The sequence below is a fragment of the Chiloscyllium punctatum genome, chromosome 2 (assembly GCF_047496795.1).
Source record: "Chiloscyllium punctatum isolate Juve2018m chromosome 2, sChiPun1.3, whole genome shotgun sequence".
In the NCBI taxonomy this organism is placed as follows: Eukaryota; Metazoa; Chordata; class Chondrichthyes; order Orectolobiformes; family Hemiscylliidae; genus Chiloscyllium; species Chiloscyllium punctatum.
In genome coordinates this window covers 90,037,855-90,182,033 of record NC_092740.1, presented here as the reverse complement: position 1 = coordinate 90,182,033, position 144,179 = coordinate 90,037,855, and positions in this window count along the sequence as shown.

The following is a 144,179-nucleotide window of genomic DNA, read 5'->3' as shown; positions in this document are numbered from 1 at the left end:
GGCTCCACCTGGCAATCAGGCAGAGCTTGGTGCTGATGATGTCCATTGAGTGCTGTGTTCCTTGCCACCGCTTCTGACTCTCTAGATGCAAGTTAGTATAGTCTGGATGGCGGGTACCATATCATCCTGGCATGTCACATTCTGCACAATTGGAGCAGGCAATTAGATATTGTTCTAAATTATTGAATCCCTACAGTGTGGAAGCAGACCATTCGGCTCAACAAATCCACACCGACCCATTCCCCTACATTTACCCCTTCACCTAACACTACAGGCAATTTAGCATGGCCAATTCACCTAACCTACGCATTTTTGGACTGTGGGAGGAAACCGGAGCCCCCACCGGAGGAAACCCACACAGACGGGAAGAATGTGCAAACTCCACACAGACAGTTGCCTGAGGTGGGAATTGATCCCGGGTCTCTGGCGCTGTGAGGCAGCAGTGCTAACCACTGTGCCACCGTGCCATCCTTACATTCATCGGTACAGGAAAGTAAATTGTGAAGATGTTATAAGGAGGCTACAAGACATTATAGATAGCTTATGTGAGTGAACAAAGACCTGATAAATCAATTATAATATAGAAAAAAATGTAAAATTGTTCATTTTGGCAGGAGAAATAATAAAGAAACATATCTTGTTAATGGTGAGAGATTGAAGAACTCTAAGATGAAGAGGGATCTGGGTGACTGAGTGCATGGATGACAAAAGGCTGGTTGGTGAGCATAGCAAATAATTAGGAAAGTTAATGGAATATTATCACTTATTGTGAATAGAATTGATACAGAAGTACAAAGATTATGCTTCAGTTACACAGGATACTTGTGAGACTACATGTGGAGTACTGTACATATTCATCACTTTATTTAAGGAAAGACACAAGTGTGTTTAAAAAAAAATTCAGAGAAAGTTACAAGACTAATATCCAGAATGGGCAGATTGTCTTATGAAGGAAGTTAGTACAGGCTCTATTTGCTAGCATTTAGAAGAATACAAAGTATGCGCAACTTGATTGAGACATCCTGAGGGGCCTTGACAGTTTGAATGTGTAGAGAATGCTTCCTGTTATGGGAGGATCAAAAACCAGGGCTCACTGTTGAAAATTAAAGAGTCACCATTTAAAGCAGAGGTGAGGCAAAGTTTTTATTTTACAGTGGGTCATAAGTCTTTGGAAATTTGGAATAGGTGGTGGGAGCAGAGTCCTCAAATATTTTTAAAGCAGAGGTGGATAGATTTGTCTTAAGAAAGTTGTTGAAAGGCTATCAGGTAAATGAAAATGTGTTCTTGAGGTTACACTGAAATCAGCAATAAAGGGTTGAATGGTGTAATTCTGCAACTTGTTCATATTTTGATACATAGTACCATTTACTAGCCTGAGCAACCGATATCTTTGATGCCCATTGACCTTGTTTGCAAGTGCAGTTAGTTACATTGTTTGTTATGATGCTTTCCCATTTTAGCTTTAGCAGAAGACCTGGGTAAAATGTACTTTCCAAAGTTACAGCTGATAAGGAGGTGAACCCCGATATAAATTTACCCCAAAGTGTCTTTCCAGCTGTTAACAAAGCCACTGCTCCAGTTGAAGATTCTTTCCTTCACACACTAATTTTGTCTGTTTTCACTGTTATCTCTGGACATACTTCATAATGTCTTGATCACATGAGCAATGACATTTCTGTACACAGTACATTTATTAGAGATACAATTGCCTGACCAATCAACAACTGGCTCTCAAACGCATTCTAAAGATTTATCTTATTTGAAATTCAGAATCAATTGCCTCAAAGGAAATAAAATTTACTGTCTATTAAAGTTGGGGACAGAAAGGCACCTTCAGCAGACAGTGTGCTCAAGAAAATAAGGCTGTAATCATTTCCTTCAGTCAGCTGAAAAGGATTAAATCTTCAGCTTCCAGGTAATGTTCTGCTTGAGCCTTGGGGAAGAATAATTTATGATTAGGGACAAGGCTAGTCTAGCAAATGTGAACATTATGTCCATTACTTAAACACACTTCCTGGGTTGACTGCTAATGTACCCATGGGGCCCATACGGCAGCAGTAACAGATAGGAGCAATGAAATAGAAAGACAAGGACAAGAAGTATTAACATCCATGTTGCACAGCAATACATAGACCGATCACTGCTGAATTACTGCCTTTGGTAAACAGCACAGATAATTCATTTTAGTACAAGAATTTTCCTGATCCCTATGTATATTGAACAACTGAATCATCTGAACTTTAACTATCTATTGATCAAACAGTGATGATGTGAATAGTAATTCTTTGATACATGCTATTTGGTGATTCAAACGTTATTCATTATGTATGTTATATTAAACGCTCTACAACTTTTTGCAAGCAATTAGTTTAACCTTACAGTCAAATCACAGAATGTAGCAGTTTAATACTAAATGAAATTTAATTATTTGGCATTAGTATACTACTTAACAACTACTGTGCATTTTAATTAGAAGTACACAAAGTCAGTTAGTGTATCAGAAGACTTATACTGATGACTGTTTGCTGATATAGAAAATCAAAATGCAACAAGCCACAAGATACTATTCAGAGACAGTAAATAAATACCAAAGGTCATTTCCGATCTTAGAGGGTATGTCCTTGCCTTACTGCCAGAAAACATTCAGCAGACAATGAGAAGTTAACTGCGTCAGTTCATTGAAGCTTGCCGGCAATGCTTTGGTTCTTTGACCTGATGGAAATTGGACAGCCAAACAAAAGTATTTTCTGGCTTTGTTTCAACAAAGGTCAGCAGTACAGCATCCACAGCACGTGGTTTTCAGCAGGAGTGAAGAATACAATCTGTCAGTAACAAATATATGAGAATAAAGTGGGTTCCTAATGCTTGAGATATTGTAAAGGAACTGTTCCTTCCCTGCAACTAGAATCTTTGCAGCCACATCGGTGAGAGTTTTGGTGTCAATTTGGCTCAGTTGGTTGCACTCATTTCACAGAGTCAGGAATTAGTCAGTTCAAGCTTTATTTCAAGACTTCATCATACCATGTTTGTGTGTCATACTGAAGCTGCTACAGTACTACTGAAGTAGATCTGAATTATCACAGCTCAACCTTTAATTGAGATATTATCCTAATAGTGTATAATTTTATTCCCCTTATCTAAGGAGGGATAAATTTGCCACAGAGGGTGGGCAATGTAATTTGACCTGATTAATCGCATTAATGACAGAACTGTTTTATGAGGAGAGACTGAGGTAACTGGATCTGCACTTCCTAGACTCTCTGAAGCATCCAAAATTCTTACTACGTGTAACAAGATGGGTATGGTAGGATGTTTCACTTGGCAGGTGAGTTTAAAGAGACACAGTCTTGGTTTTAGGGGTAGGTCACTTAAGACAGAAATAAGAGGATGTTCTTCACTCAGCCAGTGGTGAATCTTTCAAAATCTTTACCCAGAGGACTGAAGGTATTCAATAATTGTTAATGTTTAAGGGAAAAATTAAAAGACTTCTGAAGATTAATGACATCAAGACATATGGTGACAGTGTTGGAAAGTGGCGTTGCTCAACTATGATCTAACTAAAGTAAGCCTAGTGAGGTGAATAGTCTATTTCCATTTCCAGGTTCCTAACTTCTTGTTCTTCTGGTTTAGGAGGTCAGCTTTGAAATTAGATTAGGAAATTCATCTGGTGTTTTATTCTATGCCTCTCCAACGATATCAAAACTCTTCAACTGACCATTCATCTCATTGCTGTTCCTGTATAATACAAACACATTGGAAGCAAAAGATTGTTGCAGTTCAAGAATTGAGTCAATCAATAGCTTAAATCTACAAATGGTGCTAGATCAGCTGACTGAATTTGAAGAATCTTTTTAAAATAGAAGTCATCATAACATCAGTATGAGAAACAGGCCTGAGTGAGGTTTTAATGAACTGCTGGTCACTGCAACCCCAGGCCACAGATAGTAAATTGCTGTCACTTTCGGTGTCTGAGATTTGGGATGCAGTGTGATGATCAGCATCAAATGGACACAATTAATGGAAATTTCCATTCTGAGTTGGGAATTGTGGCCACTTTGGGACTGGGATCTACTTTAGGTGAACTGACAGAGGAGCATAGGCTCTTGGAGGGAGTCAGCCCTTTGAGCCTGTCCCGCCATTCAATGAGACTGTGGTTGATTTGGTCGTTGCATCATTTCTAGTTTCTTGTCTGTAACATATAAACCTTGAGTCCCTCATATATCAAAACAGCTGTCTAAGGCAGGATTGAATAAATTTGAAGATGTTGCTTCCACTACCTTCTGGGAAAGTGAATTTCACAATCCAGGCAAGATTTGAGAGAAAATAAATTTGTTACCTTTGTCTTAAAAGGTCTTAAGATGCTTATTTTTAAACCTTTAAACCAGGTTTTGTGAAATTCTTCTAAAGCACATGGAAGTAACTTACTTAATCTCACAATTCCTCAATCTTTCATACTAAAAATCACCATAATGCAAAAAAAAACATTGTTCTGAAGCATGTGGGTCCACTACTTTTCATGATTTATACAAATTATTTGGATGTAAGCATAAGAGATAGAATTAGTAAGTTTGCAGATGACACCAAAATTAGAGATGCAGTGGACAGCAAAGAAGGTTACCTCAGATTACAACGGGATCTTGATTGGATGGGACAATGGGCCAAAGATGGCAGATGGAGATTGAATGCGAGGTGCTGCATTTTGGGAAAGCAAATCTTAACAGATATTTTACACTTAATGCTAAGGGCCTAGGAAGTGTTGCTGAACAAAGAGACCTAGGAGTGCAGGCTCATAGCTCCTTGAAAATGGAGTTGCAGGTAGATAGGATAATGAAGAAGGGATTGTATGCATTCCTTTATTTGTCAGAGTATTGAATACAGGAGTTGGGAGGTCATGTAGCGGCTGTATAGGACATTGGTTAGGCCATTGTTGAAATATTGCGTGCGATTCTGGTCTCCTTCCTATTGGAAAGATGTTGTGAAATATGCAAGGGTTCAGAAAAGATTTACAAGGATGTTGCCAGGGTTGGAGGATTTGAGCTATCAGAAGAGGCTGAATAGGCTGGGGCTGTTTTCCCTGGAGCATCAGAGGCTGAGGGGTGACCTTATATAGGTTTATAAAATCGTGAGGAGCATGGACAGGATAAATAGAAAAGTCTCTTCCCTGCGGTGGAGGAGTCCAGAACTAGAGGGCATAGGTTTATGGTGAGAGGAGAAAGATATAAAAGAGACCTAAGGGGCAACATTTTCATGCAGAGGGTGGTATGTGTATGGAATGAGCTGCCAGAGGAGGTGGTGGAGGCTAGTACTATTGCAACATTTAAGAGGCATTTGGATGGGTATATGAATATGAAGATTTTGGAGGGATATGAACTGGGTGCTGGCAGGTGGGACTAGATTGGATTGGGATATCTGGTTGGCATGGACAAGTTGGACCAAAGGGTCTGTTTCCATACTATACATGTCTATGACTCTATGGCTCTATGTAAAGTGAATTTCCATACAATAATGTCACCAGTCTGCTTTTATCATTCTTATGAAAAGGAAAACGATCTCACACTATCTGCTTTTGAAAAGATTGACCGGGTGTGCTTATCATACATATAAGCCAAATCTTCTTGTCTGGGTTGGAATCTTGATTTTCGACTCAGGTCAAACAAAATGTTATGTATTTTCCTACTTTCAATTTTTCAGAACCAGCTTCCAATATAGTATCCACAGAAATGCATGCAAAGGGCAGGGGAATGAGTCATCGTAGCATCCCTGCCCCCTTTTCATGGCACTAGCTACTGCATTATTGTAATTAAAGGCTATAGATACCAAAGTGTCTTTGGGAAACTTTAAAGCAAATGTAAGGCAAGTGAATAAAGGGGTAGGTTGACAGATGGATGAAGAGATGGAAGAGGTGATAGATAAAGTAGGTAGGCAGGTCTGGTCAGAGGGATAGGAGGGGTATTTTGGAAATATGATAATCAAGGTGGTAGCTTAGATCAGGTTCAAAGGGTGTGGTAGTAATAAGGTTGAGTTGTAGCAGTTGAGAGTGTGGTGCCTGAAAAGCACAGCAGGTCAGGCAGCATCTGAGGAGCAGGAGAATCGACATTTTGAGCATAAACCTCTCATCAGGAATAAGGCTTGTGGGATGGGGGCCACTGAGAGATAAATGGGAAGGTGGTGGGGGTGGGGGAAAGGTAGCTGAGAATGCAATAGGTAGATGAAGGTGGAGGAAGAAGGTGATAGGTCGGAGAGAACAGTGGACCAGATAGATGGGAAAGATGATGGACAGATCAAGAGGGTGTGCTGCGTTGGAGGCTTGGGACTGGGATAAGGTGGGGGAAGGGGAAATGAGGAAACTGGTGAAATCCATATTAGTCCCATGTGGTTGCAGGGTCCCAAGGCAGAAGATGAGGCGTTCTTCCTCCAGGCATCGGGTGGTTTGGTGATGTAGGAGGTCCAGGACCTGCATCTCCTTGGTTGAGTGGGAGGGGGAGTTAAAAGTGTTCAGCTATAGGGCGGTGGGGTTAGATGGTTGTCTAAAACAATCCATGAGTTGGTGGCCTGTCTACCCGACGTAGAGGAGATCACATCGAGTGCAATGGATGAAAGGCTTATGCCAGAAACATCGATTCTCCTGCTCCCTGGATGCTGCCTGACCTGCTGGGCTTTTCCAGCATCACACTCTCAGCTCTGATCTCCAGCATCTGCAGTCCCTACTTTCTCCTGAGTTGTAGGAGTGTCAGAGAATCTGGGAGAGAGTCAGGAGGTCCACAGAGGAGTCAGAGGGCCAAGAAGTGAGTCAGGGTTGAGGGTGGTAATGATTATATTGTTACCAAGGTGTTAGAAGTCTTTGAAATACTTTTAACTTTTCCTGGGTAACTGTCAAAGCAAGTGAGTTGAAACCCTTTGGAGTCTCCAATTCTAGCTCTGGTTTGGAGAATTTTGTGGATGCCAGGTAATTGTTCATTTGTAGTTCAGAATTCACAGACTTTTCCACATAGTCAGTACATTGGGATTTGCAACTAGTTCATTGTCTATTGTGTGGGGTACAATGAACTGGAGGCTGGAAGATCTGATCCCAAAGTATCTGAGGTTATGTATTCCATTCGCACTTCATTGGAGGTGGTTTAGTGAGTTGAATTAATTTATATTCCTTGACACTAGGCCATTTCACCTATCAGTCCAACATTTATATTTGATACATGTTTGTGTGTATGTACATATTTATACATTTTTGGAAAGGCATATGAATTGTTTGATTTAACTGTAGTTACAGTGTCAGGCTTGGTAAGAAACAAAAGTCCCTGGCAGATCAGTCAAAGTATGTCTTTTTTTTACTTAAGGGAGTTCCCAAAATGTGGTCTTCATGATATGAATGAAACATATGTGCTAAGCCCTGTGTGTCTTAAGTATTAACTCAAGTCAAAGCAATGATGCAAGTACAACTTAAAACTTGCAACCGTGAAGAGTTCTCATTCTCTCTCTCCAAGGATCTCAGTGAGTCTCTGTCTTAATTCCCCCCCTCCCAGGTCATCTCTTCTACCCTGAGGCTCTTCAGCCACAGCCTAAAGCAGAGTCACGACTGCAGCCACATCTCCTTCCTCAGTGCCTGCCTTCCCATCTATCTGCTTAACCCGCTTCTCCGACCTATTACCTTCTCTGCCCACCTTCATCTACCTATCGCATTCCCAGCTACCTTCCCCCCTGCTCCACCCCCCCCTCCCATTTATCTCTCAGCACCCCTGACCCACAAGCCTCATTCCTGATGAAGGGCTTATGCCTGAAACGTCGATTCTCCTGCTACTCGGATACTGCCTGATCTGTTGTGCTTTTCCAGCACTGCACTCTTGACTCTGTGTTGGGACCTGCATAATTCAAAAGGTTAATTTCAATTTCAGCAAACAGTCAGTATCCTGTTGGATATTACACTCACTCATAAGGGGAACTGATTATACATCCCATGCAGATCCATATAAAAGAGTCTTTTTGAGAAGCCATCTAATGTTTGTTTTTAGACCCTATGGGAATTGCCTTCATTTCTGTGCTAAAATCCCAGCAGTCCAGTGCTAAGAGATCAATTAAAATTTCAAAGGAACCTACCAACTGCCAGTAAGAAACTGGAGCAATTATTGGATAAGAATGGTTTGAAAGCAAATGAATTATGCATCATAGATCAATCACCTCACTGCTTTAAATTCCCCAGAACATGTCAGCTAAACATAATCCAGAAAATACTTCACTGTGTTGGTGAAAAGCTAGAGAGATGGTGTGTTGTTACATCGAAATAAGGACAGGTTACAACCATACTAAAATAACCAGGTTTAGGTTTCAGCAAGTTGACAGCATGAGGTGTAAAGAAGTCAAGGCAGCTCATCTGCAACATGTTTTTAAAAACAAAAATGTTTAAAAACTCAACCGCAGCAACCACCTGATTATTCATTCAGCAGTGACACTTTTCAAACCATCCTTATTGCCAGAACAACAAAGACCTTGTGGTAGAACATAATTTTATAACATCTTCATCTACTTAATGCAAGATATAAAACAAAGCCTTCATGTCTTAATTGTTCAGAAGATACATTGGTTTGAAATTCTAGCCCCAATTTGCAAACAAACCTGCAGATTGTTGTGCTATAGGCGAAGTTGCAAGCCATTTGTAATCTTGTGATATAAGACCTGCTACACATTTGCTTTGTCAGTCTTCAGAGAGTTAATCTGAGGTCATAGTCAGGCCAGTAGACTGACTGACCAACAATCATCAGACCGAGCCAGCCACATTTAAAAGGAGGATTCTACTAAGGAGTAGAATTGCTTTTCAGTTGTGCGCAGCAATATTGAAATTTCAGAATCATGGCTGGAAGGAGCAGTAGCAGCATGGGAAGCATTGATGCACTTAGTGCAAAATCCTGTTCCCAAACTTTGTGACTTTTGACTGCACAGCGACCCACAAGTGACAGGCCACATACAAGTGGTGACCAGTGGCATGCCACGAGGATCAGTGCTGGGTCCATTGCTTTTTGTCATTTATATAAATAATTTGGATGTGAAAGGCAATTCTAGTCTCCAGGACAGAATCCTCCTTTTAAATGTGGCTGGCTGGGTCTGATGATTGTTGGTCAATCAGCGTACTGGCCTGACTGTATAGTTGATAAGTTTGCAGATGACACCAAAATTGGAGGTATAGTGAATAGCGAAGAAGGTTACTTCAGAGTACCACAGGATCTTGATCAGATGAATCAATGGGCCAAGGAATGGCAGATGGAGTTTAATTTAGATAAATGCGAGGTCCGCATTTTGGAAAGACAAATCAAAACAGGACTAATACGCTTAATGGCAAGATTGTGGGGAGTGTTGCTGAACAAAGAGACCTTGGAATAGTTCATAGTTCCTTGAAAGTGAAGTCACAGGTAGATAGGATAGTGAAGAAGGCATTTGGAATACTTTCCTTTATTGGTCAGAGCATTGAGTATAAGTGTTGGGAGATCATGTTGTGGCTGTACAGGACATTAGTAGGGCCACTTTTGAAATATTGTGTGCACCTTCACTCTCCCTCCTATTGGAAGGATGTTGTGAAACATGAAAGGTTCTGAAAAGATTTATAAGGATGTTGCCAGGATTGGAGGGTTTGAGCTATAGGGAGAGGTTGAATAGGCTAGGGCTGTTTTCCCTGGAGCATTGGAGGCTGAGGGGTGACCCTCAGGTTTTTGAGATCATGAGGAACATGGATAGGGTAAATAGACAAAGTCTTTTCCCTGGAGTGGGGGATTCAGAACTAGACAGCTTGGGTTAGGATGAGAAGAGAAAGATGTAAAAGGGACCTAAGGGACAACGGTTTCACACAGAGGGTGGTGTGTGTATGTAGTGAGCTGCCAGATGAAGCGGTGGAGGCTGGTATAATTACAACATTTAAAAGGCATCTAGACGCGTATATGAATAGGAAGCATTTAGAGGGATTTGTGCCAAATGCTGGCAAATGGGACTAGATTAATTTAGGATATCTAGTCATCATGGACAAGTTGGACCGAAGGGTCTGTTTCCATGCTGTACATCCCTATGGCTCTACGATTCTATGGTACATGCAAATGCTTACTGGTGCAAGAAGCCATGCACTTCAATGTGCAGAGTGCAATGTCAGAATAATTAAATTTCACACTGACCCAGAATTCTGTCAGAGAAATTCTGAAAATTGTTTTTTTTCCAGAAGTCCATCACATGAAATTTCAATACCTTGTTCATTTCTAGCCGAAGGCAAGAGGCACAGAGTAGAGTCATAGAGTCATAGAGTCAGACAGCACAGAAACAGACCCTTTGGTCCAACTAGCCCAGGCTGACCATGTTCCCAAACTAAACTAGTCCCATCTAGCTGCATTTGGGCCAAATCCTTCGAAGCCTTTCCTATTCATGAATTTATCCAAATGTCTTTTAAACATTGTAACTTCACTTGCACACATCACTTTCTCTGGCAGTTCGTTCCACACATGAACCACTCCCTGCATAAAAAGATTGCCCTTCAAATCATTTTTGACACTTGCTGCTCTCACCTTAAAAATATCTCCCCTAGTTTTGAACTCCCCCACCCTAGGGAAAAGCCCCTTGCTATTCACTTTATCTATGCCCCTCATGATTTTATGGTTCACTTCTACCTGACAGCAAATCTAAAGTTGTCAGACTGACATTGAATGGGGTCTTAGATTCAATCAAACATTGCCACTTTCAAGTCGGGAGGAAAAGGATGTCAAGTGCCCCTTAAACATAATCAGTCATTACATTGGTTCAGCTTGGAAAGTTGAAAGAAACAGTTACAGATCAAATTCAGCAAGTTGCTATTTTGAAGTGCAAGTTTCGTCATGAATACTTTGATTACATCACTCTTTTAAAGATTGTTTATATTCCTTCCTTGCATTCCCGAGAATGATCCCAAGAATGAAAGGCTTAAAATATGAAGAATGTTTGAGGATTCTGGGTCTATACTTGATGGAGTTTACAAAGGTGAAGAGGCATCTAATTGAAACATAAAGAATACTGAATGGCCTGGACAGAGTAGATGTTGGGAAGATGTTTCCATTGGCAGGAGAGTCTAGGACCTGAGGGCACAGCCTTGGAATAAAGGGAAGACCCTTCAGAATGGAAATGAGGAGAAACTTCTTCAGCCAGAAACTGGTGAATCAATGGAATCCATTGCCACAGAAGCTGTGGAGGCCAGGTCATTGGGTATATTTAAGACTGAGAAAGATAGGTTCCTGAGTACCAAAGGGATCAGCGGTTACAGGAGAAAGCGGGAGAATGGGGTTGAGAAATTTATCAGCCACGGTTGAAAGGCACAGCAGACTTGAGGGGCTGAATAGCCCAATTTCTGCTCCTATGACTTATGGTCTTACATTTATTTTCAGTTCACTTGGTCTCCTACATTCAATGAAATTAAAAGGAGTCAAATTTGTATAACCTGAAATGCAATTGTGGCAAATTTGTCAGCTGTTGCCACCAGCAGAAAACAAAATCTAACAGAAGAATGTTCAGGAGAAAGAAGAAAGGATGTATGATTATGGAAGGGGATTCATTACTTAGGGGAACAAACAGACGATTCTGTGGTCATCAATGTGATTCCAGGATAGTATGTTGTCTCCATGGGACCAGGAACAAGAATGTCACAGATCAACTACAAGACATTTTTTGAGGGGAGAGTGAATAGCCAGATTCTTGAAATCAGAATTCAGGGAGAGTGAGCAAGCAGAATTTCAAGTATATTAATATCCAGATTACTCCCAGTGCCATGTGCAAGAGGGTACAGAAATAGGAGGAGAAGGCAGCTGAATGCATGACTGGAAAGGTGGTGTACAAGGGAGTACTTCAGATTTCTGATACATTGGGACTGGCTTTAGGGAACCTGGACAAGCCGGATGGGTTACAACTGAACAAAGCTGGGACTGAGCTCCATGTAAAGTGTTTTGCTGGTGTATTGGGAGGGTTTTAACCTTGACAGGGGCATGGGGACCAAGGAAGGATAATAGAGGGGAATATCAGGGCTTGCAAAATACTCAGCATTACAGCTAGCACTAACAGAAGGAATAGTAATTTAATGGGTGATGTCAGAGTATGGGATTTAGAAAGGAAAACCCAACATTTAAAAGACATAAGGATGGGTACATGAATAGGAAGGGTTTAGAGAGATATGGGCCAAATGGGACTAGATTAATTTAGGACATCTGATCGGCATGGATGAGTTGGGCCATAAGGTCTGTTTCTGTGCAGTACGTCTCTATTACTAAACAGAGTTAATGTGCAGGAATCCGCATTAGTTGGGAAATGGTATTAGGGAAATTGGAGCTGACATATCCCGAGGGCCCTATATCCTACATTAGGAAGTGGATCTATAAATATTGGATGCATTGATAATTATCTTTCAAGTTTCTATACACTCTGAAACAGTTCCTGTGGATTAGAGGATAGCTAATGTAATCCCGTTGTGACTAAAAAGAGGTGGAGAGAAAACAGGGACCAAAGCCTGACTTTGGTATTGGGAAAGTGGCAAATCCATTTTAGACGTTTTAAGAACAGAGCACTGGGAAAACAGTGACAGAGTTGGGCAGAGTCAGCATGGATTTATGAAAGTGAAATTGTGCTTGACAAATCTTTTGTTCTTTTTCAAGGGTGTGTTGATAAGGGAAAACTGGGGGATATAATTTATTTGGACTTTCATAAGCCATTTGATAAGAGAAGACCTTACAGAAGTTTATAAAATAATGAGAGATTTAGTTAAGCTTAATGGCAGTTATCTTTTCTCTAAGATAGGGGATTTCAAGACTGGGGGCAAATGTTTAAGGTGAGAGGTGAGAAATTTGAAAAAGACAAGTGGCAAATGTTTTTACACAGAGAGTGGTTCATGTGTGGAATGGATTTCTGAGGAAGTGGTGGATGTGGGCACAATCACAACATTTAAAAGGCATATGGACTGATTGGACCAAAGAGTCTGTTTCCATGCTGTCTGACTCTATGACTCAGTGATGGATTAGCACGTAAAGTTAAACTGCATTGAATTGTCTAGTACACTGTCATGAATAGAGAATTGGCTGGCAGACAGAAAACAAAACGTATGGAATAAACTGGTCATTTACTGAGTGGCAGCAACCAGTGGGGTACTGCAGGCATCAGTGCTCAGACACCAGCTATTCACAGGATATATAATTAATGATTTAGATGAGAAAATTATATGAAATATCTCTAAGTCTGCAAACACAAAGTTGGCTGGGAGGATGAACTGTAAGGAGAATGCTTTGGTATGATTTGGACAAGTTGAATGAGTGAACAAGTGCATGGCAGCTGAACTATAATGTGTAACTTTCATATTTAGCCACTTTTGATAGCAAAAACAGGAAGGTGGATTATGATCTGAATGATGGTAGATAAGGAAAGGGGAAAAGCATTAACACTTGGGTGTCCTTTTACACCAATCACTGGTGGTGAAGAAGACAAATGGTATGTTAGTCTTCATAGTGAGAAGATTCAATTGTACTGCAATTGTACAGGGCCTTAGTGAGATGACACCTGAAGCATTGTGTGCAGTTTTGGTTTCATTAGGATGTCCTGGCTACAGAAGGAGTAAAACAAAGGTTTACCAGCTTGATTGCTGAGATGGTAGGGCAGATGTATGAAGAAAGACATTGTCGGCTATGACTATGTTCACTGGCATTTAGAAGAATGAGACGTCATCTCAAAGAAACCAATAAAATTCTAAAGACTAGACAGTATAAATGCAAGAAGGATGTTGTCAATGACTGGAGATTCCAGATATAGAGATTACTGTCAAAGAGTATGGGTAAGCCATTTAGAACTGCTATGAAGTGAAAATCCTTCACCCAGAGAATGGTGAGCTTGTGGAATTCTCTGCCAGCAAACATAGTTGGGGACAAAACATTGTATATTTTCAAGAACAAGGTAGATATACAGGGGAACCTCGGTTATCCAAATACCAATTATCCGAAAAGACGTGTTTCCAACACTGACCGCGTCTTTTGTTTACAGTGATTAAAAAGGCACCGTCTCCAAACAACTGACCTCCTGCCCCCTCTCTCTTCCCATACTTCCCCTGGAGTTCAATAGAGGGGTGAACCCTAACCCCCCACTACCCAGGAATAATCTCTCCAACATTGTCCTGTGCAGGGTAAACCTGGAACCTGTCAAAAATTTGCCGTAAAATAGTTGTGTGTGTGGCTGTGTCTGTGCACTATTTGGAGACTTACCCTACAAAGGCAGCTGCAGCAGCAGCAGTTTTGTTGTTGGTGTGTAGTCCGGTTGCCCCAGAGAGAGGCCGGGGGTGGACGGGGAGGGGGATGGGGTGTGTGGCGGGGACTGTGTTGGGGGCAGGGGCTCACCTGCTTTGTGCTGAGGGGCGGGGGCGATGTTGGACCAGGTTGGGGGAAGGGGGTGGGATTGGACGGGGTTGGGGCAGGGGCTGGTGCTGGACGGGGATGGGGGTTGGGGCTGGGGGTGGGGTGGGGTGTTGCACGGAGCTGGGGTTGGGGGCGGAGGGGTGGTGTCGGACAGCGTCGGGGGCGGGGAGGGTGGTGTTGGAGGCGGGGTCTCAAGCACTATGTGCTGCTGCAGTCTCCTGAATGAGGAGCAGACTTTAAAAACTCCGAGCCTGAGAGAAAAGGCATTTAATCGATTTTCCGAATAATCGATTATCTGAACGAAAGAGTACCCGCCCATCTTGTTTGGATAATCAAGTTTCCACTGTAGTTGTTAGGGCTAAAGGAATCAAATGGTATGAGGAGAAAGCAGGAACAGCGAACTGAGATGGATGATCAGCCATGGTCATATTGAATAGTGGAGCAAGCTCAAAGGATCAATTAGCTTAGTCCTGTTTCTATTTTCAATATTTCTATGTTTCTATGTATGATCCTCAGAGAGAGAGAAAGAAATCTCCTCATCACGGTCCTAAAAGGATGATAACTAATTTTAAATCAGTGCCTCTTAGTTCTGGGCTGACCCAGAAGAGTAAACGTTCTTTCCACATTCACCTTGGCAAAACTATTCAGAATCTGAAACACTTCAATGACATCATCCTTCACTCTTCTAAAGTGCAAAGGAAAAAGCTCACCTTCATAATACAACACATTGAATTCGTGTATCTATTTGGTTAACCTCTCTGATTGGATTAATTATGTCCAAGAATTGTGTTCCTCAGCACAGGAGATCTTGAGTTATTATTATGTCGCAAAAGAGGAGCATGTGTACAGTATTTGTTCATGGTTAAAGAGATTTGAGGTAAGATGATGCACAGAACATTTATAACCAGAGTCACATACTATGATACAGTGAGGATATCATCAGCATGCCTCTTAAAGGCATACTGACATTCAGGTAATGAGACCTAACCATCTGGTATAATCCTAGACAAAACAAATAGTTTCAGAACAGACCTGGTACCTAATCCGGGTTAAAGTCACCCAAGAATGGTCAAATAAATTAGAATTATACTCAGTGAGTTCTTTGCTCATCCATTGAATAGACCATTAATGACTGGGTTCTAGGCCTGAGATCTCAGGGGGCATAGTGTCATAGAGTCATAGAGCACGGAAACAGACCCTTCGGTCCAACTCATCCATGCTGACCAGATGTCCCAACCCAATCTAGTCCCACCTGCCAGCAAATGGACCATATCCGTCTAAACCCTTCCTCTTCATATACCCACCCAGATGCCTTTTAAATGTTGCAATTGTACCAGCCTCCACTACTTCCTCTGGCAGCTCATTCCACACATGTCTGCGAGAAAAGATTGCCACTTAGGTTCCCTCTCACCCTAAACCTATGCCCTCTAGTTCTTGACTCCCCCATGCCAGGGAAAAGAGCTTGTCTAATTATTCTATCCATGTCCCTCATGATTTTATTAATGTCTATAATGTCATCCCTCAGCCTCTGGCGCTCCAGGGAAAACAGCCCCAGCCTACTCAACCTCCTCCTATAGCTCAAATCCTCCAACCGTGGCAACATTCTTGTAAATCTTTTCTAAACCTTTTCAAGTTTCACAACATCCTTTTCATAGGATGGACACCAGAATTGCATTCAATATTCCAAAAGTTGCCTAATCAATGTCCTCCCAACTCCTGCACTCAATACTCTAACCAATAAAGGAAAGCATGCCAAATGCCTTCTTCAATATCCTATCTACCTACAAGTCTACTTTTGAGGAACTATGAACCTGCACTCCAAGGTCTCTTTGTTTTGCAACACTCCCTAAAACCTTACCATTAAGTGTATAAGCCCTGCTAAGATTTGCTTTCCCAAAATGCAGCACCTTGCATTTATCTAAATTAAGCTCCATCTGCCACTTCTCAGCCCATTAGCCCATCTGATCAAGCACCTGTTAAACTCCGGGATAACCTTCTTAGCTGTCCACGACACCTCCAATTTTGGTGTCATCTGCAAACTTACTAACTATGTCTCTTAAGCTCACATCCAAATCATTTATATAAATGATGAAAAGTAGTGGACCCAGCACCGATTCTTGTGGCACTCCACTGGTTGCATGCCTCCAGTCTGAAAAACAACTCTCCACCACCACCCTACCTTTGAGCCAGTTCTGTATCCAAATGGCAAGTTCTCCCTGTATTCCATGAGATCTAACCTTGTTAACCAGTCTCCCATGGGGAACCTTGTCAAATGCCTTACTGAAGTTCATATAGATCACATTCTATCAATCTTCTTTGTTATTTCTTCAAAAAACTCAATCAAGTTTGTGTGACATGATTTCCCATGCACAAAGCCATGTTGACTATCCCTAGTCAGTCCTTGCCTTTCCAAATATATGTCCATCCTTTCCCTCAGGATTACCTCCACCAATCTGCCCACCACCGATGTCAGGCTCACTGGTCTATCGTTCCCTGGCTTGTCCTAACCAACTTTCTTAAACAGTGGCACTACATTAGACAACCTCCAGTTTTTTGGCATCTCACCTGTTTTGATGATACAAATATCTCAGCAAGAGGCTCTAGCTTCCCACAGAGTTCTACGGTACACCTGATCAGGTCCTGGGGATTTATCCACTTTTATGTGTTTCAAGAAATCCAGCACAATATCCTCTGTAATATGAACATTTTTCAAGATGTCACCATCTATTTCCTTGCATTCTATATCTTCCATGTCCATTTCCAAAGTAAACACTGATGCAGGAGAAAGTGAGGATTGCAGATGCTGGAGATCAGAGCTGAAAATGTGTTGCTGGAAAAGCGCAGCAGGTCAGGCAGCATCCAAGGAACAGGAGAATCGATGTTTTGGGCATAAGCCCTACTTCCTGAAGAAGGGCTGATGCCCGAAATGTCGATTCTCCTGTTCCTTGGATGCTGCCTGACCTGCTGCGCTTTTCCAGTAACACATTTTCAGCTAAATACTGATGCAACATACTTGTTTAGTGTCTTCCCCATCTCCTGCAACTCCACGCAAAGGCCACCTTGCTGATCTTTGAGAGGCCCTAATCTCTCCCTAGTTCCCCGTTTGTCCTTAACGTATTTGTAAAAACCCTTTGGATTCTCCTTAACCCTATTTGCCAAAGCTATCTCATGTCCTCTTTTTGCCCTCCTGATTTCCTTCTTAGGTATACTACTGCCTTTATACTCTTCTAAGGATTCACTTGATCTATCCTGTCTATATCCGACATATGCTTCCTTCTTTTTCTTAACCAAACCCTCAGTTTATTTAGTTATCCAGCATTCACTTTACTTATCAGCCTTCCCTTTCACCCTGACAGGAATATACTTTCTCTGGATTCTCATTATCTCATTTCTGAAGGCTTTCCATTTTCCAGCCGTCCCTTTACCTGCAAACATCTGCCCCCAATCACCTTTTGAAAATTCTTGCCGAATACATCAAACTTGGCTTTTCTCCAATTTAGAACTTCGACTTTTAGATCTGGTCTATCCTTTTCCATCACTATTTTAAATCTAATAGAATTATGGTTGCTGGCCCCAAGTGCTCCCCAACTAACACCTCAGTCACCTGCCCTGCCTTATTTCCCGAGAGTAGCTCAAGTTTTGCACCTTCTCTAGTAGGTACATCCACATACTGAATCAGAAAATTTTCTTGAACGTGCTTAACAAATTCCTCTCCTTCTAAACTCTGAATAGTATGGCAGTTTCAGTCCATGTTTGGAAATTTTAAATCCCCTAACATAACCACCCTATTAATCTTACAGATAACTGAAAATTCCTTACAAATTTGTTTCTCAAATTCCCTCTGACTATTAGGGGTTCTATAATACAATCCCAATTCCTTTCTTATTTCTCAGTTCCACCCAAATAACTTCCCTGGATGTATTTCTGGGAATATCCTCCCTCAGTAGGATAGTGTAATGTTATCCCTAATCAAAAATGCCACTTTCTTGCCTTCCTTTCTGTCCTTCCTGTAACATTTGTATCCTGGAACAATAAGCTGCCAGTCATGTCCATCCCTGACTCATGTTTCTGTAATTGTTATGATATCCCAGTCCCATGTTACTATCCATGCCCTGTTCCTTCATCTGCCTTCCCTGTTAGGCCCCTTGCATTGAAATAAATACAGTTTAATTTATCAGTCCTACCTTTTTCTCTGCTCCTCGTATGCTGCCTGAACTACTGTACTTTTCCAGCACCACTCTAATCTAGAATCTGGTTTCCAGCATCTGCAGTCCTTGTTTTTACCTACCTTTTTCTCTCCTTTGTCCCTGCCTGCCCTGACTGTTTGACTCTCTTCTGTTCTCAACTGTACCAGTCTCAGATTGAGCTCTTTCCTCACCATCTCCCTGGTCTCAATCCCCCACCTAAGTGGTTTATATCCACCCGAGCAGTTCTAGCAAATCTCCCTGCCAGTATATTAGTCCCCTTCCAACTCAGGTGCAATCTGTCCTTCTTGTACAGGTCACTTTTATCCCAGAAGAGATTCCAATGATCCAACAATGTGATCCTTCTCTCATACACCAGCTCCTCAGCCATGCATTCACCTGCTCTATCCTTATATTCCTGCCCTCACTAGGTCGTAGCATGGGGAGTAATCCAGATATTACTACTCTCGAGGACCTCCTTTTTAAATTCCTGCTTAATTCTCTATATTCTTCCTTCAGAATCTCATCCTTTTCCCTTCCTATATCATTGGTTCCAATGTATACAATGACTCATGCTGGTCCCTCTCCCCTTGAGAACATTTTGCACCCTTTCTGGGACATCCTGGATCCTGGCACCAGGGAGTCAACACACCATTCTGATTTTTTGCTGCTAGCCACAGAAATGTCTGTCTGTGCCTCAGACTAGACAGTCACCCAACACAATTGATCTCTTGGAACCCAACATACCCCTCATTGCATTAGAGCCAGTTCGATACCAGAAACTTGGCTGTTCGTGCTACATACCCCTGAGAATCCATCATCCCCTACATTTTTGAAAACAGCATACTTGATTGAAATGGGGAAAGCCACAGAAGATCCCTGCACTACCTGCCTACCTCTCTTACTTTTCCTACAGTTAACCCATCCATGTGATTATATCTGCAACTTTTCTCCTTTCCTATAACGGCCATCCAGCACATCCCCTTGCTCTTGTAAATTCCTCATTGCCTCTGTCACTCCAACCATTCCATTCAATCTGATAGGATTTGCAACCAATGGCGTTTATTGCAGATATAATCCTCAGTAACACGTAAACTCTCTCTAAACTCCCACATCTGACAAGAAGAGCATATCACTCTACTAAGGGCCATTTTTGCTTCTTCCAATCTGCAGACCCAGAAAATAGTCCTGCCTTATTCCTCTGCAAAACACTGCTTCAGGCTAACTCAATACTAATGGCTTATGTTGTTAATTATAGTCAAGAGACATATCTCAATAAAACACATAATCAAGAAAGAACCCACTCTATTTCCCAATGCAAACTTACAGAAAGGCCCCAAGGCCCACTTAAAACTATCTACTTATCTCTTCCTGTGCTGTGACCTCTCCCAAACAGGTTCCTGCAAGATCAGTTGTGACTTTCACTTTGTTTGTTAATTTTCCCAGATGCACTCCGATGTCCAGCGATACATGAATTCAAACAGCAAAGGCAGTAACTGCGCAGATTCACAGCTGTGTCAGTTAGCAGTGTGGGTTTCTCTCTCTCTCTCTCTCTCTTCTTCACTGACCTCACCATGTTCCAAAGGATGTAACAGCTTATAAAACAGTAATTGCTGCTCCTGGAATTCGAGGAAATCACCTCCAACAACTAAAATCTTTGAGGAGAAAGTGAGGACTGCAGATGCTGGAGATCAGAGCTGAAAATGTGTTGCTGGAAAAGCGCAGCAAGTCAGGCAGCATCCAAGGAACAGGAGAATCGAAGTTTCGGGCATAAGCCCTTCTTCAGGAATGAGGAAAGTGTGTCCAGTAGGCTAAGATAAAAGGTAGGGAGGAGCAACTTGGGGGAGGGGCGTTGGAAATGCGATAGGTGGAAGGAAGTCAAGGTGAGGGTGAAAGGCCGGAGTGGGGCGGGGGCGGAGAGGTCAAGAAGAAGATTGCAGGTTAGGAAGGCAGTGCTGAGTTTGAGGGATTTGACTGAGACAAGAAATGCAAACCTTGCTCCCACACCTCCCCCCTTACTTCCCTCCAAGGCCCCAAGGGATCCTTCCATATCCGCCACAAATTCACCTGCACCTCCACACACATCATCTATTGCATCCGCTGCACCCGATGTGGCCTCCTCTATATTGGGGAGACAGGCCGCCTACTTGCGGAATGTTTTAGAGAACACCTCTGGGACACCCGGACCAACCAACCCAACCACCCCGTGGCTCAACACTTTAACTCCCCCTCCCACTCCACCAAGGACATGCAGGTCCTTGGACTCCTCCATCGCCAGACCATGGCAACACGACGGTTGGAGGAAGAGCGCCTCATCTTCCGCTTAAGAGCCCTCCAACCACAAGGGATGAACTCAGATTTCTCCAGTTTCCTCATTTCCCCTCCCCCCACCTTGTCTCAGTCAAATCCCTCAAACTCAGCACCGCCTTCCTAACCTGCAATCTTCTTCCTGACCTCTCCGCCCCCACTCCACTCCGGCCTATCACCCTCACCTTGACGTCCTTCCACCTATCGCATTTCCAACGCCCCTCCCCCAAGTCCCTCCTCCCTTCCTTTTATCTTAGCCTGCTGGACACACTTTCCTCATTCCTGAAGAAGGGCTTCAGCCCGAAACGTCGATTCTCCTGTTCCTTGGATGCTGCCTGACCTGCTGCACTTTTCCAACAACACATTTTCAGCTCCAACACCTAAAATACCTCATAAAAGAAGCAGCCTGTCACAGCCAGAAATTTTTCCCGTCCTCCATCTTGGATGTGTTTCAATTGTCATAAAAGAGCAAAAAAGTACAGCTCTGAAACATGATCACTAAAGACAAGGTCCCAGCCTGTTCACTTGATTGCTTTGGTTTATTCAGTGCAGTTCACTTGATAGTATCATCTATCAGTCCAGTTGCACCTTAAGTAAATCAATTTTCAACAATTTTCCAGGACTGTAAGTAGTATTAGATGCTTTCTTGGCTATTTCTAATAATGTTTCCAATTCAAAGAAACTTGCAACCTGCCAAGGCCAAGACACAACATTATTCCCATAATTAATTCACTACACTCAAAATATTCATTTACATTTGGTCACACTTCGACAAAAAGAATTTATCCTTATATCCAGCTTTAAGGGGAACCCTTTCTCCTTATACTGTGCCCTCAAGTTCCATTTCCTCTTTAAGAGGAAATAACCTCTTAATAGCCACCTTTCAAATCCCCTCACAATCTTTCAATCAGACCACTTTTCATTCATCTGAACAAAATTTGCAATGGGTCTGAAGAAGACGATTTATGACAGTCCCATTACTCAGCCCTTCCCATATTGAAAGTTCAACAAGCAATTCTGGAATATAACATGTGAAAGGGTAAGGAGATATGATGGAAAAATGGATCTGGGTGCCTTTAAACATCTCTTTGCAAGCTGACCTTTTTTTCTGTAAAAGATGTGCAGTGGTTGGATGCAATTCAGGAAGAGGAAAGATAGAAGCGATGCTGTGAGATTGGTCAATCAACTATAGAGACAATGGATAAGAAAAAGGGAAACAAGAGGAAGGTGATCTCTTAGAGAAGAGATGCTGGAGGTCAATAACTTGACTGCAAGATCAAAATGTGGGTTTTAAAGCAGAGATTGATGATAACAGGGAGGGAGAACAGAACCAGCCACATAAACGGTATGGCCATAGCAGCAAGTCAGAAACCAAAAATTCCACTTGTCTAGATGGCCAAGAAGGTCAACACCGTTAGGTCAAAACAGTCCCCTTTATTGGCAGCTCTTCCAACACCTTCAACAGCTTTTCTTTTCATCACTGATGTACAATGATAGAAGTGTGCGCCAGATTCTGGATCTCTTGCAGCAATTTGCTTAAAGTCCTTTGACAGCACCTTCCAAACTCATGACTGTTACCAGCTAGAAAGACAAGGGTAGCACCTGGGAGTGCCGCCACCTACAAGTTCACACCTAAGCCCCAAAACATCCCAAACTTGGAATTTTATCAATACTTCTTCACATCACTGCTTCAAAATCCCAGAACTTGCTTCCTTTCAGCACTATGGGTTCACCTACAAACCCATGAATAAGATATTGCAAGAAAACAATCAGTTGCGAGTTACATTAGTAAGATAACACTATTACTGAGAATAAAAGGTGGATATAGGAGAATCTGCCTTATCCACACATACTAGATTGGGTGGAGCTTAATGCAGCCTCTTGCCTTAATGCTTTCAGAACTATTACCCCAAACAATAACCAATTGGGCAACAAATTCTGGCCTAGCCATAAGACTATAAGACCATACAAAATAGGAGCAGAATTAGGCCATTCGGCCCTCTAGCCTGTTCCCCCATTCTATCATGGCAGATGTGTTTCTCAACCCCATTCTCCTGATTTCTCCCCAAAATCCTTAATCCTCTTACCAGTTAAGAACTTCTCTATCTCTATCTTAAATGCACTCAATGACTTGGCCTCCACAGCTCTCTGTGGCAATGAACTCCACAGATTAACCACCTCTGGCTGAAGGAATTCCTCCTCATCTCAGTTCTAAAGGATCATTCCTTCACTCTGAGTTTGTGCCCTCTGGTCCTAGTCTATCCTATTATTGGAAACAACTTCTCCACATCCCCTCTAGCCCAGGCCTCTCAGTATTCTGTAAATTTCAATGAGATCCCCCCTTGTCCTTCTGAACTCCATTGAGTACAGTCTAAGAGTCCTTAACCACTCCCCATGTGACAAGCCTTCATCCCCGAGAGCATTTTTGCAAACCCTCTGGATCCCCTCCAATGCCAGCACATCCTTCCTGAGATAAGGGGCACCAAGCTGCTCACAACATTCCATCTTGTGAAAGAAAAACAGAAACTATATTGCAAGTATCTTCCATTGCAATTGGGAGTATGCAAGAGGTTTTGCTTCACCAAGTATTTAATTATGTTTCACTGTGAATTCTCGATGAGCAAATGAAATGTAGTACCATCTGATGTTTACAGTTTAATGTGTACGTCACAATCAACAACATTAGTCCAATATTACACACAACTCCTTTCATCTTCACAATAGCAACAGAAAATATTCCACATCAAAGACCCAGTACATTTCAAAGACTCACATGAAAGTGAATTATTTTGCTCAAAATGTCAGTTAATAGTATTATGAACCTATTAATCATTCCTTTTCTAAGTCTCTCTATAATGCAACTGCCAGAAGCCGTCATGCAACATACTGACCATTAAAGGACCAAACATTTAGATTTTACCCAGATACTTTAAAATAAACATAAATCTTTCTGCAAGTTTCAGCACGTTGCACTGTCACATTTTCAATATTTTAAAAAATAGAAAAAGTCCATTATCTAATTGTTGAGTTCTGTATAGGTGAGCCTTTATGTTGCTTGTCAGTTCATTTTAACTAGGAATGTATATTTATCTTTTCAAGTGAAGGAACAATGGGTGACCTCAGTAATTGTTCTGAAAGATTTGGACAGAAACATTCAGTTTCTTTCAGCCATTGTGATATGGAGTTTGCTTTTATAAAGTCTTAGAACAAGGAAAACATTCATTCTTTTGAATCATAGAATCATACAGCACAAAAGGGGCCCTTTGGCCCATTGAGTCTGTACTGCCAAGATGAAGGTGATACTGCTGTCTTTTCTGATTCTTGCAACCTACTATTGAGGTTTGGGAGGGCAAAAAGGAAGGAAGCCATGTTCTAACTGGTTCAATTAGCAACATAGGAACAGGAGTAGACTATTTAACCCAACAGGCCTGTTCTACCATTTATGGCTCTACCATAACCCTTCTTACATGGCTAATCAGAAATCTATCCATTTCGACTTCAAATATGATCAAAGTGTAAGTTTCCAAAGTCCTCGGGAGTAGAGAATTCTAAGATTCACAATCTCTTGAGTAAAATCATTACTCCTCAACTTGGTCCTAAGTGATGTCTTTAATTTATGCCCCCTGATATTGGACTTCAACACCAAGAGAAACATCTTATCTGAAACTATCCTGTCTAAAGCTTTAAGTATTTTATAGCTTTCAATGAATCACCTCATTCTTCAAAATTCCATAGAAAATGGATTGAGTTGACCCAATCTCTCTTCATAGGTCAGTCCCCAATCCTGAGAATAGGTCTGGTGAATGTTTGTTGCACTTCCTCAATGAAAATGTTATCTTTTCTGCGGTAAGGAGACTACAACTACACACAGTACTCCAGCTGTGGTCTAACCAAGCTCCTATATGATTGAAGCAAGACTTCACTACACCTTTACTCAAATTCTCTTGCAATAAAAACTAACATTCCATCAGCCTTCCAAATAGTTTGCTTCACCTGCATGTTAATTTTAAGTGATTCATTGACAAAGAAACATAGAACCGTTTTTACATCAGTACCTTCTAAATTCTTACCATTTAAGAAATACTGTGTACGTTTGTTTCTTTTATCAAATGATAATATCATACTTTTTCACATTAAATTCCATGTGCCATGTTCCTACTCACACACTAAGCCTGTCCAAATCCCACCAAAGTCATTTTACATCTTCTTCACAAAACACATTGCTACTTAGCCTTGTATCACCTGTAAATTTGATCTCCACATTCAAATCATAAATTGTGGAAATCTAATCCTTGCAGTAAATACCCTATTAGTCACAGTCTGCCAATGTGAGAATGAGCCATTCTCTTGTTTTCCGTCTGACAGCTAATCCTTAATCCATGAATAATTACTACCAATTCCACGTGCTTTAATGTGGTTAACAAATTTACTGTGGATGACCTTGTCAAAAGACTTCTGAAAATCCAAATATATTATAGACATGCACTCTCCTTTCTCCTTTTTGTGTGTACTATCCTCAAAAAACTATAACAAGTTCATCAAAATGGACTTTCCATTTGCAAATTCATGTTGACTGTGCCCAATCAGATTATTCTTATCTAAGAATTCACTAATCGCATCTCTTATACTAGTTTCTACCATTTTCTCTACTACTGATGTAAAGTCTAACAGGTCTGTAGTTCCTTGTTTTCCCTCTCACATTCTTTTTAAATAGCAAGGTGGCATTTAATTACTAGGAGAAAGTGAGGACTGCAGATGCTGGAGATCAGAGCTGAAAATGTGTTGCTGGAAAAGTGCAGCCCATTCCTGAAGAAGGGCTCATGCCTGAAATGTCGATTCTCCTGCTCCTTGGATGCTGCGTGACCTGCTGCGCTTTTCCAACAACACATTTTCGGCATTTAATTACTTCTAATATGCAGGGATCATGTCAGGATCTATAGAATTTTGGAAGATGCTCACCAACATATCAATAATTTCTCCTTCAACACGATAGAACTTGGGTATCAGGTCTGGGGGATTTATACATTTTCAGCCTACTAATTTCTCTAGTACAGCCTTCTTATTAATAAGCCACTTGGGAAATTCTTGTACCTTCACCAATAAAATTACAAATTAGACCAGCAGTGAAGTTAATAGCTAGGCCTGGGATATCTCCCACTCTGGAAGCAAGGAAATGATATGTTCTTGCAAATTGTGAATATATGTCTGTTGGGTCAATCAGGATGAAGATGCAAGGTAAGCAATCTTCTTGACATGTTTCAGACACCTTAGCAATTAGCAAATAGTTAGCTGACCAATTATCGGGCATTGCTGGAATCACTCAATTTTGTCAGATTAAGTTTCCTAGCCAGCTCTTGAACTGTTTTCTGCACATGTTTCAGATGAAGACAGTCAACAGCAAACTGGGAATATAAAACTAGGTTTGGCTTTGTCATCCTTATCTCAGAGACATTGAATTCATTGCAGTGTCCAGCTTCTGAGATAAGCAAACATATCACCAACAATATTCTTTCTCAAAACTAACTTAGATTTATATTAGAAACAGTGGTGATGAGGGGTTGGGGGGATTATGGTAAAGGGAGGAGTTGAGGGTTTGATACTGAGAGAGAAACCTGGAAATTAGTTCAATGCACATTTTAGCTTGACCAGTTATGATTTAACGTTGGGCCTGGTTTTATTGTGTAGCAGTGTGTATCATTTACAAGATGCACTACAAAACGTTACCAAGGCTCCTTCAACAGCACTTTCCTAATTCATAACCTTGATTACATTGAAGGTCAAGGGCAATAGGTGCATGGGAATTCCATCAGCCTCATTAGATGCCCCTCCAAGCAACTCACCATCTTGACTTGGAATTATATCATTCTTCCTTCACTGTTGCTGGATCAAAGTAACTCTCTTTAGAATAGGATTGTGAATATCTCTATGCTCCAAAGATATCAGTGGTTCAAGAAGGCAGTTCATCACCACCTTCTCCAGTGCAATTTAAGGAATTGGTAATAAATGTTGTCCTTGTCAGCAATCCCCTTAGTCCATAAATGATTGTTATTTTAAAATGAGTGCAATATTAACTGTGGCAGCGCATAGTGACATCAGGACATTAGATCCAGAAAAGAGGATGCAGATGTCTGCCATGAAAAATAAACCTCCTTTACACTGCTATTACAATAAATCAAGGAAACCCAACCCATTATTATGGGTATTATGACCTTAGTGTTTCTGAAATTCTGCTCTTTAATGTCAGCTGGAGGTCTCTCTATAGTAGACTGCTTTTGTTGATGTGACTGGTCAGTTTACTCCCTACCTGAGATCTAAATTAAGACATCCATGGTCCTACCCACCCTGATTTAAGTCAGTATGCCTCCAAAATGTAGAAATGTTAAAAGTACTGAGAATGAAGAAATTCCTACCAGCCAGTAAGGAACAGCTGTGTATACTGAGTATGTGTTGCACTATCTTTTAAACCAAGTTTGACTGATTCTCCTTATTTGCTGCTGTCTTCTTTCCTTTCTTTTTCTGTCAGCTTTCAGAATGCTCAGGAAACCAGTAGATGTGGCACTCAAGTTAAACCCATGTTCAAATACCACTCCAATTAATCCTTATGAACCATCCAACCCTCTTCAGAGAAAACAATCTAATCTACACATTAAGTACGGAAGTTGACGGATCGAAGTCCTCACATTTTTTTGTCCTTTTAAACACTCTCTTGCTTACATATCAAACTATATGCTCCTTGAGTCTAAAAGTTATGCCATTGTTTGTATTTCCATTCAGCTTAGAACATTCTGTTCTGGTTAAAACTGGTTAAGCAAACCCGCCAAACAGATTTGGTCTTTGGTCAGCCTGACCTGAGCTCATGTCAGTCAGCCTGCTGGACCGGTCCACATCACAGGTGTAAAGCTTTTTGTTTGAAGTCAGGATTACAATTTTCTTTTATCAAGCCAATTTATCGTTTACAGCAATACTCTGGTCCAAACCCATTTTAAATAGGAATGGGGCCAGCTCCAACCTGCATTGACTGGCTAGCACTCTTTTGTGGTACAAAGAACAATGAGTAATGTTTCCAAAAACCTTCTAAGTTGGGAAATGCGATGATTAAAATTTTGCAGCTTTCTGAATCCAGGAATTTCTGATGACAATGACCTCTCTTGTAGCTCTGCAGGAGGAATACCCCAGAAGTATGTTTGTTTCCTTGCATTACAAGCTGAGGAAATATTTGATTACTCAGGGAAAAGTGGCATTAGTATTCCTAAATCTTGCTTTCTTATTTGGCTATGACAACAAGTGTGTCATTGTGTAAACGATGCATTAAAATACCCAAGAGTATGAAATGCTGCACACTGTTGAGAGAATCTATGGAAAAGGTGGACGTTTCCTAAAGAAAACCTGAGGCATTTTAATTCCTTTAATAAAAGTAACCAAAAAAGCATTGCATTTGGTTCTTCTTGCTAATTGATTTTTTTAGATGGTTGAAAAACATTGGTGATTAGAATATTTGCTGGAGAGATGAGTAGACACCAGAGTTAACAAAATACATCAATTAATTCCAGATGATGACATTTTGGAATGCCGTATATAAGAAATTTGAGACATAAAAAGTAGCAAATGTAGCATGCTTGGAAGAAAAATTATAACTTTGGACTGATAGTTCATAAAACTCTCCACCGTTGACCACTTCTCATGTTATTTCTATGTCTGGTTGAAGGACTCCTCTTACAAGTGGTTTTGAAATTTTAAACATTCCAATCTAAAACATGGTACCTTGTAATCAGAATATGTAAGTGCTGCATGCAAACAGTTTTTTTTTAAGTATGCTTTTATGTAAAGTTAAATTTCCTTACAGATATTAACATAAACGAATAAACATTACATTTAGTTCTTCTTGCTAATTGTTTTTTTAGATAATTAAAATACACTGGTGATTGGACTATTTGCTGTGAGAGAGGGAGGATCAGACAGAGGGGGAGAGGGAGGCAGTACATGTTACAACTCAGGGCTCTTTGCTTGCTTTCTTAGCACTCATGGACATTAGTGCTCAAAGCCCCCCTATCTTGCTTTACTTTCTGCACAGATAGAAAGCCAGGCAGCTCATCATGCTTGTCTCAACTGAACCGTCAATAGGCTGGACATGTTGCTGTATGGCGTTGTTCTATGTCAATGTCATACCTAAGTTATATGGTAGCAACTTACACAGCAAATACACTGTGTATGCTTTAACCAAATGGGTCATGTCTGAAAGTATAAGGGGAGTAATATTTAATCCCAGTCAGTTAGAGCCTGGCCTCTATTCGGTCAAGATAGTTGGTGAGGTGACCTGAGTAATTACGAGATGTAGAGGGCAGGGAAGTAATAGGATGGAGTATGTGAGAGCCTTTTAGGGAAGACACTGCATGCAAGAAAAAGAGTGGAAGATATGAGCCTTGGTGGAGGATGAGTTCACTCGTGAAGTTAAAGTGAGTGTGAAATAGAAAACAGAAAATGGCAGCCCTAAGCTTTGAAAAACACAGAAGGTCATCAATATCTTGCTGCATTGCTGCACATTCCTCTGGATTGGGAGCACTGCACTGACATAGATGGTTACTTCAGACCAGGTTTCCAGCATTTGGAATAATTTGAGGCTGGTGTTTAAGTATGACATCCACTGTTAGAATGTTCGAATGTCCATTTTTTTACCTCCACTGAGCATTTGATTGCATGATAGTGGTGCCCTGGAGGCTGCTTGCATCAATATGGAAATGAACAGCAGAGAATTGTGTGAGAAAAGTTTCTGGGACTCATGGAGGGAAAGCCGAAATTGGAACTTAGTCAAAATATGGGAAAATTCAGGCCTATGATCCAATGTGACGCATGGAATAGGTGACGGAATCATGCTCTCTACCATGTGTATAATCACTGCTGGACCACAGCAGAAGTCTGTGACTGTTCTTCTGGAAAGGTGTCTAGCATTATAAAAACATAAATGTAGCTCCTCTTGTCCCTTATTGTCTGCATCCATCTCAGCCACTGGCACTGCCAATCTCTGAATGCAGGATGGTCTTCAGCACCAGGAATTAATACTGCTCCCCTTTATACTTTCAAATGGTACCCATTTGGTTGAAGCACATACAGTGTAAACTGCTGCCACATGCCTTAGGTGTGATATACCATGATGCCATAAATCAACATAGTTAAAAATCACACAATACCAGGTTATAGTCCAACAGGTTTAATTGGAAGCACTAGCTTTTGGAGCGCTGCTCCTTCATCAGGTGATTGTGGAGGACACCATTGTAAGGCACAGAATTTATAGCAAAAATTTACAGTGTGATGGAACTGAAATTATGAAATTTTTAACTTTGTACACCCCAGTCCAACACTGGCATCTCCAAATCATAAACCAACATGGACTGGTGGGTAAACCCACTTTGTGGCCTTTAACTGACTGAACATTTGGAATTCATAATGAGCTTGGCTGAAGCACACTGTGGAGGATTGGGAAAAATGTTCAGTTCCCAGCCCCTTTTTTAAAATTAAGTACCTTTTTTAAAACATCTCTTGAATTTATTGATTTTCACTTCACTAGAAGCTAGCTGAATTCGTAAATAGGGAAAGGAATGGAAGGATATGTGGATTGGGTAAGAGGAGGTAAATAAAATGAGATAAGGCTTACATGAAGCATAAATACCACTTTGGACTTGTGCCCAATCTCCCGCTTATGTACATTAATTCCATTCCACAAACTTTCTGAATGGAAAAAAAGACAATTTGTCTGAGGGGTCCATTTACATTGTGGTTTAGGTAGGAGTTTTATTTCTTACAGAATTTTTGAGGCTAGTTGATTAATGCAATTGAAATACCCATTTTGGCAAACAGTAAATCTGAATTTCAATCCTTTATTTTCTGTGTTTTCCAACTTATTTTCAAAGATTCTCATTAATGTTATGTCCAATGGGTAGGATCAATAGATCTGGATTGGAATTAGATTGACCTGAATCCATTATTAAAATACTCATGTCCAGTTCTGAATGTTGATGCAATTACATTTTTAATTCATATATACAAATCCTTTAGAGTCATTGAGTCTTAGCGATCTACAGCATGGAAACAGACTCTTCAGTCCAACTCATCCATGCTGACCAGATATCCCAACCTAATCTAGTCCCACCCGCCCATATCCCTCCAAACTCTTCCTATTCATATTCCCATCTAGATGCCTTCTAAATGTTGTGATTATACCAGCCTCCTCCACTTCCTCTGGCAGCCCATTCCACACACGCACCACCCTCTGTGTGAAGAAGTTGCCTGTAGGTTTCTTTTATATCTTTCCCCTCTCACCCTAAACCTATGCCCTCTGGTTCTGGACTCGCCCACCCTCGGGAAAATAACTTGTCTATATATCCTATCCATGCCCCTCATGATTTTATAAACCTATATAAGGTCACTCCTCAGCCTCTGATGCTCCAGGGAAAACAGTCCCAGCCTATTCAACCTCTCCCTATAGCTCAAATCCTCCAAACTTGGCAACATCCTTGTAAATCTTTTCAAGCTATCTTAATATTGTCTGTCAATCGCCTGCTAGTAAGTCCTAAATGGCAAAATAGAAATGTTAATAATTCTCTTATACACTCTCAGAATCTGTGACTGATCCCAGTGGCATCTGTTGTGTTTCTTGTGCGAAAGGTCACAAATCCCAGCTGTCCTGGTTTCTCAGTTTGATGAAAGTCACAAGGCCTGACTTTGCAAAGGATTCGTCAAAGGTTTTGGAGAAATAAGTCTAAATATAACTAAAATCTACTTTCTACCCCACAGGATCCTATGAGAAAGATTGAAAATCCCATGATATTTTGATTATTTAAAATAATATCATTGAAATGTGAGTTTTAATATTGTTTGCAATTCTGTATTTACTTGTTATGTGTAAATCATCCAATAGGTTCTTAGTGGCTTTTATTTTGTGTTATCTGTCGCCTTGTTCACTTTAATCAGTTTTTAAGACTGCACATATTAAGAAATATAATTTTGATAAATAGCTGTGAAACATTGCTTGAAAATGTTTCACATTTTTGCTTAACAAATTAATTCCACATCCTCTTTCCCAACACAGACAAGCAGGGATTCTGATTGACAGACTGCTTTGAGTAGCACACAATCATTCAGTTTGAGAAAAGCTATTCAAATAAACTAGGTTATCAAGCTGCTTTCACACTGTGATGGGTAATGTGAACCATAGCTGGAGCCAAGTAGCTATTAGCTTTGTCTCCAGTGCAAACTATGCAGCCCTTTTTAAAGCTCATCAAATTTATTGTTTCACTCTGAAGTATTTTCCTATGGGTGGCCCATCCTTTCACTACACTAAAGCTGGGAATTGGAGTGATGCCTGAATGCTATGCACAATTGGTCATTCACAATGTCAATCACAGAATTCCCCTTAGGGTTTGTTCTGCTCAAAAAGAAGAGAACAGGTGTCATTGGGCCACTGGTGTAAGCCGATTGAATGGCTTTGATTGAAAACTGAGCATGACATTGGCTCAACTCATTGTTTTTGAGGCCAGTTTGGACTAATTCAGCAAAATTTCTCAGAATTAGAGAAAATTTCAGTCACAGCCAAAAATTGATTCCAAGTAATTCCAGCTTATTCACATCCAATGTTTCTTGTAAGGTACTGATATATTCCAAATTCTGAGTCTGTGTATAAATGGCTTGTTGTCTTTGCAATTTGAAATGATAAATAATGTCTTAAAGTTCACTCTGAAGTGAAGATGGAGTGGCATTTTGCATCCACATGGGACCTCACCAAAGCTGCCACTATAATATCAAGCCCTTGTAAGACGGCTTCATTTAGGATGCCTGATTATTTAAAAAAAAAGAGATAGAAGCCAAGGTTAAAGAATGGCTTTCTTCAAGGGAAAGGGAACATAGTGGTGCTGGATTTTTTTTATTGAAAACATCCAACCTCTCCCTTCAAATGGTCATGTGCCAAAGTGTTTTTTAATTCAAAACATTATGTGCTTCTTAGCTGTCCAGTTTATGATCCTCAAATCTGCTGTTTTATGGATCAATACACCAAGAATATATAGGAAGTAAATCCCTCTCCCAGATCCCATTATCGTAGGGGACATCTTGGCCCATGTGCTCAAAGATCTATGGTGTTAGAAGTACCCTGTCCAATCATGTGAAGATATATATGACTCTGAGCATGCATTATCATCAAATCAAGGGACAGCTAATGACAATGACATTCAGGGTGTGCACTGGAAGGGATGTCAATTTTTTTAGGTCTGTTGCTCCAGTACAATTATAGCATAATTTTTATGAATGATTATGTGAACTTGTAAGGAACTAATTACATTTGAAAGTGTTTTTACCACCTTTGCCAGTAGTTGACTTGATAAAGTTGCACTGCAATAAGCCTTGAAAATCAAATGACTTACATCTGTTACATAGTTAAAATAAATGGGAAATCATTAAAAGCAATACTATTGTTTATAGTGATGATATATTAAAGATAGGAAAAATAAACAGAAGCATAGAAATGGGAGCAGGAAAAGGCCACTTGGCCCTTTGAGCTTGTTCCATCATTCAATGGAACATCCAATTCAATACCCTGTTCTCACTTTCACCCTCTATCTTTCGAGCTATTTTGTCCTAAGAATTATAGGCAACTCCTTCTCGAAAATATTTAATACATTGGCCTCAAATGCCTTCAATGGCAGAGAATACTACAGGCTCACTCTACTCGGGGTGAAGAAATTTCTCCTCAAACAGCTCAGGTTTCTGTTATCCCGAATTTTAAGCTGTTTGAATGTGTGTGCATGTGTTGCAACCATCAGCATCAGATGTTTAAGTTCACACATTATTAAGATATCAATCTGGAATTGAATCCCAGTAAAACTGACTCCTTTAGTAGAGAAGAAAATTGGCAAATAAAACATGTCTACATAGTTTCCACCCTGCTGCGATTGTCTTTTACTGCTTAATTTACAATCTTGCCTGCCATGTTTTTCTTGGCAAATTTTGGCTCAGTAAAACTAGCCAAATGCAAGAAAACATATGGGGAATGCTGTAGAGAAATCACTATCATACTAATGGACTTTTGAACTGCTCTCTCATTAGAGAGATAACTAGTGGTGATTTAAGTTGAGGGTCACCATGCACCAGGTGAGGGGAGAGGTTGAAAAGGAGAGTCCTTCATGGTAACCTGGTATGGGAATTGAACCCACACTGTTGGCATCAATCTACATCAGAAAGCAGTCATTCAGTCAACTAAACTAAACGTAAACAATGATGAGCTAAAAATCATGTCATGCCACTTGAGTAGTTAGACAGATCTAGAAGGGAACAGGAAGTCCTGTTGTAAGTATGCCTTCAATAGGGCATTTTACCCAATGTGGCAATGCTAATGTATTCTCCTGCAGCAGAAGAAACTGAACATAGGTATTGTGGCTTGAAGAATCCAGCAGACATTTATCATAAACAACTATGATGTCTGGGCAAATATTAATCTAATAGCCTACAACATATACGTATTGTGCTTCAAGCCATCTGAAGCAAGATAAAGGGTGGGGGTCTTCATCCACTCAGATCACATGCTATGAGGTAGGAGCAGAAGTAGGTCATTCAATCATTGAGTCTATGATGTAGTGATGTCATAATGAGCATGTCCCTTAAAGGTGTACTGACATACCCACCATGAGACATACCAAAATAAACCCAACCCAGACGTGAAATTCCAATGTATGTACATGTTTACCTGTAAATAAAGACTTTTTGCACAAAGTATCACTGACTCAAACAGAATTCTTAATGTAGACTAAACAGCCTCAAAGACATGACTATATAACAAAACAAGTACCTGCTTTTACTATCCCATTTCCACAGTGATATTTTGCATAGTTTACTGAAGTGACCTCTATTGTGTGATAATGGTTTTAGCCTGAGACAAGTAATTATAAATAACCTTCACCTATCAATTTGTTTTTCTTCAAGTTATTCTGAAAAATAAGTGGGGCCATTAGAACACAGACTGGTGCTAATGTACTTTAAATTGTTTTTGAAGAAAATAATCAAAATCATATAATTAGATTAAATGCCTCCAGGCAATATTTCAGTCTTTGTTATTCCCCATAAGATTTAGAATTAGTGTAATACATCATTATGTATATTAAATATTCACTTTTTGCTTCCTGTTTACTTCATCTATTCTATGAATCATTGAGCATTTCTTGAAATGACTTATGCTCCTCTATCATGTACAATGTAATTCTGAGAATGTTTCTAACAAAAGAAAATTAAGAGCATGTAAGCTCTGTGCTCCACTTTAATACATCAGAACCATATTTGTATGAGTCACTTTTAATGGATAAGTGCAATGTAAAACTTCAGGTAAAAGCAGACCGAGGTCTCTTATTGGCAGCTTGTGTTTAAACAGCTCTTATAGTTCCATTTATGCTGTTTGAGGCTGCCTGCTTTGTTAAATTATGAAGAAGATGTAGTGTTGCACCCCCACACATGCAGCAATCACTCTCAGTGATGACATTTCCTCACAACACTTGAATATGAACAGCTGTCACTTCTTATCTCCGCACAACCATTTTTCCTCAAGACTACCTCTCATGAAGTTGACTGAGATATTCCGTTATGATGCATTTTCATTAGCTGCTTAGTGCAGTTTCTTTGGTGCTGGAGATGGTTTTCCAAACAGTAGCAGAGTTTGAATCCTAGAAAGGTTACAGCTGGTTCAAAGATACCTTAAGTGCAATTAGCCAAATACAAATATTTTTATATTCTTATCCACAAAATTGGTTGGAACACTGTGGACCATTCAAACACATTATTGTTTAGCAGAAACACAAGCATTTCTTTTCACAACAATCTCCATTTGTAATGGAATCAATACTGATGTTGGTGCTGACATTCAGTTAAAGGGGCTTCACCATTCCAGTGGAAAGAGTGTGACAAAAATAACTATACTATCAGTTTACGTTGTTATGAGTAGCAATAACACTGTTGGACATGCCAGTGACTGAAGGCGATATTTGCTCTAATATACTGCGCAGTATTAATTTTGAAGATTTCAAAGGGATTCTGACACTATTGAAAGTGTTTCTTAACAGCTTATTTTCTTTGTGGGGAAAATAATAGAAACAAGAGCCCTTTGTAATTTTACAATTATAATTGCACTTATTTGCAACTTAATTATCACTGTAGTTGGATAAGTGTCAATGAAAAAGTGCACACTAAAAATATATTTGGACACATTTATTTTAAATGGAGATTTTCTACCTAAGGAAAAATTCCTTAGTTCTATTGTTTAAACAATGGGACCAGATAATGGCCAGCATAATATTTGCTTGCTTCAGGCTATATTGAACTTGCAGCATTTTTCAATGTTGGTCTCAATTAAGTATTCATTAATGTATCCAGTCATATTGAGCCTGACAATGCAAACAGACAGAGAGGGAGAAAATTGTTATGTGGCAGTCCTTGCGAAGTTCTGCAGCTAAGGTGTATAAGCAAATAGTCATGCATCGAATTTGAAGCATATTTCAATCAATAAAGGTGACAATCTGGCAAAACAACAGTTAACAGGTGTAGTGGGTAATTAAGAAGACAAATGGCATATCAGTCTTTATTACAAGAGGATTTATTGCAGCAGGAGTAACAAAATTTTGCTGAAATTGTCTACAATCTTGGTTAGTCCACAACTTAGGTACTGTGTTCCCTTTACTCATGAAGGATATTATTGAGTGCAACATAATGGAGTGTCCATAAAAAGAAATTCAGAATATTGGGCTTGTAAGCTCATTAAAACCTACAATGTAATTAAAGGCATCCAACAAGGTAGATGCAAGTTACCCTCTATTTCCCTCTATCAAAAATCGAGAACCAAAGGACATCATTTTAAAATTAGGAGGAAACCATTCAGGACCAACATGAGGGGGAGGAAATCTTTTACTCAGAGGATTGTGAATCTTTGGAATTCTATATCTCAGATGGCTATGGATGGTCAATCATTAAGTATGCTTAAAACAGAGACCGATGGATTTCTAAACATCAGTGACATAAAGGAAAAACATTAAAGTGAATGATCAACTATGACCACAGTAAATGGAAAAGCTGTCTTGAAGGGCGAATATCTACCCAGTTATTATGTTCAATTATGTCTCCATCACACAATTGGGGCATGTGTTCTTCCAGCAGAAAATATAAACCAACTACCTAGCTCATACTAATCTAGATTAGTCCAGAGCCTGTGCCTGATAGTTGGTGCCAGATTTCTGTTTCTATGATGATCCATTTTACTTAGTTGCATTGTTGTTTCTGGAGTTGCCTTGAGTGCTTGTACCATAATAGCTTCACATTAATTTCTTGCATTTAATTCCATTAAAACCTTGAAGTTGCATCAATTACAATAGGATTTCTTGAATTAACAGACAATATTCAACTACTTTAGGTTGTAAGCATGATGTTAAAAAAAATCAAAGAAGTGCGAAAAGTAATGAAAAGGAAAATTATATTGTACAATCAAATATGATTGACCAAAGCCAGCATTAAAACTACTTTAAAACTAGAAGTTAAAAAAAAGGCTAAAAGACCTGAAACTCTTAATCAACCTCTTCAGTAATTTCTCAGGCTCATTCCAGACAACAAACAGATGAACTCTTCATGAAGCTATCTTAAGGAGCTGAAAAATCAAGGTAAGCTTTGTTTTAATGTGTTAATATATTAAAATTAAACTAAGATACCGCTTAGAGAAACCACTTTAGGCTTGTTTAAACCACACACACACACAGACACACCTTAAGCACTGAAGTGCCTTATATATATGTGGCTATGTGCCTTTTTCTGGTTTTCTCATTTCTGTGTTTTATCCCTTTGGTTTTAGTGCATAGTTGGTATCCTATTTAGTATAATCAATAGATTGCAGAAAACCACAGTCCCTTGCTATGTTGGACAGTAACTGCAATTTGTTTATGTGAAGCATCTGTGGTTTGCCAGACAAAAAGTCTTGAGAGAAATTTTCCTAAAGCCAAAAATATTATGGATATAATTAACATTCTGAATAAAGATCAACAAATGACATGCACAGACTCAAAAAATGACAAACAACATGTTCATTGGTTATGGATTAGAAGACATTCTAAATTTGAGTGGTTGGTATTTATTCTGAATTTAATTCATTGTGAATTTTCACATCAAAAGGAGTTTCTATTATTTATTATGAGAAATAAGTTGTGATAAAGGAAAGTGAAAATTAAGTTACTAATGCACTATAGTATATCGGTAAATATAAAATTTACTCTGTTGGCAATAGAGGAAAAATAATATTACCAGCAAAAAAGACAGAATGAAGTGTTGACTGAATAATTAAAATGGTCCACATATAGATCAAAGAAAAAGATTACAAATAAGAACAGCTGTAAATACACTGTTTTGTTTTTATGTATTAATTGATATTTCAAGGTCAATGGCTCACTGGTACACCAAACGTTTGAAGAATCTCATCATATTATCGAAAACATGGTGCTAGTCATAAATAATGGTCTCAAGGTCTGCTCCCATATTTTTACACGCCCCAACCTTCCTTAATGAAGGTAAAAATTGCTGTCAGCAAATTTATCATATAACTAAGTAACATGTCAAATTTCTCTCTTCACTGCATTAAAGGATGAGTTAGGTGGTTTAATTTTAATGCAATAACAGTTTAAGAAAGAATTTAGTTTTAAACTTTTACAGTACTTTCAATGTTTCAAATAATATCCACAAAATTCAGCTTCATAGCGAATGGGGTTTCAGTGTAATGATGGCTTAATCTTCATAATAGAGCTTGTATTGGCATACACATTTCTGCTACAACTGAGACCATTTGCACTATAAGACCATAAGACCATAAGACATAGGAGTGGAAGTAAGGCCATTCGGCCCATCGAGTCCACTCCGCCATTCAATCATGGCTGATGCGCATTTCAGCTCCACTTGCCAGCGTTCTCCCCGTAGCCCTTAATTCCTCTAGACAACAAGAACCTATCAATCTCGGCCTTGAAGACATTTAGCGTCCCGGCTTCCACTGCACTCCGTGGCAATGAATTCCACAGGCCCACCACTCTCTGGCTGAAGAAATGTCTCCGCATTTCCGTTCTGAAATGACCCCCTCTAATTCTAAGGCTGTGTCCACGGGTCCTAGTCTCCTCGCCTAACAGAAACAATTTTCTAGCATCCACCTTTTCAAAGCCATGATACCATGATACTAAAGGTACTGTAAGGAGTATTGGCTGTGTGCAAGCCAAGTAGGTAGATTGTGATGTTCATCAGATGATTTGATGCCCAATGCTACTATCTTAGAGCACCAAATTCCAGTTAATGGTGTCTTTTAAACTCATAAAGTTGAACATGTGTTCAGCAGCAGGAAGGACACTACGACCCAATACTATTTAAAGGAACAACCAACTATTTTCAGGTTAATTGCTGGTTGATTTTCACTGGCTGTTTTTGCAATTGTAGAAGTGTTTTCTCGAGTTCTGTATAGTTGCTGAAATATAGAGGATGTGCTGTGGCAATGTGAGGATGTTTGTCATGACTTAAAAAGTTCTGCATAAACCATTGCTCCCAGAAGGACAATGGGGTGGAGGGATCTAGAACATAGAAAAATACAGAGCAGTACAGGCCCTTCGGCCCTCAATGTTGCGCCGACCGAAGCCTACCTAACCTACACTAGCCCAATAACCTCCATATGCTTGTCCAGTGCCCGCTTAAATGACCATAAAGAGGGAGAGTCCACCACGGCTACTGGCAGGGCATTCCATGAACTCACAACTAGCTGAGTAAAAAATCTACCCCTAACATCTGTCCTATACCTACCACCCCTTAATTTAAAGCTGGGTCCCCGAGTAACAGCTGACTCCATACGCAGAAAAAGGTTCTCACTGTCAACCCTATCTAAACCCCTAATCATCTTGTACACCTCTATCAAATCTCCCCTAAACCTTCTTTTCTCCAATGAGAAAAGTCTCAAGTGCCTCAGCCTTTCCTCATATGATCTTCCTACCATGCCAGGCAACATCCTGGTAAACCTCCTCTGCACTCATTCCAATGCCTCCACATCCTTCCTATAGTATGGCGACCAAAACTGCACACAAAACTCCAGGTGAGGCCGCACCAGAGTCTTATACAACTGCAACATGACCTCAGGGCTCCGGAACTCAATTCCTCTACCAATAAAGCCCAGTACACCATATGCCTTCTTCACAGCACTATTTACCTGGGTGGCAACTTTCAAAGATCTGTGTACATGGACACCAAGATCCCTCTGCTCATCCACACTACCAAATAGTCTACCATTAGCCCAGTAATCCATCTTCTTGTTACTCCTACCAAAGTGAATGACTTCACACTTAGCTACATTGAATTCCATTTGCCACCTTACTGCCCAGCTCTGCAACTTATCTATATCGCGCTGCAACCTGCCACATCCTTCTTCGCTGTCCACCACTTCACCGACTTTCGTGTCATCCGCAAACTTGCTCACCCAGCCTCCAAGCCCCTCCTCCAGGTCATTTATAAAAATGACAAACAGCAATGGTCTCAAAACAGATCCTTGTGGAACACCGCTAGTAACTGCGCTCCAAGATGAACCTATACCATCAACTACTACCCTCTGTCTCCTTCCAGCCAGCCAATTCCTAATCCAAACCTCTAATGCACCCTCAATGCCATACCTCCGTAGTTTTTGCATTAGCCTGCCATGGGGTACCTTATCGAACGCCTTGCTAAAATCCATATACACCACATCTACTGCTTTACCCTCGTCCACTTCCTTGGTCACCTTCTCAAAGAATTCAATAAGGTTTGTGAGGCACGACCTGCCCTTCACAAAACCATGCTGACTATCCTTGATCACATTATTCCTTTATAGATGTTCATAAATCCTATCCCTTACAATTCTCTCTAAGACTTTTCCCACAACAGAAGTGAGACTCACTGGCCTATAGTTACTCGGGCTATCACTGCTCCCCTTCTTGAACAAGGGGACCACATTCGCTATCCTCCAGTCTTCTGGCACTATTCCCATAGACAACGACAACATAAACATCAAGGCCAATGGCTCCGCTATCTCCTCCCTAGCTTCCCAGAGGATCCTAGGATAAATGCCATCAGGCCCAGGAGACTTATCTATTTTCATCCTTTCCAGTATTCCCCAGACGTCTTCCCTACGTACCTCAAGGCCATCTATTCTAATCACTTGTGACTCAATATTCACATCAGCAACAGTGTCCTGTTCCTGAGTGAATACTGACGAAAAGTATTGATTTAGTGTCTCACCAATCTCCTCCGCCTCCACACACAACTTCCCTCTACTATCCTTGACTGGACCGATACCTAACCTAGTCATCCTTTTATTCCTGACATGCCATAGAAAGCCTTTGGGTTTTCCCTAATCCTACCAACTAAGGACTTTTCATGTCCCCTTCTCGCTGCTCTTAGCTCTCTCTTTAGATCCTTCCTGGCTACCTTATAACTCTCAATCGCCCCAACTGAACCTTCACGCCTCATCTTTACATAGGCCGCCCTCTTCCCTTTCACAAGGGATTCCAATTCCTTATTAAACCACGGCTCCCTCACAAGACCCTTTACTCCCTGCCTGACTGGTACATACTTATCAAGGACACCCATTAGCTGTTCCTTGAACAATCTCCACATATCATTTGTGTTCTTCCCTTGAAGCCTATTTTTCCAATCCACGTATCCTAAGTCATGCCTCACCGCATCATAATTTCCCTGCCCCCAGCAATAACTGTTGCCCTGCAGTGCACACTTATCCCTCTCCATCACTAGAGTAAAAGTCACCGAGTTGTGGTCACTGCCCCCAAAGTGCTCACCTACCTCCAAGTCTAACACCTGGCCTGGTTCATTACCTAGAACCAAATCCAGTATAGCCTCACCTCTTGTTGGCCTGTCTACATATTTTGTCAGGAAACCCTCCTGCACACATTGGACAAACACCGACCCATCTAACGAACTCGAGCTATAGCTTTCCCAATCAATATCTGGGAAGTTAAAGTCCCCCATAACAACCACTCTGCTACTTTCACTCTTCTCCTGAATCATCCTCGCAATACTTTCCTCTACTTCTCTCGGACTATTAGGAGGCCTGTAGAAAACTCCTAACAGGGTGACCTCACCTTTCCTATTTCTAACCTCCGCCCACACTACCTCAGATGGCAAGTCTTCCTCCATCACCCTTTCTACTGCTGTAATACTATCCTTGACAAGCAATGCCACACCTCCCCCTCTTTTACCCCCATCTCTGACCCTACTAAAACATTTAAACCCTGGAACCTGCAACAGCCATTCCTGTCCCTGTTCTACCCACGTCTCTGTAATGGCCACAACATCGAAGTCCCAGGTACCAACCCATGCTGCAAGCTCACCTACCTTATTTCTTATACTTCTGGCATTGAAGTATACACACTTCAAGCCACCTTCCTGTTTACAGGCACCCTCCTTCGAGATCGATGCCATGTTCCTAACCTCCCTATACTCAAGGTCCTGTACCCTAAAGCTACAGTCCAGGTTCCCATGCCCCTGCAGAGTTAGTTTAAACCCTCCCAAAGAGCACTAGCAAACCTGCCCCCAAGGATACTGGTGCCCCTCAGGTTCAGGTGTAGACCATCCTGTTTATAGAGGTCCCACCTTCCCCAGAAAGAACCTCAGTTGTCCAGAAACCAGAATCCCTCCCACCTGCACCATCCCTGTAGCCATGCATTTAACTGTTCTCTCTCCCTATTCCTCGACTCTCTATCATGTGGCACGGGTAACAAACCAGAGACAACGACTCTTTTCGTTCTAGCTCTGAGCTTCCAACCTAGCTCCCTGAAAGCCTGTCTAACATCCTCACCCCTCTTCCTACCTACGTCGTTGGTGCCAACGTGGACCACGATCTGGGGCTGCTCCCCCTCCCCCTTGAGGACCCGGAAAACACGATCAGTGACATCACGTACCCTTGCACCTGGGAGGCAACATACCAATCGTGAGTCTCTGTCGCCCCCGCAAAACCGCCTATTTGTGCCCCTCACTATTGAGTCCCCAATAACTATCGCTCTACCTTTCTCCACCCTTCCCTTATGAGCAACGGGGACAGGCTCCGTGCCTAGAGGCCTGAACCTCGTTGCTTACCCCTGGTAAGTCATCCCCCCCACAAGTATCCAAAACGGTATACTTGTTCTTGAGGGGAATGACCGCAGGGAGTCCCTGCACTGGCTGCTTCCTCCCACTCCCCCTCACTGTCACCCATCTCTCTATAACTTTCGGAGTAATTACTTCCCTAAAGCTCTGATCTATGACCACCTCTGCCTCCCGAATGATCCGCAGTTCATCCAACTCCAGCTCTAGTTCCCTAACACGGTCTTGGAGGAGCTGGAGATGGGTGCACTTCTTGCAAGTGTAATCAGGAGGGACGCAAATGGCTTCCCTCACCTCATACATGTTGCAAGAAGATCTCTGAAACAACTCTATCTATTCGGGTGCTCGAGAAGCAACTTTCCAACCTAAGCTTCAGGCAGAAATAGATATCTAATCTTCAGTAAAGATATCCTCACTGCAATCTGCCATCTTGCAGCCAGCACTATAGCATCAGGGAGGGGCATGAACAACATTGTTAATGGTGATGATGAATAAGATGTTAATACACTGGTCTCCTTCAAGGTGAGATAAGGTGATCTTTGCATCATCTCCTGGTTCCAGGTCATTGTTATCTAAGGAAAATCAGTAAGACTGTACTCAGAGAACTGAATACATCTAACTTGAAATATGGTTATGCACAATCTTGCCCTCTTCCAGGGAAGGAAGATGTTAGGCAGTGTGGTGCAATATCATTAGATGATGTAGCAGTCGTGATTGAATAGTTGGTGTGTTACAGAAGATACTGAAGCTGTCTCTGTCTCCATGCAGTAACACTTAGATAATATTCAGGCTTGAGCTAATAAGCGATAAACCACTTTCATATCATGGATGTACAATCCCTTTACACGTCCATCCCCCACCAGGATGGTCTCAGGCTTCTCCATGTCTTCCTGAAGGTGTGGCCTGAGCCATCCCCACCCACTACATCCTCCTCCTGGCTGAGCTTGTCCTCACTATGAAAATCTTCTCCTTTAGCTCTTCCCATTTTCTTCAGGTCAAAGGTTTGGCTGGAGTACCCTCAGGGGGTCCCGTTATGTGTGGTAAGTGGAACGTTCCTTGTTCCAGTCTGACTTGGGTATCTTCGCTTTTGATTATCTCTCTTATCCAGATCTGGAAAATTATCAATGTTGCTTCCAATTTCCACCCTGCTCTCACCATCAGCTGGTCCATCTCTGATGCTGACATCTTCCTCAACACCCCTGTTTCCATTTCTGGAGATTGGCTGGCCACTAATATCCAAGACAAGCCCATTGACTTCCACAGATATCTTCACTCTTCATCCTCATACCCTGTTTCCTGTAAAAAAAACCTCAAGCTTCTCCAAATCAGTCACATCAGTGACATAAATGATGCAACCATCCATAGTCGGGGATCAGAAATGTCCACCTTCTTCCCTCAACTAAAGATTCCCCAGCACTGTAGTTGGCAGGGCCCTCAGCTGGGGCCAACCCATCTCCTGCACTTCAGCCCTCCACCCCTATCCTCTCTCCCACCAACGTGATTTGATCCCTCTGGTCCTCACTTTCCATTTCTCCAACATGCACATCCAAAGAACTACAGCCACCATTTTCACCACCTCCAGTGGAATGCCACTACCAGACACATATTCCCCTCCCCTCCCTTGTCAGCCTTCCACAGGGACCATTCCCTCTGGGACACCTTGATCCACTCTTCCTCCACTACCAAAATGTCCCCACATCCCAATGGTACCTTTCCATACAATCACATAAGGTGTAACACCTGCCTGTTTACTTCTTCTCTCCTCACTATCCAAGGCCCTAGACATACCTTCCAGGTGAGGGAATGATTAACTTGTACTTAACTCAATCTAGTCTACAGCATTCACTGCTCACAATGTGGTCTCCTCTACAGTGGGGAGACGAAACATAGACTGGGTGATTGCTTTACAGAACACCTTCCAGTCACCCGTCACTCCAAGACACACCATATTCCTTGGCCAACATCTCTGTCTTGGGCTTATTGCAGTGCTCCAATGGAAGAACAGCTTCTCATTTTCCCCTTGGGAACCCTGAAGCCTTAAGGACTTAATATTAAGTTAAATAATGTTAGGGTCTGAATACCTTCTTCCACGTCCTTTACCTATCCCCACATCCCAGATCCTGTCATTATATGGGCTGCTTTCAGGATAGTCAACCCATTTTCAACTACTTTCTTTTCCCCAGTAACATCTTTTCTTTCTTGCAGGTTCACCCTTATCCCTCCCTTTTTCTGCCTGACTAAATTTCTCCTTCTCTGGGTCTGACTCCACCAGTCGTTTCCTCCTTTAGCCACCCACCCACCTCTAACTGACATTTGTCTTCAGCATACATTCCAACATTTTCTGAACTATGCTCAGCTGTGAAGAAGGGTCACTGGACCTGGAACGTTAACTCTGCTTTCTCTCCACAGGTGCTTATTGACCTGCTGAGTTTCTCCAGAGAATTTTGTTTTTCTTTCCTGACCTTTACTGGTCATTGAATATTTTGCAGTGCTATGCCTCTATTCTTGGGGTTAGGCACCTTGACAGTGAGTGTTGTGATATTTGGTCCCACTGCTCTCAAAGGGGAATCCTGATCACTTGTGGATAGATGCACCTACTCCACCAGCGCTTCCAGTGCATGTCAGTGCCTTTGCTTCGTAATAAAAAATAATTGCTTTTCCCTCCTCAGATTCTCTTCCACAAACAGTTCCCACACTTGATACAGCATGAAGACACCTCCTTTTAAGTAATGCAAAATAGCTTTAATTTTGCTAGCGTTGCACAGACTGAGATACCCTGCAAGGATGTGCAGCTGGTGAACATTGCAGTTCATGCCGGCTACAAATAACAATCATGCCCCATGTCAATAAGCAGCCAGTGAGGCTTTAGAGTATTGCTTGCTTTGGAAGCAACAGATGCAGGTTAATTGCATAATGTGATCCCTGTGTCCACTTTCAGTGTCAGTGTCAATTGTTTTGCTCCAAGTCTCAAATATTAACAGGGGCATAGATAAGGTGAATAGCAAAGACCTTTTCCCTGAGGTGGGGGGATTCAAAACTAAGGGACATACTTTTAAGGTGGGAGGAGAAAGATTTAAAAAGGATATGAGAGGATTTTTACACTGAAAGTAGCTAGTGTGTGGAATGAACTGCCAGAGGAAGTGGTTGATGCAGGTACAATTACAACGTTTAAAAGACATTTGGATAACTACATGCATAGGAAATATTTGGAGGAAAATAGACCAAACACAGGCAGTGTGAGAATATGGTCAGCGTGGATTAGTTGGACTGAAGGGTCTGTTTCTATGCTATAACTAACAGTTGAATAAATTATACAAATGAAAACATACCATAACTTTCTTTCTCCAACTTTGTTCCCACTTCCTGATTCATTTTGCCATACTATTCCACAGGCTTTGACAATGCTTTGGCAACTCATAAAATGAGGTATTCTTTAAGTATAAGTGCAGAAAATGAGGGGTATTTAATAAAGGCAACAGGGTCTAGCCAGCAGGAGCCTCTCATCACTACTTCAGGGAAGATATATTGAATTAAATGCCTCTCGGGCACCATAATTGGACAATGGCAAGTCCTCTCAGGGATCAAGGATATTGGGAGTAAAAGTCCACCTTCTGAGAGCTACCAGCTGATCAGAGGCTGTTAGCTTCATTGAATGACACCACCACCAGTGAGGCAATGGCTGATATATTGCCCACTCAGGATCTAGTTCCAGCCACTGGATTCCAGGCCAAAATGAATGTGGGTGGCAGCAAGGTCTTCATTGGGTTTTTCAGGGTAAAATTCTCAGTGGTCCCTCCTTCCCAATACTGAAAGCTTCAATGAGATATTGAGTATCTTTGAATAAGGGACTGCCCCCAACCCCAGTTTACAGGCAAATCTGCGTGGCTTTACTTGCTATGCTCCTGTTATGAGACCATAGGACAGAGGAGCAGAAACTAGGCCATTCAGCCCATCAGGCCTGCGCTACCATTCATTCATGGCTGATAGGTTTCTCAACCCTATTCTCCTGCTATAATGGTGAACCTTGCCCCCAGTTGGGTTAATATCAGTGCAAGTGAGGAATGATTTGATTTGATTTATTATTGTCATATGTACGTAATTACAATGAAAAGTTTTGTTTTGTGTGCAGTACAACAAACAAACATGCAAAGATCATATGGTGAGGAACAGATTGAGGAATACAAAGTTACGGCTGCAGAGCATGTGTACAAAAAGCAAGATTAATATTAGATTTGAAATTTGACAGGTCCATTCAGCAGTCTAATAATAACAGGGAAGAAACTGTTCTTGTACTTGTTGGTACATATGTTTAAGCTTTCGTGTCTTCTGCCTGATGGAAGAGGTTGGAAGAGGTTACAACCGGGGGTGGGAGAGGGTCTTTGATGATGCTGGCTACCTTTCTACAGCAATGAGAAGTGTGGATGGAGTCAGTGGAGGGAAGGTTGGCTTGCAGTAATGGTCTGGGCTGTGTTCACAACTCTCTGTAGTTTCTTATGGTCCCGGACAGAGCAGTTGCTGTACCAAGCCAACTTGATAGTATGCATTCTATGATGCATCTGTAAAAGTTGGTGAGGACATGCCGAATTTCCTTAGTTTCCTGAGGAAGAAGAATTGTTGTACCTTCTTAACAGTCGCATCAATGCGGCTGGTGCAGGACAGATCGTTGGTAATCATCAATCAGACAAACTTGATACTCTCGACCATGTCCACCTCCACTCCACTGACGTAGATAGGGGCATGTCCTCCTCCTTACTTCCTGAAGTCGATGATCAGCTTTTTAGATTTGCTGACATTGAGGAAGAGATTGTTATCTTTGCATCACATCATTAGGCATTCTATCTCGTTTCTGTTTAGTCATTGTTTGATGTCCAGTCTACAATGGGGTGGTGTCGTCAGCAAACTTGTAGATGGAATTCAGATGAAATTAGTTGCATAGTCATAAGTGTACAGGGAGTGCAGTAGAGGGCTGAGTACACATCCTTGTGGGCCCCCAAAGTTGAGGATGGATGCACTTACATGGGCATTAATTGTCCAATTAAATGTCTCAATCGGCAACAGATGCCCCACTTGCTTTCCTATGCAAATGTCATTGGGTGGAGGTAAGAAGGTGGAACACTCTCTACCCGTTAGTGTCCCATATGATTAAATGCACCCTACCTCTGAACTCCCCACAGGGCATCACAATCCTCTCAATGAGTGCAAAGAGTCTTCTCAACTATCACGACTGACCCTAATTGTGTCCTCACCTGAAATCATCATATTAAGAGTAAAGGTCAATGCATAAATTTCAAGAATGGATATCCTTGCTGATATTATTTAAAGGGCATTGAGGACCAGTTTTCCTAACTGAAATTGTCTAATACTGCACAGAATGAAACTTGGGACATATTTGATTTGCTAAGATTAAAGATGAGTGACATGTGATGAGGTTGCTATGGCAATGCCTTCATTCTATTTCCGAGACCATTTGTTAAAAGCAATAACAAACTAATTTTAAATCACAAATGCATCTATGCAAAAGCACTTTTCATCACAAATAATTTCATGTATGTTTGTTTTGTCATTTTATCATGTAAAGAGATTTAACCCTTTCTATACTGTAGTATTAACTCAGCATAGTAAACAAGCAGAACAAAACACTTTATTTTCTTTGTTTCATAATTGCTGTGCCAAAATATTGTTCAGTACTACAAATCATACTTCTAATATTTAGCAACTCAAATTACCAAACTAACAGTTCCATTCGGAAATGGGAGAGGATAAGGAGGCAAGTATGCATCCTTGATTCATTTGCCAAGTGATGAATCTTTGGTCTGTTGATTGTAAACTTAGAAAGCCACATTTAACATAGTCAGCAAGTACCAAGGAAAAAAAAATTTGCTTTATTGAAAGGAAAAGAAAACAATCACTGATGCAAGAAATACCTACAATACAAATTGATAAAAAGGTTCCTGGCAACTTCCCATTTACAAATCTATCTAAAATCACTTAATCAATAGCCTGCATTCCTTTCAAATATTCTGAAGTTATAGGTCCAGTTACTTTATTTTATACCATTTTACCCTTCAGTGAGGATCATTAATTTTCCTTCCATACTGCCTCCAATTTCTGATAGGGAACAATATCTTTCCGATGGGAGTATCTTGCTACTTGAGTTTCTTGGAAGAAGGTGAGAAAAAGAGGAATGCGACACTGGAATGCTGCACCGGAGCATATGGCACATACTCACCGTTACTTTCCACAGAATCACTGAATTGTTTCCAAGTAGGAGGAAGCCACTTGGCCCATCGTGCCTGAACTAGTTCTATTGTCAGGTCCAGCTCTGTTGTCAAGAGCCAATCTCCTGCCTTTTCCTCAGATCCCTACACACCATTAATTTCCAAGAAGACCTTCCAAGGTCTTCTTGAATACCTTATTGTCATCAGAACAGATAGGAAGAAACACTCCTACCCTTACTTGTCCAAACATCAGTGTACATTGGAGATTCAGTTGTTTGAGTTAAGACACATTTACAGCAGAAGTACCATCCACGTCCCTTACAGGGACATGCTGCAGTGTCTCTTAAGGACAACACAGATCTTCATTGCTATACTACAGGGTCATTCTAGCCTGTCACTAGAGATATCTGTAGCATTAGTCAAACAGCTGTGCACAAATGCATTAAGCAAGTCAGAGATATATTGTTCTCTAGAGCTAGCAATTTAATACACTCCCCTGTGGGCAACCAGCATCAGCCTGACAGGACACTGTAACTTTTACAGAGTGGAAGGATTCCTCAAGGTCTTTAGAGTCAGAGGCTCTGCCCAAGTGATTATATGTTCTCCTTGATCAATGATTACAGTTATGTTGACAGGAGAGACCTCCACTGTCTCACGATGCAGCTCGCCTATGATTACCAGCATGCTATAATGCAAGTGAAGGCTCTATTTCTCCTGTGTAACTTTAATAAAAATATTTAAGGTAACCTAGCACACCAGCAATGTCCATGTAGCAAAGCAATTCTGATTATCAGTCTAGCTAAAACCATAAGACGTGGGAGAAGCAATAGGTTATTTGGCCCTTTGAATCCATTGTGCGATTCAATGAGTCACAGAGATGTATAGCACAGAAACAGACCCTTCAGTTCAACTTGTCCATACTGACCAGATATCCTAAATTAATCTAGTCCCATTTGACAGCATTTGGCCCATATCCCTCTACACATTTCCTACTCACATACCCATTTAGATGCCCTTTAAGGGTTGTAATTATACCAGCTTTCACTACTTCCTCTGGCAGTTCATTTCATACACGCACCAGTCTCTGAATGAAAATGTTGTCCCTTAGGTCCCTTTTAAGTCCTTCATTTCTCAACTTAAACCTATACCCTGTAGTTTTGGACAGTCCTACCCTGGAGAAAAGTCATTGGCTGTTCACCCTATCCATGCCCCTCATGATTTTATAAACCTCTGTAAAGTCACCCCTCAGCCTACGATGCTCCAGAGAAAATAGCCCCAGCCTATTCAGTATCTCCCTATAACTCAAACCCTCCAACCCTGGCAACATCTTTGTAAATCATTTCTGAACCTTTTCAAGTTTCACAACATCTTTCCTATAGCTGGGAGACCAGAATTGAATGCAGTATTCCAAAAGATGCCTAACCAATGTCATGGCTGAACTAATAAACCCTCAACTCCATTTTCCTACCTTATCCCATAATCCTTGATGCCCCCAATTATTAGAAAATTCTCTACCTCAACCCTGAATACACGTAATGACCCAAACTCGAGAGAGCTCTGCAGTTAAGAATTCCACAGATTTACTATCGTTTGAAAGAAGAAATTCCTCCTCGTCTCTGTCTATAAGACCATAGATCATAACCTAGAGGAGCAGAATTAGGCCATTTTTCCCATGGAGTCTGCTCCACTATTTGATCATGGCAGATGTGTTTATCAAAATCATTCTCCTGCCTTCTCCCCGTGACCATTAATCCCCTTACTAATCAAGAACCTATCTATCCATGTCTTAAGTACACTCAATGACTCAGCCTCCATAGCCCTCTGCAGCAATGAGTTCACCAGATTCAGCACCCTATGGCAGAAGAAATTTCTTCTTATCTTAGTTGTAAAGAGTCACTCCTTCACTCTGACACTGTGCCCTCAGGTTCTAATCTATCTTCTCCATGGTCTCTCCAGGCATCTCTATACTCTGTAAATTTCAATCCAGTTTCCCCTCATCTTTCTAAATTCCATTGTGTACAGACCCAGAGTCCACAACCGCTCCTCATATGAAAAGTCCTTGATCTACAGGATAATTCTTATAAACCTCCTCTGAACTCCCTCCAATACCAGCACATCCCTCTTTAGATACAGGACCCCAAACTGCTCACAATATTCTATACCTGGTCTGACCAGACTCCCATACAGCCTTAGCAGTACATCCCTGGTCATGTATTCTAGCTGTCTTCAAATGAATGTTAACATCGTGTTTACCTTCCTAACTACAAACTGAACTTGCATGTTAACCTTAATAGAAAACTGAACTAGGATTCTTAAGTCCTGTTGTGCTTCAGATTTCCAAAGCCTTCCCCATTTAGAAAATAGTCTATGTCTCTTTTCCTACCAAATTGTATAACCTCACACTTATCCACATTGCATTTTATCTGCCACCTCTTTGCCAACTGGCTTTTCCTGTCCAAGTCCTTCTGCAGCTTCCCTGCTTTCTCAACACTACCTGTCCCTCTACCTATCTTTGTGTCATTTGCAAACTTAGCAAAATACCTTCACTTCCTTACTCCAGACCGGTAATATATAATGTGATTAGTTGTGGTCCCAGCACGAACACTTGTGAAACACCTGCCATCCTGAAAAATATCCCTTCATCCGACTCTCTGTCTTCTGCCCCTCAACCAATCTTCAATCCATGCCACTACCTGGGACTTTTTTTTTATTTAGCAGCCTCCTCTGCAGCAGCTTGTCAAAGGTCTTCTGGAATCCAAATATATTATATCCACTGGCTCTCTTTTGTCTAACCTGCTTGTTACCTGCTCGAGGAACTCTAACAGATTTGTCAGACATAACCTCCCCTTGACAAAGCCATGCTGACTCAGCCCTATTATACCATGCATTTCAAGCAGTCCCCAATCTCATCCTTAATAATGGACTCAAAAATCTAACCAACGGCTGAGGTCAGGCTAACCATCCTATAGTTTCCTGTCTTCTGCCTCCATCCCTTCTTAAACAGAGATTTTATGTTAGCCATTTTAAGTCCTCTTAGACCTTCCTTGGCTCCACTGATTCCTGAAAGATCACTACAATGCCTTCACAATCACTCTAACTACCAAATTGTATAACCTCACACTTTTCCACATTGTATTCTATCTGCCACTTCTTTGCCAACTGGCTTGGCCTGTCTAAGTCCTTCTGCAGCTTCCCTGCTTCCTCAACACTACCTGTCCCTCCACCTATCTTTATGTCATTTGCAAACTTAGCAACATGTCTTCAGTTCCTTAGTCCAGACCGGTAATATATAATGTGAATAGTTGTGGTCCCAGCACAAACACCGGTGAAAGCACCTGCCATCCTGAAAACTATCCCTTTATCCGACTCTCTGTCTTCTGCCAGAACTGGGGTACAGTCCATCTGGTGCTGATGATTTATTCATGTTCAGACCTTTTCACCTTCTCCAGCTTTTCATTAGTAATGGCACTACACTCACCTTCACCCCCCTGACTCTCCTGAAATTCTGGTATGCTGCTGGTATCTTCCACTGTGAAGATTGATGCAAATTACTTTTCAGTTCCTTTGCCATTTCCCTGTTCCCCATTACCATTTCTCCAACCTTATTTCCAATGTTCAATCTTGTCTCTCTCTTACCCCTAAAAAATCTCTTGCCATCTTCTTTTATTTGCTGGTTAACTTAACCTCATATTTCATCTTCTCCTTTATTGTTTTGTTACTTATCCTTTGCTGGATTTCAAAGGCTTCCCAATCCTTTGGCTTCCCACTAATCTGCACTGCATTGTATGCCTTCTCCTTTGTGTTCCTTGTAAGCCATGATCTCCTCCACTTCTCCTTAGTATGTATCTTCTTCTTTGGAATGAATTTCTGCTGTCCCTCATGAATTAACCCAGAAACACCTGCATTTGCTGCTCCACTGTCTTCCCTGCTAGGGTCTCTTTGCAATCAGCTCTGCCAGTTCTTCCCTCATAGCTTTGTAGTTACTTTACTCAGTTGTAATACTTTGCATCTGATTCAATCTTCCTTGTCTCAATCTACAGCGTGAACTCTATGATATTATGGTCTCTGCTTCCTAGGGGTTCCTTCATCTTAAGCTGAATCAAGTTTGCCTCATTGCATATCACAAAATCTAGAACTGTCTGTTCCTTAATAGGCTCTACCACAAATTGTACCAAAAAACCCATTTCATAGACATTTCACAAATTCCTTTTAGAGTCATCAAATCAAAGTAACACAGCATGGAAATGGTCTTCTGTCCAACCAGTCCATGCCAAACAAAAGGCAGAAGTGAGACTGCAGATGCTGGAAACCAGAGTTTAGATCAGAGTGGTGCTGGAAAGCACAGCAGGACAGGCAGCATCTGAGGAGCAGGAAAATTGACATTTTGGGCAAAAGCCCTTCATCAGGAATGAAGGCAGGGAGCCTCCAGGTTGGAGAGATAAGTGGGGGATGGGGTGGGGCAGGGGTTTGGGGAGAAGGGAGCAAAGAGTACAACAGGTGAATGGGCGTGGGGATGGAGGTGATAGGTCAGAGGGGAGGGTGGAGTGGATAGTTGGGAAGGGTGATTGGCAGGTAGGACAGGTCATGGGGATGGTGCTGAGCTGGAAGGTTGGAACTGGGATAAGGTAGGGGGAGGGGAAATGAGGAAACTGATAAAGTCCATATCGATGTCCTGGGGTTGAAGTGTTCCGAGGCAGAGGATGAGGCGTTCTTCCTCCAGGAGTCAGGTGGTGAGGGAGCGGCGGTGGAGGTGGCCCAGGACCTGCATGTCCTTGGCAAAGTGGAAGGGGGAGTTGAAATGTTGAGCCACGGGGCGGTGGGGTTGATTGGTGTGGATGTCCCGGAGATGTTCCCTAAAGTGCTCTGCGAGAAGGTGGCCAGTCTCCCCAATGTAGAGGACACTGCATCAGGAGCAATGGATACAATAAATGATATTGGTGGAAGTGCAGGTGAAACCTTGTTGGATGTGGAAGGCTCCTTTGGGGCCTTTGATGGAGGTGAGGGAGGAGGTGTGGGCGCAGGCTTTGCAATTCGGGACCTATCACCTCCATCCCCTCCCCCATTCACCTATTGTACTCTTTGCTACCTTCCCCCACCCTCCTCCCTGACCTATCACCTCCATCCCCACCCCCATTCACCTATTGTACTCTCTGCTACCTTCTCCGCAGCTCCATCCACCTCCCCCCCACCGCCCCCCCCCCCACCCCCCCACCGCCTCCATTCCTGATGAAGGGTTTTTGCCCAAAACTTCAATTTTCCTGCTCCTCGGATGCTGCCTGAACTGCTGTGCTTTTCCAGCACCACTCTAATCTAAACCCATACCAAACATAATCCCACTTGCCTCATCCTGGCCCATATCCCTCCAAATCTTTCCTAGTCATGTACTTATCCAAATGTCTTTTGTTGGATTGAGCAAAAATCTTCATCATTTACAAATTCTGGAAAGACCATGAGCTCAGGCTGCAACAAACATAAATAGAGCTAGAATTATTTCAGTCTGGGCCTGTGCTCAGAGTTGAGAATGTGGTGCTGGAAAAACACAGCAGGTCAGGCAGCATCTGAGGAGCAGGAAAATCGATGTTTCGGGCATAAGCCCTTCTATTGTTCAACCTGGAATTCAAATTTACACCTCCACTCTAAGAGAACAATCAACAAAACCTAACAGCCTAGACTGAAACTAACTTTTATACCTTGTGTTACTCAACACATACTGTATGGAGCCTACAGAGAAAATGAACATTCAACTTTAATCAAAATACAGTCACACAATCCACTCTTAACTACAGGGAAACCAATTGACTTAAAAAGGGAACACCAGAAACACAATGACAAGCACAGATGTGGCGCTAAGATAAGGGGCCCACATTCACTCTAATTTCAGGCCGCAACCTCACCTGAAAGATCCTCTCAGCTATTCCCCAGAAGTAGTTTCAAGGAGGTTACCCAGACAGCATTCTAAAGGTGGTGATCCCTGGAAGTGTCCCAAAGAGTTCTCCACAGAAACATTCTGAGGAGCCAACAGCTAATTTCAGCAGTTATTTCCAAGAGCTACCTCCAAAAGGGGAAACCTAACAACAATACTGACATAGCCTGTTTGAAATCAGGGGAGCTAAAAGCAACTGACCATGCCTAGCAGACCAAAAACTGACAAACTTCAAAAAGCTACCAACTCAACTGATACCAAAAGATCTCTGACACATCCTGAGGTGAAAACTGGGCCCACAAAAAACACCAGAAAGTAAGGAAAACCAAGTGCTCACTCGATAGATCCATTGTGTATCTTACCCATCAGGGGACTCAATCTAAAATGAAGGCCTACGCAATACAAATTCTTCATCTAGGCACTGGGTATGGCAAGCAGGAACAGCTAGGCATATTTCAAAATCATGGTTTCCTCAGTGGTCATCTTGAACTCATGAGACCCCTAAATTTGCGACCTAGCTAGCAGAGAGGTGAAAGTGGATAGTGAAGGTGCAAGGAACCCCAAGGGTAGGAAGCCTGATTCAATTTTCTGTGTTTAAAACCCTTGTTTAAAGTTCTCATTGTGTTTAACCTAGCTAATAGCATATTTAATAGTATTACTGTTCTCTGTGTAATTGACTGTTAATGTCACTGCTAATTGCATGTACCTTTATTTTTTGTATTATACTTACTTGTTGCATTGTAAATAAATGAAGAGATTTGTTTGCCCTGAAACACCTGTCTACTGCCTCCTTCATTTCACATTCCCTAAATAAGTCCAGTGTCTAGAAGGGATCATGGGGTGATTCAAACCACTTAAAATCAGCAAATTACTGAGTGCAAACCAAAATCCTACACTTTTAAATGTTGTAACTGTATCCACATCCACCAATTCTTCAGGATGTTCATTCCACACACAAACCATCTTTGTGTAAAACATTTGCCCCTCATGTCCTTTTAACTCTCTCTACTGTCACCTTAAAATGTGCCCCCTTGACTTGAAATTCCCATCCTCAGGAAAAGCCAACAACCATTAACTCTGTCTATACCCCTTATTTTTTATAAACTACTCTCAACCTCCTGCATTCCAGTGAAAAAGGTTCCAGCCTTTCTTTATAACTCAAAGCTTCCATGCCTGACAACATCCTGGTAAACTTCTTCTGAACCTTCTCCAGCTTAATAATATCCTTCCCCTAACATTTCTTGGATCTGCTACTAACCTGACTTTCCCACTCCGCCTGCATCTGGAAGTCCCCTATGATTATTGCAATAGTGTCTTTCTTACATTCATTTGCAAACCCCCGATTTATTTTCTGTCCCAGATCCTGACTATTACTAAGAGGACAATACATAACTCCTATAACTCCCAAAGGAAGGGTCCTTTCTCTTTTGCAGTTCCTAAACTCTGCACACACAGATTCGAGCTTTCCGACTCGATATCATTTCTTGTTATTGATTTAATTTCATTTCTTACTAACAAGGGAACCCTGTGCCCTCTGCCTATCTGCCTGTCCTTTCAATAGAATGCATACCCTTAGAACCCCTTGCCACTATGTCTCTGTGATACCCTCAACATCGCACCGCCAATTTCAATCCACGCTACAAGCTCATTTAACTTGTTTCGTCTACTGCACGTGTTTAAGTACAGCACCTCAGTCCTGTGTTGGTTGCACCCCCACCCTCTCATAGTTGTCCCTTATCTGCTGTGCCTAAAGTTAGATTACTGACCCTTTCCATGATCTATGCCCAATTACCTGTCCTGGAAACTTTAATAACGTCTGCTGAGCCAACCTCCCCCCCCCCACCCTTTAACTTTTCCCATAATTTTCCATGCAACTGAGCCCATCCATCATACTATTTATTTAAAATTCCTACCAACATCCCACATTATGCAAGTCGCCAGGCCTCTGGTTCCAGCATGATTCAGGTGGAACTAATAGTTAGTCAACCCTCAATTTGTTCTAATATATTGCTCCCAAAGCAATGGATCTTATTTACTTAAGTAGTCTAATGTCTGGTGCATTATTGAATAGCTCCTGGAAATCTAAATGGATTATATTTGCAGGTTGCCCTTTATCTACTCTGCTTGCAACCTCCTCAAAGAACTGCTTATCATTCCTTGATTTTTGACTTCCTCCTTTTTTAAATAAAGACAGTTTTCCAATCATCTGGGAGTTTCCAGAATCTAAAGGATCTTAGAAGATACCACTGCATCCATCCAATGTCTTCGCAATTATACATTATAAAATCCTGAGACATAACCCATCAAATCAAGAGAATTAAATGCTTTTACCCATTTTGTTTTCAATCACTTTGTCCATAGTGATAAATTTATTCTGTTTATTTCCTCTCCCCATTTCTCTCGGTCAGATCCAAAAGAGCCCGACCTCTGGTTGAATTCACAAGACATTGTTCCAGAAAACTCCCAAATGCACTCGATGAATTTTTCTTCATGGTTCACTCTGCAAGCTTTATTTTCACAATCTACTTGAAGATTAAAGTCACCAGTGATCAATGTGTAGCTTTTATACATATTCTTATTAACCCCTGATTTATTCTCTGCCCTACACTGTTACAGTGTATTTAACAGTATAACAGATGAAGATGATAGCTTTCTGAAATGTACATGTCCAAATGACAGCAGGGTGGCATTGTTCAATCGCTGCTTAAAGTGGGACTGTGGTGTACAAATGGAGTGCTATCTCTGAAGACTGAGATGTTTTGAGGATGAACCAGATAGTTTGCAAATATTAAGGGCTTCTTCAATTTTATTAGAAATTACTCACCTCATATCACTTGTGTCATAAGAAAAGTTTACTTCTCTATACTCGTCTCAGCCATGCCCTTTCTAAATCCACAATTAACTATTCCAATGCTCCCTTTATTGTGCACTAATCTACCACACTTACTCCGGTGTATCAAAAATGGTGATGCTGTACCATAGCTTAAGGGGGAAATTTTATTACCCCTCCAGGTTATTAGATGCATCCAAAGGCCCCGTGGCCCTGAAAACATTCCCATAATACCCAGGAAGACTTGTGCACCAGACCTAGCTATGTGCCAACCTCAATTTCATTACAGCTACAACATTGGTATTTATCCAGCAATGTGGAAAATTGCCCAGGTCTGTCCAGTCCACAAAAAGCAGGACAAATCCCATTTGACCAATTACTGCCTCATCAGTGCAACTGCTAAACACACAGTTATAGAGACATAGAGTCATAGAGATGTACAGCATGGAAACAAACCCTTCAGTCCAATCCGTCCATGCCGACCAGATATCCCAACCCAATCTAGTCCCACCTGCCAGCACCCGACCCATTTCCCTCCAAACCCGTAGTCTCAAAAGATTAACTCTACCTCTCTCTCTACAAATGCTGCTAGTTTTGCTGAGTTTGTGCCTGCTTAGCAAGCAGTTGCTGTGAATTATGTACTGTTGCTAGGACAGCAAGTTCCAAGTCAAAAAGTGTGTAATGGACAGCCAGCAGCACGTAGCTGGGGCAGTCCTGTAACTCCCTTCTAATATCACTGTCGGTATCCCAAAATCCCAAAGAATGCAGTAGCTGTAGGTAATTGCTCATCAGCACCTTCTCAATGGTACATAGGGATGGGCAATAAAAGTGACCACCTAGCCACTGGTGACAACATCCCCTGTGTAAATAATACAAGGAAAGGCAGTATTATTAGTTCACAAATGTGTTGAGGGTTTCAATTGTGAAGTATCTGAAACCTGACCAGATTGCTAATATTACTGCCATCTCTGCACCTCCAGAAGTTAATGGAAATGTAGCAAATTATCCATTTCAGGTGGGGTGTCTTTCATATGGCTCACTTATGCTGTTGGCTAATAAGGTCAATGCTTGAGATCACAAGAATAGCAACAAGAATAAGCTATTCTGTCTTTGGAAACTGCTCTATCTGTCAACAAAGTCATGGCCAATATACTCTGATCCTCACTCCATCTTTCTGCTTCTGCCTCATAACCTTTGGCTCACTTGTCAATCAAAAATCAGTTTAACTCGGCTTGAATATGAACCTTGAATAACTCAGCTTCGACAGCTCACTGGAGAAGACAATGCAAAGTACTAATGTAAGGACACTTCCAGCAATAGGTTGGAAAGGGGAGGGAAGGTACCTGGGGCGGTTGAGTGAACTCTTGCTGGAAAAGAAAGGTGTCTTTGGTGGAAGGAGGGCTGATCTCAACCAGTGTAACCCACAGGCTCATTGCATGTCAATAGCTTGTTATTATATATCATTCCTGATGAAGGGCTTTTGTCCCAAATGTCAATTTTCCTGCTCCTCAGATGCTGCCTGATCTTGTGCTTTTCCAGCACCACTCTAATCTTGACTCTAATCTCCAGCATCTACAGTACCCACTTCTGCCTTGGTATAACTAAGTGATATGCTATGTCAGTTCAGAAGGCAGTAAATAGTTAACCATGCGGTTGTAGTTCTAGAGTCATATATTTACCGGATTAGGTAAAGATTGCTTAAAGGATATTTGTGAATCAGTTTGGGTTTTACAAAAATCTGGTAGTTTCATGCTCAAAATTACTGAAGCATATTTTTAATTCCAGTTTTACTTAATCGATCATGCTGTATTCCTTACCACTGTACCCGCCTCATGATGCTGATCTATCAGTCTTTTCTTCTTCACTTCCTCCATTGAAAAGCTAAATATACACATGCCCATTTGAAAGACTGTCTCTAGTTCCATCATCCTTCTACCAAGGTTGTGTAGGCTGAAGTGGGAATTCAAGAAATCTGGGTTATACAGACTCACAAATTCTGCTCTGGAAAATTAAGATACCAGAAGGGAAAATAGTCTAGAGCATTCACAGAAAAATGAATCATTACATGCAGCTGCAAAGGTTGGTCTTCAAGCCTAAGTGTCATAAATTATTCAGATGTCAGGTGAGGTTGGGCCTTCTGCTGCTCTGGCTCTGATGCTACAGCCACTCGAAACCAGTGGAAGACCTAAATGTTTGGGCACACTCTTCTTTCATTCAGAGGTGGGAATTGGACTGGATAATGAAATTTCAGTTTAATGTTCACAGAGGCCAACATGAGATTTGAGACATTTTTGTATTGCATTCAAAGCAGTATCAATCATGCAAGCTAACTCCAATCTTTTAAAGCTTGTTCTTAAGCCAATTTCTGTCAAAGGCCTTTTACAAATTTTAGCCACCATTTTACTTTCTTTCATAAAGTACCTCCTTCTACCAAACATTTCAGAAGTGTTGCTGATTAAATCTAGAGGTTTTTTTGTATGAGTCGGTTCTTTTCAAAAAACAATTATTTATCTGTTTAGACACAATTTTTAAGGATTGCTTGGAAATTGTAATTATGCTGAACCAGGTCGATTATTAGCTGCAATTTAACCATTGACCTCATATCAGCCTGGGTAGGCAAAGCAATTGGAAATTTATTGGTCAACTTCCTTGGTAAAGTCTTTGAAAAAAATCATGCAGCGGTTTATCCTTTACGCAAGTGCTTTAATACCTGCTATGTTTTAAATACAGATAAGTCGACAACTTTGGATACTTTCAGATATATTGATTAGATTCCCTAGAATGGAAACAGGCCCTCCAGCCCAACAAGTCAACAGTGACCATCTGAAGAGTAACCCACCCAGACCCATCCCCCTACTCTATTTTTACCCTTGACTTGGCAATTTAGCATGGCCAATTCACCTGACCTGTGCATCTTTGGATTGTGGGAGGAAACCAGAGCACCTAGAGGAAATCTATGCAGACACAGGGAGAATTTGCAAACTCCACACAGTCGCCTGAGGTGGGAATCAAACCCAGGTCCCTGGCACAGTGAGGCAGCAGTGCTAACCACCAAGGTGTTGCCCCGACATGTTGCTTAAACTGTTGTTACAAATCTGTAGATACAGATTTCTTCATTAATTTTTCTTTTACAAATCAAGTCGAAAATGATTCACTTAACAGTGCTTTCATGTTATAACTCGTTTGTGGTACTGTGGCTTGGATTTTTGTCTGCAAGTTGGTGAACAGTGTAGGAAAAATTCCCTGCTGTCTTCTGGGAATCCAACATTTACAAATGGCTGCTTGGGCTTTGGATTTTTAGTTGGGGATGAAGAACTGGCCATGTGAGAAATTGAGAAGGGTAACCTCAGACTGAAAGTGAAGAATGGGAGAAAGTTAGGACTGCCGATGCTGGAGGTCAGAGTTGAGAGTGTGGCGCTACAAAAGCACAGCATCCGAGGACATGAGAGTCGACGTTTCGGAAAGAGCCCTTCACCAGGAGAGTGAAGAATGCTGGGTATAAATATTGGCTAGGCCATTGGAATTAGAACTGTATTGAAGTTTCAAAAACCAAAGTTTAAAACAGCAAACATCCCTCCAGCCTTCACCCCTGAGATACCATTAATTTTGATGTACACTCCCCATGATCCAACATTGCCAGTCTATGGTCTTTACCCATAATGCTATACAGCCCTTGCCAACCTATCCCCTGTACCAACCCCCCAAGGCCTCTGATAATCTTCATTCCAAATTATGCCCCTCTACCACCCCCATGGCTCTTTCAAGTGCCTTAAATAAGCTGTGCCACTACATCTTCCTTATATCCCTTGTGACCTTTTATAGCAATTATGCCAACTCATACTAACTCATGCTTCCTACCCAATACTCCCAAACTTAGTATATCAACTTACCTACTATCCAACATAGGCAGACCTCAGGATCCATGAGAAAATGGATTAAAATAAAACTTTATTCAATAGAGGTGTAAGTATGCATTACAGTTTCCACTATATTGAAATATATCAGTCATTAAGGGTGGCATGGTGGCTCAGTGGTTAGCACTGCTGCCTCACAGTACCAGGGACCCAGTTTCGATTCCAGCCTTGGGCAACTGTCTGGGCGGAGTTTGCACATTCTTCCCATGTCTGTGCAGGTATCCTCCGGGTGCTCTGGCTTCCTCCCATAGTCCAAAGATGTGCAGATCAGGTGAATTGGCCATAGTGTTAGGTGCATTAGTCAGAGTGAAATGGGCCTGGATGGGTTACTCTTTGAAGGGTCAGTGTGGACTTGTTGGGCTGAAGGGCCTGTTTCCACACAGTAGTGAATCTATTCTAAAAACAGTTTAGTGACATTTACATCCTTTTAATTACATAATAGCTGATAAAAACAAAGTATTCATTCTAATGCACAAACACTTATAACAAAAAGTATAACTGCAAGTTGGTGAGCAGTGTAGGAAAAATTCCCTGCTGTCTTCTGGGAATCCAACATTTTCAAATGGCTGCTTGGACTTTGGATTTTTAGTTGGAGATGAAGAACTGGCCATGTGAGAAATTGAGAAGGGTAACCTCAGACTGAAAGTGAAGAATGGGAAGAATTTGGCCCAATTACAGCCTCACTTCAAAGAGTCCAGAATGACATGAAGCAGTCCCTTAAACTATGCAGTGCAATGGGATGGTGTCTGAGTCAGGAGGCTTGGTTCAAGTCCCCACCTGTTTCAGAGATGTGTGTCACAACGTCTCTGAACAGGTTGATTTAAAAAAAATCAAACTGTGAAATCGCAGGCACCCTACTGTGAGAATGAATGGTTGTGATATCAGTCATGCAGCAATAATCCAGGATTGAAAACCCTCCAGCTTCTTTCATCAGACAGAATGAAAAACAATGCTTTAATACTTCACATGTTTCTTTTAATCAAAGATTTAAAGCAAGGACACTTAAGTACCTTGATAGCGTCTTTTGACAGGTCCTTCTGGCAGTCATTTTTGATTCTTTTAACAGTTGATTTTGACAAGTTTGTTGATAGTTCCAATGAGCTTCACATTTTTACCATTATTATGCTTATTCATGTGTCTCTTTACCCATTCTAACTAACACCACACCTCTTCAAAAGGACATTTTATCTCTCCTAAAGTGACCTGGGATTATATCCAAAGGGGTACCACATTGGTCAAAGGAAATGGGGAAAAAACAATCTTTTCATGCTGTGACTGGTCAAGATCTAGAATGCACAGCCTGTAAGTGTGGCCGGCAGGTTCAATAGAAGATTTAAGAAAATACAATTAGACTGTTATAAAAAAATAGCATTAAGTAATTTGCTCATTCAGAAAGCTGGCACAAATCCATTGGGCTGAATAGCTTCTATCAATGGTATAACAATTCTGATGGTATCCAAATAAATGCACAAATTCAGATCTGCCCTTGCCAAGTCCTCTTTGCGCACATTAGGCACTACACTCATTCCTAGGCCAGCAGCATTTAACTTAAGAGGAGGTATGTGTAGTGATTGTAACGAGGTCAGTCAATTGGATCTCATAGATTATAAGTTTCTTGACTGGGGCTGTCAATTGAGGAGCATATAAAAAGGGCGAGTGCCAGAAATACTGATACCTGATGTAATAAGCTGTATATAAGGCAATCAAAGACTGTTAATGTGTAAATAAAGGGTGACTTTGTGCTGATTTCTGTGCAGTTATTTCAGTAGGTGGCATGGTAGCTTAGTGCTTAACTCTGTTGACTCACAGCATCAGAACCCAATTTTGATCCCACTACAGGCAACTGTCTATGTGGAGTTTGCATGTTCTCCCCGTGTCGGCCTTGATTTCCTAAATGTTCCAGTTTCCTCTCACAGAACAAAGATGTGAATATTAGGTGGATTGGCCATGCTGAATTGCCCATAATGTTCAGGGATGTGCAGGCTAGGTGGATTAGTCACGGGGAATGCATGGTTATGAGGTGGGGATAGGATGCTCTTCAGAGAATTGGTGTGGACTTTATGGACTAAATGGCCTGCTTCCATACTGTAGGGATTTTATGATGAAATACTGTGTTTGGGGAAGGAACCTGAGATTTCTGGGCTCGTCCTCTATTTTCACCATGACGGGAAAGCTCTCTGCCATGTCAAATCTCGCAGTGAGTTCCTGTGTTTACACGTCTGGTGACTCAATCGCTGTACACTCTGTATTCTATCATACACGCTTTTTAATATCAAGACAATAGAGGAATCAGTTCAAACCTACTCAACACACCTTTCACCACATTTTATCTGTTGAATTCCCTGGAAGCATTACCCATTCTGCTGAATTAAACTTTCATGTCCTTGGCAATTTCCCACAACTCGGTTGTTTTCTCTCAACAAGCCCCAAGAAATCCATTTTGACCCTGTATTCCTCACTGACTAATCTAGTGATAGGCCTCTAAAGCTCCAGGTAAATTAATAGCAAGAAATGTACTTGAGAAACACGCTTGGCTGCATCAAAATCCCACTGAGGCTTGAATTATTTGTATTAAGACAGGGCAGCAGTCAGGTCTCTCTGAGTCAATTCTCCCTTACAGCTGCCAATATTTTTTTTACCTAAGAGAGCTGCCTCACTCTTTATTATTGCTCAGGAATCAATACTCCCATTGCCCTCACAAAATGCTATACAAGCGTTATTGGCATTTCACTTGGCAGTGAACGGTATCAACATCAATCTCACCACCAGCATCTTTTTGCAGTCTCTGTTTCGTTGCTGCGAAGCAGTATTCTCTTATTGATTTGAAGAAGAAGTTTTTTCTTGGTATATATTATATTTAGAGGCAATCTTTTAAAATCTGAAGCATATTTTATATTTCTGCAGAAGATCTTACAATTTACAAACTGACCTGAGGAATATATCATGACTTGCTCAACTGTGTTCTAATATCTGGACTTCAAAGCTGGTAGTGCAGTCGCTGGAGCATTTGATTTAACAGCAAGCTTCCACAAGACTGACTTGCCTGATGTTAAGAACAATCTGTACTGTGCATTTTCAAAAAGCTTTTTTTTAATGAAGTAACTCTTTCATTACCGAAAACCACTACCTATTAAATTTTCTCTCACTCGCAACCTATTCACTGATAGCAGGAAGCACAATACATAACATTGATGTAGTAATGTAATGTAACTAATCCTTTTGTGATAATATAGGATAAATGTCAGCATTGTAAGCTCCATGCAAATTTGTTTCTTAGATCTTTGTTCAATGTATTTAACTGCTTTTGTCTATCTCCCAAGGGTCTAATGTGTTTACCTTCAAATAATCTTTGTAATGCACTACAGCTGCCTCTTGCGTACATCGTCATGAACATTCAAATGAATATTGTTGTGGATAAACCAGCCTGGAGTCAGAAGGCTGCAATTGCGTTTGACTGAAGGTGGCTGAGACTATCACTTATTAGATAGTCTGAAAAAAACTGCTCTTTTTGTTGTGTAGGTGATATTTATGTAGTACACCACAGTTTACATGGGTAAACAGACAATTGACAGCACAACATTCATCTTGAAGCTTTCCAACTGTCTTCCACACATTGTTATTAAGACTAAATAATAACTGCATATCAGATAATGATTAGCTACAAGGTAATTATGGGACAGCAACACAATTAGGAGTTCAAGTGAAGTCACACAATGTGACAGTAATGCCTGAGCATTTATCAGAAGTCCCTAAAACTTGAATATTAAGTTCCAGTCTTTTTAATCTATATAATTTATTGGTTTCATATGAATAATATAGAGTTTAATGAAACAGTGAAAAATCATAATGACATGCTAACACTTAGTGCTATGTCACATCCTGATATGGAAAGATTTTTTATTGTTTTAAATACTGTCACTGTGAATAAATGCTTGAAGATATTGTGTCCCATGCAAATCTTTTGTGTCACATCATGTGGTTGAAATAGAAATAGCAGAAGTTCCTTTTCTTCCCAGTGAGCTTGGAATCTTTGCCGTGGCGTTATGGAGAGCTGCTGAGCAGAGGTCAGATGTCCTCAGTGAGATAAAAGGAAAGCCCAGTGAGCCACTATAAACAATAACTGAGAAAAAGGCAACCTCAGCTGGCGCCATACCCAGTCTAAGAAAAGGGAAATAATGCTATTCAATATTATCGAAGCAAGGGAAACCACATACAAGGATCCAGTCCACTGAGAAGGCCTAATTTGAACTGAAGGCTAAGCAAAAGCTTCCCATTAAAGGGCAATAAAAACAGAAAAAAAACACAGCAATGCTTGAATTTTAAACTAATCTCAGGAATTACTGGAAATACTCCCATCAACATTTATAAAGCGAAGAAGTAGGTCTGCATTTTGTATACAGACTTTACATTACAAATTGATGGTGTTCATGTGCCAATCCTATCACAGGATGAATTTCAGGTTGAAAAGCATTAGAGTGAGTGGCAGAATGCTGAGCATGACCACCATGGATATGGCCAATAAAGAAGGGGCTTTTGGCTCTCTGGAAAAACAGTCACCCCAAAATCCTACAAGGACATGTTTATCTGTCTTTTATCATATGCTACCTGGTAAGGTGCAATTTACTATTAATGTTTTATTTCCTTTTGAAGCACCTGTTCTCATCTATTCATATCGCAGACCATCTCCAGGACGGTGATGCCAAGTTGCTTAATTCTATATTCAGCCCAATTTAGAAAGGTGACCTTAATCCCCATGAACAAAAGAAAGGGTAATTTATTTTCAATTGACCATTTTATTCTTTGAAAATGAAAGAGGGGCACAAACAACAGCATTAGTACTAAAACTGGTCATTCAAGGAAAGATTTCAAGTAATTTTCTCTTACATGCTTTGTTAGGTATGAAATGTAAAAATGTAAAATATTGCATTGATAGCAGAATACTTGGATCTATTTCAGTGGTGAGAACATGAGAAAGATTTCATTGGTCAGTTAATCCTGCTAAGTCAGTGAATTCTGGCTATTGACATGCAGGGGATAAACCCAACATCAGTACAAAATTTTGCCAGCATTTAACTATTTTTCTAATGTGTATTCTCTACTATTATTCACCCATGGGTTTTCCACCAGATTTTACTGAGGCTACCCTAAAGTCAAGATTTGTTTTAGCATTGGAATGCTCCAATGATTCGACTTAATGAAGAACTCTCTCATGTGCTCTTCAAGCTCATCTCCTTATTTTACATTTGTCTCAAGTTTACATATAATTGTTTGATATTACCAAACTTAAGTATTGCTATAAGGAGGCAAAAAGCTGAAGCTTTTCAATTGCACTGATCAGAACAAGGATGCAAGAAACAAAGACATATCATTTTAAATATCATTAGAAGAGGATGCTGATTGATTGGACCATCATTGGCATATATCATAACTACTGATCTAAGAATCAAGATTGACAGACAGCTGTCCTTGATACATCTATGTGATTAGCATCATTTTCTGTTTACAAGTCGGTATCCCTTTTTCACATTTGTTTGCAAATTTTTAAGCTCATCTGAATGAAACTCATATTTTGTTGTCCTGACAGTGTTCCCTCTAAACTGCTGTTATCCAACTTTCTCATTTCAGCCAATATTGTTAATGGCGTCACCTCTTCGTGTTTTGGTCTGTAAATCTAACATCATTAACCCACCCTTCAAAAAGCAATCCTGGCACCTGCAGACTATTTCCAAACTCAATTTCCTTTCTCCTCACCAAAGTCCATGCATGTGTAGATGTTTCTCAAATCTGTCTTCATCTTCTCTGAAATACAGTAGTGCCTCGACATATGAACGACCCCGTTCACGAACAAATCGGTTTACAAACAGGATTGTAAGTAAAATTTTGCTTCAACGTACGTACGAAATTCAAGGTATGAACGAAGGTATGAACGCAAAAAGCCCGTGGTTTCATTGTCATTGTTCTGCTTTGCTACGCGCACTTTGAACGCAAAAGCTCTCGGGCCCCGCGTGATCTCATTCAGTTCGTCTTTGGCGCGCACGCTGTGAACATCCAACGTCCAAGTATACTAACGCTTTTTTTTGTGTTTTGCATTAAATTAGCCCTCATTACGGCTCCCAAGAAAGTGAAAAGTGGTAGTGTTAGTGGTGTTAAGGAGCCTAAACGTATTACTGTAGAAACGAAGAAGGAAGTAATAGCTAAACATGAGAATGGTGGTTGCGTATCTGATCTCGTTATACAGTACGACATGGCGAAATCGACGATCTGTACTATCCTTAAGAACAAAGAGGCACTAAAGGCAGCTGATGTGGCTAAAGGAGTGACTATTTTAACGAAGCAAAGGCCTAAATTGTTAAACGAGGTTGAAAAATTATTATTAGTTTGAATAAATCAAAAAGAGTTTGCTGGAGATAGTGTTAACGAGACTATAATCTGCGAGAAGGCTCTACACATACACCGTGATTTGTTGGCGACACCACCGAGTACAAGTACAGCTAGCATTGAAGGATTTAAAGCCAGCAGAGGCTGGTTTGATAAATTTCATCGACGAACTGGAATCCATAGTGTAATAAGGCATGGAGGAGCAGTTAGGTCGGACAAAAAGGCAGCGGAGGACTTTGTGAAGGAATTCAATAAGTTTGTCGAAGATAACAGACAATCAATTTTTCAATGTATAATTTCAGTTACATCACACTGCAAATTTTTGCTATAAATTCTGTGTTACGATCGAGCCCTCCACAATCACCTGATGAAGGAGCGTCGCTCCGAAAGCTAGTGTGCTTCCAATTAAACCTGTTGGACTATAACCTGGTGTTGTGTGATTTTTAACTTTGTCGAAGATGAAGGTTATGTCTCACATCAAGTTTTTAACTGTGATGAAACTAGACTTTTCTGGAAAAAAATGCCCAAAAAGGACCTACATAACCCAAGAAGAGAAGGCACTACCGGGCCACAAACTAATGAAGGATAGGTTAATGCTTTTATTGTGCGCGAATACAAGTGGGGATTGCAAGATTAGGCCTCTATTAGTCTACCACTCTGAAAATCCTTGCGTTTTTAAACACAATTATGTGTTGAAGGCTAAACTCCCGGTAATGTGGAGGGCGAATAGCAAGGCTTGGGTCACGCGAATGATTTTTATGGAATGGTTGATGGAAGTTTTTGCACCAGCTGTCAAGGAATATCTTGAAACAAATAATTTGCCACTTAAGTGTCTTCTAGTAATGGACCATGCTTCTGCCCATCCTCCAAATTTGGAAGAAGACTTGGACATTGAATACGACTTCATAAAAGTAAAGTTCCTTTCTCCCAACACCACTCCTCTCCTCCAACCCATGGACCAGAATGTTCTTGCAAATTTCAAAAAATTAAATACAAAGGCTCTGTTAGCCAGGTGTTTCCAGGTCTCTAATGACACACATTTGACCCTTGGTCACTACTGGAAGGACCACTTCAATATCCTTCACTGCATAAGCCTGATTGATAAGGCATGGAACGAGGTCTCTTTCCATACATTGCAGTCGGCCTAGAGGAATCTTTGGCCAGATTGTGAACCTGAGAGAGACTTCGAGGGTTTTGAGGAGGAGACATCAGTAAATGTAGCGAACGAGATTGTGACCCTGGGCCAAAATATGGGCTTGGTGATCGATGAGGATGATGTGGCGGAGCTGGTGGAGGACCACAGACAAGAACTCAGCACAGAAGATCTTGTTGAATTGCAACAGGAGCAGGTGAAGGTTATGCAGGAGGAGCATTCTGGAGAGGAGGAAGAAGAGAGGGAAGATGTATCAAGTGTTCAAATCAAAGACATTTGTAGCAAATGGAGTGAAGTGCAGGCTTTTGTTGAGAGGCATCACCCGAACAAAACTGTGACCAACAGAGCAGTGAGCATTTTAAATGACAATATGATGTCCGATTTTCGGTAAATTCTGCAACAAAGTAAAAAACAAGTTTCTCTGGATCGTTTTCTTGTGGCATCACCAACCTCCAAAAGAGAAAAGACTCTGGAAATATGCGAACAATGGGAAAATCGATTCAGTTCGCAAACTTTTTGGTTGGCAAACTAGGTCCTGGAACGGATAACGTTCGTGAGTCGAGGCGCTACTGTACATGTTTCCATGAAGCCTCAGGATTTCCACCTCTCAAGCACTGAAACAGCCGTTGCAAAACTGCAACTGACTTTGTCTGATGTGGTTGTGATTAAGTTAAACCTTCCTTCCTCATCGTCCATAACATTGCTGCAGCCTTTGACAGAGCTGACTACATAATTCTCCACACGCCACGCTTCCGCAAGTGTCTTCAGCTGATTGTTTTCTTATCTATCTAGTTAGATCCAGAGGAACTGGCTTTTATCATCCGCCAACATTTCTGCCACCTCCAAAAAGACCCCACCACTAGGGATATATTTCCCTCCCCACCGCTTTCCGCCTTCTGCAAAGACTGTTCCCTCTGTGACTACCTGGTCACGTCCACGCCGCCCCTACAACCCACCCTCCGGTCCTGGCACCTTCCCCTGCCACAGCAGGAACTGTAAAACCTGCGCCCACACCTCCTCCCTCACCTCTATCCAAGGTCCTAAAGGAGCCTTCCACATCCATCAAAGTTTTACCTGCACATCCATTAATATCATTTATTGTATCCGTTGCTCCCAATGCGGTCTCCTCTACATTGGGGAGACTGGGCGCCTCCTAGCAGAGCACTTTAGGGAACATCTCCGGGACACCCGCACCAATCAACCACACCACCCCGTGGCCCAACATTTCAACTCCCCCTCCCACTCTGCCGAGGACATGGAGGTCCTGGGCCTCCTTCACCGCTGCTCCCTCACCACCAGACACCTGGAGGAAGAACGCCTCATCTTCTGCCTTGGAACACTTCAACCCCAGGGCATCAATGTGGACTTCAACAGTTTCCTCATTTCCCCCACCTCACCCTACTTCCAAACTTCCAGCTCAGCACTGTCCCCATGACTTGTCCGGACTTGTCCTACCTGCCTATCTCCTTTTCCACCTATCCACTCCACCCTCTCCTCCCTGACCTATCACCATCATCCCCTCCCCCACTCACCCATTGTACTCTATGCTACTTTTTCCCCACCCCCACCCTCCTTTAGCTTATCTCTCCACGCTTCAGGCTCTCTGCCTTTATTCCTGATGAAGGGCTTTTGCCCGAAACGTCGATTTCGCTGCTCCTCGGATGCTGCCTGAACTGCTGTGCTCTTCCAGCACCACTAATCCAGAATTCTTTTCCTACTCCCAATCCATTATCTCTGGTGTCGCCTGGGAATCTATCCTTGGGCCTCTCTTATTTCTCCTCACATTGTATTCCTCAGAAACATCTTCTGAAAGCTCATTAATTTTCACAAGGACTGATAATACCTGCCTCAACATCAACAATACCTCTCGCGACTTCTTCACTGTTGCAAAATTATCAGAATCATTATCTGACGCCCAGTACAGAATAAGCAAAATTTTCTTCCTATTTAATACAGGGAAGACTAAAGTGTCAAATTTATCACCTCTGTGTTCTCTGACCTACACTGTATCCTGGTCAGGCAAAGTCTTGATCTTGTCATCCTTGTTTTCAAATTCTTCCATGGTCTTATTCCTTGCTTTTTTTTGTCTTCACCAGTCCCACAGCCTTCTAAGATTTCTGAACTTCAAATTCTGACCTCCTAAATATCCCTAAATTTAATCATTCTATCATGAAGATAGAACATTCTAATCCTTTAACAGATTAGAATGTTTGCTTCATATTTAATGTTTTGTCTGACTTAGTTCTGTAAAAGCCAATGGATAATTGTGGAGTTTGCGATGATTAATTTGCTGATTTTTAGGTGGTTTGAATCACCCCCAAATCCCTGGTTCTGACACTGGACTTACTTGGGAATGTGAAATGAAGACAGGCATTTCAGGACAAAAGAATCTGTGATTTTATTAAATACAAAAAGGTAAGGAGAATACAAGAAATAAAGGCAAAGGCAATAATGAACAATTATGCAGAGTACAGTAATTAAATGCACTATTAAATCAAATACAGATTAAACACTATTGGAACCTAAACAATTTTAATCAGACACTTTAATCAGGCTTCTTACCCTTGGTGTCCCTGTCCCATCACCACCCACTTTCCCCACCCTACGAGCTAGGTTAGAAACTTTGGGTTCTCAGGACTTCAAGTTCACCACTGGGAAAATAATTCATGACTTTGAAATACAGCTGATTATTCCCTCTTGCTGTACCCAGTGCCTGGATAAAGACTTTGGACGGTGTAGGCCTTGCGTCCGCTGATGCAGTAGGATGCCTATTGCATTTATCAGGTGTACTCAGTTTTCCTTACTTTGTGGTGGTTTTTGTGAGCTGGTTTTCACCACAGGATGTGTCTGAGGCCCTGTGGTGTCAGTCAGGTCGATGGTTTTTGGAGTTGGTCGGCTCTTAGGTCTATAAGTCGTGGTCGAATGCTGCTGGTTCACCTCGTGTAGAACAGGCCTGTGACAGTAGGTTTCAGAATTGCTGTTGGGATTCCCCTTTCCAGAGATAGCTCTTGGAAATAGCAGCTGGAATTAGCTGTTGGAATTCTTCTTCTTTATATTGCTGTTTGGAATGCCTCCTGGGGCTAGCTGCCAGGGATGGCTCTCGGAGAGACAACTGTTTGGGATCCCTCTTCCACAGATAGCTGTGGGGGTTGCTATAGGGGCGGTAGCTCATTAGGTGATATTGGGGCTTGCCATTATACTAGTTGCAGGCCTCTTATCTTCATGCCAAATCTGCGCCTGCCATTACGTTACTGATGTTCCCTTTGAGGTCAACTGGCTTCCTGTCAATTAAAAGTATGTGTAGTGTATTTTGATTGAGGTTGACTATCTGATATCTGTATAGGTTCCATAATGTCTCGGTTGGTGTAGCCCAAGGCATAGGTTAGTTTCAGTCTAGAATGTTAGGTCTGGTTGATTGTTCTCTGAGAGTTGAAATGTGAATTGGCTTTCCAGGCTAAACAATGGTTCCAGACAGACATCTCCGTGCCTGTGTATTTGTCCCAGAGCTCAGCTCTGCTGCCACCCCTTTTTTAAAAAACATTTTGAAAAATGCAGGATTTTGATTCAGTAGTTTAGGCGATGGGAATTTGTGTTCAATCTTACATAATTTAGGATAGAGCATAGTGAACTTAGTAACACCCCACAATTGAAGAAATCATTGATCGAGAGCAATCTTGTCTCCAGGGCTGCTTTTTGGCCCAAATACAAGCACAATTTGAGAAATGAATTTAGATTGTGTCAGCAAAAGAAAAAAAATGTCTAGGGTCAGAGTAAATATTATCTGCACTGATTTGCTCTGGGGATACTCCAACCCACTGTTGCTGTCACTCACCTGTGTAGTTTGCTTAATTATACAGTACTGCTAGTGCATTCCATCTCCATAATGCCATCAATTGTCAGCAAATATATTGCAAACTATAACAACAGATGGCCAGGATTATATTACTAAACCGTGAGGTGCTCATTGCTGGCTTTCCCCATTTGCGATTGATAATTTCTCCAAAATATAATAAAATTATCAATCTGTTACACTGATGCAGAACTCATAGATAATACAGTATTTACCTGTCAATGCACACAAGTACTAGTTATTTGAATTGAACTATTTATTCTATCCAATATAATAGAACAATGTATCTCAATAACTTATGCCTTTATGATTCTAAATACAACAAATATTCTGCAAGGATTAATATACTGGTGTGAACGCTTACTAATATTTGATCATCTCATCTAAGGAATTAACATGAGTCAGTTGAGTATTGATCTCATGTGTTTTGTTTGTCTTTGCATCTTCTGATATTTGGTTTCATTACAAGCTTGTATAATTGGATTAGGTGTATGTTGTTCTGATGCTGCTATTATACAAGTTACTAATAATGGTAAATAAATCTGAGTATGCTATGGTTACCAATTTGATAGTGCTTTCAAACTCATGTACATAAAGGTAGCCTGAAACAAGTAGAGATGTTTTCCAGTCTCCTTGCCCAATGGGAATCAAGTTGGTGAATAGTTAAAATTGCCAGTGCTATCCAGGAGTTATTAAATAACTGGCTATTTTAAATATTTTCCCACTGTAGCAATTTAACTAAATGACCTGAAAAGGCAGTGACTGTGAGATTTGAGTATAGAGCAGTGCAGGATAAGCAGAAGCTCAAAAAGGTTAAGTTTTGACACTGTAGTTTATTTAGTCTTTTGTTGAATGGGGAAAAGCAGGAATATTTCTCAGGACCTTACAACTAAAGTGTTACTGCAACTTCTCAGCCCATCAAATTCCCCAGGAGTTCTGGGCAGCTGATCAATCCCACATACTGGATTAGTGGTGCTGGAAGAGCACAGCAGTTCAGGCAGCATCCAAGGAGCAGCGAAATCGCTGAAGGGCTTTTGCCCGAAACGTTGATTTCGCTGCTCCTTGGATGCTGCCTGAACTGCTGTGCTCTTCCAGCACTACTAATCCAGTATTTGGTTTTCAGCATCTGCAGTTATTGTTTTTACCTACCTGATCAATCCCACATCCAACTGTGGACAAGCATTGGCCTGCTAAATAAATGTGCAGTGGGTGAGAAATTGACTGACAAATGGGGCATTCAGTATCCATGTCACTTTTTTTACTGACTAGAAGAGGCTAGGCAGGAATCTGGGTTCATTGCGATTTCCCCCACTCCATGATTGCAATCAGCACTTGCAATTCAGGTTTGCTTCTAAGAAAACACCATATGTGAAAATGAAACTCAGTGCAAGACAACCACATGCAGAGCCCTGAGAAGTGGAATAAATTGAAGCTGGAAGAGAAAATACAAAGCAATTTTTAAACAATAACCTTAAAATTCTGTGATACTTCCAACACTCAAAATTGAATTCATCTACTATTTAATTTCTTCAAACTCGTGCTTGCAATCATCTGATGTGTTATCAAATGTAAATAAAGTAAACTGCATCTGAAATTAGTTTTACCTAATTGCCATTATCTATTTCTCATATTGAACATTGAGAATCTGGCAAAATGCAACATGGAAATGAATATATTTTAATGAATATTATCACTAAGTTAATGGCAGTTTCTGCAGCAGTAGGACATTTATTTGTTTATCAACAGTTATGATAATAGGTTATTCATTGTTAACTAAATAACGTTTCTACAGATGTATCAGAAAATCTGAAAAGACATGTCAAATGGGAGTAAGAAATGTTGCCGTTATGAAAGTGATTGTAGGTGACCTTTTCAGGAGAAATTCACATACACTTTTGATTACTCATTCCCTTCATCATGTATTCCTAGGCCAACTTGTAGCACAGACAGCTGCAAAGTGAAACATCCACAATAAACCTTAGAAAAGTTTTTTTTTTCTATTTCGCACATGAGCTATCCTTTTGATTCAAACTGCACACAGCTATATATAATCTCTGAATGGAATTGCTCATTTATGTTGAATTACAGGCAATTTGTGCTCTGAGCCCACGTCTGCTAGGAGCTGAATTGAGACTGCTCAACCTCATTTCATGCTGAAATACGGTTAAAATACAAAACATGCAGGCAGCTGATGATCTTCCCTTCAACTTGGGTTTAACTATGCTGGTTTCAAAACTATGGGACCAAATTTTAGCCCAACCTGACCAGCATGATTGGGATGGGTGAATGGTCAAAAGAGCAAAAAAATGACATCACTCCATTTCCAACAGAAATCCATTGAGTGACATTTCAACCAAGGAACTGATGCTGACGCTAAGTGCACCCACTTGAAATAGATGCCTTATTACCAGCCAGAAATCAAGGTTCTTTTAAGTAAATAGAACCTCAACCCAATTTCAATGAGGAAGGTGAAAAGCCGTGCAGGGTAAATGTACAGAGTAGAGCCTGGCTGGTTTGGCTTCTCAAGCTGACTAACATGGCAAGAAACTCAAATTACCCTGGAGGATAAATACTTTCAAAATTTACGCATTGTTTCATGATGCTATTACACAGTAGCAATACAAGTGACATTTTGGATTAATGGGATCCTACTATCTAGCCAAACATGATGTTCGACACATCACAAACCTGTCACTAACACAAAATAGTATTAGAAATAAGCAAGTCTTTGATTTATATTCAAATCACACAATAGTTAATTCTTTCTGAATTCATTATTATATGCAGGCCCAGTTTTGTCAGATGAAAGAGCACCTTTCCATTGTAAAAAATGCTAGAATTTGCCAGAAATTACAAGAGTCATTCTTGGGTCCAGCCTCTCTCAATTCCACTTGGGTGGGCAAGCTGAGGTCAGGCTGTAATGCACAATGAATGGTTCGCGGAGCAGCCGTGCACTTAACTGGGCAGCTACCTTCATCAAAACCGCATTTTGAAGTCCTTGGGCTTGTGGCTTCAGTAATTAAAGCATTTGCAGAACCGCTTTTTAATGTGTTGCCAATTTCCTCATAATACTTATTCAGGAACCTCTTTCTTTGCCCGACCTATTTTATTGGGTTGTGACAACAGGATCCGTCCCCTTTCATTATAATTTTTGCTCCAGTTATAGAGCCATAGAGATGTACAACACTGAAACAGACACTTCGGTACAACTTGTCCATTCCGATCAGATATCCTAACCTAATCTAGTCCTATTTGCCAGCACTTGACCCATATCCCTATAAACCCTTCCTATTCATATACCCATCCAGATGCCTTTTAAATGTTGAAATTGTACCAGCCTTCACCACTTCCTCTGGCAGCTCATTCCATACACGTACCATTCTCTGCATTAAAAAGTTGCCCCTTAGGTCTCTTTTATATGTCTCCCCTCACCTTAAACCTATGCCCTCTAGTTTTGGACTCTCCTATCCTGGAGAAAAGTTATTGGCTGTACACTCTATCCATGCCCCTCATGATTTTATAAACCTCCACAAAGTCACCCCTCAGCCTCTAATGCTCCAGGGAAAACAGCACCAGCCTATTCAACCTCTCCTTCTAGCTCAAATCCTCCAATCCTGGCAAAATCATTGTAAATCTTTTCTGAACCTTCTCAAGTTTCACAACATCCTTCCAATAGGAGGGAGACCAGAATTACATGCAATATTACTAAAGTGGCCTAGCCAATGTTCTGTATAGCCACAATATGACATCCCAACTCTCATACTCAGTGCTCTGACCAATAAAAGAAAGCATACCTATCTATCTGCTACTCTACTTTCAAGAAACTATGAACCTGCACTCCAAGGTCTCTTTGTTCAGTGACAATCCCAAGGACCTTACCATTAAGTGTATAAGTTCTGCTCTGATTTGCCTTTCCAAAATGAAGCACCTCACGTTTATTTAAATTAAACACCGTGTGCCACTTCTCACTTCATTGTCCCATCTGATCAAGGTTCCATTGTACTTTGAGGTAACTTTCTTTGCTGTCCACTATATCTCCAATTTTGGCGTCATCTGCAAACTTACTAACTATATCTCCAATGTTCATATTCAAATAATATAAATAAATGACGAAAAGCAGTGGACCCTGCTCATGGCATATCACTGGTCACAGGCCTTCACTCTGAAAGGTAACCTTCCACTACCACCCTCTGTCTTCTACCTTTGATCCAGTGCTGTGTCCAAATGGCTAATTCTCCCTGTACTCCATGAAATCTTATCCTGCTAACCAGTCTACCATGAGGAACCTTGTCAAATGCCTTACTGAAATCCATATAGATCATGTCCACTGCTCTGCCCTTATCAATCCTCTTTGTTACTTCTTCAAAAAACTCAATCAAGTTCATGAGGCATGATTTCCCACACACAAAGCCATGTTGACTATCCCTAATCAGTCCTTGCCTTTCCAAATATATGTAAATCCTGACCCTCAGGATTCCCTCCAACAACTTGCCCAGCACTGATGTCAGGCTCACTGGTCTATAGTTCCCTAGCTTTTCCTTACCACCTTTCTTAAAAAGTGACACTACGTTAGCCAACCTCCAGTCTTATCAGACCTCATCTGTGACTACTGATGATACAACTATCTCAGCAAGAGGTCCAACAACCATTTCCCTAGTTTCCCGCAGATTTCTGGGGACCTTGATCAGGTCCTGGGATTTATCTACTTTATGAGTTTCAAGACATCCAGCACCTCCTCTGTAACATGGACATTTTTCAAGATGTCACTATCTAGTTCCCCACATTATCTGTCTTGCATGTCCTTCTCCACAGTAAACACCGATGCAAAATTCTCATTTAGTATCTCCCCTACCTCCTACAGTTCAACACATAGGCTGCCTTGCTGATCTTTGAGGGGCCTCATCCTCTCCCTAAGATACCCTTTTGTCCTTCATGTATTTATAGAATCCCTTTGAGCAGATGTTCTGAATGCAATCATCAGGCAGGCAACACAGTCTGCTGACCACTCTGAAATTGACCATTTTGACTGCATTTTCCATTTCCCTCTTTTGACTCTTAAGTTTAAACTCCTTCAAATTGCATGTTTTGAGTGTCTTTCTAGCTCTTGGTGTTAAAACCACTTTGTTTAGCTTGTCATCACACTCTCTGATACTATTCCTATATGTAGAAACCACATATTATTTTTGAATACAGTGTCTGAGTTATATTACCATTACATTACCAGTCCTGATGAAGGGTTATATCTGAAATGTTGATTCTCTTGCTCCTCAGATGCTGTCTGACGTGCTGTACCTTTTTCAGTACCACACTTTATCAACTCTTATATTACCACTGGGAGTTGTGTTGCACCAATTTCAGGCTCCCTGCAGTTTAGTAGACCTTCTTGTTTTGATTGTTTTGATCATACATTGCAGTCCAAATGTACTGAAACAAATTCTAAAGTTTTACATAAACTCTCAGGACAGCAGTAACATTTGCGATTTCAGCAAAGTAACATAATGGCAAAATACAGAGTAATTACAAGTTATCTTGAGATATAGTTATCTCTCAAGTCGTGTAACTTTGAAACTAGAATCTCATAACTTCCTTTTCAACATGTGATCTTCAGTTTCTGGTTTAGGTTTTTTTATTTAAGAAAGAGAAAGCTAGTAAGGACTGACTGAAAGCACAGAGTGTGCTTGAACAATTTAAAAATGTAACATTTGGTTGAAACAAGTAGTTGGAGTTGTGTTGCCATGGTGCAAACACAAAGTCAAATTTGGCCAATCAGTTTAAATTATGCCCCAGATACCAAAGTCCAATTGATTTTGATTTTTACTGTTTGGGATGACATCAAACCAATGAAATGATCCAATGTTTTGGTATATAATACCAGACATTTTGAGCAGTTAAGAGGAGAACAGCAAAGAGCACCAACAAGTACAGACTGCTAGCTGAATAGCTCTCTGAAAGGTACTTGTCCAGAAGAAAAGTTGTGCAGCAGAAGACCGAAGAAAAGACAACCCAGGAAAATACAAAGGAAAATTTACAAAGGAGAATCGACAAAGCTGGCTGGTTTTGAAACATGATTTTGTTTTGTAAATCTTAATTGGGGATTTTTTTGATTTTTTTTATCACACCAGTATTGTAGAGTGGGAGGTAAAAGTTAGGTTTAAGGAAAAGGAGTTATAAATAATTGTTGTTTTAATGTTCTCTGTTGGACTTAAAGAATAAAATTACTAATTTTTACATTAAATAATTACTTCTGGGATAGTTCTTTTCCTCTCAAAATTTAACAGATTAGGGTGTGGGGTGAGTTTCTCTGTATGTCGTGTTTAAATTAGCAGAGGGGCTTATTCCATGTCATAACAAATGAAAAAGGCAACTGTTGGTCCATTATTTGCTCTGTAATGGTGAGACTAATAATATTCTTTATTCTTTCTGCACAAATGCAACAGCAATTACAAAAAGGAAAGTGCATGGTTGAATATGGAATAGCAGACGTACCTGTCCCAGATAAGCCAATGTGCTGTTAACTTCACAAATACAGAATAGAATTGTTTGGTTATTCATTCAGTGCATTGAATGCCATTGGTTTCTCAGTTTGTGCAGTAGGTATTGATTAAGCTTGACAAAAATATTCAACGTCTAAGTATATTTTCGATCATGTGATAAGTTTTAAATACTGACAGTCAACTTCTTTAGCACTGAACTTAGCTACTATAAGTATGGAACCTCACGCTTTCTAGTTTTAATTTTTTTTGGAGACATTAAATAATTACATGTTAGAATTATATTCTCTTTTACTTTTTTTGTAATGAAATCAATCTATTCTTCTCTGTCTTATTTATTTTTCTGCACAAGATTAAAAATTGAGTTCATCCACTTTGCATCAGTTCATCCCATTCATTTTACTGTTCTTCAATCTGATCGGATATTCTGTACAAATTGAGTTTCCAAGTTAAGCTGTACAGATTGTGGAAGAATCAGAGTGATCAAGTATTTTCTGACAAGGGAGGGAGAGAAAACTGAAGGGGCAGTCTGGTTTCTGCATCTCTAGTGACTGTATGTGCACCAATATCCATAATTGAAAATGTCTATGGAACAAACCAAAAGGGCAGGAACTAGATACTTGAGATCAAAAACTGCTCTAAAGTCCCTGTTAAATCTCAGTAGAAATGGCAACTGACAGCAAATGTAACCACACCTCAGAATTTTTCACACTTATGACTGACAGGAAAGCAAAAGGTTGAATCTTCCATGAGTTTCAACATTTATACTAGAACAGCACTTGAGAAGCTAAATTTATGGGAAGTACAGGGAAGTGGGCTGGATGACTCAAAATAAGTTTATTCTTTAAAGAGACATTGGGGAGGCCACTTTTAGAATACTGCATTTCACTTTGGTCTCCCTCTGTATGAAAGATGCTGTTAAACCTGAAAGGGTTCAGAAAAGATTTACAAGAATATGGCCAGGATTGGAGGTTTTTAACTATAGAGAGAGGCTGAATAGGCTGGGGCTGTTTTCCCTGGAATGTTGGTAGCTGAGGGTGACTTTATAGAGGGGCATGGCTGGGAGAGTCCAAAACTAGAATGCATAAGTTAAATTAATCAATTTACTTAATATATTGTCACTTCTACATAAGTGCAATAAATTACTGAGTAAAATTTACAAATAGTAAAATACTAAATAAATTAATATTAAATTGATATTACTAAAACTGATACATCTTCAAAAGTACATCGCTCCCTGTCGATGGACTTCTCTGCTTCTCCAGTTGGTGCCATTCAACATCGTCCCCAGGGTCGTTGCAATATATTCCTTTTCTGCCACCACTGGCACCATCCCTTCCACGTCACTGCCTCTAAGCTGGAGATGGTCTCACTGTGCGGGTCTTGCACCTCTCCGACACTCAACACTAACTGACAGCTCCTGGCTCCGAGTTGAGCGTAGGGGCCCTGGCTCATCTTCCAATGCCGCCACCTGAGATGGAGGGCAGATGGAAAAACACGGGGCCCCGGCCTCCAGCAGAAGGACATCACTGGAGGCCCCATGGTAATCAAACAAATAAAACTGTTACTGAACTGGAAAGACCACGATGATGTCGTGTGGATGCGCCAAATGTTGCCGACCCCATCTCTACCAAGGTGAGAGGTGAAACATTAGAAAAGGACCTGAGAGGCAACATTTTCACACAGAGGGTATGTGTGTATGGAACGAGCTGCCACAGAAATGGTGTAGGCAGCTCACTTACAACATTTAAAAGAAACCTGGATGGATATATGAAGGGTTCAGAGGGATACGGGCTAAATACTGTCAAATGGAACCAGGTCAGTTTAGGACATCTGTTCAGCACGGATGAGTTGAACTGAAGTATCTGTTTCCATAACTCTTTGACTCTATAATTAACTCTTTGGGTTTGTTTCCCTTCCTTAATTATCCTTGGGAAAATGATGTTGAGTTCAAAGCATTTATCTGTTTGCAAACTTCATCTGAAATTTCAGTTTCAGTTTTCCATGAAAAAATCAAAAACATTTTTTTCCAGTTGTGTTGATGTGAAAAGATTCTGTAACATTCATTTCTGTGGTTTCAGACAGGGGCTTCTTTTTCTTTGTGTCCTGGTAAAATGGTCATCCCATACTTGATTCAAATATGAAGATTAAATGAAGCAGTCAGTTAAAAAAATAGGTTGGGTCCTGATAGTGTTTAAATGAGAAGATAAAACATCACAGGCGTAAAATTTCAATCAAGAAGGATAAAGTAGCCTCACTCTGCCTCATCTAGTCTGGCCAAAACATAGTCCACACTAAAATAGATTGTCATAAAACAATTATTTTTTGACTAGCTTTAAACATAAACTGTAGCTCAGACCTGCTTAGATAAAAATCTCACAATAGAATGTTGTTCCTTTGCATTATTTAGTAACATAAAGAAAATGTGAAAACTAACAACATGATTATGAATTGAGGATGCATGGAACTGCTTATGCTTGATGAAGTACACCTCCAGGTCTCAATTTTGTAAAGATATTCATTTATTCACTTAATATCTTACTCAATGGATGGCCACTGTTTAATTGCCAGATGTATGTCATACTCTCATTATATGTCACACATTACCCTACCTACAACAATGAAAACCATCAGCTTTTCAATGCTTGACTTCTTCCAGCCGTCATTGGTACTGGGTTAGATTCTGCCATCAGGTCACATAGCAACAGACAATGTTTGAAAGTGAAAATCGATATTTCAACATGTGTCAGCTTGTTAGAATTTCACAACAAATAAAGTTCAATGTTTTTCACAAGGATTGGAGCTTGTCAATATTAACCAATCACCTCAAATGGAAGGTGGTACGGAGACCTGTCAGATCCAATCAGATTAGTTGCAGGGTGAAATTTAAGATTTTAGAACCAATCCACTCCATTGGAGGGAGGACTGGAAGCTGTCACAGCCAATTAAGATGGTTGGAGGGTAAGATTAGAGATTGTCAGAAACAATCAAATCAGCCTAAGGAGGAGATTGGAGGCTGTCAGAACTAATCACTCAGACATTACTTTCTACTCTTATTGGTTGCACACATACATTAACAACAGCACCATTCACTGAAATGACATCTTTAATGAAGGAAAAATGAGGCATATTGACCCCAAGATGAAACAGATCCTAACACAGGTGCCTAAAAAGTTCAAGATTTCTCAAAGAGATAGTGTATGAGGTTGTGATATTTTTGACTGATGTAATCATGCTGACAATCAGAATTTGTGATTGAGATGAATGGCAGTTATTGTTATGACCCACTTGGGCTAGTCCACTGCAAATTGAGCCCTTCTATTCCTGGAGTCATACCAAATTTTAAAGTTTGTCTTAGAAGTACACAAAGTAACCCAATTTACCTGACTTTTAGACTAACATTAATAGAAATTATTAACCCAGTTTCAGTACTAATTCAAATTATTATTTCTTTCAATAATTAGAATATAGCTACAGGTAAACCGGCATAAACCATTGGCAGAAAGCACTATTAATTAAAGTGCTAATCCCTTTATAAGGCCCCTTGCACACACAAACAAATAAATACAGAATATAAATTACTGTTGAGGTAGAAAAACTGGAAAGTCAGTTCAGTGTCCATTGCTTCTCAGTTATAATGTTGAAATCATCCTTCTGTGGCCCTTGTTGTTAATATGTATTTCTGTCTGGATGCTTCCCACTGGTTTGTAAAGTGGTTGATTCTCTTGTAAAATATCTCTGATTTATCAAATCAGAATTCACAGCTCACAGCAACTCTGGCAGGAAAGATAACAGGATTTCTACAGGTTTAAACTGAGTTTTTAACTGCAGAGAACAGGGAGCTTCTGGGCCAGGAGAAGACCTGCATGCTTTGTTTCTCTCCCCACCTCTCTCTCTCTCTCTCTGTCTCTGTAATTTGTTTCTAGCTCTAAACTGCTCAGCCATCTGTGAACCAATGACGTAGTTGTTGGAAAGCAAAAGGTCTCGGTCATTGATAATTGTTACTAGTCCATAGACCAATCAATTCCTGGTTGCTAGCAAGAGCTACATCAGTACACACCTTGTCTCCAGATTATATGTAATCTGAAAGTCAATTGCTGCTTATTCAAACAGTTGTTTACAATTTTTGCCATTTGTGTCAGGTTATTTGCTTTATGCCATTCATCAGTACTAACTCTTCCAGATCCATATGCAAAACCACTCAGCATTTTCAATCTCCTAATTATGTAGGTTGACTGGCTTCAGGTTTTCATGTGCCAAGACAGATCTAATATTCTTCACGCCCTCTTCATGCTCTGTCATATCTCCAATATGCCCTTTAAGCTCACTATGTATCCACCACAGTCACTTATTCAGTATCCACTAGATACACTCCTCATGCAAAAGCAATGAGGATATTTTGAAACGTATATTAAAAAGTAAATTTCAAACAAACTGGTGGAACTGTCAATGAAATTCACAGCCACTCATAATGAAAAAGAAATTTTAACTCAATGACAAAAATGTATATCTCCTCAAGTGTTGATTTATTTTTAAAAAGAAACAACATTCTATTCAGCAACCACATCAAAGACAGGCAGTCCTTTAATAAGCTTTTAAAACTGTCAATCAAATTGTGAACATGGTGTTAGGATAAAGGGTCTTCTGACTTTTGAAACTTGGGAGAAATAATAATAATAGTCTCAACTGTCAAAACAAACCATTACCACTCTCCACAAAATACAGCATTTGAAGTTGGAAAACAGACCTTCATTTTTTTTCTTAACTACACCAATTGTCTTATCAATCAATTCAGGAACAGGTGCCGGTTTCATTTTCCAAGGGAAGGCAGTAGACTAATTTTTTTGTTTCAAATGTGAAGAGTTGTGAATATTTAAATCTCTTCAGATTATGATACAAGTGTTCTCAGGTACATTTTACTTCAGTTTTACATGTACTATAGAATCTTACTAAATGGGAAAAGTCCTGGAATGCATCACCACACATATACAGTGGTAATCAATGTATTCATCGGCCTACCTTGGCAACATAGAGCCCAATACCAATTACAGGAGAAAAACATATCTAACTGTCAAACAATTTACTAGTTTTATGTCAGAATGTTCCCAGCTCCTCAGCAGGTTTTCCCTAAGCATAATGAAATGTCAAACAAGGACGATTTTTTTAAACCTTCAAAACCCACCTGACCCACTAAAAATACCAAGTAACAGAAAATACAGATTTCTCCTCGGGCTGCCAACAGTAACTCCAACATCAGCGGATATGCTTTGTTAGGTGGACTCTGTCTTTAACATGCCAGATAATATCCTGAGAAAAGTCTGAAACTCAAGAGGTGTGAATGTTTTATTATGTGGAATCTTGGGGATACTGGTGTGCTCCACAGTGAACAGTAGTGTTGGTTGCTTGAGGAGCTTTGACTGTGAGTTGATGAGCTAGAGTCTGAGCTGTGTACATCATGACACATCGGGATGGGGAGAATTAGCTGAAGGAAGCATTTATATCCCTGAGACTAATGAGGTAATATTTGTTCTGGATGGGCCATTGGATTTGAAGGGTTCACTGAATGGTGTGATTGTAAGTGATACAAGCATGGGGATTCAGAATTTAGATTCGGATGAGCCTCAGGCAATGCTCTTGTCACTGAGATATGAGCATCTTGTTCCCAGTGTGGTTGGAGGCACAGACCACAGGGCTGATGAGTGAATTGACTACAGCACTATGGTTCAGGGTGCTGCTGAGAGTTGGAGAGAAAAGTGAATTATAGTCTTAATTGGGGAATAGATCCTCCTCTCTTCAGCAAGACAGAGTCTTGTCAGTTATATTATCGACCTGGTGCCAATGTTCAGGACATCCACATCACTTCTAGGTTGGCAAGGAACTCAGAGTGAGAAGGACAGGATCCATTTGTCAAGGCCAAAGAAAGATGTTCATTCAACGATTACAAGCAGCTTGGGGCTAAAAGCAAACAGAACCAAAAAGGTAATAATCATCAGATTACTCTCTGAGATACATGAGGATTGGCAGAAGGTAAATTCAATTTGACAGGCAAATACGTGGCTCAAAAATTAGTGCGTGAGAAATAGTTTCAACTCACAGAGCACAAGCACCAGTACTGGGGGAAGAGAAAGCTGTTCGGTTGGGATGTGGTTCTTTTAAACAAGGCTGGGTTCAACATCATGGAGAACCAATTCACTCAGGTTGTCTATAGAGCTTTAAACTAATTAGTGGAGGGGGGAGTTAAATTTTAAAAAATGAGAGAGCACAGATGCAGGGTAGTGAAGAAGTGAATTATCCAGAAAGAGTGAAGCAGAAACTAAAATCAGAGTAAGTTACAATGGCAAAAAGACAAAGGTCAGGGCTTTTTCTTTGATTGCACACAACATTTGTAGCAAGAGAGGTGAGTTGACTACACAAGTAGAAATAAATGAATACAACTTGATACAGACTGTGGGGACATGGTTTCTGGGGTGACCAAGACTGCAAACTCACTGTTCAAGGAAAAGAAGGTTGGATAGCTTTGTCTATCAAAGAAGAGTCAGTATGGTAGTGAATGGTGATAAGGAACAACAGACTGTGAAGTTGAATCAAGGCAAGAACTGTTGCCAGGGTTGGAGGATTTGAGCTATAGGGAGAGGCTGAATAGGCTGGAGCTGTTTTCCCTGGAGCGTCGGAGGCTGAGGGGTGCCCTATAGAGGTTTATAAAATCATGAGGGGCATGGATAAGATAAACAGATAAAGTCTTTACCCTGGGGTGGGGGAGTCCAGAACTAGAGGCCATAGGCATAGGCTGAGAGGGGAACGATATAAAAGAGAGCTAAGGGGCAACTTTTTCACACAGCGGGTTGTGCAGAGATTGATAGATTCTTGTTGTCTTGGGGAATTAAGGGCTACGGGGAGAATGCGGGTAAGTGGAGTTGAAGTGCCCAGCAGCCATGATTGAATGGCGGAGTGGACTCGATGGGCCGAATGGCCTTACTTCCACTCCTATGTCTTATGGTCTTATGGTCTTATGGTGCATGTATGGAATGGGCTGCAGGAGGAAGTGGTGTAGCCTGATACAATTGCAGCATTTAAAAGGCATCTGGATGGGTATATGAATAGGAAGGGTTTATAGGGATATGGGTCAAGTGCTGGCAAATAGGACTAGATTAGGTTAGGATATCTGATCGGAATGGACAAGTTGTACCGAAGTGTCTGTTTCAGTGTTGTATATCTCAATAAAAAAAACTAAGCTAAAAAAATTGGGAAGACTAATAGTAGGTGACAAGCTTCAATAGGTTTATAAAAATTATCAAAATTTACTGATGAAACAAATCTAGGTGGGAGGGCATATTGCGCTGAGGACATAAGGAATCTGCAAGGGAGTGCAGATAGGTTGAGTAAGTGGGCAAAAACTTGGCAGATGGAATTTAATGTAGAAAAGAATCAAAAGGCAGGCTATTATTTCAGTGAAGATGAGCTCCAAAAGGTGCTGTGTACCACATGGAGATTTGGATGTTCTTGTGCACAGGAAACACGAAAAGTGAGTGTAGAGATGCAGCAAGAAATTTACAGGGCAAATGGATATTTTGCCATTATTGGTTGGGGTTTGAAGTTAAAAAATATAGAACTCTTGTTACAATTGTACAGGGTGTAGGTGAAACCCCACCTGAAGCATTGTGCGTGGTTTTGGTCCCTGTATTTAAAGAAGATATACTGGCATTGGAGACAGTTCAAAAGAGATCCACGAGGCTGATTCCTGGGAAGAAGGAGTTATAGAGTCATACAGACGTACAGCACGGAAACAGACCTTTTGTCCAACTCGTTCATGCCGAGACGTCCCAACCCAATCTAGTCCCACTTGCCAGCACCTCGCCCATATCCCTCCAAACTCTTCCTATTCATATACCCATCCATATGCCTTTTAAATATTGCAATTGCACCAGCCTCCACCACTTCCTCTGGCAGCTCATTCCATACACGCACCACCTCTGTGTGAAAAAGTTGCCCCTTCGGTCTCTTTTACATCTTTCCCCTCTCACCCTAAACCTATGCCCTCTAGTTCTGGACCCCCTCACTGTGCTACCCCATCACTGAGCCACAGTGCTGCCTTGCCACTGAGCCACCATGCCTCCATTGTCGAATGATAGGATAGGCTTGAGAGGACAATTAGTCTACTCTTGCTCCTATTTCTAATGTTCTTATTATTCTACATTTATAAACTGTGTGGGTTTCTCTAGGAAAGAAGAGCTGCATCTCAAGGTATTTTACAATTAATAAGGCAGCTACTGTTACTGTAAGGAAAGTATCAGCCAATTTGCACACTACGAACTTCCACAAAAACAGCAAATATGATAACAATTAGAAACTATGTTTATTGTTATATAGATTGAGGGATAAATATTGGCAAATACATCAAATACTGCTCCCGCTCTTCTTCAGGATAATACCACGGACTCTTCTATATCTTCCTGACTAGACAGATAAAGCTTACGTTTAAAACCTCATGAGAAAAACTGTATCTTTGACATTGTAGCCCTCTTTCAATACAGCACTGGAACATTAGCTTTGAATTTAGTACTCAGACACAGAACATTATGACTCATAGACAAGAATGCTACTTGAGCCACCACTGTCACACAAATGCAAAAGAAATTATTTAATGTGATCTGGCTTAATTTGGATTAATGAGTTATTTTCTAATGTGTTCTTCCAATGTTTGCTAGGCCAAAAAGTGCAATGCTTTTATTTAATATCAGTTTTGAGGAAGAGGAGTTATAAGATGACTTAGCATTACATTTATTTCATTAGTAATAATTGTCATTAGGAACATTGCCTAAGTACTTAATCTTACTACTTTATACAACTCTGTCAATCTGTTACATCGGTATTCTAGTCATAAAATTAAGACATAAATTTGTTTGTTGATTAATGGTTTGAATCCTAATAAAGAATATCCTTCAGACATTAATGCCTGGCCAGTTGCAAGTTGATTAAAGTAAACATTGTGTCGTCTTTTCAGATTGAATTTAATAAAGTTGAGCAATAGCTTTGTGGTATCAATGATTTAATATATAGTGACATTATCATTTTTTTAATATAACCTTTGCTGTGCATGAAGAATCGAGCAAATGTTTGCTCTCGGAGATTGACTCTAGGTCCACTTATATCCCCTGAGTAAACTTCTATGGTTACCATGGCAAATTCAAAGATCCATTCTCATGGTTTGCTTTCTCAAATTATATCACTCACGATGATGCCAATACCTTAATTAAGCTTAGTAAAGCCCAGGGAAGTATCTCTCACAGTTTCTTAACTCAAATGAAATGTGGCATAGTTATTGCTGAAGGAAAAACTGCAAAGCTTCATGAAGAAATGTGGAAGAAATGTCTTTTTTTGGTTCTTTATTTATGTTCACGCAGAAAAGAATTGCATTAGATTTCATCATAGATTCCATCGGACTCCTATCATAACTCTAGTTAGCGTCCAAGAGAATACATTGGAAAACTGCAGAATCCTAATTACTCTTGGTCCCTGGTTGCTGTGTAAATGTTGCTATGTTTTTGGCTCAGCAGTAGTATTCTTATCTCCAAACCATAAGGTTATGATTTCAAGTCTCACTTCAGACTATGAGCCACATTGTTAAACTGACTGTCATGCCCTAGTATATTATTTCATTCAATACTTTTAAAACTGGACATAAACAGACTATTTGACCAATCACTGCAAATCATTTAGATTGTCATCCATCTCAAACAAATATCCAACTAAATACATAGATATTCCCAGCGATGTAGGAAATTCACACTTTCCTTTGACCGAAACAAACTAATCAGAGAATTCCAACTAGTCTCTCTCCCTTACTGTTTTCCCCTAGACATGAGGGAATATCAAAACTCAATGTTTGTCAGATGAATGTGAATGAATCCTATCAATCTTTTATTGTTTTATAATGGCTTCAATCACTCAAACTAAACTGGATGTTTCTCAGGGAGTTACACCAGACACACGACATGAAAAAGCACTTTGAACTTATGGAAGTCATATGAGAGAAGCATTTGTTGTGTTTTTAAAAAGATAGCAAGAATCTGATAGCAGAATTCCATCAAAAGCTACTGAACTCATATCTCATCATCCAAGCAACCAAACTAATAAGCTACAATATCTGAAAATGGGAGAAGCAGAGAGAAGACTTTCCCTTTAACTTCAAAAAACAGTCAGAGACTGATCTCTATCCATTTCATTTTGGAAAGAGGAATCATTTAAGATGTCATTGAGTTTGACAATGGAGTCTTGAAAATCTTACTTCTGTGGAAAGTGGAAAATAGAAGGCTGAAAGGGGAGTCAAGCCAGATTTCAGAAAGCAATGTGTACACCCCAGTTGGAGTATTGTGTTTATATCTGGACTGCTGGAAGAATTGATCACTGAATGACACAGGTGGTTAGCACATGGTGCCCTGAAAGTAAACATTGTGTGTTAAATTGCTGATTTCTGGTTGCCATGTATTCCATTCACAAAATACCAAGCTCGTTTCTGCATTGAGGTTGATGTTTCAACTTACTGCACATCTGGGACTTTTTCTTATATTACTATATTGGAGAACAAACAAGAGAATAGTTTCTGATAAAAAGACATGAGCCTGAACTGTGAGCCTATCAGTTTTTTTCTCTGTGGATGTCACTGGAATTGCGTTAAGAAACACAAGATGCAACATCTTAGAGATATTCACAGCTTTCTGGAAACTTCCTTCCTTCCCTCCTGTCCTTTCTGACTCCATCCCCTCTCCCTACCCTACCTCCTATTCTGTATTTACTATCTGTTCTGATCTTTGGCTCTTTGATTATGTTTGTTCTTTACTCAGCGAAGATCTTAATTTTATTCCTCTACATCCCAACCATAATGAATTTCAGACATGACGTGACATTGAACTCTTCTTCCATTGCCTTCACCTCCATGCCCGTTTCTTTGGACGAGACCTCTGCCCATCCCACAGAGCCATTCACTTGACTCAAACACTCTCCCTCTGCTTGGACTCCACTCTCTCAGCTTTTACCTGTACTCGACGTGGTCATTAAGAATTGTCAACATGACATTGATCACCTCAATTTCTCTGCCCCCTTACCTATTCCACCTACCTACCTCTGAGCTGACTTGTACTCTGTGATCTCAGATCTCAGACTTCGTAATTATGCCTGTCAATAAAGGTAGTGCTATTGTTGTCTGGTGGACTGACTCTACATTGTGGGTGCTGAGTGCCAGCTCTCAAATGCCTTGTTCCATCTCCCCCTGGACCATGACCCCACCATCGAACACCAGGTTATTGTGTCCACAGTGGTCACTAGTCTCATTTCAACTGGTGATGTCCCCCTCCAACACTGCCTCCAAGTTTATATGCCCCAACCCCTCACAGCCCACTCCTAGCTCCTTCCAAAACTCATGAACAGGACTGCCTGAGCAGACCCATTTGTTTCTGCCTACTCCTGCTCTACAGAACACATCCCTTCTTAACTGAGATTTTTTCTCCCTTTGTTCATATTCTTCCCTCTTACATCTAAGATTCCTCTCTGTTTGTCCTCAGTTTAAACAACTTTTCTTTTAACTCCTCTCACTTTCTTAAGGCCAAAAGTGTGGTCATGGGTTCCTCTATGGGCCCCAGTTATACCTGTCTCTTTATGGGGCACGTGGAACATTCCTTGTTCCAGTCCTACTCAGGTCCCTCCCCACAACTCTTTCTCTGGTACATCGATTAACATTATTGGTGTTGCTATCCTTTCTCATCCAGAATTGTAAAAGTTTATCTATTTTGCTTCCAATTTCCACCCTGCACACACCTTCACCTGGTCCATCTCTGATTTCTCCCTTCCCTTCCTCAACATCTCTGTTTCTACTAATGGGAATAGCCTGGCCACCAATATCCACTACAAATCTACTAACTCCCCGAGTTATCAGGACTATAACTTATACCTTCCTTCATGCAAAGATGCCATTCCATTCTTCCTCTGTTTCTGTCACATCTATTCTAATGATGCCAACTTTGACAAAGGAGCCTCCAAAATGTCCATTTTCTTCCTCAACGAAGGAATCCCCAGTACAATGGTTGACAGGGCTCTCAGCTGGGACCGGTCCATTTCCTGCACTTCAGTCATCAGCCCCTTTCTTCCCTCCCATAACTGTGGTAGTATTCCCCTGCCATCCCATTAGCATCCACATCCAGAGGATCATTTGCCACCATTTCCGCCACCTCCAGTGAGATGCCACCACCAGACAGATATCACAAAACCTTGCCTTGTCAGCCTTCCATAGGTACTGTTCCCTCTGGGACATCTTGTATACCCCTCCTCCATTCCGAACACCTCCTTGCATCCCCATACACCTTCCCGTGCAATTGCAGAAGGTGTAACCTCATCCGTTTACTTCTCCCTCCTCATTAGCCAAGGCCTCAGATACACTTTGCAGGTGAAGCAGCTACTTACCTGCACTTCGTGCAATCTAGTCAAATGTATTTGCTGCTCACAATGTGGTCTCCTCTACAATGGGTGACCACTTTGCGTTCTGTCTGAAAAAATGACCCTGAACTTTCTGTTGCCTGTCACATCAATACAGCACTATATTCCCTGGCCAACATCTTTATCTCAGGCTTGCTGCAGTGTTCCAGTGAAGCTCAGTGCTAGCTGGAGGAACAGGTTTTCATTTGTCACTTAGCAACCCTGCAGCCTTCTGGCTTAAAATTCGAACACAATCTCCCACATTCTTACCCAAACCCCACTCACCCCCCAGGTCTTGTCATCACATTGACTGCTACCACAAATAACCTATTGTCAACTACTAATGGTTCCCATTAGATGCTATTCATTCCCTCAGACTGACCTTTACTCAGTCCTTTGTCTACCCAACTGTTGTTCTCTGTCTTCGGGCTTCATCCCAACCAATCATTTACTCCTTCCACCTTTCCCTATCTCATCCTTACCATATAAACCAATTTTCCAAGCTACAATCAGTTCTAAAGAAGGGTCACTGGACCTGAAATGTTAACTCTGTTTTGTCTTCATAGCTGATGTCAGACCTGCTGAGATTTCTGAGCAATTTATTTTTGTTTGTGGGTTCTACTCTTTCTCTGGTGATTCTCTTGCCCTTAACATGCTATACTTACAAACTACCTACAAATTTTCCTTAATGTCACCCATCAGTGTTTTTCATGTTCCTCTTTTCTCTCCTACTTTCATTTTAAAGAAACTACTTACACTCTTCAAGACATCTGATGCTTCAAATCTTCAGTACCTGCCTTGACCTTCCTTTTGTCTTCCATATTCAATCACTTCATCCTTGACATCTGCGTTCTCTAGACCTATTGGTTCCATCTTTTATCTTTATGGGAACATACTGGCCCTGCACAATCCCTATTACCCCTTTGATTGTCTCCCATTGCTCGGCTGTGGATTTCCTGAAGGTACTTGCTCCCAGTCCATCCTGTCTTAGCTGATTAAAAATAGACCTTTCCCAATTCAGAACCTTACTTCTGGTCCATCTTTGTCCTCATGCAGAATTATCTTAAATCTTATTGAATTATTCTCACAGATCTGGTACAGATTGAAAAAGCAGAGCAGCGATCTGGTCCAGCAGTTTTGTCTTGTTGTTGCACAAGTGAAAAGGAATCACCACAGAAGACAAGAGAGACTAGTGCATCTACAGCTGTAGCAACAATAGCAAGAGCTGATACCAGCTTTCACACAGCCGCACAGTGGGAGAAGCAATTGGATCAGAATCACCACAATAAAGGAGGCCTGTTGTGTGGAGCAAGATATACAGGTTTAGGTGCAGTTACCTGCCAATAGCTAAGAACTAGCATATAAAATAGCTCTGGATGTCCCAAGCTGTCTTGTCACACCCATACCAACTGCTGGATGTAACATGTTCTCATAAGGACTGAGCATTTATCCTATCCCAATCCTCTTAATTGGTTTGCAAGTAGATTGCTTCAGGGAATTTCTGGGATTTCTGTAGCATTTCAGTCTTAAAGTTATCAGCCAGCTATTGTGGGTTTGCACTAGACAGCCAGGGAGCTGCCACAGCTAGTATATCATATTTCCAGAAAACATTATGATAAGGAGCCACTATTATATCAAGTAGCCTACAGTATCTTATCTACTTTCAATTCTGCTTTCCTTTATTGATCAGAGTATTGAGTACAGGAGTTGGGAGGTCATGTTGCAGCCGTACAGGACATTGGTTAGGCCACTTTTGGAATATTGTCTGCAATTCTGGTCTCCTTCCTATTGGAAGGATGTTGTGAAACTTGAAAGGATTCAAAGGACACTTACAAAGATGTTGCCAGGGTTGGAGGAATTGAGCTATAGGGAGAGGTTGAATAGGCTGGGACTGTTTTCTCTGGAGGGTGGGAGGCTGAGGGGTGACCTTGTAGAGCTTTATTCAATCATGAGGGGCATGGATAGAATAAATAGACAAGGTCTTTTCTCTGGGGTGGGGAGTCCAGAACTGGAGGGCATAGGGTTAAGGTGAGAGGGGAAAGATATAAAAGGGACTTAAGGGACAACGTTTTCATGCAGAGGGTGGTGCGTGTATGAATGAGATGCCAGAGGAAGTGGTGGAGGCTGGTACATTTAAAAGGCATCTGAATGGGTATTGAATAGGTAGGGTTTAGAGGGATATGGGCCAAATGCTGACAAATGGGACTAGATTAGGTTAGGATATCTTGTCAACATGGATGAATTGGACAGAAGGGTTTGTTTTCATGCTGTACATCTCTGCAGCTCTAAGTCATCATCTGTTGTCTCTGGCTCTGCAATGATGATATAATAACATGTGACTCGTCTATTTTCCACACCAGCCCCTTAAGTGTTGTAGCATGGCTTTGAGGAGCATGGAATGGGTCAGGACTTTTCCTATTGGAGCCTGTACACACAGTATAGATTTTGCCATCACTCCCATAAGGTTTATATACGTGGTTTACCTAAAGGACAACTTTGGCCCTTAGACCTTATCATTAGCCCCATCATCTTCAAAGTTCATCTGTAGCATCTTGATTCAAATCCCCAATTTATAGGTATGTGTTTCCCTGATTTACAGGCACGGTGATTCAGTGGTTAGCACTGCTGCCTCTCAGCATCAGGGACCCAGGTTCGATTCCAGCCTCAGGCAACTGTCTGTGGAGTTTGCACATTCTCCCAATGTCTATGTGGGTTTCCTCTGTGTGCCCCGGTTTTCTCCCACAATCAAAGATATGTAGATTAGGTGGATCGGTTGTGCTAATTTGTCCATAGTGTCCAGCGATGTGCAGGCTAGGTGGATTAGCCGTGGGAAAAAGAGGGTTACAAGAATAGGGTGTGTCTGGTTGAGGTGCTCTTCAGGGCGTTAGTGGAGACATAATGGGATGAATGGGCTGCTTCTACATTGTATGGATTCTATAATTCTATGGTGGATGAAACAATTGCCAGGCACCACCTTGCTGATTGTGGGAGAGGAACCAAGGAGTGTTGATTGAAATGGAGCCCATTCCTTTGCTAATTAAAGATACTCCATATCTCTCAGTCTGGAGAACCTTCTCATGTTCTGTTGGGGCAATGATACTCCAACAGTCATTAGACCAGTGCATATGAAGATATATTTATAGAAAATGTACAATTGTACACTAGGCCACTGATGTGCATTCAGAAGGTTTTACATTCCTTCCCCTTCCCTCTATGTCTAGGAACAGGCCTAACTTCCTTAGCTGGCGCCAAGTCTGCTGTCTAGTGTGACTTTGCCAGATGATCCCTAGGGGCTTTAGGCCCAAAGATCCCCACTGCTATGGATAGGAGCAAATGTTTTCATTCTTGGCTAGTGCTACTGCAGGCAAAGGGAGGAGGTGGAGAAGAAAACCATCTCTGGAGTGTCCTGAGAAGAAGTCACTGGGATATCTGGTGATTGGTCCTTGTCCCTGGGTTTGCCTGCTACAACTACCCTGTCACATCCTCCATGGCCTGGGGAGAAGTCATTTCACATGAACATGTGTTTCTCAGTTCATTATCCATGCAAGTGAAACATTGTGTACGTTATTTGATGAATTACACAGTGCAGAGGTCAAATGTTCTTATCAATGACAGGACCTTCTGGAGTCAAAACCGTTGGTGTTAATGGCCAGTTGGACAATACCTCACTTGCTGCAAGCCAGGAACTTCTCCACAGCCTGTAGTGGCTGCTCCTAGAACCCCAGAGATGACTCCTAAAAAGTCCAAGATGGCTCCTTGTTCTACTAATGCTGCTGTACAGACACTGCTGGGTTAGATCACTAACAGAAGAGACATCCCTTTCCTGGATGAGTGTAAGAGGAGGCCATCTCATGAGACCTATCCAGCCTGGGCTCAGATCATAGTGCAGGGCAGGGCAGGGCAGACCTAACAATAATCATTGTGAAATCAATTCATCATTAAGGAAGTAGCAGTAAGATACTTAGCAAATCATAATTCAATTAAACAGAGTCAACATGATTTCATGAAAAGGAAATTGTTTTGAATAGAGTTGCACAAAATCATTAATTGGTTTAATGGCCTAATTAAGGAGACATTTACAGCAGTTGCAGGACCAGTAATTACAGGATGCAAATTAAAATAATTGGCAAAAGCAGGAGAGGTGGGTGACTTTTCTAAACAGTGAATTATTAAGAGTTGTAATTCACGACCTGAAAGTATAGCGGAAGCAGATTAAATAATAATTTTCAAAATAAATTGAGTAGATCCTTGAAGGGAAAAAGTGTTCAGGGTTATGGTGATAGAGTATGATTTCAAGATTCTATTCTCTGCAACTGAGTTCACACTGAGAGTAACTCACTGATATGAATTAGAGGCTTCATGTTTGGGTATCACACAACTAATTGTCATAGTTGTACTCTGACTTCTGATTAATAGTTCCTTCATTCCAAAAATATGATTGAAAAATGATTATTTATGCAACACCAGAACACATTACAGCAATTCATTGAAAAAAAGACTTTAGAAATGCCCATCTCTTTTACAAATACCTATATTCTCACATTAAACATTTCAAATTTCTCATTTTGCTGAAAATTAGTCATTGAAAGTGCAAAAGGTGCATCAAAAAATTGTAACATTGTTGCTTGGTATTAGCATCTTAAATAGTAATCCTTCTGAAAACATGAACAATTATCAAAACCTTTCTCACAGCCACAATCTCTTTCAGGTCAAGAACAACAGCTACAATAATTACAAACCGACACTAAATGAATTTAATGTCTTTAAAGTAGAATAATATGCTAAAGTACTTCACAGAAGCAGAAACAGACATCATTGATCACTAGCCAAAGGAGGTGATGTCAGCAGATTCACCAAAATGCTTGTTAAAGTCGGGTTATTAGGACGAATCTTTGATGATAATAAAAGAAGTGGAGAGATGGTATTTAAGAAGTGAAGTCAAGGGCTTAGGTCTTATATAGCTGAAGATATGACTACTCTTATTGAGGGGAAATGAACAGAGGAAGCCAGACCTGAATATTTGCAGTGTTCTCAGGTTTTTGGAGAGTTAAAGGTGGTTATAGAGATCAGGAGGGTGAGGCTATTATGGTCTTTGAACAAGAGGATGAGGAATTTAAATTTGAACTGAGTAGTAATATAGATCAGCAAAGGTTAAAATATGAGCAATATGCAACTTTGGAACAGTGGGCCGGATTTTATGCTCTATACCAGCAAGCAACAAGCATTTGAAGGCAATCAGGGAGTGACACAAAATGCAATGGCAACCTACTCATTGTCTATCTGCCTGCCCCTGTCCACTGCAAATGTGGCTGTGGTTTACAAGATCTTTAGGGGACTAAAGATGGAAAGGTTGTTTCACTTTAAGGGAGAGTCTTGGACCAGAGGGCATAATCTTAGAGTAAGGGGTCACACAGAGGATTGCAAATCTTTGAAATTCTTTACTGCAGAGTGCTGTGGAGAATGGGTCATTAAGTTTAATCAAGACAGAGATAGTCAGATTTTTAATCAGTTGGGGTTATGGGAAAATGCTGGAAAGTGGAGTTGAGAATTATTGATTGGCAGAGCTGTCTTGATGTGTCAAATGGCCTACTTCTGCTCCTGCATCTTTTAGTCTTATGAGTTGGAAAAAGCCTCTAAATGGGCAATTCATTAAGGGTGTGAATCCAGCACCACTGAAATATAAGAAGAGTAGGACCTGGTGGCAGTCCTAAAGTGACAGCCTGGACTCATCTGAAGGTATCCCCCACTGAGGGTCACTCCCCAGGTTTGACTCTTGTCATGGCCTCAAAATCCTTGGTACTCCTTCTTACCTGATTGGGGCCTACTAGCAATGAGCCCTAAATACATCTCAAGTACTGATCCAGGGCTGATTGCATCCTTAAACCCTAAGTATTGGTCTGTGGCCACAACACCACTTGGCATTGCCAATATTGTGGTTGCCAACACCCTAAGTTGGGACATGCTATACCTGAGGGGGAGCAAAGACCCTACCATTGACTGTTAACTAGCATCAGGGAAGCTGAACAGGCTCTTCGAGCCCAATCATTTACCTGATAGAATGTGGAGGGAGAAGGGACCATGGCATCCAAAACAATCCAGGCAGCATCCAAGGAGCAGCATCTGAACTGCTATGCTCTTCCAGCACCACTAATCCAGAATCTGGTTTCCAGCATCCGCAGTCATTGTTTTTACCTCATCCAAAACAATCCAGCCCAGTGACCATTTCAAAGGTATGCCATATGCTCTAAATTCTTTTGGGGCAAGAACAGAAATCTATATTTATATACCACCTTTAAATTATGAAATGTCCCAATTCAATGCACCACATTGAAGCATTATAAGTCACAACATGACTAAAGCCACAAAAGGAGATATTAGGTCAGATGAAGGGGAGTTTTATAGAATAAAAGAGTAAAGTAAGATAGAAAGCCAGAGAAATTGGAAAGGAATTCCAAAGCTGAGGATTGAAGCAACTGGAAGTAAGTCAATCAACGTTGGTGCGATTCAATTCAGAGATCAGAATCAGATGAGTTTCGATATCTCAGAGGCTTACAGAGTGTGGGGATATTAACAAGAAAGAAAATGACAAGTATAGGATTCAATTGTTCATTTTTTCAGTGTTTGCTCATGTGCATCTGTTAACTGCTCTCTGCACAATTAGTTGAGTGTGTGTGTGGTTAAAGAAGCATAAATTAAACTTAAAGCAAGAAGCTGTGAGCATGATAATAGAGACACTTTAGAAGCAGTGCAAGTAAAATTCTTGCTCACAGATTATGTTCTGTCATCTCTATATATATCCAAGGTACGAAACACGATTGCAAGGTTTTGGATGGATTTGAAATTATAACACAACAACATGCCATGTTCCACAATTAGTCCATGATGATGCAAATGCTCCATACAGACATGGTCCTAATCTTCCTGCTTGCCTTATTCCCAAATCTCTTTATCTCCACTTTCCTTAAACCTCCTAAATAACTAATTCTTAAATTTTGAAATAATCTTTACTATTAACCTGACGGCACTGCGGAAAGCCTCTATGCAAATTAATTTCTCCAGCTTACAGGGCAACCTCCAATATCTGAACGACATGGGTGTGGAGTATTTTGTTGGATAACTGTTAGTTTGAATGATTGATCATGCTCCCTTTGCCCCCTGCTACAAGGTACCTATGCCTTTCAGCATATCTCTCGCACATTCCTGCCACGGCTCTGTGCATTTGCGGGCTGTCTGCGGCAGTTTAAAGGTCAGGCTCTTGGTCGGGGGTGGGGGGGGCCTGGTGTCGATTGGTGGTTGGTGGCTTGTGGGCAAGCTGCATTGCGAGGCAGGGCAGGAAGGAAAAACTGTTCCCGAGGTCCCCAACCCACCACAGCCGTGGGCAGGCTGGGCGGTTGTTGATTAGGCCAGTGTGGCCCCTGTCATACTGATTCCTCACAGACATCCTCTCGCCTTCTCTCTGCCATGTGGCTGTGATGGGTCAGTGTCAGGGGTTTCACGTGAACAGCTGAGGATCGTGGGATTGTATTCATTAGAGTTTAGAAGGTTGAGGGGAGATCTAATAGAAACTTATAAGATAATGCATGGCTTAGAAAGGGTGGATGCTGGAAAATTGTTTCCGTCAGGCGGGGATACTAGGACTCATGGGCACAGCCTTAGAACTAGAGGGGGTCAATTTAGAATGGAAATGCGGAGACATTTCTTCAGCCAGAGAGTGGTGGGCCAGCGGAATTCATTGGAGGCTGGGATGTAAAATGTCTTCAAGGCAGAGATTGATAAAGTTTTAATCTCGCAAGGAATTAAGGGATATGGAGAGAGTGTGGGTAAGTGGCGTTGAAATGCCCATTAGCCGTGATTGAATGGTGGAGTGGGCTCAATGGGCCGAATGGCCTTACCTCCACTTCTATTTTTTTATGGTCTTATGGTCTTATTGAAGCCAGCCACTTGAGGTGTGGAGGGTTGCAGATGGTGCTCCGATTGTCGGACAGGGTGCAGGCTGAGTTGTGACTTGGTTTGAACGATTTCCCAAGGGAGCAAATCTGAGATTTCTCACTGCCTGGGTTACGTCGAGGCCAGCAGCGGTGTCGGATTTGGTCCGGTCAATGAGCAAACAGTGTACCTGAACGGGACCTTGAGATCTTGTTTGGATAATCTGAAATTCTAATAACCAAGGTTGTTCTGTACATTTAATGTTGTATCTGTGATCCATTATCCTAAATCCCCCACATACTGGGAAACAATCTGTCTCTATCTACACAACCCGATATACTTTCATAATTTTAAATACCACTATCAAACCAAGACCTTTTATCTCTCTTCTGATGAAATCAACTTTAATTTTTCAACTTTGTTCACAATTACATTCCTCAGACAGGCAGGATCTGATGAATATATACTGTAACTACTGTCTCAAGAATATTCATAAAATGTAAAGCGTACGACTAAGACAGGGGTCTGATGGCAGGCTACAAATCTGGGAATAAGTCAGCTTTGGCATTTTCCAAGAGACTCTAGCCCATTAATTTGCATTCAAGCAACCATTTGCATGACACTGGGACTCCTGTGCCTCTAAGGGTGTAGATCCAACCTCAAGACTAGGTGGGCGATCAGGGAACTAGAAGCTCTTCAGGTTCACCTGCTGGGAGTGAACCTGCTCAAGAGGAGCATTAACAATGTTACTCTGGGGCTCAGGTTAGCAGAATCACAGCACCAAATCCTTGTCAAGCAATGAGGGGATATGGATGATCAGGAAGGGTGGGAGTGAAGGAAACATTTCTCTGAAGGTTGCAGCTCCACCTGCCACAAGGGGTCTAATCTGAATAGCCTACCATCGATTCCACAAAGAAAATGCCATCTCCTGCTGAAGAGGCTCTCAAACAGCCCTTGATTGAGCACTCAATTGGCTGCTTTAATTGGCTGCTATGCAGGAAGACTGTACTTCATCTTGCCTGCACTAATTGTATGGTTTGGAAGACAATAGGACCTCTAATGCTCTTCCCTAAACACTTTGCCTCCATATTCTCTGTCTTCCCTTCCTACCACTAAATTCCTGAGGATCCCATTATGTTCTGCCAGTATTCCAACAATAAACTTTCTGAAATTTAATACAATTTACTAATAAGCATCACTTTTTACATTCTCTGGCCAGAATATTTGGCTCTTTAGTATCTGTAGTTTCAATGCTCTTGGTATAATTTTATTTTAACCAGAATGACCCATTCTATGACAACGATCAGTCACCACATGGGTGAAAGCAATAAGCTGCGCTGAGGAATGTCTGTGTGAAGAATGCACCAGAAGATCTTTCGCACATGTTATCATTGTTTCAGGTAGTACCCTCTCTTAACCTTGTTCAGCTAAATATAAGTTCAGCTTCAGGAAGACAATCATTGACTACTTTTGAAATAAATGGCTCATTTCTATAGACCTGCTTGAGTTTGTGATGGAACTGAAGGAACTGAAGCTGCACATAGAGAAAACCTTGACTGTGGTTACAAAGTCAGACCATTTACTTCCAGTTATGGAAGTCACATCAGAGGTTACTACAAAATGTAAATGCATTATGTACGGGCAATATATCATCACAAATTGAAGATTGGTTCACTAAAGGAAGTGGTGAATAAGGATAACTGGGTCATATTCAGGTTTGCAAGCTGTTACTAGTGGCTTGCCATAGTGATCAATATTGAGACCTAGACTATTTATAATCTAAATCGTTGACTTTGATGAAGGAAGTGCATGTACAGTTGTTAAATTTGTGAATGGCACAAAGATAATTGGGAAAGTAAGTTGCCAAGAGGTCATAAGTAGTCCACAGACAGATTTAGATTAAGTGAGTTGGCAAAATTTGGTGGATGGAATGTTATGTAGGAAAATGTGAATTTGTCCACTTAAGCAAGAAAATTGAAAACTATTTTGTTAATTGAGTAGAGACAGACTGAAGAACTCTGTGGTGCAGAGAGAAATAGGTGCCTGCTACATGAATCATAAAAATGTATATGCAGATGCAAGAAGTGATTGGGATACAAATATAATGTTGACGTTAATTGTAAGTATAAGTTAAGAAGTGTTGTCGCAGCTGTACAGGACTATAGTAAGGCCACATCTAGAGTTCAATGTACAATTTGGTGTGCTTAGTTAAGGAAGGAAAAAATTGAATCAAAACCAGTTCAGAGAATGTCTACATGGTTGACACCCGAAATGAAGGGTTGAGAGTGTGGTGCTGGAAAAGCACAGCAGGTCAGGAAGCATCAGAGGAGCAGGAGAATCAACATTTTCAGGCATAAGTCCTTCATCCTGAAATGAAGGAGTTATCTTATGAGGCAAGTTTGAACAGGATGGCTCAATTTATATTGTAGGAGGAATGAGTGAATTTCCAATATATAAATAGAGGTGATCTTATTAAAATGATATCCTGAGGGGCTTGACAGAATGAATACTAAGAGGTTGTTTCCCATTGTGAAGGTGCCTAATACTGGGGACACAGTTAAAAATTCAATGAAGACAACAATGAAGACTACTGGAGGGCAAGCCAGAAATATCATCAGCCATACCTTAAGATGAGATCTTCACTCTGGTGTAGCTGCAGTATAAGACTGCCTACGTGCCAAATAGCATAAGCAGCAAGTGATAAACAGAATTTAGCAAGGCAGCAACCAATGAATCACATCTAAAATCTGCAGTCATACCACATCATGCATGATGGTGGACAATTAAACAACTCCCTGGAGAAGGAGGCTTCACAAATACCCCCATCCAATGATGGGAGAGTCCTGCATGTCAGTGCAAAAGATAAGGCTGAGTACCTGTACCAATCTTCAGCCAGATGTGAAGTCGTCCATCTTGGCCTCCTCCAAGAGTGCGCAACATCACAGATGCCAGACTTCCGCCTATTTGATTCCGTCCACGTGATATCAAGAAACAGATGAAAGCATTGGATACTGAAAATACTCTGGGCACCGACAAAATTCGAGCAGTAGTACTGAAGACAGGTCCTCCAGAATAGCCACGTTTAAGCTAAGCTGGCCCAGTACAGTTATAATTCTGGCATCAGCCCAACAAGGTGGAAAATTATCTGAATCTGTCCAGTACACAAAATTCAGAACAAATCCAAACCAGCCAATTACTGCCCCAATAGCCTATTCTCAATCATCAGTAAGTGAATATCATCAACAACGCTGTCAAGCAACACTTGCTAAGCAATAACTTGGTCACTGATGGCCACTTTACTATCCACCAGGGTCACTCAGCTCCTGACCTCATTACAGCCTTGGTTCAAGAAGCCTGAGAAGAGTATCAAGGCAGTAGGTGTATATTTAAGAGGGGAATCCGAAGGGTAGAAAGGGGACATGAGCTAGCTTTGGCAAATAGGACTAAAGAGAAATTAAAGGGTTTTTACAAATACATTAAGGACAAAAGAGTAACTAGGGAGAGAATAGGGCCCCTCAAAAATTAGCAAGACAACCTATTTGTGGAGCCGCAGGAAATGGGGGAGATACTAAACGAGGATTTTGCATCAGTGTTTACTGTGGAGAAGGACATGGAAGATATAGAATGCAGGGAAGTAAATGGTGACGACTTGAAAAATGTCCATATTACAGAGAAGAGGGTGCTGGATGTCTTGAAATGTATAAAAGTGGATACATTCCGAGGACCTGATCAGGCTAGAACTCTGTGAGAAAGTAGGGAAGTTATTACTGGGCCTCTTGCTGAGATATTTGCATCAATAATAGCCACAAGTGAGGTGCTGGAAGACTGGAGGTTGGCTAACGTGTGCCACTATTTAAGAAAGGTGATAAGGACTAACCAGAGAATGATAGACCAGTTAGCCTGATGGTGGTGGGCAAGCTTTTGGAGGGAATCCTGAGGGACAGGATGTAAATGCATGTGGAAAGGCAAAGGACTGATTAGGAATAGTCAGCATGACTCTGTGCATGAGAAATCGTCTCACAAACTTAATTGAGTTTTTTGAAGAAGTAACAAAGAGGATTGATGAGGGCAGAGTGGTAGATGTGATCTATATGGACTTCAGTAAGGCATTCAACAAGGTTCCTCATGGGAGACTGGTTAGCAAGATTAGATCTCATGGGGTAAAGGGAGAACTAGCCATTTGGACACAGAACTGGCTCAAAGGTGGAAGACATTGGATGGTGGTGGAGAGTTGCTTTCAGACTGGATGGCTATGACCAGTGGAGTGCCACAAAGATCAGTGCTGGGTCCAATACTTTCTGTAATTTATATAAATGATTTGGATGCAAGCATAAGAGGTATAGTTAGTAAGTTTGCAGATTACTCTAAAATTGGAAGTGTAGTGGACAGCGAAGAAGGTTACCTTGGATTACAACAGGATCTTGATCAGATGAGCCAATGGGCAGAGGAGTGGCAGGTGGAGTTTAATTTAGATAATGTGAGGTGTTGCATTTTGGGAAAGCACATCTTAACAGGACTTATACACTTAATGGTAAGTTCTGAGGGAATGTTGCTCAACAAAGAGACCTTAGAGTGCAGGTTCATAGTTCCTTGAGAATAGAGTCTCAGGTTGATAGGATAGTGAAGAAGGCATTTGGTATGCTTTCCTTTATTGGTCAGAGTATTGAGTACAGGAGTTGGGAGGTCTTGTTGCAACTGTACAGGACATTGGTTAGGCCACGTTTGAAATATTGTGTGCAAATTCTGGTCTCCTTCCTATAGGAGGATGTTGTGAAACTTGAAAGGGTGCAGAAAAGATTTATAAGGATGTTGCTAAGGGTTGGAGGATTTAAGCTCGGGAGAGGTTGAATAGGCTGGTGCTGTTTTCCCTGGAAAATCAAAGGCTGAGGGGTGACCTTGTAGAGGTTTATAAAATCATGACGGGCATGGATAGGTTTTATAGACAATGTGTTTTCCCTGGGGTGGGGGAGTCCAGGACTAGCGAGCAACGGTTTAGAGTGAGAGGGGAAAGATATAAAAGAGACCTAAGAGACGACGTTTTCACACAGAGGGTGATGCGTGTATAAAATGGGCTGCCAGACGAAGTGGTGGGGGCTGATACAATTACAACACTTAAAAGGCATCTGGATGGGTGTATGAATAGGAAGGGTTTGGAGGGATATGGCCGGGGTGCTGGCTGATGGGACTACATTGGGTTGGGATATCTGGTTGGCATGGACAAGTTGGACCAAAGGGTCTGTTTCTGTGCGTACATCTCTATGACTCTATAACTCTAATCATGGACAAAAGAGCTAAATTCCAGAGGTGAGGTGAGAGTAAGTTCCCTTAACTCCAAGATCACACTTGATTCAGTGGTTCATCAAGGATAATCAGCAAAACTGGAATTAACGGGCATCAGGGAGAAAGCTCTCCACTGGTTAGAATCAGACCTAGCATAGCACTGACGGAGGAAGATAGTTGTGGTTTCTGAAGGTCCGTCATCTCAGGCCATCTCTGCAGGAGTTCCTTAGGGTCCTGGGTCCAATCATCTCCAATTACTTCCCTCTATCATAAGGTTAGAAGTGGGGATGTTCGGTAATGATTGCACAATGTTCAACATCATCTGCAGATCCTCAGTTGCTGAAGCAGATCATGACCAAAGGCAATAAGACCTGAACAATATCCAGTCTTGGGTTAACATGTGGCAAGTGGGCGGCATGGTGGCACAGTGGTTAGCACTACTGCCTCACAGCGCCAGAGACCCGGGTTCAATTCCTGCCTCAGGCGACTGACTGTGTGGAGTTTGCATGTTCTCCCCGTGTCTGCGTGAGTTTCCTCCGGGTGCTCCGGTTTCCTCCGTGCAGGTCAGGTGAATTGGCCATGCTAAATTGCCCGTAGTGTTAGGTAAGGGGTAGATGTAGGGGTATGGGTGGGTTGCGCTTCGGCGGGGCGGTATGGGGCGGTTGGGCCGAAGGGCCTGTTTCCACACTGTAAGTAATCTAAAGTAATATTCGCAACATACAAGTGTAACAAAATGACCATCGCCAACAAGAGAATGACAATATCATCACTAAATTCCCCATGTCAATATCCTGGGAATCATAACTGGTCAAAAATTAAACTGGACTAATCATATAAGCCCAATAGCTCAAGAGTCAGTTAGAAGTTAGGAATCTTGCAGAGACCAACTCACCTCCTAATACATTCCAAAGTCTGTTCACATCAATACGATACAAGTTAGGACTGCGATGGAATACTCCCTATTTGCATGCAGCTCTGTCTACACTCAAGAATGTTGACACCATCCAGGATATATCAGTCCTGCTTGTTTGGCACATCATCCACAAATATCCAGTCCCAACACCAGGCTCAGTAGCAGCTGTGCGACCATCTACAAGATGCACTGCAGGTATTCTCCAAGGCTCTTCAGACAGTGTTTTTTAAATGCACAACCACTTTCATCTCAAAGGTCATATCAACAAATACATGGGAATGCAACCAAGTCACTGGGTTAAAATCCTTGAATTCCCCGGTATGGTGTCTACTTACACTAAGTGGATTCCCGCCGTCCAAGAAGTCAGCTCACCACCAGCTTCTCAAGGACAACTAGTGATGAGCAATAAATTCTAGCCCAGCCAGTGACACCTACATCCCTTGAAGAAATTTTAAAACTTGAAAGCTTCTTATTTAAGACCGAGATAAGGAGAAGATTTTTCACTTAAGGATTAGTCTGCAGAATTCTTGTCCTCGGGGAGCAGTGGCAGCTGTGTCATCGAATGTATTCAAAGCCCAGAGATATTGAGACAAACAAACTTCCTGTTGTCAGAAATCTATCCAGCAGAGCCTTGTAAACATTTGGAATTGGATGTGGTGATGGTTAGGTGGTATGTGGGTGGTGGTGGAAAGGGAAGTGGAGTTGAAGACATTATTAGGACAGCCTTGATTTATTAGATGATGAATCTGGTTTGAGGAACAGGATGGCTTGCTTCTGGGTGCTTTTGGGTCATTTTGAAACAACAAATAAAAGGTCAAGCTGCCTGTGGAGGGAAAAGGATGAAAGGAAGAAGGAATTACAGCAGGATGCCTTATCCACATATAGTCTTCCAAGAGTATTTTCATGCTTCCAGCTAAGCCAGGAGGAGAGTCAATGTTGTCAATGCTTTTCAAGGAGGAGATCTAAGTCATAGAGTCAAAGGGTCATAGAAATGTACAACATAGAAACAGACCCTTCAGTCCAACCCATCCATGCTGACCAGACATCCTAACTTTACCTAGTCCTACTTGCCAACTCGCAGGCCTCCAAACCTTTCCTATTCATATACCCATCCAGGTGCCTTTTAAATGTTGCAGTTGTTCCAGCCTCCACCACTTCATCTGGCAGCCCATTCCACACACGCACCATTCACTGTGTGAAAAAGTTGCCCCTTCGGTCTCTTTTATATCTTTCCCCTCTCACCCTGAAACTATGTCCTCTAGTTCTGGACTCCCCCACCCCAGGGAAAAAAAGCTTTGTCTATTTGTCTTCTCCATGCCCTTCGTGACTTTATAAACCTCTATAAGGTCATCCCTCAGCCTCTGGCACTCTAGGGAAAACTGCGCAAGCTTATTCAACTTCTCCTTATAGCTCAAATCCTCTAACCTTGGCAAAATCCTTGTAAATGTCCTTTGAATCCTTTCATGTTTCACAACATCCCTCCAATACGAAGGAGACCAGAAATGCATGCAATATTCCAAAAGTGGCCTAACCAACATCCTGTACAGCTGCAACATGAGCTCCCAACTCCAATAAGCAATACTCTGAACAATAAGGGAAAGCATACCAAACACCTTCTTCACTATCCTACCTATCTGCGACTCTATTTTCAAGGAGCTATGAACCTGCACTCCAAGGTCTCTTTGTTCAGCAACATTCGCTAGGACCCTACCATTAAGTGTGTAAGTCCAGTTAAGATTTGCTTTCCCAAAATGCAACACCTCACATTTATCTAAATTAAACTCCATCTGCCACTCCTCAGCACATTGGCCCATCTGATCAAGGTACAGCTGTAATCTGAGGTAACCCTCTTCACTGTCCACTACACTTCCAATTTTGGTGTCATCTGCAAACTTACTACCTATACCTCCTATGTTCATATCCAAATCATTTATATAAATGACGAAAAGTAGTGGGCCCAGCACCGATCCTTGTGGCACTCCTCTGGTCACAGGCCTCCAGTCTGAAAAACAACCCTCCACCACCACCCTCTGTCTTCTACCTTTGAGCCAGTTCTGCATCCAAATGGCTAGTTCTCCCTGTATGTCATGAGATGTAATCTTGCCAGCCAGTCTCTCATGAGGAATCTTGTTGAATGCCTTACTGAAGTCCATATAGATCACATCTACCAGTCTGCCCTCATCAATCCTCTTTGTTACTTCTCCAAAAAAAGGAATCAAGTTTGTGACATGATTTCCCATGCACAAAGCTATGTTGACTATCCTTAAACAGTTCTTGCCTTTCCAAATACGTGTAAATCCTATCCCTCAGGGTTCTCTCCAATGACTTGCCGACATCACGCTTACTGGTCTATAGTTCCCTGGCTTCTCTCTACCACCTTTCTTAAATAGTGATACCACATTAGCCAATCTCCTGTCTTCCAGCACCTCACTTGTGACTATTGATGATACAACTATCTCAGCAAGAGGCCCAGCAATCACTTCTCCAGCCTCTCACAGAGTACTATGGTACAGCTGATCAGGTCCTGGGGATTTATCCACTTTTATGTATTTCAAGACATCCAGCACTTCCTCCTCTTTAATATGGATATTTTTCAAGATGTCGCCATCTGTTTCCCTACATTCTATATCTTCCATGTTCCTTTCCACAGTAAACACTGATACAAAATATTTGTTTAGTATCTCCCCATCTCCAGCGGCTCCACACAATGGTTGCCTTGCTGATCTTTAGGGGCCCTATTCTCTCCCTAGTTACCCTTTTGTTCTTAATATATTTATAAAAACCCTTTGGATTCTCCTTAATTCTATTTGCCAAAGCTATCTCATTTCCTCTTTTTTCCCTCCTGATTTCTCTCTTAAGTATACTCTTACTGCCTTTCTAAGGATTCACTCGATCTATACCTGACATATGCTTCCTTCCTTTTCTTAAACAAACTCTCAATTTCTACAGTCATCCAGTATTCCCGACATCTATCAGCCTTCCCTTTCACTCTATCAGGAATATATTTTCTCTGGACTCTTGTTATCTCATTTCAGAAGGTTTCCCATTTTCCAGCGAACCTTTACCTTTACCTCTTTACCTGCGAACATCTGACCCCAGTCAACTTTAGAAAGTTCTTGCCTAATACCATCAAAATTAGCCTTCCTCCAATTTAGAACTTCAACTTTTAGATCTGGTCTATCCTTTTCCATCAATATTATAAATCTAATAGAATTATGGTCACTGGCCCCAAAGTGCTCCCCCACTGACACCTCAGTCACCTTCCCTGCCTTATTTTCCAAGAGTAGATCAAGTTTTGCATCTTCTCTAGTAGGTTCATCCACATTTTGAATCAGAATTTTTTTTTGTACACACTTAACAAATTCCTCTCCATCTAAACCCTTAACTCTATGGCAGTCCTAGTCTATGTTTGGAAAGTTAAAGCCCCCTACCATGACCACCCTATTAATCTTAAAGATAACTGAAAACACCTTACAATTTTGTTTCTCAATTTCCGTCTGACTATTAGGAGGTCTATAATACAATCACAATAAAGTGGTCATTCCTTTCTTATTTCTCAGTTCCACCCAACTAACTTCCCTGGATGTATTTCTGGGAATATCTTCCCTCAGTACACTGTAACTCTATCCCTTATCAAAAACACCACTTCCCTTCCTGTCTTGCCTCCCTTTTTGTCCTTACTGTAGCATTTGTATCCTGGAGCATTAAGCTGCCAGTTCTGTCTATCCCTGAGCCATGTTTCTGTAATTGCTATGATATCCCAGTCCCCATGTTCCTAACCATGCCCTGAGTTCATCTGCCTTCCCTGTTAGGCCTCTTGCAATTGAATTAAATGCAGTTTAACTTATCAGTCCTACCTTGTTCTCTGCTTTGTCTCTCCCTACCCTGACTGTTTAATGTGTTTCTTTTCTCAACTGTACCAGTCTCAGATTGATCTCTTTCCTCACTATCTCCCTGTGTCCTAGCCCCTCACTTCACTATCCAAATCCTCCCGAGCATCTTTGGCAAATCTCCTTGCCAGTATACCAGTCCCCTTTCAATTCAAGTGTAACCCGTTCTTCTTGTATAGGTCACTTCTACCCCAGAAGAGATTCCAATGATCCAAAAATGTGAAACGTTCTTCCATATACCAGCTCCTCAGCCATGCATTCATCTGCTCTATACTCCTATTCATGCCCTCACCATTCATAGCACCAGGATTAATCCAGATGTTACTACCCTCGTCTTGTTTAAATTCCTGCCTAACTTTCTATATTCTCCCTTCAGAATCTCATCATTTTCCCTTCCTATGTCATTGGTTCCAATGTGTACAATGACCTCCTGCTGGTCCATCTCCCCTTTGAGAACATTCTGCACCCTCTCTGAGACATCTTTGATCCTGGCACTAGGGAGGCAGCATGCCATCCTGATTTTTTCGCTGCTGGCTACAGGAACTGTGCTTCTGGTATCTCTTACAAACAAACTTGCAACCTTAGAAATGGTCAAGCAGAGAGCTGTCAGTGGCTGTGAAAATGAGTGTGGTCCTGAACCCCTTCACGTTGAGGTGCTTCCCCAAGATGCATCATCCAATGAATTTGTTGGTACTACAACACACAACCAGCTAGCATACAGCAGAATCCACTGTATTCCTGCAGCAGTCATGATATGATCATTCTACTCTGGTGTGCTGTTTCCTCAGTCTTCTAGCTGCCATATCAAAATGGAGGATAATACTAAATACCAAGGGGTATCCTTTTCACAACTGTCTCATGACTCCATTCCATACTTCAGCCCCATGAATGCACAGGACATGCATCATGCGGCCATCCAAAACACCATAGAGCAAACCATAATGGCTGCATGTGTCAGATCAAGTGAAGATATTTCCTCATCACTAGTCTTGCATGCTCCCATTCCTGAACCAATGCCTGGCAGATGGCATCAAAGGATAAGGAGATAATGCAGGAAAGTGGCGCTGAGGCAGATAATTAGATAATTAGATCTTTCTGAATATAAGTCAGTCTCAATAGGCTGCATGGCCTACTCCTTTCCTATATTTGGAGCCAGATGCCATGGGGTAAAGAAAAAAAACAGCAAGGAGCAGAAGTCCAAGACGTATGAATGATGAAGTTGGAAGCCTCTGTTGCCTAGGAAATCAGGAGAGGGAATTGAAACAGACAAATTTGCAAAACCCTTAAGTCAGAGAAAGGTCATAAAGAAAGAAAAGCAAGGCAGCAGGAAAACTGGTGAATCACAGTGCTAAGGAGCCAAATCATAAGTACTGTAATCCAAAGCCACTAATGATTTTAGAGAGCTGGGAAGTGGTAACAGACTGAGTGACCAGCTCTAGGAGACCTAGATAGGCAAAACCTCAACATTGGAGAGAAAGGCATCATGTAATCAAGGGTGGTTCACTAAAGAGCTCCACCAACTGAATGCTGCAACCTGGCTGATCAGAGATAAGTGGTTAAGGTCTGCAACTATATCCCATGTATCTGGGGCATCAGTTAACTATCCATTGTAAATCCTCTAAGTTACACTTCTCCATTAATTTTTAAAGATTTATCACTAGTAGAATGAAGAATCCTTGTTTTACATTCTTTTTGTATATTTTTTAGTTGAATATACTTAATGACCAAATTTCGACAGCCATTTGCAGTTAGAGAAAAATAAACCCTTCTCATCTCTGTCCTAACTGGGCAACCCTTTCTTCCTTTGGTCCGAGACTCGCCCAAAACAGAAAATAACCTTTCTGCATCTATCCTGTCAAGTCCCCTAAAACAACTTATATATTTCAATAAGATCTACACTCATTTTTTTGAAACTCCAATGAGTACAGGCTCAAACTAAAAAACAGTCATTCCATTCCCAGGATCAAGTCAGTGAACTTTCTGCAGACCGTCTCCCATGCCAGTTTATCTTTTCTGAGACATGGTGACCAAATCTTTCACAGTATTTCAGGGGTGACCTAATTAGTGTCTTGTTTTTGTAATACTTTTCTATTTTTAAATTCTGCTCCCTTTGAAATAAAGGCCAATGTACCTTTTGCCTTCCCTGTCACCTGCTGAACTTTGACACCAGCTTTTTGTGATTGGTAGATGAGGACTGTAAAATCCTTCTGTGCTGTAGCTTTCTGCAGTCCTTCTCCACTTAAATATCCTTTGTGTTTGAGGGCAGCACAGTGGCCCAGTGGTTAGCGCTGCTGCCTCACAGCACCAGGGTCCCAGATTCAATTTCAATTCCTGTCTGTGTGGAGTTTGCATATTCTTTCCATGTCTGCGTGGGTTTCCTCCGGGTGCTCTGGTTTCCTCCCACAGTCCAAAGATGTGCAGGTCAGGTGAATCGGCCATGCTAAATTGCCCACAATGTTAGGTGCATTTGTCAGAGGGAAATGTGTCTGGGTAGGTTACTCTTCGGAGGGTCGGAGTGGACTTGTTGGGCCGAAGGCCCTGTTTCCACACTGTAGGGAATCTAATCTAATTTAATCTAATTCAGCCATAGAGATGTACAGCATGGAAACAGATCCTTCTGTCTAACTCGTCCATGCTGACCAGGCATCCTAACTTGATCTAATCTCATTTGCTAGCACGTGGCCCATAATTCTCTAAACCCTTCCTATTCATATACCTATCCAAATGCCTTTTAAATGTTGCAATTGTACCACCCTCTATTAATTCCTGTTGCAGCTCCTTGTACATCTATTCTTCCTGCTAAAATGCATTATTGCATATTTTCCCGCGATGCAATGCATGTGCTAAATTTTTGTCCACTCACTTAACCCACTTATGTTCCAGTGTTGAATTTTTGTGTCATACTCATCACTTGCATTCTCACCTATTTTTTGTCTCATTTGTGAAATTGATTATAGTACATTCACTTTCCTTATCCAATCATTAATGTATTGTAAATAATTGTGGCTCCAGTACTGATCCCTGTGGTAGTCCATTAACTCAGGTTGCCAGCCTGAAAACTGCCACTTTATTCCAGCTCTTTATTTTCTTTAGTTAACCAATCCTCTATCCAAATGAATATTGTACTTCCACCACTCTGTGCTTTTATCAAATTAAGTAGCCTAATGTATGGCATCTTACCAAATGCTTTCTAGAAATCCAACATATTGTGTTTACTAGTTCCCAAACATCGATCTTGCTTGTTACATCCTCATAGAATTGGAGTAAATTTGTCAGGCATGATTTAAGTCATGCTTGAAGCCTTCTTGAAGTCATGCTGACTCTCCTTGATTATATTATGCCTTTCTAAATGCTCTGTTATTAAATTCTCTAACATGTTCCGAATAGCAGATGTTGAGCTAACTGGTCTACAGTTACTTGTTTTTGACTCTTTTTTTAACTAAAGGTGTTATGTTGGCGGTTTTCCAATCCCTGGGACATTTCCAGAATCTGGCAATTTTTGAATGACTATTATCAGTGCATGCATTCTCTGTAGTTACTTCCTTTGACATTCTAGAATGCACCCCATCAGATTTGGTGGACTTATTGGACTTTAGCCAACATTCTACCTTCTGAAATGCAGCATATATGTGCAAAATGGGAATGGAAATATGAGTGACTGGAATCCAATTTTAGTGGGTACAAGAGGATCTGAATTTGAACCTGCTGTGTTGAACATGAATGAAAAACAAAAGTGCTATGTTGGGAGCACTAGTTTAATGCAGCTTGAAAACTGCAAACTGTCACATTTTATGGTTTATGTGGTATTTTAACAGGTTTACAACCCCAGGGGAATTATGTATAGTTTTTGCACTGAACAATGTCACATGTTTGCAGCATTTTATTTGTAATTTGGCAACACCATATGTAAAATATTGCTCAGCAGTTATGTACATCCTTTCGTTTAGCTTTATGTCTTTTAGCTTAAAAGAAATTGTGATATGATAAACAATTTATATATTGATACTGCTAAAGAAATGAAATACTAAAGGCAGGTTATGTAGTAGCTTTTCAAGAAAGCTTACTAAGCTAGAAGTTATGAAGCTGGATGATTTCTCAAATATTGATGCAATGGTATCAATATTTCTTTTAATTATTATTTTTTAAATGAACCAAGAAAATAACGTTTTATATTAGAGACTGTCTTATCATATTTCTCAAAGACATTTTAAGGCGCTTTGCATACAAACAGTTATTTTAATGTGTAATCATATATACAAACATAGAAGCCATTTTTGTACAGAGTAGAATCTCACAAAGTAAACAAAATGATTGATTAATCTAATTTTGTTTTATTTGGTTTAAAAAGGATATCGATCAGGATATCAGTAAGAAAAGAATTCCTTACTTCCTTTATTGTGTCAGCACTGCCTTAAAATATCTACAAGGATGGCGACTTGATATTGCAAACTGCCGCTCATGGGATGAAATGTGCTATGTCATTTTCTACCATAAATAATACACTAACCGGTAGAAACATGAAGAGATAACATTAGAAACACAATGCAGATGTGAAGAAAGCTTATTAAATAAGATTTACAAGGTTAAGAATTTTAGAAAGGAAATTGAAGAGAATAAGACAGATGGGGAACATAAGGAGCCCTTGGGGGAACATGGGTTATAGTGAGAAATGTAGGAAAATCTGGCAAGAATGAAAAAAAATGGACTCTTAACATTGGGAAAAATAATTTCCTATTTTCCTCTTAAGGTCAAGGTCTAGAACTCATTGCCTCAGAAGACTGCGGAAGCCAATTCATCTAAGATGGTGATAGATAGGGTCAAAAAGTGTGGTGCTGGAAAAGCACAGCTGGTCAGACAACATCTGAGAAGCTTCAAGCATAAGCTTGTCATCATCAATCAACAGATAGATAAGGTCTTGATTAATTAAGGGATCAAGTATTATTGTGAAAAACGCAAGAAAATGGGTTGAAAAACATATTAGCCGTGATTGAATAGTAAGGCACACTCAATGACTGAATGGTCTAATTTTGCTCCTATACCTGAATGTCTTATGGTTTCAATGGCGAGTTCTGAAGGTCACTAATAAGTGATTATTTCTTCGTCTTTGTATCATTTTATTAGCTAACCTCACCTCATTTATATGCAGCTAGAATTTCTCCCTTCACTCCTGAGAATCTAGAGCGTGATAATTTTCAAATTGAAAGGCAGAGCAATTAATTTGTGGATGCAGTTCTCTGCTTGATTCTCCATCCCTTCACCAACACGTCCTTGAATGTTCTGTGAACAGTGTTCTCCTCCACCCTTCACCTACTGAAGTAAACATCAGTAAACCACCAACCTCACCATGGACTACTTCAGTCCTGCTTTGTGCCCAGGGGCACACAGGATGTGTCTCATGGTTATTCCCTTCTTTTAGTCTGTCAGCCTCTGTGGATTGCATTACTTTTTAGTCAGAAGGCAAGAAGGGTTCGGAATTATGGAGGTTGAGGTGGATGAGAACTGTTAAGTAGAAAGGTGATGTTGGTAGTCCACAAGCAATGGTAAAGTTTGTGCACAGTGGCAGAGTTGTGGTGAATGTGAGGTAGCAGAGAGAAGAGGATGGCGCTAAAGTCCGAGCAGTGCGGAAGATCATTGACTTTCTCCCTGCAATACAGTGCATTCTGTCTTGAGACAGCACTGACCTGGACTGCTGTCCATGTCCAGGCAGGCTGTGTGGATCTCCCAGGGAGAGATGGCCCTCCTTTTGACAATATTGCCCAGATCGCTATATGAAGAGTGAATGTTGGCTTCCCCTTCTCAGTCATGACAATTTCCTAAGTGAGCAGTTTGTGAGGTAGTTCCTGACTTGCAGCAGCTGAGATAGTATGTAGTTTGGCTTTAAATACAGACTTTAAACAGACTTTATTACAGCATGATTGCATAAATAATACATTTAGGAAGCTGACTGCATAACTAGTGAGGTGAAGTGCACAGGATGGTGTGAGTAGTGTCAGTCTGAAGCCATAAAACCTTACAAATGTAATACTTAGCTTAAAAACATGAAAATCTAGCCCCTAGTGGTGATAGCACTGCCACCAAATGAATAATGCCATACATGAATAATTGTACAGTGGCTCAAAAATATTAGGAAGATTACAAAGGTTGGATAGGATGACACCATGGAGGGATTTATGTCTCGAGAACATGATTATGCTCTCAAGTCTTTGAATAGAGACCTTGAACCCTTAAAAGCTATGACACAGTACCAGAAATGCCGCTTCAGACCAGACACGACAGCAGCTAATATAGAAAGGGTTAACACTACCATGCAGTTCCAACCAGTAGTGAGGTTAAATATTTCACAGAAAATACAAATAAAAGCATGAAAATGGATTCTTTCATTTTGCTGGAGGTTAGACTGCTGTTCATCTTGTGTCATGCCATGTGTGGTCTGCTCTAACTGGGTGTTTTAAACTCGTGCATGCTTTCTTTGCTAGACTGACTGTCTAACCTCATGGGCTAATTTACAATATAAAACAAGGAAACTCTGCATTAACAGCATTTTGTACCTGAAAAGCAGAGCTGACTTATATGGTGGAGGGTACATACAAAATCATGATCTTCTGGCACCATAAGAATGTGGTTGTTTTATGCGTCAGGTTGACTTGTATGTTAAGGTCAAAGTAATTCCCACCAAGTTTGCATCAGTTAAGAATATTCTTATGGCCAACATAAAATTGAGTTCGTTACAGCAGAACTTTCAGAGTCAAAACCAAACAAAACCTCTTAGAACAGTCACACCATTCAGCACCATGCAGCACTGACGAAAGAACTCGAAGACCTTAGGCTCATCCGAGAGAACGAGATCTTTCTGGACAAGACCTTCAGTGATGTTATTACACCAATCATGCCAGAAGAGAGCAGAAGAGTGCAGACGATGAGGAAGGCAGAGAGGAGACAGGTGCAAGAGACGCCGGGAGAAGTACCTGTCAGGAACAAGTTGAAGCTTTTGGAAACAGTAGAGTCTGATGACACTACCAGTTCGCAAGGCGGCCATGTTTGTCCATCAAAAGTTGCCGCAGAAGCAGAGCGCAAGAGTCGGACATCGCATAGAGCCGTGGTAATAGGGGACTCCATCGTGAGAGGAACTGACCGGGGTTTTTGTGGCAGCAGACGGGATTTAAGGATGGTGTGTTGCTTTCCTGGTGCTAGAGTGAAAGACATCGCGGACAGAGTGCAGGACATCCTCAAGGACGAGGGTGAAGAGCCTGAGGTGGTGGTACACGTCGGCACAAATGATGTCGGGAAGAAGAGGAGGAACATACTACAGCGAGACTTCGCAGAACTAGGAAGAAGGCTAAAAAGCAGGACGTCCAAGGTGGTTATCTCCAGTTTGCTTCCAGTTCCTCGGGCTAGTGTGGCCAGAAACCAGGAGATAATGGACTTGAACGTGTGGTTGGGGAACTGGTGCAGGAAGCAAGGTTTCAAGTTCTTGGATCACTGGGGTATATTTTATGGTAACCATAAATTCTACAAGAGAGATGGCTTGCACCTTAATAGAACAGGGATCGGCATTCTGGCAGGCAGGTTTTCTGCTGCAACACCGCTACATTTAAACTAAGTAGCGGGGGGGAGGGGACAAGCTGGATGTTTAAAAAGGAAATTGAAGGGGTAGTTAGAACAAGAGAAGTCAAGAAAGACAACTGTATCAAGGAGGCAGAAAACTGGAAAAGGCATCATGCTGTAAAGTTGAGTGAAATAAGGGTTGAGGGGAAGGGTGAGAGCAGTAACAAATTAAAAATTCTATATATGAATGCACGAAGCATTAGACACAAGGTGGATGAGCTTGAGGCTCTTTTGGAAATTGGCAGATACGATATTGTGGGGATAACTGAGACGTGGCTTCATGGGGACAGGGCCTGGGAAATGAATATTCAAGGCTACATGTGTTATCGTAAGGATAGACTGACGGGCAGAGGGGGTGGGGTGGCCTTGTTGGTAAGGGAGGATATTCAGTCCCTTGCGCGGGCGGACCTAGAGTCAGGGGATGTAGAGTCAGTGTGGATAGAGCTTCGAAACACTAAGGGTAAAAAGACCCTCATGGGAGTCATCTACAGGCCCCCAAACAGTAGTCTGGATGTCGGATGTAAGTTGAATCAGGAGCTGAAATTGGCTTGTCGCAAAGATGTTACTACAGTTGTTATGGGGGATTTTAACATGCAGGTAGACTGGGAGAATCAGGATGGTATCGGGCCTCAAGAAAGAGACTTTGTGGAGTGCCTCAGAGATGGATTTTTAGTGCAGCTGGTGCTGGAGCCGACTAGGGATAAGGCGATTCTGGATCTGGTATTGTGTAACGAACCAGAATTGGTCAGTGACCTTGAAGTGAAGGAGCCGCTGGGAAGTAGTGACCATAATACAATAAGCTTCAATCTGCAATTTGAGAGGGAGTGGGTACAATCTGAAGTGACAATATTTCAGTTGAATAAAGGGAAATATGGAGCTATGAGGGAGCAACTGGCCAAAGTTCAATGGTATAATACCTTAACAGGGAAGACCGTGGAGGAACAATGGCAGATATTTCTGTGTATAATGCAGAAGATGCAGGATCAGTTCATTCCTAAAAGGAAGAAAGATCCCAGGAGGAGACATGGGCGGCCGTGGCTGACAAGGGAAGTAAAGAAGCATATAAGGTTAAAAGAGAAAAAGTATAACTTAGCGAAGATAAGCGGGAAAACGGAGGACTGGGAAGCTTTTAAAGAACAACAGAGGATTAGTAAGAAGGAAATACGCAGAGAAAAAATGAGGTGCGAAGGTAAACTGGCCAAGAATATAAAGGAGGATAGTAAAAGCTTTTTTAGGTATGTCCAAGGCAAAAAAATGGTTAGGACAAAAATTGGGCCCTTGAAGACAGAAGCAGGGGAATATATTACTGGGAACGAAGAAATGGCAGAGGAATTAAATGAGTACTTCAGATCTGTGTTCACTGGGGAAGACACAAGCAATCTCCCTGAGGTAACAGTGGCTGAAGGACCTGAACTTAAGGGAATTTCTATTTGCCAGGATTTGGTGTTGGAGAGACTGTTAGGTCTGAAGGTTGATAAGTCTCCGGGACCTGATGGCCTGCATCCCAGGGTACTGAAGGAGGTGGCTCGGGAAATCGTGGATGCGCTGGTGATTATTTTCCGGAGTTCAATAGAATCGGGGTTGGTTCCTGAGGATTGGAGGGCGGCTAATGTTGTGCCACTTTTTAAGAAGGGTGGGCGGGAGAAAGCAGGAAATTATAGACCAGTTAGTCTGACCTCAGTGGTGGGAAAGATGCTGGAGTCTATTATAAAGGATGAAATTACGGCACATCTGGATAATAGTAACAGGATAGGACAGAGTCAGCATGGATTTATGAAGGGGAAATCATGCTTGACTAATCTTCTTGAATTTTTTGAGGATGTAACTCGGAAGATGGACGAGGGAGATCCAGTGGATGTAGTGTACCTGGACTTTCAGAAAGCTTTTGATAAAGTCCCACACAAGAGGTTAGTGAGTAAAATTAGGGCGCACGGGATTGGGGGCAAAGTACTAGATTGGATAGAGAATTGGTTGGCTAATAGGAAACAAAGGGTAGTGATTAACGGCTCCATTTCGAAATGGCAGGCAGTGACCAGTGGGGTACCGCAGGGATCCGTGCTGGGACCGCAGCTTTTTACAATATATGTAAATGATATAGAAGATGGTATCAGCAATAACATTAGCAAATTTGCTGATGACACAAAGCTAGGTGGTAGGGTAAAATGTGATGAGGATGTTAGGGGATTACAGGGTGACCTGGACAAGTTAGGTGAGTGGGCAGATGCATGGCAGATGCAGTTTAATGTGGATAAATGTCTGGTTATCCACTTTGGTGGCAAGAACAGGAAGGCAGATTACTACCTCAATGGTATCAAATTAGGTAAAGGGGCTGTTCAGAGAGATCTGGGTGTTCTTGTCCACCAGTCAATGAAGGCAAGCATCCAGGTACAGCAGGTCGTGAAGAAGGCTAATAGCATGCTGGCCTTCATAACAAGAGGGATTGAGTATAGAAGCAAAGAGGTGCTTCTGCAGCTGTACAGGGCCCTGGTGAGACCACACCTGGAGTACTGTGTACAGTTCTGGTCTCCAAATTTGAGGAAAGACATTCTGGCTATTGAGGGAGTGCAGCGTAGGTTCACGAGGTCAATTCCTGGAATGGCAGGATTGCCTTACACGGAAAGACTGAAGCGACTGGGCTTGTATACCCTTGAGTTTAGAAGACTGAGAGGGGATCTGATTGAAACGTATAGGCTTATGAAAGGATTGGACACTCTGGCAGGAGGGAACATATTTCCGTTGATGGGGGAGTGCCGAACCAGAGGACACAACTTAAAAATACGGGGTAGACCATTTAGGACAGAGATGAGGAGAAACTACTTCACCCAGAGAGTGGTGGCTGTGTGGAATGCTCTGCCCCAGAGGGCAGTGGAGGCCCAGTCTCTGGATTCTTTTAAGAAAGAATTGGATAGAGCTCTTAAAGATAGTGGAGTCAAGGGGTACGGAGATAAGGCTGGAACAGGATACTAATTAGGAATGATCAGCCATGATCATATTGAATGGCGGTGCAGGCTCGAAGGGCAGAATGGCCTACTCCTGCATCTATTGTCTATTGTCTATTGTCATGTGCAAACACACAAAAAAAACAGTCCTTGATACAGTCAAATGTCAAAGTACAATGCAATCAGTCTCACAGAACATGAAAAAGGGATTGAAAATCAACCCTCAACTTTCAATTCAACTGTTGTTACTGAGACCCTAAATAATTATAATTTTACCTTTAGGAGAAACTCTTAAATTTTAGATCATACATAAGGAAACTCATTATAATTATTTAACCAGCACATTCATTGTCAAAATTATAGATTATACTTAAAGTATTTTTTGTTATCAAAATACTCAACAGGAGATCTTATTGCAGACTTCATGTGGTATAAACTTGTTTGAATGTTTCCAAATCTAATCCAGTATTGTCTTGCATGTATAACCCCAAACAATTATTAGACTGAGTACATGAATTAACATAACAGAGAGAAAAGGCGTTATGAAACTTGAAAGAGTTCAGAAAAGATTTACAAGGACATTACCAGGGTTGGAGGATTTGAGCTACAGGGAAAGGCTGAACAGGCTGGGACTGTTTTCCCTGGAGCGTCAGAGGCTGAGGGGTGACCATATAGAGGTTTATAAAATCATAAGGGGCATGGATATGATAAATAGACAAGGTCTTTTTCCTGGTGTGGGGGAGTCCAGAACTAGAGGGCATTGGTTTAGGGTGAGAGGGGAAAGATATAAAAGGCACATAAGGGGCGACTTTTTCACACAGAGGGTGGTGAATGTATGGAATGAGCTGCTATAGGAAATGGTGGAGGCTGGTACAATTGCAACATTTAAAAGACATCTGGATGGGTATATGAACAGAAAGGGTTTAGAGGGAGATGGGCCAAGTGCTGGCAAATGGGGCTAGATTAGGTTAGGTTATCTGGTCGGCATGGACAATTTGGACCAAAGGTCTGTTTCCATGCTGTACATCTCCATGGCTATAAGATCACAAAGTGAATAGAACAATAGCAGTCTGCAAGTTGCATATGCTGCCTTTTCCTATTAGAAGAAGATTTACAAACAGCATGGACTGGTTTAACCTGCTGTGTTTTTAATCAGAGCTGCAAGGACCATTAAAAATAAATGGTTGACAAAATAACCCCGGCACATGTTGTGGGAAAGCTTATGTTAATGAGGTGATGAACCTTTCCTGCATTCAGTTCACCAATTATTCTTGCACTTCTGAAGACCTCCCAGGGGCCTTGCCAAAGGCCCAAGAGCTGAAAATCTAATAACGGAACAGGTCTAACATGATCTCAGCAGCCAGGCCTATTTACAAGGCCAGGCGAACTGACTTCATTACAGCCTACCTTAGGTTATCAGGGCAGACAATGACAGATCAGCCTGAGGACCCAGAGGAACTAAAGCTGTCTGCCTGAGACAACAAATAAAGTCAAACCTGAGAACTGAGGTTAAAAAGTGATTTACAAGTCTTGTCGATGCATTTGTCCCCATGAGTCACTTTTGGCTGCCAGCCACGATATGTTACCTAAACTGCTCCTATCCTGTGATCTTTAACAGCACAAACTTGACAGGATTGTAGGAAGTTTTCACAGCTGTCTGGGCAGGAAGCTGATAGGACATTAGAAAATAAAAAGAACGGGCTGCAGTTTCCAAATAACTAATAATAAAAGCATAAATCATCAGCTCTTTTGACCTGTTAATCTTTGTGGCGATTGTCACACAGGCTGTGTAAATTAATTGTATCAGATCAGAGATTGGCATTGTGTATCAGACACTTGTGCTCTGTTTATAAAACATAAGACTGTGAAGACTTCACATTAAATTTGATACAAATGATACTAAAATCTAGTCATTTCAGTTACCTAAATGTTTTCTCGGTGGCTTGATTTAATACAGAAAGGTTTTTTATTATGTTATTTAGTACTGGCTCAAGGCCAAAACTTTGAAAATAATAAGAATGGTTATTGCAGAAGAATGCACCGTGGAATATAGAGTCACAGATTCCTACAGCATAGAGACAAGCTCTTTGGCCCAAACTGGTCCATACCAATCAAAATGTCCGTCCACACTCACCCTATTTCCCTGCACTTGGCCATATTCTGCTAAACCTTTCCTATCCATGTATTTGTCCAAATGTCTTTTAGATGTTGTTAATGTACCCACCTGAACCACTTCTGCTGGCAGCTTATTCCATATGCGTACCATCCTGTGCGTAAAAAATGTTACCCTACACATTCCTTTTTATTCTTTCTCCTCTAATCTTAAACGGATGTCCTCTAGTGCTCAATTCCCCAACCCTGAGTAAAAGACTGAGTGCATTCATCCTATCCATGCCTCTCAGGATCTTTTACACCTCTATAAGCACTCATCCCCCTGCCTCAGTCTCCTACGCTCTAAACAAAAAAGTCCCACCTTGTTCAACCCCTCCCTATAACTCAGTCCCTTGAGTCTAGGCAACATCTTTCTAAATTTCTTCTGCATACTTTCCAATTTAATAACATTCTTCATATAACAAGGTGACTAAAACTGAACACAGTACTCCAGGTGCGGTCTCGTGAATGTCCTGTATAACTGAAACACAACTTCCCAACTTCTATACTCAGTGTCCTGACTGATGAAGGCCAGTGTGCCAAAAGCCTTCTTCACTGCCCTGTCTACCTGTGACTCCACTTTCAGAGAAGTGTGAACCTGAACTCCAAGGTTCCTCTGTTCCACTACATTTCTTAAGCCCTACCATTCACCATGAAACTCTTGCCTTGACTTGACGTTCCAAAATGCAATACCTCCCACTTATCTATATTAAACTCCATTTGTATTTTCTCGGTCCACTTCCCCAGCTAATCTAGGTCCTGTTGCAATTTCTGATAACCTTCCTCATTGTCCATGATATAGCATATTTCAGTGTCATCTGCAAACTTACTAATCATGCCTTGTACATTCTCATCCAAAGCATTGCTATAGATAACAAACAGTAATGAGCCTGGAGGCACTCCACTAGTCACAGGCCTCCAGTCAGACGAGTATCCTTTCACTATTACACTTTACTTCCTATCATCAATTTGTCAGCTCGCCCTGGATTTCATGTGATCTAACCTTCCAGAGCAGCCAACCATGTGAAACCTTATCAAAGGCCTTACTGAAATCCGTACATTCCACATCTATCACCCTGCCTTCCTGGTCACTTTATCAAAGAAGTCCAAAAAATTTGTGAGGTGTGATCTCCCACTCACAAAGCCAAGCTGACTACTCCTAATCAAACCCTGTCTTTCCAAATGCATATCTCATCCCTCAGAATCTTCTCAAGTAACTTACTCACTACAGATGTTAAGCTTACTGGTCTACAGTTCCCTGGTTTTTCTTTGCAGCCCTTCTTGAATAATGGCACAACATTTGCCACCTTCCAGTCTTCCAGGACCTCACCCTGTGACTAACGAAGACTGGAAAATATCAGCCAGGATCCCTGTAATTTCTTCTCTAGCCTCTTATAGTGTTTTTGGATATATCTGGCCAGGACCAGAAGATTTACCCACCTTCATACATTCTAACCCATCCAACACCTCCTCTCCAGTGATAGGGACTGTCCCCAAGATAGCACCACTAACTTTCCCAAGTCTTCATTTCTTTCTCCATGGTAAACACAGAGGAGAAATATTTATTGAGGACTTGAGAACCTCACCCATCTCCTGCAGTTCTACACATACATATCCACTTTGGTCCTTGAGGGGCCCTATTCTCTCTCTAGTTATTATTTTCCCTTTAATATACTTAAAGCTCCTCTTTGGATTCACCCCAATCTTCTCAGCCAAGGCTATCTCATGCCCCCTTTTCACCTTCCTGATTTCCTTCTTCAGTAAATTCCTGTTTTCCCTGTATACCTCCAGGGATTCCCCTGATCCCAGCTGCCTGTACCTGAGTCACACCTCCCTTTTTTCTGGTCAAAGCCTTAATATCTCTTGCCATCAGGGTTCTTTATTTCTGCCAACCTTGCCCTTCACCCTCACAGGAACATTTAGACCTTAAACTATAGTTACCTCACTTTTAAAGGCCTCCCTTTGCCTGCCAACAAAATGCTCCAATCAGCCCCTGGATGTTCCTATCTAATTCCATGTTAGCTAGACATTGGGTGTTGGACCTCATTTACATAAAGCCACAAGTTATGAATGATTACTGGGTGTCTTAATGCTACTGATCAGTCCAAGCCTCTTTACCATTGGTCAGGTCCACTGAAGTGCTGACCCTCTACTAATTTGGGCAGCATGGTGGCACAGTGGCTAGCACTGCTGCTTCACAGCGTCAGAGACCCGGGCTCAATTCCCGCCTCAGGCGACCGACTGTGGAGTTTGCACATTCTCCCCGTGCCTGCGTGGGTTTCCTCCAGGTGCTCCGGTTTCCTCCCACAGTCCAAAAATGCGCAGGTTAGGTGAATTGGCCATGCTAAGTTGCCCGTAGTGTTAGGTGCAGGGGTAAATGTAGGGGAATGGGTCTGGGTGGGTGCGCTTTGGCGGGTCGGTGTGGAATTGTTGGGCCGAAGGGCATGTTTCCACACTGTAAGTAATCTAATCTAATTCCTGGGAGGAGGAGTGGGATTTATGAAGGGGGTGGTGATTTAAGGGAAAGAATCTAACTCATGCTACTTCTGACACTACAAAAAGTAAAACTAAATACTGTTTTTCAGTAGTCTCGTGCGTTTCCTTCAAGGACCAATAGTTGGGCATCCATAGACACAAGACAGTGGAAAGCAATAGAGCATAGGTCTGGGGTCCTAATGTAGTCATTATCATTCTAGTCATCAGTATGATGCTTGTTTCAAACAGTAGTTTGCGTACCTGGCAGTTATGAGATTCTCATTTGACAACTAATACTGTGGAGCATGTGAATGCTGAGTTCCAAAACCTATCTGTACCAGGAGTCTACCATAACATTTGAAGGAATGTATCCCAACCACTTTAAACATTTCAAATGAAAATCAAGTATGCCATGGGAAAATATGGGGCTGCACAGTGATCTGCCTCTAGCAAGGTCTTTACACCTTAAGGCAATAATTATGTTAGCTCTCACAACATTAGAGTTAGACGTGGATAATATCATACTGAAATATTCAATCAATGGTTATTGCGGCTCCTGGTTTGTACAGCTGTTGCAGTCACAGGCACTTCAATGTCTGGGCTTAATATTAAGTAAATCTGATGCAAACAGCAGGATGCTTCCATCAGCATGGCATGCTTCAATTGACCACAGTGGAGATGGAGACTGAGATCTTTATATTGTCAGGTTACACCCTATCATGCTGTGATGATGTCATGAGCATGTCTCTTAAAGGTACACTGTACTAGCTGGAAGACACAATACAACATACCTCTCTAAGATATGATTGTCCTTAGCTATACCTACCAACATAAAATTTATTCTGTGGCTATTGGAGTGGGACAGCACAAAAGAAAAATGCATTGGCCTAAAAAACTCATTAATTCATTTTATGAATACAAATCAGGTTGAATTATCTATTACTGCATGAAGATCTACACTGCAAATCATTTGATTATGGAGAGTATAATTGTCTCAAGGACAATTAGGCATAGGTAGTAAATGGTGGTCTAGTGAGCCAAGCACTCATCTCATGGACGAATAAAAACGTATTCCAGAATGTCCTCTGAAGTTGGCCTTCAAACCTAGTTGTAAGTCAGAGGAATATGATCTCTTTGCCCAACTGGCTTGTGGGAGAATGTGAGCATGCCATATGTACTGCACTCATTATTTTCAGGAGCACAGCAGCCTGACTAGCATTTTGAAAACAAAAACAGTGGTGTGGTGGTAAAGTCATCAGCAATCCTGAAGTCTTAGCTAATGCTCTGTGGATGTAGGTTCAAACCCCATAGCAACTCTATTCTTAACCACTCCTTACCCCTGGTGAAAGGCAAATTATGTTTTAGCTAGGACTTTGCATACAGCTTGTTGGTATGAGACAGATGAAAATACCGCTCTACCTCCACAAAGAAGAATCAAAGTAAGGCTGTTACCATTCAGTGGGGAAAGCAGCAGTTTAATAAAACAAACAAGTGCTGGAGATCCAAAACAAACAAAAACAGAAATTGCTGGAGAAATTCAGTTGGTCTGGCAGCATTTGTGGAGAGTTAAACAGAACTAACATTAACCCTGCTTGATGCTGTCAAGCAGGTCTGGGTCTTTGGAGGCTTGGCTTCAAACTGCACTAGCATTGGCAAGGGTGTCAGCTGGCAGGCTGCAATCAGTTTTACCAATAGTAATGGATGCAAAGATGCGGTCATCTTGAGATAGGATGCAGATTTAGTTTGCCACGGAACACAACTGTTCACATGGGGCAGAACATTTTCAGTTCTAGTAATTTGTTGTAACTTAGAATGCTGAATTGCCCGAGTGCCTGGCAGACCCTTTAAACACTGGAATCTGCAGCCATGTGCTCTGAACTTGTATACGGCACCAAGTTGCGCTTGCATTGCAACAAACATGGGTCTGAAGACTTCAGTCTGAGACTCCACTGCTGTACTAAGACTTTAGTTTCTGCTTGTGCTGTTATGGAACCTGAGATATTAAATGCTGCATGACATTACTGAGTTTGTGAAGTGTTTTATTGCAGTTAGACAACACTTTCACACTAGAGTAGATGAGTTTGAAACTCTGTGTGAAACCCTTTGTCCTATGGGAATCTGGACTCCTCAAAGCTTCATGAAATACCTGCTAAAGCACCAAACATCTGAATAAAGGGCTTTCAGTACTCTTTTGTATATTGTCCCATTGACATCCTCAACTGTGTCCTATCAGCAATAACTCGTCGTCAGTAGGGCTGACACATATGGTTTTATTTTATTCTTTCATGGGTGTCAATGGCAAGGCCAGAACTTCACCCATCTGTAATTGCCCTTGAACTGATTAGCTCTTGAGACCATTTCAGATGCATTAAGAATCAATCACATTCCCAGGGATCTCGAGTCAGATCTAGATCAGGCCTGGTTTCCTGCTCTAAAGGACAATAGTGAAGTGGATGATAATTTTTGTATTCTTCATTAAGCTATCTTTTAATTCCAGATTTCAGTGAATTCAAATTTTACCATCTGTCTCATTGGGATTTGAATCCATGTCTATAACACAAGAGCCTAGTTCTCTGGATTACTAACCAGTAACAACACCAGTGCATCAACCTTACCTCTCCCCAGAATTAGCTGTGGGCCAGTGACTACTCTTAGGATCTCCTACACAAATGTTCTGATACTGAAATGATTGCCTTCCAGAAACTACAACCATTTCCCATTGTGCTTGTCTGTCTTTAACCATCGAAGAATTTACCCCCGATCCTATTGACTGCAGTTTTGCCAAGGTTCCCGAGTGCTACACTTGATGAAATGCTGCCTTGGTCTTAAGAGCATTCATTCTCTCCTTGCCTGTAGGGTTCAGGTCTTTTGGCTGTATTTGGATCAAGGTTGCAATGAGGTCAGAAGCTGAGTGGCACTGGCAGAACCGAAACTGAGCATCGGTTAGCAGGTTATTGCTGAGCAATGCCATGGATAGCACTGTTGATGACCCATTCCATTACTTGCTGACATTACTGATTGTATTTTGAGAGAGGTGGCTTGGGAAGATGTGGGAAGTGCTTAATGTTTTTCAGAGCTTTTCCTTCAACTTATGTGCCAAGTGCAATAATTGACCAAAGTTCTGAGTTGATGTGACTTTTATTCTGGTGTCATTCAAATAACCCATATGCAAAATTGAACAGGTTGAGAATGGTAATAGCACTTTCATCATTTGCAGGAGAGTAGATCATGTATGTCTTTGATGGTCAGATTAGTTTTAGGGTGGATGTGAGCGAGGCTAAAGAGCTCTCCATCTAGAAATACAATCTTGATACTGATGGCAGTTGATCTTTGAAGAGTTGAATCTTTGAGGAAGGTATATTGTAAACGGTCTGGGGGATATCTCACAGCCTTGTTGATCCAGTCCAGATTTTGAAGACACCCACTTTAAGTACTCCTATATAAGCCAGTTGAAGTCTTATCATCATGCAGCAGCCACTAGATAGTGATCAAGAATCTTGGTTATTCAGAGATTTGGAGCAGATTCAACAGAGCACTGTGATTTATTGAGTCAAATGAATGAAGAGTGCCTGGTGTTGTCCTCAATATTTTTCTTGGATTTTGAGAAATCTCGGTTTCTCACAACTCAGAGGTTGCCAGATCTTCTGAGTTTTTCCAGCATTCTCTTGTTTGTTTCAGATCTCCGGCATCCACAATATTTTCCTATAAAGTCCCAGGTCCCACTGTGTCTCTGGGAGGATTTTCTTGGAAGAAAGTACATAATTCAGGATAATGCATGTCAGAAATTTCCATTCTATGGACAAGAGGGATATGTATTGATTGTTCCCACAGCATTATTTATCTCCTTCCTTGAAGATGGTTGGAATTTTCACATTCCTGAATTATTGGGATAAACCCTCTAGCAAATTCATGTGCGTGGCTTCTTGGTGTCAGCAAAAGCCCGTCAGGTTTGTTAGAATACTGTTAGAGACACAGCATTAGGACCACTGTGGATTTACAGTTCAGGGGTTGTTAAAAAGGTTCGTCTCAATGTTGATGGATAGCATTGTCATCCTTAAGAATAGCAACGTCTTATTGTCAGCAAGTGGATTTAGTCTATTTGACCTTCGTCTATAAATGACCAAGGTAACTTGAAAATGTTTTGTGTGTCAGAATGGTCAGCATTTTGTTAGATCTTTCAGGCATTTATTCCGATGGAATGTATGTCTTTCATCTTTCAGATTTATCCTTGGCCATCAGCCTTGGGCTGCCTTCTTGACTGCAAGTTTGCATTGCTCTGCCAGACAATTAAGGCTGCTGGTTCTCATTCCAGGAGATCACATATTTCAGATTCATTTTCATCAAATTAGCCCTGTGATGATAATGCTCAAACCAATGATCAGGGCAAATGAACCTAGTATATTTGGTACCACTGTTCTGAAAAGGAGTTGGGGGTATGAGGATTTTCAAGGGTTGGTTGTGAGCCTGCACTTGGAATTTCTCTCTTCAGTTGGGCTGCATTAGAGTTGATTTACTTCTTTTTGGATTTATGGACATGCAATGTCTTGGTGCTGGATGGATGTTCATCACAGATCCACTAACTAATAGTTTACCCAGCAAGCATCAGTGCCTCACACAGATTGAGAGATATAAATATAACTTTGATTTTTGATCCAAACAATGACCTAATCCAGGCAGTGCCAATGCTTTAATACAGGATGCCTCCATGTTGTTTTCTGTTATTCCTTAGTCAAGGATTTGACTTTCTATGGGCTTCTCCTGCTTGTTTACTGTAACATTGGTGGGAGATGCATGGACACTCCAAATAAATACATTTTTTTTTCAGGTTAACCAGTCAAATTCATGACAATAATGATGATGGTAGTTCTTGGTGTCTAGGCCAGGGATGTAGAAAAGGAAGGTTGAGATGAAGGTAGTGAGGAGGGATTGTAAACAAGGAGTCTTGAGGTCACGGCATCTGCAGCTGCTTTAGGATGCCAGGTGGCAGAATGAGGATGAGCTCTGAGTTATAAAGTCCTAGACATATATAGCAGAAACAGACTTTTCAGTCTAACTTGTCCATGCCGAATTGTACCAATCTCCACCACTTCCTCTGGCAGCCCATTCCATACAAGCACCACCCTCTATGCAAAACATTTGTCTCTTAAATCCATTTTCAGTCTTTCCTCTCTCACCTTAAACCTATGCCCTCAGATTTTGGAGTCTGGGGAAAAATCACTGTCTATTTACCTTAACCATGCTCCACATACTTTAATTAACCTGTATTAGGTCACCCCTCATCCCACAACGCTCCAGGGAAAATTGCCCCAGTCTATTCAGCCTCTGCCTATAGTTCAAACACTCTAACCCTGACAACATTGTTGTAAATCTTTCCTATAGCAGGGAGACCAATATTGCATGAAATTTTCCAGAAATGGCCTAACCAATGTCCTGTACAGCTGCATCGTGACCACCCAACTCCTGTACTCAATGGACTGACCAATAAAGATGAACACAACAATAAAGGTGACTCCACTTTCAAGGAACTATGAACTTGCACTCCAAGGTCTTTTTGTTCTGTAGTACTTTCCAGGACATTACCATTAAGTATATAAGTCCTGTGCTGATTTGCCTTTTCAAAATGCAGAACCTCACATTTATCTAAATTAAATTCCATCTGCCACTTCTCAGCCCATTAGCCCATCTAATCAAGATCCCACTGTACTCTGAAGTAACCTCCTTCACTGTCCACAACACCTCCAATTTTGGTGTCATATGCAAACTTACTAACTGTACCTCCTATCTTCATATCCAAATCATTTATATATATGACAAAAAGTAGTGGACTCAGCAGTGATCCTTGTGGCACTCCAATGGTTACAGGCCTCCCGTTTGAAAAGCAACCCTCCACCACCACCAAATGTGTCCAAATGGCTAGTTCGCCCTGTATTCCACAGAGATCTAACCTTGCAAACCAGTCCACCATGAGGAACCTTTTTGAATGCCTTTCTGAAGTATATATAGATCCCACGTGGTTAAAGAGACCTGCAAAACCTGCGCCCACACCTCCTCCCTCACCTCCATCCAAGGCCCTAAAGGAGCCTTCCACATCCATCAAAGTTTTACCTGCACATCCACTAATATCATTTATTATATCCGTTGCTCCCGATGTGGTTTCCTCTACACTGGGGAGACTGGACGCCTCCTCGCAGAGTGCTTTAGGGAACATCTCTGGGACACCCACACCAATCAACCAAACCGCCCTGTGGCCCAACATTTCAACTCCCCCTCCTACTCTGCCGAGGCCATGGAGGTCCTGGGCCTCCTTCACCACTGCTCCCTCACCACCAGATGCCTGGAGGAAGAACACCTCATCTTCCACCTCGGAACACTTCAACCCCAGGGCATCAATGTGGACTTCAACAGTTTCCTCATTTCCCCTTCCCCCACCTCACCCTAGTTCCAAACTTCCAGCTCAGCACTGTCCCCATGACTTGTTCTACCTGCCTATCTTCTTTTCCACCTATCCACTCCACCCTCCCCCCTCTGACCTATCACCTTCATCCACTCCCCCACTCACCTATTGTACTCTATGCTACTTTCTCCCCACCCCCACCCTCCTCTCACTTATCTCTCCACCCTTCAGGCTCTCTGCCTTTGTTCCTGATGAAGGGCTTTTGCCTGAAACGTTGATTTTACTGCTCCTTGGATGCTGCCTGAACTGCTGTGCTCTTCCAGCACCACTAATCCAGAATTTGGTTTCCAGCATCTGCAGTCATTGTTTTTACCTTTATATAGATCACGTCTACCACTCTGCCCTCATTAATCCTCTTTGCTACTGGTTCAACAAATTAAATTAAGTTAGTGAGGTATGATTTCCCAAGCACAAACCATGTTGACTATCCCTATGTCCCTTAGGATTTCTTCCAATAACTTTCCCACTACCAATGTCAGGCTCACTGATCTATAGTTCCCTAGCTTTTCCTTACCAACTTTCTTAAATAATGGCACCACGTTAGCCAACCTCCAGTCTTCCACCATCTCATCTGTGGCTATTGTGATATAAATATTTCAGCAAGGGGCCCAGCAAACACTTCGCTAGCTTCCCACAGAGTTCTAGGGCACTCCTGATCAGGTCTTGGGGATTTATCCACCTTTATGCATTTTAAGAGGCCCAACACCTCCTCCTCTGTAACATGGACATTTTTCAAGATGTTGCTAATTATTTCCCCAAGTTCTCTATCTTCCATATCCTTGCCCACTGAAGCAATATACTTGTTTATTATCTCCCCCATCTCCCATTGTTCCACACATAGGCAGCTTTGCTGATCTTTAAGGGTCCCAATTCTCCCCCTATTACCTGTTTGTCTTTAGTGTATTTGTAGAATCCCTATTTGCCAAACTTATCTTAAAATCCCCTTTTTGCCCTCCTGAGTTCCCTCTTAAGTATACTGCCTTTGTACTCTTCTAGGGATTCACTTGATCTCTGCTGTCTATATCTGATTCTTATTCTTAACTAAAACCTCAATTTTTCTAGTCACCCAGCATTCCCTCACCTACCAGCGTTGCACTTCATCCTCACAGGAATATACTGTCTCTGGACTCTCATTATCTCATTTTTTAAGGCTTCCCATTTTCCAGCCATCACTTTACCTGCAAACATTTGCCCCCAGTCAGCGTTTGAAAGTTCTTGCCTAATACCGACAAAATTGGCCGTCCTCCGATTCAGAACTTTAACTTTTAGATCTGTTCTATCCCTTTCCATCACTATTTTAAAAATAATAGAGTTATGGTCACTGGCCCAAAAGTTAGATTAGATTCCCTGCAGTGTGGAAACAGGCCTTTCAGCCCAACAAGTCCACACCGACCCTCCAAAGAGCAACCCACCCAGACACATTCCCCTATGTTTACCCCTTCAGCTAACACTACGGGCACTTTGGCATGGCCAATTCACCTAACCTGCATGTTTTTAGACTGTGGGAGGAAACCCACGCAGACACGGGGAGAATGTGCAAACTCCACACAGACAGTAGCCCAAGGCAGGAATTGAACTCGGGTCTCTGGTGCTGTGAGGCAGCAGTGCTACTCCTCCCAGTGCCTTCTCCCTTGCTCTGCCTTATTTCAGGTCAAGTTTTGCACCTTCTCCAGAAAGTATATCCAAATACTGAATCAAAAATTTTTCATGTAAACTCTCAATAAATTCCTCTGCATCCAAGCCTTTAACACTATGGCAGTCCCAGTCTATTTTTGTAATGTTAAAATTCCCTACTGTTGCCACCCTATTATTCTTACAGATAATTGAGATATCCTTACAAATTTGGTTCTCAATTTCCCACTGACTATTGGGAGGTCTCGAGTACAATTCCAATAAGGCAATCATGCCTTCTTTATTTCCCAGTTCCACCCACTTCCTCGGACATATTGCCAGGAATATCCTCCCTAAGTACAGCTGTAATATTTTCCCTAATCAAAAAGACTACTCTCCCTCCTGTCTTGCCTCCTTTCTATCCTTCCTATTGAATCTATACCCTGGAATATTAAGCAACCAGTCCTGTCCATCCCTGAGCTACATTTCTGCAATTGCTGTGATATCCCAGTCCCATGTTCCTAACCATGCCCTGAGTTCATTTGCCTTCCCTGTTAGGCCTCTTGCATTGAAATAAATGCAGTTTAATTTATCAGTCCTACCTCGTCCTCTGCTTTGTTTCTACCTGCCCTGACTGCTTGATTTACTTCTTTTCCCAGCTATACCAGTCACAGACTGATCTCTTTCCTCACTATCTCCCTGGGCCTTCCTCCTTCTCCAACATGCTCCCACCCACCCCACACCATCACCCCCCCCCCACCTCAACAACCACTGGTTTACACCCTCCCGAGCAGCTCTAGCAAATCTCCCTGCCAGTATATCAGTCCCCTTCTCATAGAGGTCACTTCTCCCTGAGAAAAAAGTCTGGTGATCCAAAAGTGTGACTTCCTCTCCCCAGGACCAGTTCCTCAGCCATGCATTCATCTGCCATATCCTCCTATTGCTACCCTCACTAGCTTGTGGTACTGGGAGTAACCCAGTTGAGAAGGATATAAATAGACATTTGATCTGCTGTTATCTTCAATGTTCTGAGTGATGCCATTGTTTCCTCAAAGCTTTTAACCTCAGATTTTCAACTTGAGACCCCAACCTGACTTTGCGAATCCCTCAGGGAAACAACCTCTCTGGTAATCTGTGACTAATCCCCTTCAAGGGTCTATCTTCAGGATTTTCTGACATGATGGAAAACTATGATATTTCTCTTTAAAATTAGAATTTGGTTTATTGTTACATGTGCTCACATGAGTACAGTGAAAAGTTTACAAGTCACCACTTATGGCATCATCTTAGGTACAAAGGTCTAGGCACAGAATCTTAGGTGCAAAGCAAAAAAATGAAGAATCAAGATTTAAAAAGTTGAGCATTTCAATCCTTCTTTCTAAAAAGCAGAAAAACAAAGAAACACAGATACCAGTTCAACACCACAGTTCATGCCTGGCCATGCTGGGCTCGCACTCCTCTCAAAGAGTGAGATTGAGCCCAGAACCTTCCCTGTTCTGGGCTCAATCTCACCTTCACCGACCGCCTCAGGCTGCCTGCTCTCACTCTCACTGCCAATTGGGAAGACTGCTGGGGTCCTCTCTCGCTGCCATATTGGCCTTGCCTTGCCTCAATCTCCTCTACACTGCACAAACTCACACCTCGTGTAAGATAAGTATATTAAACTAAGAAAAAATAAGTAGTGAAAAAAGAAAAAAAAGTAACAGCAGACATAGCAGATGAGCTTCAAGCAGGAGCCCTCACTGCTGTTGCCCTGCTGCCATCTTGAAGATCTTGAGGAGAAACATTTCCTCTTAGTAGGTACTTTTTAGGCAAGGAGAGAAGCTTCAGAGTGAATTTGCCTGCTGCCTATAGTAATGCCTCTAGCATTGCACTGATCTCTTTGGAATTCTCTTTTTGCCCAGAACTTCAATTTCCCATTTTTAAAATCCCGATAATATTGATTTGTAAAGGACATCTGCCTTTAAGAACAAAGTGTCGGTGGCATCCTGTGCTGTCAGATATCACTGATCAGCCCCCTGCTGAATATATAGGCAGTAAGCATGTTTCCATCATGATAATGAAGTGGGAATACCACAATTATGTGCTTCCAACCTGCAATGGAATTAGTGCAGGCAGGTTGGACTTGTAGCCCACAATCTCAAAACATGGGCAAACCAACTTTATTGCAAGGACTTTACAGTACTCCTGATGAAGCCATCCCGCAGTACTGTCTAAAGAAGTGCTAAACAGATGGGAAAACAATAGGAAAGATTGGAATGGGTTGGTTGGAGAGAGAGGCTGTGAGAAAAAATCGTGGTTTATAAATAAAACAAACAAATTAATTCACAAATTACTTTTCATTGTTAATAGCCCTCTTATTAATCACTTGAAAAAATTGTGCCAAATGCTTGTCTCACTTTCTCCCAACTAAAATGACTGCACATTGTTGCAAATGAATAATACATCATTATCCAATGTAATTAGGAACTCTCACATCTTTGTATTGAATTTTTTTTCTGACATTCTGCAAATGAATGGCCTGTGAAAAATATTATTCTAATTCCAATTAAACTCAAACTTTGGCTCCAGGCCAATTTTTGAAACAGAATAGCATTCCATGCAACAAAAGGAACATCCTTTCAATACGAAGCTCAATTATGGATTCCTGCAACTTTGACATTGTAAATAATTCCTCAATTAGTTTTTTTTCGGGGATGTTACTCATGCCCCCCTACACATTAACAACACAGACATGGAATGATTGGAGAGTGTCAAGCACCTGGGAGTGGTCATCCACAACGAGCTTTCTTGGACTCTTCATGTGGACGCACTGGTTACAAAGGCCCAACAACGTCTCTTCTTCCTCAGGCAGCTGAGGAAATTTGACATGATGGCGAATACCCTTGCCAATTTTTATAGGTGCACCATCAAAAGCGTTCTGTCTGGATGTATCACTACCTGGTATGGCAACTATATCGGAGACAATTACAGAGAGTGGTGAACTCGGCCCGGACAATCACAAAGGCCAAACTTCAATCTATAGAATCCATCTACCAGGCCCACTGTCAGCATTCTCGAAGATCCATCCCACCCTTGCAATGCTTTTCTACAGCCTCGACCATCGGGGAGAAGGTGCAGAAGCCTGAACACATGCACCAGCCGGTTTTGTAACAGTTTCTACCCTACTGTTGTTAGAATACTGAATGGACTCACAAACTCTTAACATTCACCTATACCTATGTTTTTGTTTTTGCTGCTGTTCACTTATTATTTTATATCTATGCTACTTAACTATGTGATCTGCCTGTATTGCTTGCAAAATATTTTCACTGTGCCTCGGTACACATGGCAATAAATTCAATTCAATTCAATTTAATTCACAAACTAGTGTTTTCACTTTATCTGACAACATCCAACTTATCACACCCAAGGTGTTAGCTTGAACATGGAAACTGTCTATTAACAATGATACTGAAATCAGCAAATATTATTACTTTTGAAACTTCATATCTCCTGCAATGGTGAGAGAAACTAAATGGGGTGTATATCTACTCGTCACTCCACTGTTGCTCATTTCGTGCCCCACCAAACCTGAATTTTTGTGACATTATATTAGCATTATATGTAAATTATGATTTTTAAGCATGCAGTATTCATATAATTAAAATCTCATCCAAAATACACTCTCAATTTCACTTGGATGCTAAATGTCTTAAAATCGTCGAATTCAGTATATTTAAGGGAGAACAGTACTTATGTAGAAATACTTTCCCAAGCTAGCTTTTACTCTATCTGGATGAATGTCCACAACAAGAAAATAGAGGAAACACTTGTTTTTATGCAGGATTATTTTTTCAAGTAAGCATTGGCTCTAGTAAGCCTCTCCTGCCAGTGTGTATCAGAGAGACATGGTTATTAATAATGATCATTTGTCATTATGCAGTGGTCTGAAGTTATCATGGTAATTTACTTGAACCATCTGGGATGGCTGGAATAGATTCACTGCTACTAATCCCCCTTACTGGCATGAGTCTAAGTCACTAATGCCATGTGAGGAGGGATACCCACATGACAACTTAGGTTGAAGATGCAATTGGTTTTAACCAAACAGTAAAGGTTATATATTGTATATGTATTACAGAATATATATTGAAGTACATATTATATAATAGCTAGTTATATTACATCTATGCTATATGATTGTGTCTTGTGAGACATCAGGGTCAGTTCAAGGATAGATACACAATATTACTTCATCTAAATACTGTTCACACTAAGACGAATCTCTGAAACACTGTTTAGCTCCTCCCAGGAATAGTCATTTTTATCCTTATGGGTGGAACTTATCATGTTATTTTAGTTAAGCCTTACAGGTACTGTATCATACAAAAGGTGGCAGTGAATAAGATCCTTCTGTGTTACAAGATAATTTCAAAACTACTGTAAGAATCCTTTTTTCATTTGATAAAGCATGAAATGCTTTGTTTTAGAGAATATATTATCACATCTTTTAAGGAAAGGGAAAATGTATCAGTTCGGATCATTGCAGCAAAGTACTCACGTAGGCACAACTGGCCAAATAGATTCCTTATGTTGTGTGAATTTCATGATTCTATTATAAATTCTAGAATCATATAAAGTGCACATGTATTCAGGATTGTTTGCATGGCTGTTACTAGTCAAGTGAATATGTTAAACAAATTCCATTTAGCAAGGTCTCAAAAACAGAAATGAAATAGAACATAGAACAGTACAGTACAGGTCCTTCGATCCTTGATGTTTTGCCGATCTTTTAACCTACTCGAGGATCAAACTTACCAATATACACTTTACTTTACTATCATCCATGTGCCTATCTAAGTAACTCTTAAATGTCCTCAATATCTCTGACTCTACTACCACTATTTGCAGTTCATTCCACGCACCCATCACTCTCTGTCTAAAGAACCTACCTTTGACATCTCCGCTAAGCCTTCCTCTAATCCTCTTAAAATTATGCCAACTTGCGACAGCCATTTCTGCCCTGGGAAAAAGTCTCTGACTATCCACTCTATCTCTGCCTCTCATCATCTTGTATACCTCTATCAAGTCACCTCATCCTTTTTCACTCTGATGAGAAAAGCCCTAATTCCCTCAACCTTTCTTCATAAGACATACCCTTCAGTTCAGGCAGCATCCTGGTAAATCTCCTTTGCACCCTCTCTAAAGCTTCCACATTATTCCTGTAATGAGGTGATCAGAACTGAACACAATATTCCAACTAGGACTTAATAGAGTTTCAGCATAACCTCACAGCACTCAAATTCAATTCCCCTGCTAATGAATGTCAACACACCATACACCTTCTTATCAACCCTATCAAATTGGGTGGTAGTTGGAGGGATGTATGGACGTGGACCTCAAGATCCCTCTGTTCCCCCACACTGCCAAAGTTGCTGCCTTTAACCCTGTAATCTGCATTCAAATTTGACCTTCAAAAATGAATCACTTCATACTTTTTCATGTTGAATTCCATACGCCACTTTTCAGCCCAGCTCTGCATCCTGTCAATGTCCCCTTGCAACCTACCACTATCTACAACTGCACCAATCTTCATGTCATTAGCCAACTTACTAACCCACCCTACCACTTCCTCATCCAAGTCATTTATGAAAGTCACAAAGAGCAATGGCCTCAGAACAGATCCCTGTGGAATACCACTGGTCACCAAGCTCCAGGCTGAATACTTTCCATCTACTACCACCCTCTGTCTTCTATGACGGATAATGAATGACTTCAAATAATATTGTACAGAACAGCTGAAGAATACCCAATTCTTTAAATGGTGTAATATAGTAAAGCCAACAGAACAGCAGAAGTGTCAGCCTATGCTCTTTGCTTAAGATCTGGAGTTACTTAAATCACAGCACTCTGATCTCCGAATTGAATGATACCAGCATTTACAAAGAGATTCAACTGCACACTTCCACAATGATATTTAGCAATGAACCTCATCTCTGATATGAAATATTACATCTTCATGATGTAGTGATGGCACAATGGTACAACACAATGGTATTGACTTTGAATTCCATCATGTGATTTAATACCTGGGATTTCCATGATCCGAAGTAGCTTTAAAAAGGGACCAAAAACATTGATTTAAAATGGAGAATCACTGACCCACACAGCTAGGGATGTTTAATGAAAGTAAACTGTATTAAGAGTCAGCCCGAGTTGAAATTGATGTTTTATCCAAAAGCAATGAAACTAGTGAACTCCTTCCCTAGAAGGTGTCCCTTTATAGTGTATCTGATTTATACCATTATGAGAGACTTCACATTTTGAATATGAAACATTGACTACAGATGGAAGGTAAAAAAAGATGTTCTTTCATGTGGCAGAATCTGTCTACGTGCAGGAACAAGAGTGATGGACTTTTGATTGCGGATCTGAACAGGCAAGAGGAGGATCTCTCTTTCTCAAGACAAAAAAACCCAGTGATGACATTGACTAGAAAGAAGCATCAGGTAATCAAAAACATAAATATTTTGAAAAATTTGCTTCTGAGATGTGGAGATCACTGGCTAGAGCAGCATTTGTTGTCTCTCCCTATATTGCCTTACAGAGAAGATGGTGATGAACTGCCGACTTGAATCATTTCAGTTCTTGGGGTGTAGGGCAACCATGGAGCTATTAGGATGGGAGTTCAAAAATGTAGACCCAGCAATGCTGAAGGAACAATGATATAGTTCCAGTTCAGGGTGGTATGTGCTTTGAAGGAGAATTTGCAGGTTTTCCCTCACATCTGTACCTCTGGAAGGCGTTGGTCAAAGACAGTGTTAAAGAAGCTTGGTATTGCAATGCATCTTCTAGATATGTATCATTTACCACACTGCATCAGTGGTGGAGGGGCTGGATGCTAAAGATGCCAACTACGCAAGCTGCTTTGTTCTGGAAGATGGTGTTAAGCTTCTTGGTGTTTTGGAGTTGTGCCTATCTAGATATGTTCCATCACACCCCTGACTTGTGTTTTGTAGATATTGAACAGGCATTGGGAGACTGAGGTTGAGTTATTCACTGCAGAATTCCTAGCATTCAACCTTCTCTTGTAGCCAAGTATTTATATGGTTAGCCCAGTTCAGTTTAACGTCAAAGGTGACCAATAAGATGTTGATAATAAAGCTAGTATTATTTAAGGCCAAGGAATGATGATTAGATTTACAGGTATTAGAGTTGGTCATTGCCTGGCACTTGTGTGGTGCAAATGATACTTGCCACATATCAGCTCAAGCCTGGCAATACTTTTGGCATGGCTTCTTTATCATTTTTCTTAAGACTATAAGTAATAAAATTGCTCTTTCTTTCACTCAAGTTAATTTCATAAGTGACTCCTTACTATTACAGTAGAAATGAGCTAACCCTATTTTAATTGGAGAGCAGTATAGCCTTATGCTAAAAAGAAATTAAGCTATTGTTTCAAGAAACCTTGAACATTGAAGAGCAAGCAATCGGTTCTCCTATTCTGATCAGAACAATGGGTCAAAGTCCACATTTCTTTGTAAAACTGAAAGATTATCAAAAATGCATACATTCAAAAAACGAAATAATTAGCTAGATAACTAAACGCATTGCAGTGTTACTCTTTTTGTTGAAATGTTTCAAGGAAAATCAGAGTGACATCACTGTAAGTCTTTCTGAGATGGACTGGAATTCATACCTTACAAATGTTAAAACTATTTTATGCCAACCTACCTATTTAATTATTGTACTTGATGTAGTATTGTCCCCTGTGTTCCACTTAGATTATTGTCGAGGTTGGATCATATTATTTAGTACTGTAGTTGAACACTAGTCTAAATAACCTATACATGAAAAATAACCCTGGCTAAGTACGAGCATTAAGTTCAAGGATACTGGCAATAGAACAAAAACAAGCCTGGAATGTAAATGTTGTGAAATCATACAATGGTTACCATTACAAAAGTAGACTATTCATCTATGTTTAATGAAAGTAAACTGTATTAAGAGATAGACTGAGTTGAAATTGACATTTTATCCAAAAGCAATGAAACTAGTGAACACCTTCCCTAGAAGGAGTGCCAACTCTGAGAACAGTAACTCCAGTATCAATACTCCATTGTTTTACCGAAACCCTGAAATTATATTCTTCTTGTCAGAAACTTTTCTGATTTTCTTTGGAAGGCCCCAATTGAATCTGCCACTACCATATCACAGACAGTAACTTCCAGATTCTAACCACTAGCTGAGCACAAAAGCTTTTCCTCATGTCATTGAGGTCTTCTTTGCAATTTCTTAAACTGGGACATCTCATCCTCAATCTTTCTGCAACTGAGAATAGTTTTGCCCTATCTATTTTATTCAGACTCCTTATGATTTTTAATGCCTCTGTTAAGTCACCTCTTAATCTTCTCTCTTCCAAAATAAAAACAGCTCAAGCCTCTCCACACTATCCATGTTACTGAGGTTCATCCCGCTAGGAACCATTCTCATGAGCCTTTTCTATATCCTCACTGTTGATTTAACATTATTCCTGAACTACATTGCCCTGAACTGGATACAACCCTCCAGGAAAGTGTTTTGTACAAGTTTATAATAACTTCCTGATTTTAATACACTATTTGTAAACCCAGCATGATACATGATTTATTAATTGCCTGCTACCTTAAATGGTTTGTACACAGATGGAACCTAGTCCCTTTGATCCTGCACCCCCTTAGAATTTTGGTCTTTAATTTATGTTGTCACATCTTCTTCTAAGCAAATTGAATTACCTCACACAGCTCTTCATTAATCTTCATCTGCCACCTGTCTACCTATTCCACCAAACTGTTTAAGTTGACTTGGGGTTAATATTATCTGTCATGCAGTTATGACGTGTTCGATAAATGACAATCAAGATCCAGTAGTTAAACAGTCCAACCATTGTGGCTTGGCAATGAATTAATGTTGATAGATATAGCAGTCTGAGCTCTGAGCTCATGACCTTGTTCAGCTAAAGGTTGTAAAGGATGCATCTGGGATAATGAAGGTGGAAACTATTCAGCTTTTTCTTCACTGCAGCACATGTTGTCCATGTTTCACCAATGTACATCAGTGAACTGTGGATGCAGGCTTAGTAGATTTGCAGTTTGATGTTCCTCAGTCAGGTTACTGATGTTCCACATGCCCATACTCAGCCTAAATATAGCAGTAGCAGCGGTGGAAAGCATATGTTGATTTCAGCGTCAACCTCCAGTTTCACATTGTCAATGTTGATTAGCAGAAAAGGAATTACATCAGGTCAATTACCCTCTCAATGCTGATGGGTCAAACCGATCATTACCGATGTGGCAGTCTGTACATTTGCCAAAGGGAGTGTGACTTGGTATGAAATGTTACTGTGACATAATTACAGTGGAGCAACACTCTGATCAAGATTTGATGCACTTTTCTCTTGTAGCTCAGGTGAACAAGGCTGAATAGTTATATGTCAGTTCAGGTATGGAAGCTATTATCATCTGTAGATGATCTGAAGGTCTATGACAGCCACAAAGTGTAGAATCTACCAAGGAGTGTCACTGCAATAACACAATTTTTTTTTATCCAACTGCAGATCTCAAAGGGATTGAATATTTCCCTGTCATTACTGATTATATCCACCAAATTGATGTGGAAGGAGATCAAGTAGCCATTTTATTCAACAGCTTTAATAGGCTGCCTCACTTCATATGTCAAATGCCAAGTTGAGATTGATAAAAGCAACATACAATGGTCTCCTTTTTTCATTGCTTTCCTTTTTCAGCAGATTGAGAAGATCTTGTCAAGTGGATCATCTCATTCTGAAATCGCAATGGGATTCTGGACCAATGCATTCAGCCAAGATCCACAGTCTGACAACAATGGGATAATATATTGCCCACAATATTCCAGAGGGAGATACCTCAAAAGTCATTGCAAAGTCATTCTTCTTGTACTTAGTCACAATCTTTGAATCCTGCATATCCTGGAGCAGTGTCCTATCCCTTCAGCAGAGGAAAAGAAGTTTGTATAGATGCTGCAGGGGTGTTGGTTTCCTGTGCTTGATATGTTCAAGCAGAAAAAGACATCAGCACCTGGAGCTTTGCCAAGCCAATAGTTTTGCTAAGTTCTTTTTCTGAGTGTTTCATATTTAGTTCCTCTATAACATCCACACATGGTATGATACCTAGAGCTTCCATAGCGATAGTGTTCTTGCTCAAGTACATCCCAAGGTAGTGTTCCAGCCATTTCTTCAGATGATTATTGTAATTTGTGATGACCTCCTCTGCTTTTGCTTTCATTTTTCTTGCAGATGAAGTTGTTCTCTTATTGATACTTTCAAATAATAGTATTGTAGTCCCTGTGTTGAAGAACATCCAAATATTCTGGGAATGTTTTTACCACTAGTCATTAATGCAAGACAACAGTCGAGAGTATGGTGCTGGAAAAACACAGCAGGTCAGGTAACATCGAAGGAGCAGCAGACTCGATGTTTTGATGAAGGGCTTATGACCGAAATGTCAATTCTGCTGCTCCTCCGATGCTGCCTGACTGGCTGTGCTTTTCCAGCGCCACACTCTCGACTGCTGTTCAACATCTGCAGTCCTCACTTTCTCTTAGCTGATGTAGGTCAAGCTGACTGTTTCAAGCAATCTTACAGATTCTTCTCACTTGAATCTTTTTTGTAATTAATGAGAGTAGATC